The following is a 144,179-nucleotide window of genomic DNA, read 5'->3' on the forward strand; positions in this document are numbered from 1 at the left end:
ACTAATTCAGTACAAACCAGTCAATTTTCCCATTTTTATTTTTTCTCTAATGAAGAGAAGCCATGGTTGACAAAGCTGCTGTTCATACACAGCCACTCCCGTTAGTGATAGCTTTCTCTTCACTTTGAGAACAAAGTTAGAAGTACCCTTCCAAAGCCCCGGGTAGAAGCCTTTTCTAGGTTATGAAGCTCATTTTGCTTAAGAAAGTTAAAGTGAGAAAAGATTGCTAATACATTTTGTCTAAAAATAAAGCTGAACTAAGAAGAAAGGTAGATGTCCTGTAGGCATGTTCACGGCAGTAATTCATTGGCACAGAGCTATCAGTTACGCTAATAATCTAGATCTTTCTGATTCTACTTCACTGTCTTTAAATAGCCACATAGCTAGACATTGTCAAGGAAGTAAAATAAGTATTTTCTGTACACTTCCCCCAGGATTTTATTTAAAGAGAAATCACTGTTGCACCACTTCCGTCTGTATTCCAGTGAGTTGTTCTAGGACTGGGTAACATACAGAGCTCGACAGAATTAGTGGCTGCTTGTCAACCTGCAGCGAGTATGCTAGCAAGTGCCAGCCCTTAGGCTAGCCCTCTGGACATCATGGTCAAACAAGGAGCTACAGACTGGTAGGTTCATCCCATGGAACAAATACTGGAGATACACGAGCTGAATGCCATGCACACTCACTTTACAGTCTCTTCCACATTCTCCTGAGTTGTAGGGGATGATCTGTTCATTACCTACCTGACACAAAAGATCAGGGACGGAAACAAACACTCCATGTGGTGGGAAATATTAGACAAAAAGATGCTTACACTCATCCTAAGTAACTAATTCCTGGAACTGACCCAAGGCCATCATTGCATAAAGCAATTGTACAGCATACGCAGCCAGCAGGCATCACAGTTTGATGCAAATAACCTCTTAGGTGGGTAATGTAACCCATAACCTCAGTTTTGAGCTGTGAATAGGAGGCAGAGGCATTGCCGTTCTGTTACTAGGCATGAAAGAATCACTTCCCTCTGATACTAAAGAAGATGAAACCATTCATGATGATACATGAATCAGTTGGGAAACTGACATTCAGACTGTGTTAGGGTAGACTCAAAGCTGCTACCAAGGCACTGAAAAGGCTTGTTTCTTCCATTATATTTGCATCACAGAGTTTTGTGTGTTTCTGTGTGTGCACCTATGGATAGAAAGAGATAGACTGACCCTTACCTGTTGGAGAAGCTAACTCCTAGGGAAAGGGGCAGGTTGTTCTCATACTCTGAACCTAGCGACATACAGAAACTAGGCTGCCTGGTCAATGGCATCTGAGGTATTCTTATTTTTTTTCAGCTTTGTCTTGGACTCTCAGCACCACCTTTTGGTAATGACATCACCACTAATCATGCAGATACCCTGATACCAGAAATTATTTTGATTGCCAGTGCGACTTTGGTATGAAGGTCTTTTTCATTTTATTGACGGGAAGCTGTGCACTTCCCCACATCACAGGAGAAATTGGTTACTCAGTGGGAGGTGTCAGGGAACTCAGAAAGTAAGACGGTATTCTTTTGCGGCAAAGCAGGTTATGTCTTCTGGCCCCAGTTTCTCATACTAATGCTAAGCAACCACTGGATGCAAATGTGTTCATCCACGAAAGGTACAAATTATCTTTTCCCAGCTCCATCACCGAATGGGCGACAGCGAACCCACCTGTGTTTCTGCCATTATGGACTAGAGCAGGGTACTTCGACTAGCAAGACCTCTGACATAGTTTCCTATAGTTCTCTCACCAGACTGATGAGAGAAGGCAAATGCAAAACTGTCTGGGCTTCTGGGCTCAAAGGGTTAAGCAAGTGCTCCAGCTGGCGGCGACTTCAGTCCCTCAGAGACCAGCTGGTAATAATGCAGTTTAACATCTTCATTAATGATCTGGATGATGGGAGCGTGCTCTCAGCAGGTTAGCAGACATAACCAAATTGGAGGTTGGTCAATATCCTGGAGGGCAGGGCTGCTTTTCAGAGCTACCTGGATGGCTGAAGATGTAGACTATGGGAGCTTCATAAAGGTAAACAGAAATAAATGTGAAGAAATAATTTAACTCCATGCAACAGACCAGGCTGTCTGTGAAGCAGAAAGCAGCTCTGCAGGAGAGGCCTGGGGTGTCCTGGTAGACAAGATGAACGTGAGCCAGCCAAGAGACCTTAAAATAAAGTTGGTAAAGAACTGGCATGTGCTGCCTAGAAAGGCTGTGTGATTTCCACCCCTAGATGGCTGCTGGACATGATCTGAGAAACCAGATCTAGATACTCAGATCTCTAGATTAGACTAGGGATCCCAAAAAGTTATTTCCTGCCTCTGCTGTGCTGATTCTGTGATGAGAGCAAAGGTATAGACAACATCTGTAGAGGATCATTTGTGTCAGTCTTTGATACCAAACGTACGTTAGAAAGTAAGGAAATGAACCTCTCATGTAAATTACATTTTGACACTGTGGGCTTTGTATTGGCCCTTAATAGCAGTAGCAAGCAATGTGCTGTTGGATAGTGGAAAGCTGTATGCAGGGAGACCTCGAGGACCACAAGGCAAGTGAAGGATGGGGTTTGGTGCACAGTATGCACACAGTTACTGCAATGGAGTTCAAATAAGCACATAGAATGCATAGTGGGCTGATGCAAGTTTTCTTCTGATTATATTTCAGTGAGAAACTAAAGAATGTATAGGCTTCCTGGCACTGAAAATGTGTCAGATTTGCATATGGACAACAAAGTCATTAGAAAAATGACTTGATGAAGCGTGTCTGAGAACATGGAAATCTGCAATTTCTGATCTGATGTACTAGCAATACTGCAATGGTATCCACCAATACACTTTGTGCTCTGCTACAGATAGGTAAGGGGCACAAAGCTTGCAAGAGAGGTAAACGACAAGAGGCAAGAGTTGCATTTACATTTCAATTCCAAGTGTTCCACTATAATTAAGTGCTCAGTGATGTTTCTATATGCTTGTTTTCATAAGCAATTGCATCATAGGAAGTCCCTTCAAATCAGCTTTCCCCACATCTGGATTAACAGTGAAATAAAAACGCTTACACTGTATTTTGCACAGCAGGAGAAAGGAAGGTCTGAATATCAATTGAATATGATTTACACAACTGTATTTTATTGTATTTCAACAACAATGTCTGGAATTTCAAGCTTAAGAATGACCTTGTTCATTTCACAGTCCTTCTCCTTCCTTACTTAACAACTGTCTGAATACACTGAATACATGCTTCAAGCTTTCCTCCCCAACCTGTTTGTTTTTAGGTTATTTGCTTTTGTATGTTTCTAGCAGTAGTTGAGAAAGAATAAAGGAAAAAGTCTCCTGTGGGTATTCCTTTTCAATGTCCGCATCCAAGTATTCATTCATAACTCTGGCAAAATGAATGCAAATGCTCCTCGTTTCTAACCTCTGTGCTGATCCTTTTATGTCTACTGGCCTTTTAGGTGGCAAAACCTAGAGTAGGACATGCTGATTCTCAGGATCTGCAGGTCTGCCTGCCTGGATTGTGGGACTGTGGTCCAGCACACTGCCATTTCTTTTGGTGACAGAGTAGACCTTCCTTTAATGTACTGCTGGCTGGGATGGCAAACAGGGCCAAACGCGGGGGCAACACTGCAAACAGCAATGTTAACTTTGAACTGAGGTGGTCTCCTGGGGATGTGGGGTCAACACCACCTCAACTTTTTTGCTTTCTGTAGACTCTGGCTTTCCACTGAGGGTGAGTGGCTGCACACGTGCCAGCAGTGAACCCTGCATCACAGCCCCAGGGGAAGTAGCTGCACCTGCACCACAGTCTTTGCGGTGGGGAAATCCCCACCAGCTGAAGACCACCACTGGCCGCAGAGAAATTGTCCCTCTTAGCTTTGTCTCTACAGTTCTAGGCTGGTTTTGCATCCTTCTGTATGTTGTATAACTGTGAGGAAGAGCAGCCTCTCTTTCAGTTATCTCTGAAATAAAGACTTACAGACCTTGTAGTCCTCCTCAATCACAGAGGAAAGTTTATAAAAATGAACGGGGTCTTGGCACCACTGAGCAAATGGTAGAGAGGAACAAAAGCTCACCCACTTGCTTCTTTTCTGTGTCTCTGGGACCTTGCAAAGATTCCTCAAAAGCAGCTAGGTTCTCCATCAGGCGTTCTCCTACAGATCCCAGAATTGGGATGGGTTTAAAAAGAAATACATATGTACATCTACATAGAAATTATTCAGATTAGTCAGCATGAAAGCCAGACAGAGAGCTGTTTATGCTCAGGCAGCTTAATCCAAGATCAGTGTGATTAAGACGACCACTGAGAGACGAAAGCAGGCTGGGAACGCTTCATGTAAAAAACACGTGGGTTGTTTTTTTTTTTCCTTTGTGGTACAAAATTTCCTCTTTTTCTCGGAATAGTTTGAGAGAGCGGAAGTTTCTCAGTTCGAGATGAAATCTGCTCTGCCGTCACAGGAGGTTATGGTTGCGTTGAATAAGCCTTCCGTTGACACATTTATCTCAACAAGAAGCCCTCTGGACAAAGTCTTGCTAATTAGAAGCCAGAGCGGTTAAACAAAAGCTTATGCTCATGGTTACTGACTAGTTAACCTCAGATGTGAGTTAACCTCTTGCCATCAGCCTAAGCTTGTGCAGGGTTTGACTCTTATAAAAAAAATAAATAAATAAGAGCCGTTGGGTGTTTTGCTCTATAGGTGCCTTGCCTGTCTCTTTGTAATTAGCTAAGGAGACCTGTTTTCACTTGCAAACTCATGGAAATAAACATCCCTCAGAGCATGTCACTGCACATCTCCGGTCTTTGTGGTTGCTAGTCCTTGACCCAGCTAGCTTATAGCTGCGTCAGAATTGTATTTACACTCACCTTAAAGCATTTCTTGCAGGCTGAGTATTTTCACAGACATTTAGTTAAGGAATACAAAGGCTAAGCGTTTCTGCTGCAAAAGCCAAAACATATGCCCACGTTAGATGAACTCCAGCAGAATTATTTTCAGTAGTTCTTCTCTAAGATGAAGAGGTAGTGGAAGCTAATCCAACAACATTATTTCAGGAAAAGTTATTGAAGTCATATGAAGTCAGCACTATGTGTGATGACACAATAAAGGTTGGAACTGCTTAAGAAAAAATACAGCTGTGTGATACAAGCTGTCATAAAATTCATCCCTTGGAAGGCCTGTGCGTTTCCAAGCACACCTGGAAATATGGGGTCCTTGCTGCTAAATAATGACAATTGTTGACAGCCAAAGCATAAAAGGAGGGTTAAAAGCAGAAACAAATCAAGCAGCTTCCAAGCTTGTTTATTCTACCAAGCCAAGTTTATTCACACCAAATCTTTGAAATTTATGCAATTTTCTAAAATGGATGTTTTTATACTGTAGCCCTCAAAGCAGATCTGTCTGACAGCTGTAGCCTTTTGAGGAGTCATGAAGCTGCAGAAAGCATTGCCCATGGGGAAAAAAAAAAAAAAAAAGAGAAAAGGATAAGAATTTTCCACTTGTTTACAGTTTCTTTAGAAGTGCTCTTTTGGGGTGGTACTTTCCGCGTTTCATCTCTTGTGAAAGTGATTTACTTGTCAGGAGTCTGTGGAAACTTTTGAACATGAATGAAAAACGCTTTAAATTATGAAAATGGTGTGACTTAATTGGTGAGCAGGAAGTTCCTGTATTGATTCGATACCCAGGTGTGGTGAAAATGCTCGATTTGCCATTTTCTGTGCTAAATGTAATTTGTGTGCTTAAAAATGTAATTTGTGTTTGTAATTGTGTGCTTAAAATGTAATGAGCACATTAAAAATCAGGTCATTTTTAAAGGGCTGAAACGTATGATTTTGTTTATTTTTGAAGGAAGAAGACAGGCAGATGTAATGTGTATCCCAGTGCAAAATACTGCGGGAGATGACAATGGAATCTCATATAAAAGACAACAGTGCATGATAACCACATTAGTTTATGAGTTATGTACACAAACAAAAAACCTCAATGAACAAACTTGACACCGCGCACAAAAGGCAAGAGCTGCACAGACAATAATAATAAAAGCATAGCATTGAAACTGCTGTGTTTGTTGGTTTGTTTGTTGTTGTTCCAAGCTTGCACTGTCTTCAGAATGCTTGGAAAGAATGAGAACAGTTGTGAAAATTGCAATATACAGATTGGCAGTGCGTAAGGAATTCAGATGACTGCAGTCCATAGAAGATGACAAACACAAAGAGCTCGATTCAGACTGACACGACAGTTCTTTTGTACATCCAGGATACAATGTAAGACAGCCTCTTCAGAGACCATTCTGGAGGAGAATAGCATTAAATAGGTTTAATATGAACAGGAATTAGGTTAGTACTTTTCAAAGTAGGACGTGAATGTATTTAGTTTCTTATTATGATGATACATGAATGCAAATATTTTCTGTACAAATCTCAGCAAAACCCATCTGAAAAAAGAGACAGCGCAATTAATCAGTCTTTTAAAAACAAATATATACAGTATTTACATGTTGGACAGTTCCACAACTTAATATTTAGACATTGTATCACTACCCAAAACAATTCCCTAACATTAATTGTACAAAATGCATTTGCTGTACAGATATATATAAATACATATGCATACACTTTTTCAGTGAGATGTCTGCGGATTCACTGAAAAGCACGAGAGACTGTTACTATCAGCTCAGATTTAGTTCTCAAATGTCCATATATTAAGCAGTCTAGAGAGTTATATATCAGACAGAAGTGGATTTCCTGTGTTGAGAAGTATTTTGTGTTCTGCTTCTGTACCAGCAAATCAGCTTCACTTATCTGATTGTCTTTACTGAGCATCTGCAGAAACAGCTTAACAGAATCAGTTTGACTCAGTGATTGTTATTGACTGCACCATGTCAGACAGGGTTTCTGGGTCTACTTCTTCTTTACCATTATCTGAATTTTCTGATGAGATGTAACAGCCGGAATCTCTTGGGCAGTCATTTAACTGTGATTTGTCAAAACTGTGCTGAGGGCTTAAGCTCCGTGTCTCCTGACCACCCTCACTTATCTGCTCTTGTTCATCTGGAAAGAACAGAATAAGAAAGAAAGAAGCGTCAGAATAAGTATCCTGTAAAACAGTTTGAGACAGCAATCTGGCTGATCTTGAAGAACCGTAGAAACAGAGTTAGTAATATACACAGGCTAGATCAATATCTTCTGTCTATTGGAAACAGAAAACAGCATCAAAGAACTAAAAATGTGATGACACAAGCACCTAAGTTGCTGTTGAGGTTGGCTTTGATCCTGTGCTGTGCTGCTCAGATGTGAATGCCTGAGGCTCTGCCTGCATCCTTTAGGCTGTGCCCAGGTGCAACAGTCACCATGCACAGTCTGAAGGTGTGGCCGTCGGATCTTCAGAAGCACTTGACTCCTCAGTGGGAATAGATGGCTGATAGGAACTTCCTAGAAGCTTCCTTTTTGATGTCCAAAAAGACATTTTCCAAAACACAAAGGCCTCAGAGAAAACCAAAATGCTTAATTCTTTCTGTATGTTTTTTCAACACTGCCTGAAAACGAAGTAGAAGCAGATAAACTTGCAAATAATTTGTGTTTGTTTAACTGCTGCGTGACTAATCTGCCCAGACACAGCTATCTGCACCACAGGAAGAGCATCAACAGGCCTCTCAAAAGAGCTCAGTGAGCAGCCATTTTGTGGACAGGATATCCCAGTATATCACGTATCTAATATACCTTGTGGTTAAAGTTCACACTCGTATTTTCTAGCTGTAAAACACATGATGTTCACTCACGGTAAATTTCTTCAGAAAACAAGCTATAAAACGTTAAATCTCTCTCCTCCATTCTCTTTCATCCCCTATTGCTCTCCTGTAACTGTGTTTTTACTTCAAGCTGTGCCTTACTTTCCAGTTAAAGTATGAGAAGAAGGCAATACAGGAATAGATTGTTTCACCTCAGATTTCAAGCCCCCAAAAAATGGTACCTTTTCTATTTAGCAAAAAAAAAAAAAAAAAAAAAAAAAGAAGAAGAGAGAGAGAGAAAAAAAAGAAAGGTTCTTTATTTCAGCCAACTCGTTCCCTCATGGTTATGCAGTTAGCATTGAATTTTTGGTCAAATTTAAGTCGTCTCAAGAAGCAAACACCAAACTGCTCTGAAAACGTTGAAATGGAACAGTGTGATGGTCAGGACTTTGCTTTGTCATGTAAATGAGATCTCAGAGAAATTATTTCACAAGGCATTTTGATATATTTGAGAACACTTGCAGGCCCTCATGAACCTAGCCTTGTAGGTCTGTTTGGACTTATTAATTCTATTTAATATTTTCTACATTTCAATTACCTAATTAAGTTAATAAACTGATTCAGTTTTTGAAGAAAAGAATCTGAAGTCTCAGTGTAGTCATTTTTTGCATTAAGTCTGAGGTTATAGGCATAACCTTATGTATTTTAAAAAATTATTCTGATTTCTTTAAATATTTTCCAAGGAATAGAAGTCCCACTTTGTCCCCACATAAATTAATGGTTAATTGCACTTGCACGTACAAGTGCACATTTCAGCAGATTCAACACATGTCTGGAACTATTTGATCTCCTTCTCACCTTGCGGGATGTAGTCCACCACATCAAATGCTACCTACCTTTGTAGGGAAAATATGTGAATAGATAAGCTCCGATTGATTTCTGATTTGAGTCAGAAAAGAATTACAAAATGAATTACACCAGTGAAGGCATTACTGCTGCTATTAGTAGCAACATGAGTAGTTTAGCACAAACAACAGCAGATGCCCCAGTAAAGCCCTGTCTAAACCGAGTCATTAGCCTGTTGCTCCCATTCCACCGGTGCCAATAGGTCTCAGGCCTTGGTCACCATGGGCTGACAGAGCTCAGGTGGTGGCTGCAGGCAGGGCTCCCCTTCCCCCTGCTGTAATCCCCGATCAGCCCTAATGCTGCTCACTAGGACTTTTATCTGCTTCTGGGGCATCATCTGCTGCCCTAGAAAGCATTGACCTAAAAAGTGTTAATCCTGTTTACATTTTCAAGGTCAAAGAGGAAATCTCCATCCACTTTGTTTGTTTTACAGTGGTAAAGAAGACCAAGTAACCGGTCTGCTGTGGTCAGTATGTTAGCGGCCTGTAAGTAGTTTTTCCTTCCGTGTTCCAGGGACAAAGACAGAGGTTTCATCTGAAACCGAGATTTTTAAAAATCTGAGTTTAAATCATTTTCAGAAGAATGTATATTTAAGAAATATGCAGCCACATAACACTTCCGTCTCCTCCCATGAGCACACGGTGGTAGAACTGACGCTTGCAATACTGGAGGCCTGGGTTCAAATTCCCCCTGTGGCACAAATGGTAGAAGTGCTGCTCTGCTACACAGAGGGCTCGAATCCCAGGAGTTGGACTTGATGATCTCTAAGGTCCCTTCCAACTCGCACGATACTATGATACTATGATACTATGATACTATGATCAAAAGCACAAAACCAACAAATGTTCAGGTGTTTGAGAAAGTGAAAATGTTGTATTTTTGCTTTTCATTAAAAAGAGAAAAAGCTGAATTTAAAAAAACATATTTAAGAAGAAAGGACTCAAATCACTCTTTTTTTCTTTGCTTTTGATTCTTTTAATGACCGGACTCAAATACTTAACGTAGCAACTGCTAAACCACTTAAAAGGACACTGAGTATTATAGATATGTGCAGCATACAGCTTTAGGTGTTCTGAGAAAAACAGCTGCTTTTGGCTTTCTACATTCAGTTCTACTTAACTCCTTTCCCTAGCAAATACATGTTTAAGTCCCTTCCTAGTAAAGGTAAGTTTACTGTCGTAATCATTTGGACATCAGAAAAAAGATATAATGCACAGGAAACATGAATTGATTGAACTGCTGTTAAATGCTGCAGAATCATCAGAAACCACTATCTTATCAACAAATGGAAGCCCTGTTATTTTTCTACAGAAAAGCAGTTTTGTGGAAGTAGCTTTCAGTCACTGTTATCAATGTTATTTTACAAAAGTGTCCAAAATATGCATCATTTTGACACGTATTTTCTAATACTACTTCCTTGCTATTAAGAGTTTGGAAGTTAACGTTTTTTATCCAGTGGCATAGTTGTGTATGACAAAGATTTCCCTTTTCCTTCACCAGCTTTTCCCACTTTTAAAAATCAGGTTAGAGTCTTGGTTCTGAAAGCACTTTAAGCTTAGGACTAAGTCAGTGCTGCTCAAGAATATACTGCGGTCACACTAACTCCAGTGCCATTATGTCAGTTTAAACCAGATGAGTGGTTGGAGGCTTAGATTTTGTCTTGGAGAAATAAGAAGGTCAGCCTGCATTAATCTGTATTTCATGACCATGCCCTCTGAGAGTTTGCATTTATGAGATTAGCCCAGAAGGTGAAAGGGGCTATGAGCACGATGCTTTCAGTTGAGTTGCCTTCCTGGATGGTGCAGGAGTGACCTATTGAGCAGAGCAAAAGAATAACTAGAAAGCCACATATCAGCAAGGCTGATGTTAGACCTCCTAGTGAGGTATGAAGGACACATACCAACCTGCCGTGCCTGTGACAGTTAGACCACTTGATGTTACGATGAAACAAAATCTAATAAAGCACCGAACTCAGAAAGGATCATTTTAAAGCAGTAAACGTATTTGAAAGAGAGAAATGTGAAGTGGGACTGTATACACATGCAATACTTCAGAGAATTAAAGGAATAAACTCTTGGTGGATAATTATAGACAAACAAGATGGAAAAAAACACCTCATTGAAGTCAGTGGCACAGACAGGGATTGGATTTAATGATCTTGGGGGTCCCTTCCAAGAGGCTAATCTATGATTTTGTGATTTATGATGATTCTTCTGCTTTCAGAAGCAGAGGTTGCACTGGCATCAGTTGGCCCTTCTCTTCCTGCTGGCAAAGATTCTCCAGCACTCAGAGTAAAAGTGAGAGGGATACTGAACTGGTATGAGAGGAGAGTCTATGGTAAAAACAGAAGTGAGAAGCTTTTTTTTCTGTAAATTCAGGAATCAAGCAGACATGTCTGGAAAAAAAGGTGAAAAACACTAGTATTCATACCAGGCTGCTTTTCCTTCATTCCTTCAGAATGAAACTGAGAACTGAATGTTGCGTCATCAGCTAACTACTAACTTGCTGTTCAAACACAGTAAATAAGAAACAGATCTTATATGGCACTGGCAGTGGGATGTGGAGTATCATCGGAGACTTAAAATTGAAAAGTATAATAAGGAGGTGGATTTGGGGAGATAAGAGTAAAATAATTATCCCCAAGACTGCACATATGCATCTTTTTTATTACTATATATGAGCTGTATGTATATATCCAAAGGAATCTAATTCTACTTTCACTCGGAATAGCTTCAGACTAATATAACCTATTGGACTTCAGCAATGAACTGTTTTACTTACATCATCTAAGTGAGAGAGAATCAAGTCTCACAAAAATGTGTGCTCTGGGAAGTAGTCAAGAAAAAAAAGTTGTGAACTTCTTTTATTACTCTATTCATTAACCATTCAGCAACTGCTTCACCTTAAAAATAGCATCCTACAAAAGCACAGACATCCATCTTCTGTCTAGAAGCCATCTGGGAGAAGAATGGAAAGCCATTAAGAAATACTTTATGAAAAGGAGCTTTTTTCTTCTTCTTCTTTAGCCATGAATTCATGGAAGCTGATCACTTTGTACCAAATATAAAGGTCTGATCAACTTACGGCAGATCTAAAAAGAGATCTGTGGGGGTGGGGAAGGTCAATAGTCTTGCTATATGACATACTTGAAGATGGTGAATTTGGTTCTTGGCTCATAGGAAAGGTATAAAGCAGGCAGTGCAGTTATCAGGAAGAAAAAACTGTTTTAAAATCACAGAGTAGTAGCATTTTCTAAGTAAAACTTAGTTTTTCATCCCTGTTGTGAGATGAGCAAAATTACTACTCTCAAATTCATTGGGATCGAAACCAAATGTAAGATGAAAAATTCTTACTGACCAGAGTCCAGCATTTTGGACAGTCTTAAGAAGCATATAATGTGGAAACTATCGGTGCAAGTACTTTAGCTGGAGAACACAGTAACTTTATTCTGCAATATGAATTATAGTCTCAAGCATACAGCATATAGAAACTACTTAGTATAACATAAAATAAATGTCAAGAAAGAAAAAAAAAAAAAAAAAAAGACAAAAAAGGGAAAAGAAAGAAAAGGCCTGTAAAAACAACTATCCATTTTCACTACACCAGGTACTGAATTAAAGAAATATTAAAGCACGTTTGATTACATTTATAATAGAATAGGTAAAATGAGGCTGCCTTCCTGCGTACTTAACCTTTATGAATAGTATTTGAGCCACAAAAACTCATAAACCTTGCATTTCAAATCTGGAGCATACCTTCATGGATGAGACTCCATCCATGAATCAAACACATGCTTCATGGAAGCACAGATATAATGCAAAGACATGGAACTGTTCCAAGCTCTGTGAGAAAGATGGGATTAGAATAATAAATATGATCTATGGCCTTATTATTATTATTATTATTTAAAACAAAGCTCATTAGAAAAATGAACTTTTACCTGGAAAAGTGCAGAACTTCTATCTAGAACATTCTTGGCCAGTAAACAGATTACCTTGTAGCTGTGGGTAATTATGCTGCTCACTTCTAAGCAGTGCAGAAAATCAATTTTAATTAAGAAATCATTTATGCTGGACTCAGTCATGCCCATTTAGGAAAAAAAATATTGACCTAGGAAAGTTCAGTTCAGATGCAGAATTCACTTTCACAGTAACGCTCAGCTCTTTCAACTCAATTTTCCAATTGGACTGACAGAAGCACAAAGAGGTCAAATGATTTGGACAAGGTCAGACACATGCTGAGCTTTCGCCCAAGATCATCTCGACTCTCCATCTTTCATTGTAACTACCTAACAGATGGCTTCCATCAACTTTAGTCTTTAATATCTTCTTTTTTTAGAGCAAGCTGTTAAATTTTGTTGTTGTTTGTTTGCCCAAAAGTGACTCAATCACATGCTCCCTATTTGTAAGAACTCTATTTTGATAATTAAGGTAATGTTTAGTGTACAGGATATGTAAGGACCTTCTAAGATTTGCTCCTTGCATGAGTGTATGTAGAATATTAAATGGCTAAGACATCTTCATAAGAGGAAAACTTTGGTATCATCTTTTAAAAATGCGACGTGCCTGCTTGCTGTACTTCTTGCTCTGCAGGGAGTATAAATAGTAAACCATATCCTCACAGTCCCAGAATAGTCTGACACTTGGGTTGTCTGTTAAAAGCCATATGTTTTGGTTTGGTTTTCACACTGATACAGAACTCTGTAAATCTACAAGCTAGCATTTTCCTATAATTCTTTTTGCTAAACACTGATGTAGAAACACCTGCAGTAAAAGGTGCAGAAAATGTGGCAAGGCTATAATTACCAAGAAGTACACTCTATTCAAGGGCAAACTAAGGAAATTAATGTATTTTCACATGATTTCCAGCTCAACTCCTGCAACACAATACTTGGGAAATTTAACCTTTTCTTTCCCACATTCACTCCATCACAGCCTCTATGTAGACAGCCCTTCAAGAATCCTTTTCTAGCTACTCATCTCACAGAGCTATAAACCAGAAAGAAGTACTGATCTCACTGGCCAAAAAACAACATTTAAATGCTTCTCAAATGTGTTTTCAAGAAACTTATATTTCTGCAGATGCTGAAATATAACGTAGAAATGGGAACAGAAAGACCCCAGTGTAAAATGAAAAACAAGCTCAGCAAAGAAACAAAAAAATTTAGAGAAAATCTATGAGGGAAGTTGAATGGATGAGGCAGCCACAAATATTCTTAGCAATTCAGAAAGATAAATGTACAGAAGAAATTTGAGTATATCTGTGTCTTCAGGTATGTGCATACGCACTGCACGTGTTCTGAAGTGAGAAATGGAAAGCCACCAAAACTGAGGACAGAAAAACCAAACGGTAAACAAGATCTAATATTAAAACATCCCAGGAAGGCAAGGATACGTGTTTTTCCAAGTATCCTTTTTTTTCTCTTTTAGATACTTCTCAGTTGAGAAGCACATTGGATAAAATAACTGCTCATGATAGAGGTGAGTATGCAGAAAAATTAAGAAAACATTTCCTTTTTTGGCCGAGTATCTAGTTAAGTTGAAGTTTCTAGTAATGTTGTAAATTCTTTACTGTACTTATTCTTGTTAAGAACTAGACCCAGAGTTTGGAAAGCTTGATTTTCTGCAGTTGTAGAGATCTTTTGACTTAGGGGAAATCATCTAACCTTTCTAGGGTTTGGTTTCCCCATTAGAAAAAGAATTGTTTTCAAGCAGCAGTTACTGTCAACCTCTAGATTAGGACCTATCAATGGGAAATCTTAAATCATTCACGTGTTACTAGGATAGTAATCATGTATATATCTAGAAGAGATGTAGTTATCTATCACAACAAGTAAGGAAATATTCAATTCAATTTTTCACATTTAAAAGAAAAATCATTAAATAGATCAATGTGAGAATCATTATTTCTTTGTCTTTCTTCCGATAAAATGTGCACACGACTCTTAAAGCTTAAACACTTACTGTCATTGTCCTGTAGATTTTCAATTGCTGATAACAATCTTGCCCTGTCCTCTGGGTTTGAAATATTCAATTCAATCAGGTGACTCTCGTGTAGATCTTTTAAATCCTCGAGAGTTTCATAGCCATTTAGCAAGAGGGTTGAGGTGTATTCCTACAAAAAGAAATGAGCAAATCCATCACTTAAACAAGCACTGTTTAGTAGACGAATAGGCACAATTTTTCTTTTACTCTTTCATCAGGTTGAAATGGGCTCCACTTTTCAGCCAGTTGAAGATGTCTTTTGAACAAAATTAGAGATTGAGAGTGAGAGGACAGAGGCAGAGATGCCCGTGGATCCTTTTGACCATCCTTCACCTGCAGCTGAGTTATCTACCAGAGGCTGGCAGCAGACTGGATCAAGATAGGGCCTGGACCTAAGGAGCCACTGAGGGAGAAAGGCACAACAGCATAGTGCAAAAAAACTACTGCTCCCACAGTTCATGCAAAATTGGAAACTTAAATTCTAAACATTAGCAGCTGAGTTGCACTGCAGTTCTGCCCAAGACTTCCACACAGTCACAAGCCTCCTGCCCTAAGGCACACAGTCACAGGCAAATTGCAAGGATTTAGCTAGTCATCATCGTGTCGCTCTGCACGGAGCATTTTAGCTTCACAAAATCTTGTGATAAAATGTAGTAATATACACCACTCATATCAGAGACAAAGCTTCTTTGCATAGCTGACATAAAAACTGCTGAAATCTGCCATTCCCATTCTACTCCTGACTGTAAATTACATCCAACCAAAATGCACAGAAATTAAAGATTCCAGATACAGCAAGGGAATGTTTGCTGACCTGCAGATGGACACGTTCCAAGAGTTCTTGCAGCGTTTTAGGTTTGTTTCTTTTGCTTCCTCTGTGCGGTTTCATCTTTCTGGGCGCAGCTTCCTCTTCCAGAATAATATCCACATAAATGAACTTGAAATTTCCTACTTTGTTGTTCAGCATGCCTGTCCATATGCCCATGGGAGTTTTACAGATGATATCTATAATGTCTCCTTTCTAGAACAATAGAAATAAGCACACCACTGCTTACACACCTGGTTTATGTGACATTTCCTCTGTAGACCAAAATCTATACAGGCAGCATAGAGTCTTAACTAGGCAATGTGAAGTAGCCTTTTAAAATGATCTGCATGTAGTTCTTTTGCTTTTATAAAATCCCAGTAAAGTGTTACAGGAAATAGAGCTAGTTCTTATCTCCAGAGCTCTGTGAAGGAGAAGTGAGTATAAGCAACACCTTTCAACCTTTTGTTCTCCACTTTGTCCATGAAAAGGCCAAGCACTGCATCCAGAAAGCAAGTTTTGCCATTGATAATGGGCACAGCTTTGGCAAACGGCAGGGGAGCACAGTGAGGTTATTTTCCAAACGCTCTATGCAGCTTCTCACCTAGTGCTTTTACCCTAAGCCACTTACACAGTAATCTTAATATCCATTGTCCCAGGGATCTTCGAAGACTAATAGCTGAACTAGATGAAAAATGGACTTTTACCCATTTTACGGTAAGAAACACCAGCTACTTTTCTCAAAGGCAATAAAGAACATTTAACTCCATAAACATCTTAATATCTTCATGACAATGCTTCTCAAAGGACTGAAAACTAGTGGGAAAACAAGTGAAACACCTCAGCAAACAGAACTAAAAACTTCAGTTCTCCAACTTTGTTCATTCACTCAAACAGGTCAGGGAAAAAGATGAGTGACAATACAGCAACTTCAAGAAGGTTTGCTGGTAAAGGTGTTTACACCAGTATGTGGGAATTGGATTCTCAACTCAAAACAACAGTCATTCTGAGAAATTTTGGTAGTAAAAAGACTCCCTGGTAAGTCATATCCTCTACAGAGCTTGCTCCCGTAATGGTAGAATTGAGTCTGCTCTTCTGGTCAGACACTACAGAACTTATAAAACCACTGAGTATCTCCTTTATAGAGTTCTACAACAAATCCCTCCATACACACTTAATTTGGCAGACTGTTGCAAAACTGAAAAATCAAACTCAGTTTGTTCACAGTATCTTTTATTATCTCTGAGCTTTTTATATGTTTCTGTTCTGAGCAAGAAATGGTGAGTAAATAAAGCTGTCACCCTAGTCTGGTGCAAACCCAAGTGTGAAATTCACTGTGTTCAAATGAGCTGATTTCATTAGAATATGAAGCTTAAAGCTATGAGTATGTTTGAAATGGAAACTAAACAAACATTTGTTTAAGCTCTATAAGCACATATATTGCTCTCCTTATTTATATAGGGCGCAGGAACTTTAGATGTAGATGCAGATCAGGATTAGGTGGTAGCTTTAAGGCAAGCTGTAGATGCAGCCTGAATTCAGACTCAGGGTACTGGAATTCGTTCAGATATTCTTCGGGTATTTTAACTCAAAGTATTAGCTTATAATTATAAAATACACTACCCCGTTGATTTTAAAAGTAACCTATATAAGCCAGCAGAAATTTACTGTTTCATGAGCTATTAAACTGTTCTGATAGAAAGGCCATAGGCACGCGTGGAAGTGGAGGGCATGTGGATGAGACTCAAGTTTTTCTTCCTCCAGATCTCCTAATTCGTAGGGAGTAACATGGATTTTACCTGAGGAAAACAATGGTGAGGTACCTATTGAATCTATGCCTTAAAAAGGTGCTATCAGAACTAAGTTATTATAGAAGGTTAGCAGAAACAGATGTGTTCTGCTTTTAGAGAGGTACATGTGCTTAGCAGTTAAAAATGTTTTAGTTAAGTGTGTTCTCACACATAAAACATCCATCTCTGATGTTCTCACCAGAAAAGGAGAAATCCTGATGGTTGTCTTACCTTAATTTTCAGAGAGTCTGTGTCATAAGGACTTGGTGTGAAGTCAGTGTGCACTTTGGCTCGGCCACAGAACGGCCCACTGTAAGGGACTTCATCATCAAACCGGAGGCTATCCCTGTTGCTTGTTCCATCAGAGCAGCTGGTCACTCCACCTTAAAGAGATTCAAGTGGAAATTGAGATCTCCTGCACTGACTGTGCAGACATTCCATTCTGTATGGCAGCAGAGAGGGAGGTTTTTAAAGGCACAGAATCAGAAAGAGCATACTTCGCACGGTTTTGACACATTCCAGGCAAAATACATGTGGAGAACCATACTGTAAGAGACTAGATGGAGATCATTCATTAACATCTTCCCTCCAATAATCTCTTACTGGTGATGATACTAATAGACTACACATTTTACTTACAGACTTTTTTAAATATTACCTCTGCAGATTAATATCATGTACTCTAAATGTGCAATTTAGTGAATTAGTTCTGCTGAACTTCTCCTGTTTATTGAGAGAAATGAAAATAAGTAGTGTAGAAGTTATTTTATTTCATTACAGAGAGAACTAAAGCACCAAAGAAACCTGCATTGCAGAGGGAAGTTTTAATCTTATCAACATTTCTGCCCGTCATTTTATCCAAGTTGAGCAATAAAATATCAGCAGAGTAATTCAAGCAAATTTGAGCAAGCTCTGCAATATCCCATCCAAATATGTTTTTAGGTAAGAGAGGCAGTGTGTTGGAAGTAAACTCTCATATACAATTTTCACAAATCATGTCATATAAAATGATCATAAAAATGGTTTTGTCTGAAGTGATTGCTTAAGTGTACAGCTCTGTCTCAGGGCCAGATAAAAAACTAAGTGCAAACAGCTGGGACTGCAACTCAGGGCTCCTCTCACAGCTCATGTGAAGCCTGCAGTGATGGTGAAGCAATGTCACCATGGACAGCTGTAACTTGCTGCCCAGTGACTGTCCACATTTGAGCAATGGATAGACAGGTGGAGGTAAACTCCACTTCTCACCCAGAAGCTCCAACAGCTCTGTTGGGGTGGGGTATTTAGTGGACTTGCAGAGAAGCTGACTGTGTCAACATCATCATCTGAAGCCACCAGCTCAGGCTCCACCACTCTTCAACTCAAACCAATTTCTCACATTCTCTGTCTCACATGTGCAGAGGGAAGAATAAGCTCATAGCCACTACTGCCAGAGAAAATGCTTTTGTGGCTACACTCAGGATTTGTAACTGTGGGTGCCAGCACTCCAGAAGTGCTAACCCTCAAAAACATGGAATGATACCTGTATCTTCCCTATAATCCATTCCATTTAAAATAATAATAACAATAACAATAACAATAACAATAACAATAACAATAACAATAACAATAACAATAACAATAACAATAACAATAACAATAACAATAACAATAACAATAACAATAACAATAACAATAACAATAACAATAACAATAATAATAATAATATCTAAACTATTAAAAACACTCAGCTTATTTCAGGAATATCTTCCTTAGCTGCCACCCATTCGATCAGATTATACTTCTGTCTGCCAGACTGAAGAGTGCACTAGTATCACATTTTTAATCACTGGCTCTAAATTCAGAAATAACCATACCGAAGCTAATAAGTCTGGATATCTTGTACTTACTAGATGAGCTCTGGCCGCTGTTTAGACTATAGAGACTTTCCATAGAGTCACTGGCTTTTAGGGAGACCTTCTCAGTATGTGTTCCACCACCAGGATCACTGTCGTCTTTTCCTTCTTCATTCTTTAACAAAAAGGATCAGTTGTTAACCATTAAAAGATGAATTTTAGGAAACGCAATTTTCCTTTTCAATCGTCACTGCACTTGAGGATTTAATCACAATTACATTTTATTAAGAACCATTTTAATAAGAAGTTGAGGACTGGATATTCATCCAGTACCAATCTATCTGGTACTAAGGATGCCCAGTACCAGCGCTTGTCTCTTCTCTGCCCCATACAATTTCATTTATGTTCAAGTAATTCTCCATCTCAGAAGATGCAATACATGACAGCAGCACAAAGGCTTATAATGAGAAATTCACAGGTAGACAGATAAGATGGTTTTCCTAATTGTCCCTGAAGAAGAAGTATAAAGATTAATTTTGTAAGCTCATAATGAAGGGATAGTTGAGTCATCTCTGGATTGTGTTGAATTTCTGAAATCATGGGCACTTAGAGGCATGCTGGCACCCAAACAAGGGCATTTCAGAGACAGCTTGCATGCACATACGGCACTGATGTTTTAGCACCATGCTCCCTACATTGCTCAAGTTATACACTAGCCTCAGAATCCAGGGCATTCCAGAATTAACAGATGCATGTTTCTCTTATAAAATCTAATGATGTATGAAATCAGTCCCTGGAGTTCATAACATTAAATCACGCTTCAGGAATCATAGCTTATACACTTAAGGAATTTAAAACAAGAAGGTCCATATTTCAGTCACAGCTAAGTTAGAGATGATGTAACAGCTAAGTGAAATAATAATGAGCTTTCAAAAGTAGGAACTTTCTTCACCAGATTGCATTACATTGTGAACGTGTGTGATATCTTCATGCAACCAAAAGATCATGCAGTACTTAAAATGTTACATCATACTTGGAAAATGTTAATCATTCATCAGTGCGCTGGTGGAGTCCATTTGGATGGAGTCAAGCAGGTATGAAGAAGAGACAGCTGCAGGTATATACAAGGCATAGCACTGAAATGAAAGGCTATATTGTTTTTCAGCAAGGACAGTGTTTGTTACACCAGTCATCGGCACAAGCCATAGATTAATCAGTGAACCACTATTGATTGTCACCACCTACTGCAGGAATGAAGATCACAGTAAATGTGTGTCCAGCCATACAATTCATTGAATTCCTGTCATTTGAGTATTGCTGCAAATGTCCAGAAGTTAAATGTCACAATTCTAATTTTTCTTTTCTACACTATAAAATTAATGGAATGCAACCTGCAGAATTTTAGCAAAAAAAATACTAACTAAGCAAATGAATTATGAACCCTTGTCTTTGACCTCTAAAACTGCCTAGCAATATTCTCTTAAATACATTTTATTTTTCTTATTTTCAATTTGTGAAGTTTTTTGCTTGTTTTCCCTTGTTATGTGTTGCTGACACATGTATGAAATAGGATACAGATCAGCTACTTTTTTTAGGGACACTTCATTTTTCCTTTCGTGCTTTAAATTTCAGAACTGAAAGACACAAGCTATTGAGGAGACAGAGTTCACAATGTGTGAAATAGACAATGTTTTTATGTTTAATGAAGATAGCTTCATTTGGATTAAATAAGGTAAAAGCAGATATGTCAAAGAAGCTGTCATGCTGTAGGATGCTGGCTAACCTCTATAAAATGGACTTTGGAAAAAAAAAAAAAATTGTATTTGAAGATAAATTCTCCCAATGAAATTCTTTGTACAGGTTGAGTATCAGACTGACAACTAAGTTTATCCAGTATTTCCCTGTTTCCATATTAAGAGACTTTTTTTGTGATGCTTACACAAATCTTCCATGATGACAAAGCAAAATTCAGTGATACAAAAAGCCTTGGTCTAACTTGATCCATATAATATGGTGCTGTGATGGTATCTGTGCATGTGTTTGTACACGAGCATGCATGGGGAAGGAAGGACATATACTAAAAGCTGTTTTAATTCAGTACTTGTAACCATGTTTTCATGGAGTCTTATTATGGCCAGAAAATAGAGCATAGGAAGTTCTGCACAGATGTGTGCAAGAACTTCTTTATGGTGAGGGTGACAGAGCACTGGAACAGGCTGCCCAGGGGGGTTGTGGAGTCTCCTTCTCTGGAGATATTCAAGACCCGCCTGGACGCCTACCTGTGTGACCTGGTGTAGGGAACCTGCTTTGGCAGGGGGGTTGGACTCTGTGATCTCTGGAGGTCCCTTCCAACCCCTACAATTCTGTGATTCTGTGACTGATAGCTGCCTGGAGCGAGAATAAGTAACATGCACATGACATTTTCATTTTGTGTGTATTATCATCAAATAAAAGATTCTTAAGCTGTAATTACCATCTCCTCAGAGAGTGCCTTGATGTACTTTTTACCCATCTTCTTCTTCATGGTAAGGGAAATGGCTCTCATCTTCTTGCCCAAGCTTCTTCCATTATATGCTGCTTTGGTTTGTGCTGCATCACCAATGTCACTTACAGTCTCCAACTCAGACACCTGATTTGAAGTAAAAATGTATGCAACATACCATGAAAATAAAGTTTGGTGCGGGAAAACAAGAACTACAGAAAAATTTTAAGGACACCAATGCAGTTAAGATGACCAAAGTCAATCACAGCTATTTTCTTGGGGAATACTAAAACCAGCACACCACTGTACTGTGAATGTCAAAAAGAAAATACATTTTATGCTAGGAAATGTTGTTTCCTTTTGTTCATTGTCTTTCATCCAAACAACAACTGTGGGGATTTATGCAGGTTGCTTAAAATAAAAATGATACATCTGTGGGCTGCATCCAGGTTAATTTGGGAATACACCTGTCTGAAATGCACTTTTGCCTTTTAGAAAAATTGCTTCTGATATTTGTACTGAAGCAGCAATGTTAAAATGTGATTCTCTTGTTCATTTTGGCAAGAACTCCATACGGACCGAGGTACACAAGCAAAGTTCTCCTGGTGTAAAATTCACACAGTGGCTACCCAAAGGTTGTGTACGATTGTCATGCGAAAGAGAACTGAAGAAAGCAAAACTCTATTTGATACAGACCTCAGCTGGATCATCTGTCTTTGATACTGAGTGATGTCTGAAACGGTCAAAGCTTCCAAAACTACTTGTGCGCTGTAAAGGAAAAGAAGACAAACCTTGACTCACTGTCGGTAATTTGCTCTGCTATGAAGCCTTAAATGGTACTTGCAAGTCACTCATTTATGTTAAAAATTCCTCCCAAGTCAGTTGACCGTGAGCTGCTACATCCAGCAGAAACAAACTAGGAGGTGGCTGCAAGAAAAAGTATTATGGCTGTACTGCTGGAAGCAGAAAAATGAATAAGAAAAACAATACTACTTCAAATACAAATTAGGTAATGGGTGTGATTTGAGTTCTTTTCATCCGTTCCGCTTTAATTATACGCAGATATTTATGAGATGCTTCTGGGTTAGACTGCTGTCTGTGAGCTCAGAAAAAAACCCTACTTCCATAAGTATGAGAGGAGTCATAGAGCTGCTTATGGTGGTGAATACTGTCGCCTGTGTTAAGTTTTTGGTCATGGCTGGGAAGCATGTCCAGGCTTCTTTACCAACAGGAATTGGTAACGCTGAGTAGTAGGAATGTGTTTTGGCCAAAAGATGTGTTGTGGAGGAGCAGCAGAATAATCAGACCACACTTTTGTTGCTGATATGTCAGAAGTCCATAAGTGTGTGCCTAATAACAGCCAGAATTTACTAACTACGTGGTGTTTTAAGGGCTTGTTTTTACATCTTCACTGATACTCAAAGCTAAATCTAGAATGAATCCATTTTTAAAAACTCTTTGCCCTCCCATACTAAATGAACAGCTTTTAATGGGGGCATCAGATTTCTCAAAGAGGATTTACTATCACATAATATGCATTATCATTTCAGTTTATTTCTGAGCACTCCAAATTCCTTTCAAGGATAAAACTAAACAGTAATAAAAAGAAAACTAAACAGACTGTATCTTGAAAGATTTAGTATGTGTTTTGAGACTGCCTGGTTACAGAGTTTCCTGTAAGGAAGGGACCTTTTTGAGTGGACATCCAAGTTACAACTTCAGCTTCTGGCAGCTTTCTGAGTGCCAGCTCTGCCCACAAGTCAACAAGCTGCCATTTGCTGCTCTGCCTCCTGACACTGTCCTCTCTGGCAGCAGTTAGTTCTCTGAGGGACTCATTGATAACCCTGTCATACTCCCAGTGCCATGCAGGGTGATGAGCTGGCATTCAGGCTTCACAACTGTAGTCTGAAGGAAGAAGTTAATCTGAACGATACTGGTAATGCAGAGCACATGCGTACCTCCCCTGGGTATTTCCAGCCAGGAACGACCCCATCTTATTCTGTCCCTGCTCATAAATCACAGGGTTACCATCCATATTAGCTTCTTTATCTCTTACACACAGTCACTTTTAAACTAAAAATAGTTACCAGAAAGGAAAAACAATAGACGAAGAAAAGCTATGGGAAGCCAAGTGAGAATATTTTGCCTCTATTCAAGAAGAAGAAAATTTGCCTCTCCTGGAGCACAGCTGAAAGTAAAAGCTCCCTACAGTTTCAATTTGAACATTTCAAGGGCAGAGGCCTGAGCACAACTAAATAGGAGAGGATCTACATTTTGGGTCCACGTTTCAACCACCGGAGCTTAAGAGAAAAAGAAATAATACCTTACATTTCTTTTTTTCTTTCTTTTTTATTTTTCCCCACTAACTTTTCTGGGGCCAACCTGACCTGCAAAATATTTCAAGCCAAAGGTTATTTGTAGAAGTTGACCCAGATTTGTGAATATTTTTGGACAAATGGCATTTCTTATTCACTGGAGTGGAGAAAAAAAGAAAAGAAAATAAAGAAAAGGAAAACCTCACAGCTCTCCTCTTAATTGGTTGTAATCTCCCAAGGAATCTCTGCCGGCTAAACACTGTGGTTTGTTTGTTTGTTTGTTTTTACCCCATGAAATTGAAAAGGGCAATTTACACTGCACACCTTTATTTCATCTGAAATTTCCATGTAGAACTTTACTATTCGCTAGATGAACAATATCCTGTGACAAGGGGGTTAGCTCAATGGTATGATATGAAAACACAGCCCCAAGGATTATGGTTCTATTAGACAGGATTAACACCTTTCACTGGCTTGTCAACCCAGCCAAATGTGCCCTGAAGCACAGAGTGGGAGGCTGGGATTCACAGAAATATTGGGGAAGTATAAAATCGTCTCTCTCACACAGTGATCTCTAAACATACACTGACCTTTCTGTTGCATTCAATCACTTGAAGATGTCTAGTAGGAATAACTGTATATTAAAGTGCAGATGTGCTGCAAATACTTTAAAAGGAACAAGAGGAAAAACATTGTTTATTGTTGATCTTACCTATAAACAGCTTGAGCACAGGGAAATCAGTTATTCTTCCTTTGACCCTTGAAACAACCTTATATCCTACACGGGCAGAAGCCTGGGGCTATTTTGTAGTATACTTCAGTGTTGCTTCATCCCTATTAAATATTAATAAGGGTTACAGGATGATTTCCACTCTTCTAGATAATGGTCTTGTTGCACTGGAGAGTACGAAATAGGGCTGCTTCAGCACTTCTCTATACTAACTTTTTCCATTAAGTAATCAATAGCTACCACCTTTTAAAAATGTATTCAACCCCATTATACTGATAACAAAGGGCTGATTTAGGAGCTATGGGCTGCTGGGGAGCAGGACAGTGACTTTCAGTAGTTTCAGTCAACTGCATTAATGTCAGGGGACACCAACCCTGTGAAGATCCAGCCAGGCCTTATTTCCAACTGCAGGGAAGCTTTTAAAATAAATGCAAAGCTACTAGGAGAAAATATCCATTGACTTTTGATACCACTGTTCAGCATCCTATAAGATCAATTGATTTTACTAACTGGATTCACAGAAGATCTACCAATGGATACATTAAGCAAACACAAAACTGCTCAGTAAAACCCAATGGAGCCATGGGCATGGACCTGGTGAAGGAACACATTTGTTTTTCCACACAACAACCAATCAACTAATTTCTATAAGCCAAAGCACTAATCCTTATCCTTTTCTCTCTGGTATACCTTGTTAGCATAATGTACAATGTCAAAGGTGTTTCAACATTTCAAATTGGTCTTCCATCCTTTCCAATATATTTAGTTCTCTGACAGCCAGGAACTTTACATAATCTTTTTAAAAGAGGTAAACAGCATCTAATAAGGGGTAAATGGCATCTAATTGCTGTTGATTTTAATTTGGACAGACTGCAATTTGTGATCTGTTTTCTCTGCAAACAGTTGATGATTTTCCCCAGAAAACAGTACAGTATACAAACAGAAAAGCAGCGTCAATGAGAGGTTCTGAAAACCATGTATTCATGTTATAAAACATTCAAGGTCAGTCTAGATGGGGCTTGGAGAAACCTGATCTAGCTGTAGGTGTCCCTATCTATTGCAATGGAGTTGAAATAGATGACCTTATAGGGTCCTTTCCAACTCAAATGATTCTGTGATTCTATGATTCTGTGAAAGCATCCTTCCGTTGTAGAGCAAATCATCACAGAAGTCAGGTAGCTCCTGTCAAAGGACAACCTTCAAACCAAAGCTGACAGCAGACAGCTACCTGCTAAGTAATCATTATGGGTAATATTCATCTCATATTTTCCTTTGGACAATTTACTCTGCTCAGAAATCTGGTACCCTGCTGTGAGAAATTCTGGCTCGTTATTTTTTGCTTCAGGTCCCACTGAAAATAGAATTTAAGTTCAGCATGATGCAATGGCTTTGTAGTGACCCTCCTGCACAAATAAATCTCTTCAGATTCCTCCAAGCATTTTCATTTTTAGCTTCCATTCATCCCTAGACTACTCAGAATGTGTAAGCTGTAGAGGGGCAAAAGCAGTCACTGAGAGTAACAAGAAGACAGCCTGTTGCAGGTTTTCTTGCCTGCCTCAAACACCTGTGTTCTTCCCTCTCTGCACAGAAGGAGCCACAGCAGCTCCCAGGAGGACAGTAGCTTACTTCTTAGATCAATGAAGGTAAATGGAGATCAGGATCTGATTCAATTCACCTGTTCCGTCATACTACTAGTCCCTTCAGAACCAGGGGACTAAGCTGGGAATGAAATCAAGAGCCATAAACATAGGGATGAATATAATCACTATGCTACCTTATCTTACTTCTGTCACAGATAATCAAAGAAAATTATCTCCTACATTCCCTGAAAGCAAGGGCATAAATTTCTGCTTTCAGGATGTTCTGTGGAAAAAAACAACAACAAAACACAAACCATCATCACCACCAAGAGCCCTTCTCACTTCTTTATAGAGAACTGGAACTTGCATACGAGATTTAATAACTCAGAAGTGTAATAAAGAAGTAAAAAAAAGAGACATATTGACTTCTCTACCTCAGACATTTTTCCTATTTACACATTAGTTACAAATATAGAACATCTGACCACTAACCAGGCTATTAATATAACTTTATAGTCAACACGAAACATGGCCTAAACCTTGTACTTGGCCAGTCAAAAGCAATAAAAAAGATACAGCTTGTTCCTGCTAACTCAAATAGGGCAATCTACTGAAATGACGTTTTTAACTGGCTTAAAAATGACTCTATAAAAGACTCTGGTTGTTAATGTGGTCTGGTATTCTGCTCCTGCACGGAGGTGGAGAGCAAAGAGAGCAAAGCAAGCTTAGAGCAAGTCTGCTACCTTGGAACTTCAGAGCAAAAACCCTAATTATAATGGCAGAAAATGACTGGAAAATAAAAGCTGTATAAAACAAGTCAATCGTACTTAACACTCTCCCAGGTCAACACATTTCACTCTTGGAAGTGAACATCAAGCAGCTGTTTTATCAAGACCTCTGATGGGTACCAGCTTTGGTCTCTCCAGCCTGGACTGACGGTGCACCACAGCTGGCAACATCCATTTGTCAGGGTTTCTATCCGAACACCAGCTCTCCAGTAATGTCAGAGACTGGGTCCTGAGGACATGGGTATAGCACACAGAGCTGGGGCTGAGCTGCTGTTTGTGAGTGTAACAGTTCAGAGTCATCTCTGTCCTTGTAAGCCTTCCTTGGGAAGGGGCAAGACACATGGGGAGGCTGGGCAAAAAATAAGTGATTTTCAGCAGTTCTGCTGGTGAAACTAGCTCGTGAGGAACAAAATGAGGAAGCAATTTAAGAAATGTCGATCACAGCACTAAGAATGGTCTGTCTGCAGCCAAGTTTTGCAAAATATGCAAGGGGAAGTGAAGGGGCCTGTGTCTTCCTTTAAATGCACGCAGGCCTTGCATGTTAACCACCAGCACTGCTGCAGAACACTCTCAGCCCCCATTGAGAAAAGGCACTCCAAGTGCTCTGCTGGCAAGCTGTCCAACCCTGGGAACGTGCACATAGATATCCGCAATAATTATGTAATTAAGACTTTATTATTTATATGACATTTAATTAAAAGTGACTTTCAGTGGCACACAAAACCATGAAAAGAAAATGACTTTAAAAGAAGGTTAAGGATGTGTGACAAACTCAGAGGAGCTATGAAAGTGACAGTTAAGGACTTGGCATGATGTGCACCTCTTCTGCACCATTATCTCTTTCTACCTCACACTTGCATGTAGGCAGAGACACCGAAGCCTGGAATCCACCCTCCATAAGCCCTGACTGCAACAAAGGGGAGCAGCACTGTCTGAGCAGAGAGGGGTTAAACTCTGGGTAAGCAGGGCAGGCTTTGGTCTGTAATCCCTTAAATAATGTAATAATATAATCCCTGAAATAACTTTTTTATTTTTTTTTCCCTATCCTGAACCTTCTTCCTCCCAAATCAGAGAAATTCACACACAAATTTTTGCATTTTAAAAACAAATTACCCTATTTCAGTTTAAGTCCCGTCTCTACTTCCATATACAGCTTGATTTTTATTAATGCTGTGCGTTATTTAGGCCCTGACCTTGCAGGGTTCTATTTGATTTCTCATGTGAGAGGAATTACTCACAAATGTGTTTGTAAGACAGGCTTTAGGAGAAGTTGAAAATATCAATGTCAAAAGCCAAGGACTGCCCAAGGCTTTAGCTGTGAAGGAGCCCTGTGCCTGTCCTGTACACAGCATGGGGTGGGTGCTTGGCCACCATCCCCTCCCAAAGGCAGTAGTCTGCTATGTGCAATGATAACAGAAGGTCCTACAGTTGGAGCATTCCTTCAGACGACCTTCCAAAGGGGAACAAGATAAAAAAATGACCTCTAAGTCACAGTTAAATCTGACCATCCCAAAAGCTCATTTGCTTTTTTGAAGAGTAAGCAAACTTTCGAAAGCCCTTGTACAAGTTTTACTGCAGTCCTGCAGCCTTACCCTTGACAACAGGTAATGACCAACAATAAGCTAATTCTAAGAAACTTGGGGGGCAGGGAGGGAGGAAAGGGAGTTAGTTTTTATTACTTTTAAATGAGTGCTTGATACATCATGTTGGTTCCTCTGATTAATGTTCACAGCAAAGTCAGCCATTGGAGTTGTAATGTTTCTGCAAGCTTCCCTACAGCAAAGCTTAGCCATTAATTCAGTGGCATATGTCAGCTCAGCAGAGCAAGGTCACTCTTCTCTTTCAAGGGGAACCTTTTTAGAAATAATAAAACTGACAGAAAGTTCTTTTTTGCATGCTTTATGTCACCTGAGGTTGAGTGCTGCAGTTAATATCACAGAGCTTATAAACATTCCCATCTTCAGCAGACTTCAGCCCCACTGGGCTCTTGGAACCTAAACTTTTTTTTTTCCTTGAGTAACATAGCGACAGCTTTATGTGAGGCAGATATACAGTATATAATCCTAAATGAGTAAAAAATGAGTAAAAAATGAGCAAATCTTTTCTTAGGTTCTTTAGAGGAGAAATTTTGGCAGTCACTAAGAGACTGCTGATACTGCAGTATGGACTTAGGATATTAGCGCTTAGGGGAAAAGATTAAGGACTTTGGCAGTTAGGTTCCATCAATGCTTGCACCTTTGGCTAAAAGGGGGGGGAACTTTAAAATGTTTCTGGTCCACCTTCTTTTCATTTCATTATCAGCTGATGCTGCTGGATGGAAATCTGTATAGGCATGTAAAGGAGAACACAATGTTAATTGATGTGTTTACGGAATCATTTTGAACTCGCAGGTAAATAAAGATATTTTAGTCATCTGTTATGACCACTAATTGCAACTGGAACTTATTTGTTGGTATACATGTATTACGAGACATGATAAACAAACTAACTACTGAAGAATAAGATCCCAACAGTAGGTCAACTTCTACCCCCTCATTATCTCCCTTCAGACATCCTGACTACACTTGATTAATGAACCCAGAGTGAGATTAGCTGAAATTACCTTAATGGAGATGCAGTGCAGTGGAGAAGCAAAGCATAGTGTAGTATCTATCATCAGTCACTGTGAATTTTACTGTTTCATCAAATCTACATGTCCATTTATCTATATTAGTTTTATTTTGGGGAACAATTAAAATCAGAGAAAAGACTTCTCAATAGAGTGGGTTAACTTTTGACTCTTTTAAAATGATGACTAGTGTCACCAATTCTTTTTTCCCTTCATGTAACCTCCCTTGTCAGAAGGCTGAACTCCAGTGTTGGCTTATTGCCATCGGTTGGCCAAAGTTATTTTTATTGTTGAATAAAGTACTATTAACATTAAATTAGAGCCTCACAGGCTTCAAAAACTGGGCAAGCTTGCAGAAAAAATGCTTGGGAATCTGTGGTATGCTTCTTAGAATTTTGAGTGTAAATAAATAAATGCAATACTTTTCTTTGTTTTGAACCAGTATGTAAACTGAAAGACAGTTTCCAACTCAGATTTTCCTATTGATTTAGCATTGTTTAAGAATACTTCTTAGTGTACAAGATACGATGTGCTAGATTCTGGGCATTCTTTGTAGTGTATCACTGCATTCCTGGTGTGGGTAAAAATGCCTAGTCTCTCAAGGCAAGATAGAATTATGATTCCACTCAGGTCATTTTCATGCCAGATAGGAATGAATGCAATCAACAGCTCATTGCAAGCACTGGTTATGGTAAATAGTACTTATCTACTATCATCAATTCCCCTTTCTCTATTTGATTATCTCCCCAGCAGTCGGGTGACTGTGAGCACAGCTCAGTGGAGAACTGAAAATTCATTACACAAATAACAAATCCTTTTCCTTTTCATTCTGGTGCAGAACAAAATTGAAGCTAAGCTTCTGCACCCTCCAGAAAACCATGCATAGCTGGGAGATACTCACCAAGGCACACGTAGCAGCAAAGGCCTTGTGAGGTTATATGAAGTCAAAATTCAAGGCTATGCTTGAAATCCTCTGCAAATCTAGCCTATTGCTGTAAAGTAGATTGCATTGGCTACACGGCTGTAAGCTTTCATGAATGGTAGGAATGTCTACTTTTCTCCATTCCTTCAGACAATAACCAAAATCCCAAATACATAGTTTTCAAATGTTTTACCCTTGTAGACACAATTAGCAAGAGACAGACATCAAGTAAATATAAATTCCATTAGAGAGAGGAAGAAAATAATGGAAATACACCCAACAGACAATGTCAGCAGAGCCTTGCCATGTACTTGTGGATAGAGCTGAATGACCTTTCCGTCACCATCAGTCATTTCAAGCACTCACTACACAGTCTCTGAGCTGTTCATACATCACTGAGCCATATCCCCTTTTCAGCTTTGTGAAGCAGTTGTTGGAGTTAACATATGATCTTTAAAAGGAGGCAGACAGACAGAAGAATGAGAAAAACAGTGAAGCCATGGAAAACGAAAGCAGTTCATGAGTGGTAGTGCTCAGCATCCTCTTTGCACAGGTGAAGGCAGCACACTCAAGCTTTGTAAACTCATTCAGCTGTCCTGGTTACTTTGTCATCTCATCTTCACGCATCTGTGTTTGGCTGTGCTGCCAAAGTGAAGCTGATTTCTTTATCTTATTACCGCAGACTGACAGTTACAAAGATCCATCTCAATCTGACACGCAACAGCAGAGGGAAAATATGAAACAGCACCATATCTCTTTAAAGCTTTCCTAATCAAGTAACTCTCCTACAGAGCTTTTCTTAACCCTGAAGAAACCATTAGAAACCCAGCAGGAAAACCTAAACTAGTATACTGTAGGCCCCAGCTCTTGCTTGTCTGTCAACATACCTGAAGGTACAGCCAACTTACCACACCTTTTGAATGTGATCAGCATAACCAAGTAGAGGAACTCACCACTTCCTACAGTTCTCAGTAAGTAACCTTCTAGCATCTCATGGAAATCAGGTGTGGGGTTACTTGGTTGTTCTTGTGAAGATGAGAGATTAAGACATAAAAGCGTAGGAAAAGGATTAAGAATCCATTCAAAGCATCTAAAGGTGCAAAACATTAGATGGATCACTGGATCTTTTTCTCAGAGAAGGGCTTTCTTGTTGGCCTCAAAGCTAGTGAAGGAAGATCTTTCACCTCTGACATTCAGCAAAACAGAAAGATGTCAGTAGATCTCAGCACTGGCAACTAAGTAGCCTGAAGTCTGCAAACAAGTGAAATCATCCAATTTTTTCTTCGTCCATGGAATAAACCAAAGTGTCGGTATGGTATATAATGTGTGTTGTCAAAGAAGAGGCTTCACAGAAGCAGTTCAAAATCTCCAGACATTTTCAGGACTGCAATTTCAGCCTCAAGTTTGAGGAAAAAAAAAAAAAAAAAGAGAGAAAGAAGACGATGCACATCCACTGTGCTAATGTAGTGAGATATAAACAGCTAGAGTTTCACAAGCAAGCAAATGCAGGAAAGATTTCACTTGGGAAAAAGGTAAGTGATCTTTCATCCTCCTCTGGAATACCAATACACATGCACACAAATTCCTTCCTTTACCGAAGTTCAAGCAAAGGTTTCCATTATGATGGTTCTGAGGACACGTGACTTGCTAAATAAATTCAGAGCATATATAATCTGTAACTCAGGATCAAGCAGAAAAATGAGTAGAGGAAAACCACTGACATTGCTAATTTGTGGAAATGAGTAAAACTACTTCCCATGGCTGAAATAAATCCACTGTCACTCTTATAAGCTTTCAGAAGATAAAAGTTTAGGGATATTGTGATTTCAGAGGCCTAGAAGACTTTTAGTTTCATTTCCTGGAGTGGGTATTGCCAGAGATTTGCACAGCATGGGGTTGACAATTCTGGCTTAAGAGTTTGTAGCCGCCCACAAATGGCTTACACCTGCAGGCCAGCTACAGCTTTACAATTACTTCAGAGTGGACTTACACTTAACACAGATTACTATTAGTGTTGAAACCAACAAAAGAACTCTAGTCCACATCCTTTATCCTGCCCTTACACAGCTACTGCCTTTTACAAGCAGTGATGGGTATCCTGGCCAGTGTTTCATTTGGAGTACTTTGTGTTTTGTAGAAACACAATACTGAAGTGACCAAATGCTCTATAAAGATAATTAAAGAATGAGGAGGCAACTAATAGTGATTTATATCACCTTCATGTTTGTCCCACCACACTTATCAGAGAGTACAGTCACAGCTGTTGTGACTGAGTTTCCAGGAATGTGTGGAGAATGGAATTTGGATAAGTTTCTTACAATGCTCTTGCTTGGTTGGAAAAACAAAGAAAGAATTGAATTGTGTTTTTCAATGTAAGCAAATTTCACATTATAGGTGCCATAGTTAAGGCAATGCTGCCACAAAAGAGGCCAGAATGAAAACAGGCCAAAGATGACTTTTCTATTATTTTATATGAGAGCTAGTCAAGAATTGCATGAGTCCTAAAGGAACCTTTATGTTGATCTGAGCATCAAAATATGGTCTGTATATCCTAATCAGCTTCCTGGCAGAGAGGAGAGAGATGGCTGTTCTTTTACCACAAAGACCCTGGACCCTCACTTAATCTTCAGTGAGAAAATCAAATTCCAGGAATTTCAAACTCTTACTAGAAGTGATACGCGAATGCATATGATAGGAAATGTCTGAACAAAAGCTTTCTTTGCCTGAGTAAAGGGAAAAGATTTTTCTTTTTTCCTGATAATCAATAGTTAGAAATAAAACGTGGATATAAAGAAGGAAATAGTTACGAAATGAGATGTGCTACGGTTGCAGAACTTTCCACTCACGCAAGAAAAATACCCCAAGGTCAACTCTAACCTTGTTCTTGTTTTTCTGAAGTCTAAGGAAGACAGGAAACACCTTCTGACGTGTCACCTGCAATCCCTTTTTCCCCGTCTGCTCATACATGGTTATAATAGTATCATTTTTTTCTTTCTCTGAACACTTCCTGAGAAAGGCCCACAGGTATTTCCACCACAAACCAGATTCTTAAAACTACTCCCCAGATGTTGTCATCTGCTTCTGCTTATTTAACAGTGTTAAAATGGATTTTGACAAACAGTCCTTCTTCAGGAGGCAATGGAGTAAAGACCTTTAATGACAGAACTATGTGTCATCTTTGCCTATGAGCATAAATCTGCACAGCGGGCAGTATGGTGAAAACAGCTTATCGTCAACTCATCGCCTCGCATCATTGTTAGAATGAAATGCAAATGGAAACGAACATCACTTCAGTGATGGCTGTGAAAATTAGCATCTGCGACATTAGCAGTGGCTCATTTATTATACACTCCAAATTTCAGGGAGAAAGAAAAGAATTTTAAACTTGCTACATTTTCAGAACTCTGCCCATCCTTACCTTTGAAATAAAATTAAAACCCTCAGCTTTTAACAGTCAAAGATAAAACCTAGTTAATATTCATTAGCAATGAGCAATCTATTCACTGCAGATCTTGTCCTACAAAAGATATAATTATATGCTGAATTCTTGTTGGCTTTTAGATTTGCTGTACCTATCTATTTCCTATTTTCTCTTCAAGTATTCCACAGTACAGATTACAGCAGAAGCTATCATCTCAGAAAGCTGCACCAAAAATCTTGCTTATAGTATCTGTCTGCACTGGAGACTCCAAACGGAGGCAAGTGATAAACATTACTTAGATTACAAAGCCCATAGAAATCAATAGGATCACAGCTAATTTATTCATTTATGTGTTTTGAGGATCAGGCTTTCTGTGACGAATATATACAAAAGGGAAATCCAGGCCTCATTAAGTCTATGGCCAAAATGTGCATGGATTTCTGTGGAGGCAAGGTTTTGTGTAAAGCTTATAAAAAGAAAAAAATAATGGTATGAAATACTACTAGGGAATAAGGTTGCACAGTAAATGTGTGTAGTTTACATATTTAAATTGTAATGTGTGTAAACATGGTGGAAGTAAAAATTACCTTCCACTGGATTTACCACCGATTTCTTATAAGGCTGAAAATAAATAATAATTTACCACCTCAGTAGGAGATTGATTTAATTAGAAGCTTGGACATATTTTTACCTAAATAAAAAGCACAAGAATTGACCCTGAATTGTCTCACACCAGAAGTAAGCTGAGTTCCAAGCACCAAGCACGTTTGGAAGAGGAATAAGGAAACAAAAACGTCTCAAACCTTTAGCATAAACATAGATCATCTGTCATGTAAAATAATAACACAAGACTTTCTTCAGTCAAACCAGGAAAAAAAAAAAAAAAAAAAAAAAAAAAAAAAAAAAAAAAAAAAAAAAAAAAAAGCACAAAATCTTATTTGCTTCAGCTTGAAGTGGAGCCAAGAACCATCAGGCAGCTCTCAACTTTTCAGTGTGTGTAGGAATTTGAAAGAGAGACAAAAGAAAAGCTGCCCAGAACATTTCATTGTGTGAAGTGCGCGGTTCAGTGCAAGGATGTTTTATAGATCATTTGCACCTTTCACTCTTATTTACACCTGGTGAAAAGTGTTAAATGGTGCAAACCTGCTGCAAAACGTTATTTTCCTTTTAGCACTGTTTTATTTTTTGTGGTGTTGCCTGAAGCACATCAGAGAGACCATGTTTAATGTCTTCAAATGTTTTTCTTACCATTTTTCTAACCTGCTTTGTGCTATTCCCCAGGTGCTCAGAGGTCTGTAGTGCCGTAAGGGCAGTGAAGATACAATCCAGGTGATGTCAGGGGTCCTTGACATCCTCTGAGTGAGCTGCTCTCCTCTTCCTCAGTGTTGTGAGCACTCTGGCCAGGCTGCACCAAGCCCTGGCTGAAACACATCCAGCAGCAATACGCTGCTGTAACCCTCTCCTACCTATGCTGCAGAAGTGCAGAAGGAATACACTCTGCTCTGCCCACAGCACTCCAGCTATCAATGTGGGCAGTGACTGCAAGGCTGGGTGCTTGAACTCGTGTGCATGACCTCAGCTGCCCACTGGTAACTGTGCAGCCCAGATGTGCTCCATATAAATCGAGTCACATCTCGGCTGATGGAAAAGGGCAGTGAGGGCTGAAGTGAAGCACCAGGAGAGAGATGTGGTAGATAGGCTGATGGGAAGTGCTCAGCTTGTACCACGATATAAAGTCATTTCAGGACCTGGACAGACAGAGGTAGGTTAGGGAGAGGACAGGACTGAAATAGAGAGGCCAGCCCTTCGATAAGGTTGAATTTCTCTTATTTTAGACTGGGTATTTTTAAGCCTTTGTACTTCTCCCTTATAGTTCAGCTACCTGGGCCCTTAGCTTCTGTATAATATATAAATGTACAGGCCCATAGCAGAACATGCAGTTACAAGGACAAACGTTAGCAAAGAATCAGAAGAATCCTTCTGGTGTCTCTTGAAAACATTTATCTCCCCATTTTCTCTGGAATGACAAGTGGTGTAGATTTTTTTTTGCTCACAAAAGAAAGTCTGTTTACTTAGTTTCTGCCACATACAAATCATATAGTAGCAAGATGTGCATTGAAGTTACGAGCATGATTGCAGTGCTACAGAAATCCTTGCTAGAATCTGGGCAAGGGGGGGTTTGAACCATGGGCGCACACGGCAACATTGTAAGGAAAAACTGCACTACCACTTCTTGATGGCAATGGACAGGTATCAAAGTTTTTAAAATAGACAGGAAGAGTTTCAAGATGTTTCTTTTTGCCTATGTAGCACCTAACATATCTGCATACGTCTCTGGAGCAATACAGTAATAAAGCAAATGCATTGCACACAGAGAGCAGGCAGTTAAATACTGAAAGTCTGCACTGCTCCGCTGGCCACCTTCCCACTACTAGCAGTGCCTTTGTACAGGGACAGCAAATTGTCTGAGGAAAGGTTTTAGCATCAGCTTTACATGGTATTCTTCCATCTTTATCAAAAGGCATAACTGTATGCCAGCTACTCATCATGGACATTAAGTAATTTCACATTAGAAAACAAAATAAACAAGAGGATTAAAAATAAAATCTAGGTGAAACACTTGAATAATGCATAGAACTTCCCACAAATGTGATACAGACCAATAGTCACTATAGGCAAAACTCAGCTGCCTAAAGATATTTTGGTTATCCTGTTTGTGGGTCTATGGCAGCAATACAGATTTTCACTGAATAATCTATACTTGTGACTTTCTCTTTTGTTGTATCCAGGACAGCCACCTAAAGATGAGGTGAGATGGCCCAAGACCTCCACACTGATGACGATGTCCCTCTCTATGTGTACAAGAAGACGTCAAATACTGTCTACGCAGAACAGTGGTAGCCAGGAAACCATCCAGGGATACCACTTGTGAAATTCTGCAATTTCTGTTTGGAGGTGAAGACTTGCACCCATGTTACCCAATTCTGTATTGAGCAAGTTAGGTATTTGCCTTGCTTACACAGTAGTGCATATTTCAAAACATGCTGCAGAAAACTAAAATTTCTGTTCTGCTGGGGTGGGGGGGGAGGGATGGGATGACTGTCTGCTCCTATGACATTTCTGTCAATAGCACATTTACAGCAAAAGATTGTAATTGTGGAAAGTTTACAGAATTGTGTGCAAAAATGGGACTACGGTAGGTGAAGCATTTCATAGTACATTACAAAGGCAGAAAGAAACCCTGATCTGCTTCACCAAAACTCTGCGATTTTTTTTTTTTGCATAAACATTTACAAGAAGTCTAAGTCAGTGCAGCAAAATCAGCAAGCCTGACAATCAGCCAAGTGTTCAGAGTATTTTTATCTCTGCTTTATACACACAGTGAATCAATATATGCATATATATATATGCACCACATTCAGAGACTTTATATTCACATGGATTCACAGATTTGAGAAGTCATAAGACTAGCATTTTAGTAGCATGGAGTAAATTAATGAATGAATAACCAGCTGTGTGAAAGGAAAGAAAAAAAAAATAGAATCATTAAGGTTAGAAAAGACTTCTAAGATCATCTAGTCCAACCATCATCCCATCACTATCATGCCCACTAAACCATGTCCCTCAGATCATATCATTTGTTAAGGAGGATGTTATTCTGGAAGAAAAGAGTAATTGAAGCTTAATTTTGCAAGTATTCAGCAGGCAGGAAAACAAAGCTCGTCTACAGGGTCCACTGTGGTCTTTTCATCTGATCCATAGTATAACTAGTTATTAACTATGCTTCTTCCCTGCCTTTAAGACAGGAACAGAAGAAACTGCATGCCACATAAACAAGCCTAATCTTTAAAAAAAAACATTTAAATCTATGGAGAAAGTAAATAAAATGTGTTTCAAATCCATGAAAAAAAGTGCCAGTAATTGTTAACAAAGCATAGTCTAAGACTGCAAGTGGGATATATAAAAGACAATGTCATGTAAAACCAAATGACATTCCTTTTGAAGAACTGCCTGCAATAGCCTCTTAGGATACAGATGTCACACTTCAAAGTGTGCGCCCAAGCAAAGACAAGAAGGATCAGTAAACTATTTCTCACTGTATTTCTTGGGATATCACCAGTTTATCATAAATTCAGGGGTGAGAGGAAATCTTTGTATCTCTGATTAAAGACCTATGAAGAACATGCAAGAATGAAGTCCAGTAGCAAGGCCCTTCAACACTATAGCAGCTTTGCAATGATGATTTCTTGGATTGGATCGCTACATTTGTAAAGTGAGTATATAAACTTAGATTGTTGAAGGTATAGTACTGAAAGACTGCTAAGAAACCCTGAAGCATTCAAGCTCTTATTTTTCAACTTCACTTTTTCTGTAGAGGCTGCAAAATCTTAGCAATTACCCCACTGCATTACAACCAGTCCTGTGCCTTTCAAGTACCTAAGCACTCCTTTTTGGAATTCCTGCTATAATTCACTGACAATGAAAATCAAACATTCTTACCTTTGGCTTTTGACTTTTCTCCTTATCAGACACATTAGATGGCTTTCTCTTCAACATTTTAAATGTAAGTTTGTCCGACTGATGTGCAAAGTGTACAAGCTTGCGACTTAGCAAAGTACAGTAAAGCGTACCACACAAGGGTACACCAGTTCCTGCAGCTCCTTGTTCAGTCAGGATGTGACCATGCAGCTGCTTTGTAGAAAGGGTGAGCAAGTTGAAACAGCAGTTTGGGGAGGGAGTGAGGAAGGAGGAAGTGACTACAGAGAGAGAGGTGCACTAGAGATGAGTTGAAAATGAGAACAGAGTGCAGAGTGAGAAACTCTTGAAAATGTGTTCTCCTTTATGTCACCATCAGACCTCAGGAAGACTTTGCACATCAAGAAATCAGTCTCTTTTCCCCACTCATTTTTCTCACTCAACCTTGTGGCACTAACAGCACCCTTCATTTTAACTTGCGCTGAGACTCGAATGTGAAGGAGTGCTGCTCTTATGAGCGTCCAAGGATATTATTCCCCAGCTGTGACGCATGGTCCAGCTGGTCTCTAACACCTCGCACTCACTGCTCTACACCAATTCAATAAAGGCAATGAGGTTAAAGACCACTATGTGGGGGACAAAATCGCTAAAGCCATCTTCTTTTCCATGGTCAAATAATTTTTTGCCTTTCTTCAGGGAATTTGGGCATCTGAAATAGCTTTTCAGTTCTCCACTGTCATTGATTAGGTGAAAAGTAGAAGGGAGAAGGAACAAGTCTAGCAGTAGGTTTACAGCAAAGAGGTTACATGAAAATAGAAGTACTAAGTAAGCTTTGATTGTCTGCTTCATCTTGTTTGATAGTATTTGCCAAATTCAAACAAACAAGTCTTCCATATCCTGAGTCAGGCTTTGTTGTGAATCATGGAGTATAAAGCCTGAAACTATGAAAAAAAAAACCATCGCCTTTTTGCTTGAAGATTCAGGCAAATTTCAAACTTAAAACATTTGGGCCACCCACAGGGTTTCAGTGCTGCAGATGAACAAAGAAAACTATTTCTAAGTAAGTTGCAGAGCTGAAAAAGTGAAAAAAAAAAAAAATAGGTAAAAAACGTATATTTTTCCAAATTTTCTAAAGTTTTCTTCAAAAAACAAAAACAAAACCAAAAAAGCTTTCAAGAAAACCTATTTTAAGCAACTTTTCCTCATACATTTTGCAGTTAAAGCTTCTTTTAGCAAGCCTATGAAAATGTCTTCTATCAGATAGCAATTCACAAGTACTTCTGGACCCAAACACTCAGTGCGCATACCCTGGTAAAGCCCTGACTGTTTTTTCTGTTTATGTATTGAACCTTAGCCCAGCACCCAAAATGTTTTACTTCACATTTTAATTAGAACTACATTCTTTCTGTATAGAGCTGAATTTTATTATCAATAAGATACCTTTCAAGAGTTCATGAGCTTTATTATTAATTAAATATTATTAATAATAATCACGATAAACTCCAAGGGATGTATAATTCATCATTATTGTTATTAATAATAATTAATTGTTAATAAAACTGATGAACTCTAAGGTATATTTTTCTTTCGTATATTTGATAACAGCACTTGAAAAGTCTATTTAAGTTTCTAACCCTAAGGAGGTTTCACCACTGATATTTAATAAGCCTTAGTAATTCAGTAAAGCCGTATGTTATTAAAAATGCTGTACGTATGTTTTACAGTAATTAAACCCAATTATTTATCTACATAGCTGTACATTGCAGTATATTGCTTTTCTTTTTTATCTGATCCAAACCTGAGGATTAAATAAGACTGTGCAGATCATTAGAATGTGATTTCCTGTCTCAGGCTGCTATTAAAATCTTCATGATTAATAAAATGGGAACTCGTCTAAAGAGTAATATATGAGCTTCCTTTCTGTAGAATATTTATTGTTAAACAGGAAGAAAGAGGCCATTTCAAGAGATATAGTGCCCACCCATATCTATTTCCTTTCCTCATCCACATATCAGAAAAATTATAGCAGCTTGAAAGCTGACCTGATTATGTTCTTGCCCTTGGAAGGTTGACCCACACTAGTTTTAAAACGTAACTAAGTGAAAAAAAAAACAAACATGTATAACAGCAAATTAACCAATATATTTCAAAGAGGGCTCTTCTCTATTAAAAAAGAATAAAAAGTGGTGCTTGTATCCTCTGTATTTCAAGATGTATTTTCAAAGAGGATTGAATACCTACCTAATATAGCAATTAAAATTCACGTGCCTAACTTGCTATTGGACATGACTGCAGGTAACTTATTCCATTTCCTTGCTGGTCTTTGGACCTGATCCAAACTGCAGCAAAATCAATAGAAGTTTTTAAGATTAATTTTATTGGGCTCAGATTTGAGTCCTCCATCCTGAAATACCCAGGTAATGCTGTTCTCCACTCTGCAAAGTCCAATGGAAAAAAACGTGTTCCACTTGGTAATTAAGATGACCCCATGAGAATGATTCCTTTTATAAAAGGCAATATACATTATAGCTTATTATTATTATCATTATTCACTTATAATGAGTGGACCATGATAAATAGTCCTGGATACTTGAGTGCTTTATGTGTCTCCCACCCACACACTATCAAATGCCACAATAATGTCACAGTCCTCACTGGCTCCATCCATTTACCTTGCCTTGAAAAAAGAAACTACCTACAGGCTTCACTGTAAGCTCATCCTTTCAGTATTTGGTTATTTTTATATTACCAAAAAGTAGAGCAAAATTAGAATAAAGATTTTAGCACAGTAGTCAAAAAGCAAACAAGATGAAAATTTTGTATCAGTCCATCACAGAAATCTGGACCAAGTTTAAATGGAGGCTTGGATACCTCATATTGCTTTCACTTATGCTAAGCAATTCCAAAGTGTGTTAGGCTATTTATTTCAATTAACATAAAGTTTCTGTAATGCACCCTCTGCCTTTATGCCTATACTCTGTCTGGTACAGGTTGTCTAGATATAGCAGAAATCTCAGAATAGCAAATGGAACTGAGATAATAATTTGCAATGAACAATTTCCTTAACATATTTAGTATTTATTTCCTCAAGGAATGTTCAGGAGAACACAGTTTCCTCAAATATATATATTAAGGATGGGTCAGAACACAGCTAGATACTTCCCTCTCCTGGTCTAACCAGTACAAGAGCCGGTCATGGTTGCAGTCACTGTTTCTTGTCAGGGCAGTTCTCTCCTTGAACCACCACAGCAAAGATGCAATAGAAAGTAAAGAAACAAGTGTGAAAAAGCAGAGCTGAGCCTTCCCACCCACACTAACAACCCATGAAAAAAGCCAGATACTGTTGCCTGCATTGACTATTTAAATTAAACACTGACTTCTTATTCTAACTCTGAACCTTGAAGCTCTGATTTTTCTTTGGGCTTCTGAGGAACAGAGTTGGAGCATTAGGTTCCATCTTTATAACACTCAATGCAGTCTCATCACTGTAAGCACCAGCACTGAAAATTGATCCACAATGCCTAGAGGTTTTTGTTCATGAAATAAGCTCTGTAATTTCCTAGTGAACAGGCTGCTTGGTGCTTTTTGTCAGGAGGAAAAAATGAAGTAAAATAAAGTCTGAATCTTTGAGAGTCAAGACAGGATAAAAATATTTTAAGCTTACACGCTCCATGTGGCAGAGGGCTGACACTATATCAAGAACACTCACTTCCTGTACTAAGTATGATAATTCTTATGAAACCTGTATAAAGTGGCTATTCAGCAAAGCTAAAGGGCTGCTCGGAAAGTAACGCCTCCTATTTTATTATATCAGCCCACAACATCAGAGGTGGATGTTGGTGGTATGGCAGTAGAAGCTGAACCTTCCCATCAATATTCCATTGCATGTTGTTGCTATGAAACAGAAGGCAGCAGAGGGGCAGTCTGACAGAAAGGCATCTGACATGGAAATGCAAATGAAGCAATGGCATGTAACTGAATTCCTCTGTGCAAAAAGAAATGGCACCCACTGACATTCACTGATGCTTGCTGAATGTTTCAAGAGACCAACCAGTGGATGCGAGCCCAGTGATGCAAAGGGTGGTACACTTCAGCAGTGGCGACAGCAACAGAAAAACACTTCCACTGGTACAGATCTTTATGAGTGTGGCATGCAGTCTTTTGTTCACTGCTGGCAAAAATGCATAGCTAGTGGTGGTCAGAATGCAAATAATAATAATAATAATAATAAAATAGTGTTTTGTAGCTGAGAATTTGCTTTATTGCCTCCTTTTCTTCCTGAAAAAAAATATTTTTGCAATTCTTTCTTTTCTTATGCTAATCCTTTGCCTTTAAGGTCAATGGAGTCACAGAGAAATATGGCAGGGACAGGCTGTAGAACATCACTACCAAAGCTCCACTGAACTGAAAGACATGTCTAGTACAAAAAGCTGTGCCTAGTGGGTAAGAAAAAAAAAGATGTTTCGTGGTCAGGCCCTCCAACATCCTTGGCATGCTCCCAGTATCACCTGGCCTAAAGGAAAAATGAAGCACCAAGAGCTTATCTCAAACTTGGATCCCAGCAGATCATCTTGTATGAGCAGCAGATGAACAGATCAGTCATACCTGCACCATGTCAGGTTAGCGCTAACACCAATAAAAATCTATACTATTCTGACAGAAGGATTCTCAAGGAGATTGGGTTTCACCTATTGAACAAATCCCTTTCTTATTATCTTTTTAAGAGTAGAGCCAAAGTTGTATCTATATCTTCCAGGTAGTCCTGTTGGGAAAACTCAGAGTCAGCAAGGTTGGTATCTTGTAAAACAGCTACAGGCTTATCCAGCATCTATGTAGTAATTTCCAGCAGAAATATGTGAGTCACTGGTGGTTTTCTTGTACCATTTATTGTAAGCAGAGCACAGTTTACAGTCTGTGAATTATATAAAGTAAGTGGCAAGACACTGCTACTGCGGGTTCAGGCACGTCTGTGAATTGCATGCTGTTTCTCAGAGTCAGTGTTAATTTGTAGCTAAAAGCTACAGGGCAGTATTTGTGCCTGGGACATCTCAGTGGATTCTGTTAGTGAACACTGGGATTACTAATCAGACACAAGGACATTTTACCCCACATAATTTGCAGGATTATACAACTGCTGTTTTATAATTATTCAGCTGATGCTCAGCCTCCCAGAAACACATTTACAGATAAAGAATGACAGTTGCCTTGTGTATCTATTCAGAAAGCTCAAATATGAGATTTGTGATATAGGGAACAGATATAAAAATAAATTTAGGCTCTCTGTCCTAATCTCTCACACAAAACATGACATATTTCATTCAGCATTTAGAGGACCAGCTTAATGCATCAGCATTGTCAGTGCAGCAGGGGATTTTCTCAAGGTATGTACATGATGTCTGCCTATCTCTGATTAGAATCAAGATCAACAAAAGTAAATTCTGACTAACTGTAATGTGCAGCCTGCTGTCAGGAAACTCTGTAGTTTGAGCCATCTTTTACTAGTAAACATCTTCTGTTGAGTTTCTTTACTCACGACAGAATGTCAAGATGCTGTGCCATCACAGCATTAGGATGGTTCTTCAGATGATAACATGAAAAGGAATAAAGGGTGGCATTCCATTGCAGGGCTTCACTTTCATTTCGTTAACCAAAGAAAGGGTTATTTCTCCTTTATTTCATGAACATAGCTTCAAGTGGGTGAAAAGAAAAATTAGAAAATGAAAGACAAATTCGCTATGCATATAAATCTAATGAGCAGGAGGTGGACCAACTTTTTACACTACCTGACAGTGATAGGACAAGGAGGAATGGCTTTAAACTAAAAGAGGATAAATTTAGGTTATTCGTTAGGGATACATTCTTTACTCAGAGGGTGGTGAACCACTGGCAGAGGCTGCCCAGAGAAGCTGTGGTGCCCCATCCCTGGAGGCACCAAGGCCAGGCTGAATGGGGCCCTGGGCAGCCTGAGCTGGTGGGGGGCAGCTCTGCCCATGGCTCTCACTTCAAAACCCGTATCTCACCACAGGGATCTCTGTCTCCTGCTCTGGTAGGCATAGATGGTTCACCTGATCTGTCAGCCACATCTCCACTGAAGGGTGATGCATGGTGGGCAAGCTGCAGTCACGCTGAGCTCCACCATGCAGAAGAGGAGGTTTTTTTTCCTGCTGGAGTTCCACCAGGTGATCTCTCCCTTTGCTAGTCATGGTTACTGTCCTGCTTGTCTTGCTCAGGTCTTCATGGGATACTTCAGGCTGAATGATCACAGTTGAGCAAGTTGCCCCAGGCCAGCTAAGCCTCACTCTCAGGGAAGAAAAATGGTCTTAACCACTCACTGAGATGAAGCACATTCTCTTACATTTGTTTCATTAAGATCTGAGATAATGTGTATTATCTCAGGCTGTCTGTTGGCAAAAGCACTCAAAGGGACAGTCACAGTACTCAGTAGCTATGAGGTAATGACCTATGTGTCAATAACTTGTCTTTGGGGAGAGGAGGGAATGTGCAGGGGAGGATATCTCCAGACCTCTGGTATGTGGAGAGAGATGGAATGCTTTGCCCCTTCACAAACACCCCTACTTTTCTGCAGGATTCCCTTTGCCAACCTCAACTGTTTTCAGAGCATTATTCACTCCTTCCCCTCTCACTTTCCCACAGAGTATGACCTCTCAAACACAATCCTTGCAAATCAGGAGTCTTTTAATTACTTCTTATTTTTGCTTAGGTGATCCCTGTTATTTCTTCCACACAAGTTGTTCTGGGTGTTTTCTATCTCCTTGTCCCTGCTGCTGCCAATGAAAGCAGAAATTGATGTAAAAGAGATGAAATTTCACCCTCCAGCAGCTCCATGATTTGCTTACAAGCTCCCCTGAGCTACACACCAAGAATTCCTGGAGAGGAAATCTTTGAAACAAGTTTGGGTTCAAGCGCCTCCATAAACCTGAATTATATGTATTAAAAAAAAGCACTCTCAGGTAACATAATGCATTAGATTGAAATACAAAAAACAAAAAATCAAAACCAAGAATGCAGGACTTAGGGAAAGCAGAATTAACTGCTGTTTGTGGTAACTTCAGTTTCACTCCTTTGCACATTTGTTTTATGATGAACTTTTAATAATGTGATTATTTACCATATTTTCTCCACTGATTTATTCAGTGCAAAGGGTGGATCTGAACGGAGGTGTAAGAGTCTGAACTACTGCCTGTGCCACAAGTTGGAATGTGCATTCTTGCTGGTGCAACAACCATCTGATGTGTAGAATAACATGCTGTCTCCATTTGCCAAGCAAAGCCTGAGGCAGACATGTTATTTGTCTAATATCACACAGGAGGTCGTAGAAGTGCGGGGAATTAAACTGGCATTGTCTACATCCTTCTACATCCTTAATAACTGGATCTTGATTCACAGTGTTAAGATAGCTGAATGCTGCTATGGAGTACTGGAATATAGATTTATTTCATCATTAGTTTTTAGTGAAATGCTAAGAAAGTTTGTCACTACTACCTGTTTACCTCACATTGACTGACTGTCGTACTCCTCAGTTCTTGGCCCTGTGATTTGACATGCTGAAAATTTCAGTGAACGTTAACTGCAAACAAACTTTTAGGAGTTTGACTTCAAGGCTTCTGGACTGAAAAATGTGAATAACATCCTGGCTATTTTAAAATGTCATCCAGATCAATTGATTTCACCATCTTCCACTTGTAGAAATCTATCTCTAGGATGTGAGCCGTCATCTGCATGTATCTGTGAACTGCCCTACAAACTAGTGCAGTGACTAACACAACAGTCAATAACCGAGACCACATGTACTCCCGTATTGTTGCACTGATTAATTTCTACAGCAGTAATTAGGAAGCAAAGATCCTCTGTGAGAAAGGAAATTGTGTTTTAAAACACCTACAAAACCCAGGATTAAATATCGAAAACCCATAAAGATACACAATATTGCCTGCCTCTATCTGAACTCCTGATTTTCCCACTTCCCATGCACTATTTGTTGCCATTTCCTATGCTATGTGATTAAGCGTAAGTTGTAAGCAGAAGTGAACAAGAATTTCCATGTCATTTACCTAATTAATTTGGTTATTTCATGAAAAATTGTCAGCCGAATTTCTTCAAATGGATTAGAGTGTAAGTACTTCCAACAAGAATTATGCTGTTAAAGATTCCAATTCATTTTCTCCATATATAAGCAAAGGTGAACTTTTTCAATCAATTAAACATCTACAGAAAGTCAGTCCAGAAATTTCATTATTATAGGTGAATTCCTTTCAAAATAATATTCAGATAGAAGTAACTATTTTTTGACTACTTTTTGGAAAAAACAAACCCAGTCTCTGTCTTTTAATGATCATATTTAAATGGCAGAACTGGAAATGTGTAGCAACTGTTTCATTTCAAACCTTATTTTTCAGGACCCATTCTTTATTTTACTCACAGTTACTTATTCAAAGCTGGACAAAAAGCCAGTATTCAAATTCCATTTTCAGTTTCTAACAAGTTGCTTGAAATTATGCAAAAAGTGCCCTGCTTTTGGACAGTGTCACAACAGAAGGATTCCTCTGGTTGGACTCTAAAATGGGTAGGTCACTCCAGATGTAATGCCTCTTATTTATTTCCATGGAAACAACAGCAAATACAAGGAGTACAACAGCACTATTTGATAAAGAAAATTCTCAGCTACAAAACACTATTTTTACAACACAGTCATCATCGTTAGCTATGTGTTTTCACCAGCAATGAGCAACAGCCTGCATGCCACACTTGTAAAGATCTGTACCAGTGGAAGTTCTCTGCTGCTGTCTCCATTGCTGAAATGTACCACTCTTTGTATCACTGCCCTCATATCCACTGGTTGGTCTCTGGAAACATTCAGCAAGCATCAGTGAATGTCAGTGGGTGCCATTTTTTCACATGGAGGAATTCAGTGATACACCTTTGCTTCATACATACTTCCACATCAGACAGCATTCTTTCAGACTGCCCCTCTGCTGCCATCTGTCTCACAGCAACAACATGTAATGGAATATTGATGGGAAGGTTCAGCCTCTACTGCCATACCACCAACATCCACCTCTGATGTCATGGGCTGACATAATAAAATAGGAGGTATTACTTTTGAAGCACCCCTGTACTGTTATTCTAATAATGCAGCGGCACTGGAAATCTTAATGTCTTTCTGGCACTGAAAATCCTTGCTTGTCCATTTATGCTACTGCTGAGCACTGGTATCACGCAACATTACCGGCACTTCTAGGTGAGGGAGGCAAAATCAGAGCCAACTTCCTGTAATTTATGAAAAGCTTATTTCAGAAATAACCTTTTGCAAAGTATTTTAAAGTATAAAAAGGTGTATTACCTTACTAGAATAACTAGCCCAAGCAACACTCACACAACAAGCCAGGAAACATAATCATCTCCTGAGCCAACCTTGTAGTTCCAAAAAATTAATGTTCCCTACATGGAGTCATTTACATTAGCTGGGGAAGTAGACAAGGAATATAAGGCATTTTTATATGCACCTACCAGCTATGTATTCTTGTAAATCAAGGCAAATAAGGATCCTTGAGTCATCCTAGGTTGTGGCTTGCTTAGTCCTACATTCAGTCAAATCCCTACCAAATTAGTTAATTATAAGGTATGCTGAGCTAATGAAGATTTAATATTTTGACCACAGAATGGAAGTTTTTCACCAATTTAATAAGCACAAAATTGGGCTGAAATTTAAGATTGAAAAGTAAATCTATGCAGAAGTAAAAGTTCATTTTACAAATAGACTGTACTTAAAAAGTTGCAGTATTGGGTAGATCTCAAGGCACATGATAGCTTCATCGCTGGCAACCTTCCTGCCAACATCACGAACTAATGCATTAGCACAGCACAGGACCAGAATACAGACTACAGCAGCTGATTTTCAATAGGAACACTGCTCAAGCAGAGTAACGAATACTTTGTTTGTCTGTGTCTGATGTATGGGAAGAAGGGACAACTTTTAATATTTTTTAATACTAAAAAAGAAGAAAAATGTCATTTATAAAATACTGGACTGACTGAAGATAGTGATCTGCAAGATGGATAATATTATCATAGCATAGGTATATGAAGCAGCAGGCAGGCATTACATCTAATTTTCTCCTGGTATGGAAAAGTGCATCATTTTGGCAACTCTAAAGGATGCTAACAGGAAGTCATCCTTTCATCAGACAGTTGGTTATCAAAAAATGCACTTAGTTTAATTATATTTTGACTCTTAATCATGTTTCATGAAGCAGGTACCATTTCATTTTCCTATTATGAATTCATATGCAATTTACAAAGAATAAATATATGAAATGCACAATTTTTCCTGCACTTTTAACAATTACATTTCCCTTCATACTTTATGCACAACAGCAATCAAAAATAACCTTTCATTTCTCTCTCCAGCTATAGCTCTGCATTACCCAACAGCTACATTGGAAGCAACACCACGAAATCAGCTGAGGTGAAGTACAATGCTCTTTTGCAGCTATCTGAAACAATATTAAAGATGCTGTGGCATCTTAAAGTACCCTTACTGCAAATAAATTCGCTTAATTCTCATTTAGCCATATATACTCTAGCAAGTACTACCTATCAAAACATACAGAGGAACCCAGCAATATTTGGAAGAGGAAGTTTGAAACTGTTAAGCTTTTTAGTAGTAGGATACATATACTTCTAAGATTAACAGAAAATGTAACATAATTCCCTACATAGCTATGAAAATTTCAGTAAGGTATTAAAAATATAAGGTAGGACCACAGTTACCAACAGCTCAGTGATGCAACTATAGCTAGGCCGGAAGAGTGAATACTAAGTAATGCCATCCCAGACTCCCCTCCCCCACGTACAAAGCCTGAGGGATGAGTCCTCCTTGCACTTTAAGAGGTGATTTTCACTCTGTGTATTGTACTGAGGCAATCCATACAATATTTAGCAACTTTCTGGTATAACATTTTCTTAAATAAAGCTCCTGATGATAGGAGATGTAGTAAGATTCCATAGATGCTGGAAATGAGAGATCTACAGTTATCAGGAAAGACTGCAGACATTAGGAAAAATGAGAGCTCTCAACTTCATTACTATTCATGTATTTTCAGGTAAGTTATTATTTTGCTTAATATTTCTAAGAAAAGTAAACAGTGAAATTTCAGCCATGGATCTTGACTCTTCTCCAATCAGTGCCACTCCAAGTTCACAAGCATTTGCCTTGAACAGACACATATAAGTATATCTCAATCCTCATCCTCCTCACAGGGCTTAAAATTCAAAACAACCTTTCACAAAGCTATGGGACATGGTTTGAATCGGGAAATATGGATTGCCTTTGAATTCAACCACATGATAGATTTAGGTGTAGCAATATTCTTTTTGTCTATCAGCCTGGGGAACACCGAGGGGTTTCTAGCTATCTTTCAGCCCTCAAGAGAGGTGCAAACTAAAAAAGGTAAGAGGCTGAGCTGGTGCACTGATGGGGACATCATAGTAGAAGCTGAACTTAGGTACACTGTCATAAAAAGAAACAGGAAACCTGATGGGGGCTTACAAGTGACGATACGGTAGAGAAGCAGCTGGAGACAGTTTCATTTCTTAGAAAACTAGTCCTGTTCTCTTTCAGGTCTCAGCCACAGCTCTTACCAGCTGAACACCCACCATGGTCCTGACTGCTTTCCTGCCACCCTTTCAGCTGCTCTTTGCTTCTTTTCTGGGCAAAGACTGAGCCTCAACAAAGGTACCAGTGAAATGGATTTCCATAACACCAACAGAACAAGGAATTTATAATAGCTGAGGATCTGGCTTCCTGTTCCACCACTGAAATAGAACAAGAGCTGCAGATTTGAAAAATACCACTTCTTATTAGTGGTACTGAAATAGCTAGAAAGACTGGAATTGATTAAAACTGGTGTCTCAGAAATGCAATTTTATGTATTCCAGGCATTCTTATAGTACTATATTTGCACCAAATAATGATTCCACACATAACTGAGAAAACTTTGCTAAGCTCTGTATGGGCCTCTCTCAACAGAAAGGCATAAACTGAAGGAAATATGATCGGAAAACAGTGAAACTGCTTGAGAAAACTGAGCAGACAAAAAGACCATTAAAAACAGTAGTGTTGTAGTGCACAGGGAAAACCGCTGCCTGAAATTAAGAAGAAATCCCTCGGCCATTCTCTGAGCTGCGCAAAAAGCAGAACAGGTCAAATGCAGTTTTCAGTTTTTAAGCATATTTTGCTGGAGAAAAGCACTCTCTATCCCTGGTCATTACATTCATACTCTTCCCTCCTACTCCACCAACCTAGAAAATGATGATCTCTGGTACACAAAATATCCAACAACCTGTCTAGGCCTCCAGGCATTATGCAGCATCTCTTGGAGAGCCATGATGATCAGGAGTCACAGTACAGAGTTCAGGATATGAACAATCATACCAAGCAAGTAACGCTGTGAGAGGGGATCAGGAATTGGGACCTATTAAGTAAGCCATGTTTGGAAAAATTAGAATGTCAGTAAATAGAGCTGAGGAGAAAAGTGCTTCTTCAACAAAGAAATTAGTGTCAGAATGTGGATGTCTACTAAGGGTTAAAAGGGTGACGCTGAGAAATGGTTTGTCTGGAAAGCAAGCAAGTCAGATCAGAAGAGCTAAAAAGCCACATGGTTACTGAAACAGAAAACCACAGCAATAATTACAAGGCTATTTCTCTCTCCAGTACACTGTGGTAATATAAAACAACCTGTAGAATAGTAGTTTCTTCATCTAGGACAAATTGCTTCTTTTTACCTTTTTTTTCCAATATTATCTTAAATACATTCATTTACATTCCATGGAAGAACTATTTACAAATTACTTAACAAAGTAACAATATCAGTAAGAGTAATTCCACATGGTGCCTAAAAAACAGTGATGCCTCTACCACAATTTTAACTAATCATCAATTGAAAGAGCTGAAAAGTCCAGGAAGAAAATGACCCGTCTAATCTAACTTTTCAGAGAGCTGCTAATGGTGGCACTGTGGCTATAAAATGGTAACACAGCACAATTGGTTCAGTATTTAATTAAAGGCCAGAAATACAGACTTCTAAAATGTTTTCATTGTGGGCAGGATGGGTGAGATATGATCTAACAAAGGTTTTTAATGTGTGCTCCGAAGGATGACTAGCTGGAGGAGTTTGGTGAGTGTTGTAGCTGAGAGTGCAGGCCTGTTCTTACAGAGCGTGGGTGAGTTCCGCCAGCCTTTTGTTGATTTAGACAAAACAAACATTGGCAATATGGAAATGCCATAAGGAAGGCTGTGGAAAGAGCTAGGGAGGAAGAAAGGAAAGAAGTCTGAGGAAGAAACTGGGGGAAGGGAACTATGATCACTCATTATTTTTTCTCCAAATAGCGGTATCTCATTAAGAGATCCAGGTCCTTTTTTTTTCTTATGATTACGGGAAAGCATTAATCATTTACCATGTATACATCAAGCATTATAAATCCTAGGCTCCATTAGATTTGTAGAGGTTGATGCGTCAAGATAATATGCATCTAACCTAGAGATTTACCTCTGCCCCAAATCAAATCAGCCACATTTTGCTAGGAGAATAGGAAAGTCTTGAACCTTAGTCTTACATACACCAGGGTGTCCTGTTTTCCTTAAGTTTGGATGTAATTACTAACATTTCAGTATTACCTCAGGCTATCTACTCTGTAGCAGAAAACTGAGCAGTAACCAAGCCAAGATCAACCAAGAAAATGAAATGTTGCTTTACTTTTAGAATCAGAAAAAGTATTATGCAAAATATTGGGTTTACACTAGTAAGTAAATCAACATCAGAAAGAACATCTGCATCATCCTCTGTGCCTAATCCTCTCACAGCAAAACCATCAATGCTGGCTTTTTTGATTCTTAAAAAGCAAAACTGAAAATCCAGTCTTCATAATCTTCAATTGAGCCAGTTGGTAGAACGCAAATGCAAAGAATGAGATGTCTTACTATTGCCTGTAATCTAAATCTGAAGAGACTAAGCCCACAGAGTTACATTAAAGTCAGGAAACAAACTGTCCAACAGGAAAGCAGATGGCAAAATAAACAACAATGCAGAAAAACAAAAAACAAAAACACTAAACCTCTTGCTGGCACTTAATAGTAACATGGGTAGGATAAATCCCATCATGGTAGAGAATGTTAACAGACTGTTTGCAGCAAAATGAAATAGAATTATTTGAATTGACATTTATGTTCTCATAAATCTGACCCACACATCCATACTATTAGCATTTTGCCCTGGGGCTTCATTCAGTCTTAGCTTGAGACACTGAATTTTTTTCATCAGGAGAAACCATATGACGGAGTCCAGTGTTCCTTACACAATTTGGTTTCTATGGGGAATCTCGCTTACTTACAGACAGGGACACACACACAGCAGAGCAGTCTTTGTTCACAGCTCCCAACCTACTTCTACCAAAACTGCCCCAAAAGTCTGTTTCCAGGGCTCTCCCTGGGAGTCTGTACTGCTGAGGCCATCTGGGATTTCACTGCAGCACCTTCATCATCTTCTTTTGGGGAACAATTTTCTCTCTGTCCTAATTACAGAATCATCAGTCAATGCTTTGGCCTTTCTGTTTTCTCTGCCAAATCCAAGAAAATCTTCCGTGCTACATTTTGCTAGACAAATCCCACCTTTCAGGTACTGCTTTTTGTTGTGTGGGCTACTACGTCATTTAAAAAAAAAAAAAAAAAAAAAAAAGCTGAATGACTACTTTAATGTATTCAAAAATATGGTTGCAATATTGACCTACTTCACTGCAGCAATGATGTATGTGTGTGTACCTTTCCCAATGACATATGAGCACACATTAAAGAAAATGCTGTTTTCAGCATGTACCAAGGCAGAGCCAGAGACTGATTCCAATGAGATTCTGGTTACTCAGGTCTCCATTTGCACATCCCACTGGCAGTACCTGCAGCTATCTTGCCTCCTGTGATTTGAATCTACATTCCTGGGAGCCGGTGTTATTGCAGGGCATAAACCATCTCTGTCCATGGAGCATGGCATGAGGGAATGAAAGTAAAGTCAAAGGAGTCTGTTTGCTTTTTCCCTGATATTTTACAGTCAGTCGTTCACTTTCCGTGTGTTTACCATCACTATGTGCAGTGCCATAAGACCTGCTGTTTCCAGTAGTGAGAGGCAGAAAAACCTCATTGCAGTGTCCATTATTTATATATTTCTCCAACTAAAGTTTTATTTGTTTTCTAGTTTTAAATTGCACTTAAAAAAAAACAACAACAAACAAAAACAAGAAAAAAACAACAGTAGTTGAAATAGAAAAGCCTTCTCTAGATAGCTGTTCAGAAAGACAGTTTCAGAACAAGATCGAACTCTGCTCCCTTGCATCCATCTCTAAGAACTTGTTGCCACAAAGGTAATTGCAAAAACAGGTTTCACCAGCTGACCTGATCCAAGAAGACAGATACATCAATACTTCTCCAGCCTCTGACCTTTCTCCAAATAACTCTAGTGTCCCTTACTAGGATTGCAGTGACCTCTAGGGGCCTGATCCAAGACCACTTGTTTCATTGACCCTTACTGACTTCAGTTTACGCCAGACTTTCAAAAAGTTTTCTAAGCCTGCATGAGTATTTAATGTACAGCTGAAAAATCCAGTGTGTCTGATGAGAAACGAAATAATCTAAAGCCTGATTCAATGCTGCCAATGCCTGCAAAGTTGAAAGTGAACCATCTCAGGACACAGGAACCACTGGTATTACTCTGACTGACATGTCCATTTACCTGAAATCCAGATCTGATTTATTGCATTTCACAACTGCATGTGAAATGACAGCACCACTTTAATGCTGAACCAGAGCAAAAAAGCTTCTACTTTTTACACATTTCAGTACAAAAAGAGCCACTTCCACTTACCCAGGAGTACTGCAGATCCATATCAGTTAGGGAACTTGTAAGATGTGGCTGATGAGAAGCGCAAGTACAGTTTTCCCATTCTTCTATTTTTGAAATCAAGAAATCACAAGGACAGAGCTGGTTATCAGGAAATGGCTTCCAGTCACTCCACAAATGAAATTCAGTTTCTGAATGGATTGAAATTGTTCCTAAGTTACTAAACTTGGAAGTATATGATCGGCCCAAAGATGCAGAAATAAACTCTGTCCTAGTCTCAGTCTCTTCTTTTCTCCTCACATTGTCTTTCCAAGCTTTCTTTTCCTGAGGTTTTGCCAGCTTCATGCAAGAAGTTAGTGCCTCTTCATCATCTTCTGAAAGATAAGTATCTTCTAATGTATCTTTAAAAATACAAATACTTTTGTTATGATACATTGCATTACATACAGAAAATAGCATACTATTCTTAAATATTGTCTTTTGCATTCTGTGTAATGAAACAGCCAAAGACTCCATTAAAAAAAAATAAAACCATAACTATGGAGACAGAAAGACATCCGAGCCAACAGCAAGATTCATTCCCTGCCTGGTTGATTTGTGTTCCCTCAAAATCCTGGAAATTCTTACTGTTTTTGCAACAAATACAAAACATTTACTAAGTAGATGTCGTATTACTGCAATAGCTGTGGAGAGTATATGCTTAGTTTAAATACTGGAAATTTTCAGAGGGTTTTCCTAGATAATTACTCTCCCACTCCTTCCTGTTATGTTTGACTTACAATGTAGTTACTGAAACATATCCCACATCTAAATTTCTTCACAGTGATTTGACCGGAGTAGTAATTAATCAGACTGTTAAAAGTCATCTGCTGGTATTTGTTTAAAAATATCATATGTACCAAATGCATGCATGGTTAAATAAATGTTGGCAAAATGAATTCAGATAAAGAACTGCTGCACAGTCAGATCAGTAAATTGTAGGAGGACACCCAACATCATACCTTAGGCATCATACCTAAGGCAATCAGGTATGATGAGAGACTGGTGGAGCAGACCTTTTTGCACTCCCAGCTGCTACTGACACATGAATGAACACTGACTGTCAACTTTGCTTTTGTGAGTTTTGCCTTCCTGATATGAAATGCGATACAAAACCAGAAACTCCTTTTGGAAACACTGTCCTCAGTACGAAGGCCCCACTCTTTAGCTGAAATTCCCACTTGCAAGATATGCTATTATAAAACTCAAGACAGTGTGACAGGAAACAGGTTTTCACACCATGAGGATGTCACCACTAAGTGCTACCACAGTAACATCTCAGCTGGGGTTTGAAAATGGTGGGTGGTGAATGACAGATGAGGAAAGAATTGTTTATAGTTATGTTCAATACAGTGACATTTGCCAAATGTTGGAAAGAATGCTAATCTGATGTTTTACTTACTAAGGGGGATCAAAACATGTTTGACATCCTCCAAGCTTTGTGTATTGGTTTTTTTGGTGCGGACCAATTTCTGCAATCGCTTTAATGTTCCCATGGACTCTGCTTTATCATTTGTTTCTGTACCCTGCCAAAAAAACAAAGATGTTAAAAGTAAGTATTAAAAATTCACAGAAAAAACAAACAAACAAAACCCACAACACTAAAAGTAACATGATGCTGATTTTGAGAACAAGAACACAGCCTCAAAGAATTAATGATCTGCACAATGCTTTAAAAGTTTGGCATTTCGTTGCTTCTAGTGAATAGATAGATAAAAAAAGGAGAAAGGCAAGTCAAAAGAGGCATCGAACTTATAGTGTTTGCTTTGTAGTTTACACACTGTACATCACAATAGTAACCAACTGGAGAAATACAAGGTTTGGGTTGTTCAAGTTCTATTAAACAAGCACTTGTCTTATAAATCACAGAACCATGAAGTTGCTTAGGTTGGAAGGAACCTTGAAGATCTTTTAGTTCCAACCCTCTGCAATGGGCAGGGCTGCTCCCCACCAGCTCAGGCTGCCCAGGGCCCCATCCAGCCTGGCCTTAAGTGCCTCCAGGGATGGGGAACCACAGCTTCTCTGGGCAGCCTCTGTGATCGCCTCACCACTTTTTTAGCAGAAAATTTCTTTCTAACAGCTAATCTAAATTTCCTCTCTATTAGTTTAAAACCATTTCCCCTTGTCTTACCTCTATCAGATTGTGTAAAAAGTCAGTCCCCAACATATTTATAAGCTCCCCTCAAGTACTGGAAGGAGATAGTGAAATCTCCCTGAATCCTTCTCAGGCTAAACAAGATCAATTACCTCAGAGTTTCTTCAGCCTTTTGATCATCTTTGTGGCCCCCCCCTGCACCTGTTCCAAAAACTCCACATCTTTCCCGTGCTGGGGGCTCCAGACCTGGAGGCAGTACTCCAGATTTTGCTTTAGAAGAACAACGTATAAGAGGACAATCACCTCCTTCTCTTTGCTGGCCACCTCTCTTTTGATGGAAACCAGGATACCACTGGCCTTCCAGGTTGCAATAGCATACTGCTGGATCATGCCCAGTGTTTTGTCCACCAGAACCCCCATGACCTTCTCCACACAGCTGCTCTCAGTGAACACTTCTCCCAGTTTGTATACATACCTGGGATTTCCCTGATCCAAGGAAAGCACCTTGTACTTGGCTTTGTCCAACATCATTAGGTTCTTGTTGGCCTACATTTCAAGCCTGTCCAGGTCCCTCTGGATGCTATCCCTTTTTTCTGTTGTATCTCAGCTTGTAGTCATTGGCAAACTTGCTAAGAGTGCACTGTCTGGGTCTCTGATAAAGATGTTAAAGAACACCTGTCCCAAGATGGACTCCTTTGGGACACACTTGTGACCAGCCTCCACCTGGGCATACAGCCATTGACCACAACCCTCTGGCTGCAATAATCCAACAGTCTAGAAATTTCTCAAGTTATCTTCCAATCTGACAGTGAACTTCTCTTTGAGTTTGAGACGTTTCATACAGCAAATAACTTATCTTCCATAGTCATGTGCTGTGTTTCACATATAGGATATTTGATTTTCATTAGAAACAAGGAAAAGTGAATATACTAGAAGTGAGTAAAAACATAATTCATCAATGGCTACTTTATGAAGCAATACTAGCTGCTGTGTATATTCATCTATTTACATCAGTAATTAATTTGTCCTTCTTAAACAAAGTATCTTTAGTGATATTAGAAGTGATTAAGTGCTAGTGCGGATATTACCAGAAGGTAGGAATGCAGAAACCTTTATTACACTCTCCCCAACAATTAGGTCACACATCATAGCTCCTTTCTGCTTTCTCATAGACATAATCTTTTCAGACAAAGTCATCAGGGAGGCTTGCCAGCTAACATCAATGTAGTCTAATGTAGATTGGGTAGGCTACTTAGGGGTGGATCTTGAGATCCACTTCTCCGCTTTCATTTGGGTTAAAGGCTTTTTGCAGAGCCTCAGCAAGAAGCACTTCTAAATTCTCAGCATTCATATATTACAAGTTACATCCATACAGTGATAAGGGAGAGTAGAGTGTGTACGTTAATTTCAGTAGAAAAAAAGACACAGTTCATTTGACAGATAACTGCCAATAAAGATGGCAACTTTAAGTTGCCAAAGAGACAGATATTTTTTAATGAAGACATGAGGTTCCATAAGCAGAAAGAGAAGTCCAGGAAAAAGTCAAATGGCATTTTCATGTGTATTTACTAAGTATCGTGTCACTAGACAATTGTGTTGAAACTATGAATTAATCTATTCCTACACTCAACTTCAGCTGACACCATTATAGCTGTTATAAATTAATATGGTTTCATGCACTGACAAAGGTATGCTGATCTCCTTCCGAAGGACAGGACCTTACAATTCCTCCTCTGGTTAAATGCAGTGTGTAATGCAGGAGGTCCCATCATGGATAGCACTTGAGTTTATACTCCCTTGCTCTTAGTGGCACATTACATTCCTTTAAGAAAACCAAAGGGTATGATTTTCTCAAGAAATAGGGGATCTACTGAGCCTGCTGTCCACTGGTCTTGTGAGCAGTAAAAGAAGAGAAGAGAGTCCTGAAAGGCAGGTGTAGGTCTGCAGCTCAGCAAAGGTATTGTGGCTGCAATGTAGCAGCTACGTCTGGAGCTGTATCAGTATCTGCTGTATCAGTATCAGCTAAACTGGAAGACAAGAATTTTCCAGAAGCTGAAAAGATAACCTGCAGGCTGCCCAGGATATTGAGACTCACTGATAGAAGCAGAATTTTACGTACACACTTTTTGATATTTGCAGTGTCTTTTGCAAGTTCATAGAATCATAGAATACGTTGGGTTGGAAGGATCCTCAAGAAATCAGCAAGTTCCAACCCCTCTGCCACAGGCAGAGTTTCCTTCTGCTGGATTAAGTACTGGACTAGGCTGGTCAAGGCCCCATCCAACCTGGCCTTAAATACCTCCAAGGACATCCGCAACTTCTCTGGGCAATTTGTTCTAGCTCCCCACCACCCTCTTGGCAAACAGCTTCCATTGACATCTAATCTAAATATCCCTTCCTTTAGTTTAACCACCCCCTCTTCTCAGCAGGGCTATTCTCAAGTTCTTCTCCCAGTTTGTATATATCTGTGATTTACCTGATCCAAGGACAGCACCTTGCACTTGGCCTTGTTGAACCTCATTAGATACTTGTTGACTCACTTTACAAGCCTGTCCAGGAACCTCTGGATGCTATCCCTTCTTTCTGTTGTATCTCAGCTTATTGTCACCAGCAAACTTGATGAGAGTGCACCCAGTTCCTGGGCATCAGATCTTCAGAATGAACTGTTCTGTTGGTCTGATACCTATATTATCCTGTGCTAGTTAATGGACAAAACCTGGTTCTTTCAATTTTTTGCCATTTGAAGAGTTAATTATTTTATTTTACAGACCAGTAAGATCTAGTGTCTTTGAGTTTAAAACCAGCTCTTGTCTTCTTAAAAATCTTGTAGGATAAGGACCAGGCAGATCTACCTTAAAGCTTTTGTCAGCTTACAGTCCTTTTACAGCTTTTTTCTGAATATTCATCATCAACTGTGGGCCAAATCCAAACATCCTTAGATTAGTCATGACTTTTTTCAAGCCCCTTCTCCCCTCCTCCAAATTAAGGATAGCAAGACTGCAGTTTTATTTTATCTGAAGACAGATAGCGAGGTGTAATTTTTCAGTCTCCTACTGTGAGATGTCTTTGCAAAATGAATCACAATGGGTTTAAAATGCTAATATGGCTCAGTTAGATAAAAACTCTCGTAGAAATAATCATTTGTTCACTTATAAGTAATGATACAAAAGTAACACAATGACTTGAATTATGATCTAGAATTTCCATCATGGAGACATGAAGATAAACAAATGATAATCTATTCAGATAATTTTATTAATGGCAGACTTTAATCCTCTTTAGTTTAAGAGCATTCACTGGGTAGAGTCTACTGTTAGTAAAATGTAATATGCACTTAAATACAGCAACTCCCCTTCTTACAGAGAAAAAAAACCATCTCATACAGTATCATTGATGGGACAGCTTTTAAATATATAGCAGTTTATTTTGCTTTACCTAAGTATTAAAATCCAGAACTTTAGCTGCCTACTCATAGAGTAAATGAAGTAAAACACTATTTTTTGTAGATAGACTACCAGGTGAACTGATCATCCTTGTTCTCATAGTTTTGGTGTGTTGTTTTGGCCAGCCTCTGTCAGCTTCTTAAAAACATGCATAAAAGTGATAAAAGCTTATATTTTATTCTGTGATTTCAAGCAATTTTCTTCTCACTGCCTGTGTTATCTGGAAGCTAGCATCTCTGGTTTCTACTGTACAGAATACGACAGAAGGAAGAACAGTGTTAGTGACTGGATAAGTAATTTGTTTGTCTAATTTGGAGTATGCTATTTTCTAGTACCTTCTTTCTCTATAGAAAGGGAATGATATTTAGCAATACATGGGGGACAGTGAAAACTAGCTCACAGAGCAATAAGACTGCACTTGCAAAAGCTGTTGATTTGAAACACGTTTAAAGAACTTTTAACTTTCTTTCTCCTTCATGTTTTAGGGTCAGAATAGGGTACCTGCTTTAGCAAGAGGCTGGAGTCAATAATATCTTAGGGTTCCTTCCAACCCATGCAATTCTGTGATTCTGTAATTATAACACAATTTGGGAGTAAAGGTACCTATAAGCAAAGGATTCTTTCATGAACAAGAATATTCTTTATTTCCACGCTTAAGGGATTTCAGTCATGAAAAATGGTGTCACATCATGAGTAAAAAAATAAAATTGCCTAAGAAAATAAATAAAAAGCTTCATTTTAGTTGCAAATAATTTGCATGAACTGTACATGAACAGTTATGGTCATAAGTGTACCTTTTAAAATGTCCTTATAAAAATGTATTGCGGACAGAAAGTGCTAAATTGTATCTGACAAACAGTTTTTATTTTATCCTAATACTTTCTAAATACCTTAGAAATCTTTACTCACTGAGATGCTATGAGGATTAACCTGGTGACAGAAATACAGCAATTTGAAAGCTAAATGAAAAAGACTGTTGGCTTGACTCCAGCTATCTCAGTCCTGTTGAGCACTTCTTTTCCTGGGCTAACTGCATTAATTTCAATAAAAGTACTTGCACAGCACGTCCCTTCTCAGTGTAAAGAATTTAGTCACGGCAGAGCCAAGTCTCTTTGATTTTGTGGTTTGTCTTTCCTAAAGAACTGCAATGATTTAATCATTATTAGTTATGCATTCATGTTCCGAGTATAGTATCATAGCAATAAGAGAAAAATTACTATATGTTTATCATGCCTGTGGTGTTACTGTTACGGCACCACAGAATTTTTTCAAATGTATCAGTAATATCCCTGCTGCACACAATGTATATCAAAATAGTATACTGGAATAGAGAACTTTCCGCTCTATTTGTACAAAGAGTTAGCTCTGTAAAAGGCACTGATGTTGGATAAACTTTGTGTTATAAAAAATGTCAGTAAGGCCATAGTCAGCCAATATACAGAGAAGTATAGTGGAAACTAATTTTCATATACTTCTGGCCATAGATATCAGCCTGACCTTTAAAATATCCCCATTATTTCAGTCTGGTTTTCTAGCCTCTCAAAAATGATTTCAGAGTCAAACTAACAGACTAGAAGTAAAGATAGATTTTCCCTTGGGAAATCACAGAGCAATTATAAGTTATTTCATAAAAGATAAAGAAATATCATGATTAAAAGCATGGATTTTGGATAAAGACCTTTCAGCTTTTGGGAAAGCAACATGCAGTAAATGAAACAATATTAAAACAGCATGTTCTTCATGAGGCTGCCAGCCACTGTTGAAATAAAATGAACAGTACTCATGGCAACTCACCATTTCACCATTACTTGACACTTTTGGATTGTAAGCTCGTGGTGGAATCCATTGCTCATAATTTATCACCTAGATGATAAGAAAAGTTAAAAAAAAAATCCAATGTAAATAAGATGAATAAATATAAATTACAATGTTACTATCATGTCATTAAATAAAGGTTGAGAGCCCAGCAGTCTTTCAACCAAATGCTGTGTGCGTACAAATGTGGTGGCTGATAGACACCAGCTGACACACACCGAAATCAGTTTGAAACCAAGCTGTCTTCATTTCACCAGCTGACTGGGATGTTCTACAGGCATCATGATGCCTGCATTACACCATGGGATGCTTGGATCTCATTCTAGATCCTGGCTTTTTTTTCCATGAGCAGGAAAGCCCTGTAAGTCTTTCTTCACCATCATCTCCTCAGCTGAAGAGCAAATGTCACTGATGCACTTCTAAAAAGAACCTCATTCAGTTTGCCTCATTTTGCCTCTGATGCTGAGCCCCAGGGGTGTGAGTTTGATTTGGATTAACAAAGCAGAGAAAATGGGAGGATCTTCAGAACTAAGCAAAGACAAGACTATATACTCTTTCATCATCTGCTCATAATCCATTTTTTGGTCGCAATGTCCTCATGACAGGAACATCAGGAGAATACACTTTCCCAGGGGCGCTGATGCAGTCCCTGGTGGGCAAGCCTGACAGTGCTTATAGCTTATCAGTGAAAGTAATGAACGCCAGCCTTTTTTTCTTCATGAATATGAATGACACTTTGAAGGCTGAATGCAACCTAAGAATTTACGTGAGAAATGAAGCATGAAACATTTTTGAAAATGTATTAGCCCAAAGACTACATTACTTCATCTTTTATGTCCTTCTCAATATGCTACAAAGGGTTTGAGCCATCAAGGGAACCCTGCTCAACTTGAACAAACAAGAGCAAAGACAAAAAATAAATGCAGAAGGTACAGTTGTTTTTTTATGGTAAAGCTCTATTATCACACTGTTGCTCATGTTGTGTCTGTCAACCTGTGCTTCTGCTCCAAGCCTCTGTTTGCCAGTGCTTTAAGATGGAATGGAATGGAACAAAATGGAATGAGCATCTACTTAGGAAATGGATGGAAAATCTCGGTTTTCTTGAAGCAGTTATAGAAGCCTGTTTGTCTGAGAGAAAGAGTGCTAAAATGCTCATTTCTTTTATTGCTCTTTCTTGTAAACTTGGCTTTTTTATGTCTCATATAGAATCACAGATGCACTTGGGATGGCTGAGGCAGGAAGTCACCTCTGGGGAACTTCTAGTCAGAACAGGTCTGCTAGAACAGGTTGCCCAGGTCGGTTTTTCCGCTAAAATTCTTTCCGTTAAAAGGAATTTTCTATATTTTAGTTTATTCCTATTGCCTCTTGTTCCTGGGAACCCCTGACAAAGAGTCTGACTCTTTTTTCTTTACTCTCCCAGAAGGTATTTATACACCTGGGTCAGATCTCCCTGAGCCTTCTCTGCTGCAGGCATAACAACTTTAGGTCTCTCTATTTCTCTTTGTATGACAGATGCTCCAGTATCTAAATCATTTTTGTGGGCCTGAATAGGATTTACTTCAGTATTTCCTTGTTCCTCTTAGACTGGGGGGGCAATAATTGGACCCAACACTCACAGGTATTGGGTCAGCCCACCAATGCTGATAACAGGAAAAGGATCACCCTCTTCAGTCTGCTAGCAATGCTCTGCCTAATGCAGCCCAGGAGGTTGTTGATCTTTGTTGCTCAAGGACACATTTCTGGCTCATGGTCAAGCTGCTGTACACCAAGATTCACTGGTACTTTTCTGTAAAGCTGCTTTCCAGTCAGTTACCCTCCAACCTGTACTGGGAGAAGGGGTCATCCATCCCAAGGTTTCACTTGCCTTTATTGAATTTTATGAGGTTCTTGTTGGCCCATTTCTCAGAACTGCTGAAGTCTGTTTGAAGGGCAGCATAACCCCACTGGTACATCACTTTCTTTTCTGGCTCTCTGCTGCTCACTTCTTACCAGCTGATGTGTTGTTAACTACTTTTATATTACAATTATTATGCAAACCCAGGGGTCAGAACTCTTTAATTGCTCATAGTAGTGGTCTAATTAATGTAGTATTAAGAAGAGGAGACACGGTATGCATTTATATAAATTAAGATAGCATTAGAGATACATACGCCAACATGGATCACACAAAACTAATATAAACACTTGATATCTTGCTTGTTACAATTTTAGCACATCAATTTAACAGAAATTTGTTTGTTCAAGATGACAGAAAGTTTTTTAAGTAATAAAACCTATTTGTTCTGAGCAATGAAAATGGTGCATAGCTCAGATAGCCACCAGGTTCTTCTTTTAAACTTGGTTTCTGAAATACATACAGGCATACTGACCATGAAGTGCATGCTTCACAAATTCATACAGAATGGAAGCAAGAAATACACTTTTTGTTTGAATGAAATTTTAGAAGCTGAAGAGTAGTTCTTTTACCTGGCATGTTGTTTCTTCTATCTTCTTTCCTTGCAGCAAATGTATCCCATCACCAATAATATTGTCTTCTATGAATAATGAAAAAAGCAACAAAAGACATGATTTCAAATGTCCTGTTTTAAGGTTTTTTTTACTGATGAACATCATTTGATTTGCATTTGATAGTTTGAGCTGACATTTTGACTCTCTGAAGTTAATCTTATATCATGTAAACACGTTTTTATCTCAAGCTACTTTAAAGTAAGACTACAGAGCAAACTGACAAGACAACATACATAAATATAATTCATTCATGCTTCTTCATCTGAACTCAGCCCTCAGTTTACTAATCCAGAGTCCCACCAAACACTTTCTCCAGTACTTTAGTGCAGAAGTATATTTATATAAGCATAAATATGAACTATTTATATAAAAATTTGAAGTCCCTAGATGAAAATGGCCATTGCAGTTGAGATCTGTTTAATTTCAATCTTTGAAATTGTTGGATGAGCATGAAATTAATGCTTTGTTTGGGAAGAATGTTTGCTTTCGTTACAACAATGCATATTAGTCAAGTGACTCTAAATGTCTACATTTTTATAAGACTATTTTGAAAGACCTACTCTCAGTTCCATTTTTAAGTCAAGGCAAAACATCCACCATCACCTTGCGAGTCACCCTAGTGATTACATTCCATCAACACAGATATCACTCTGATTATGATTTTCTAATCACAGAATTGAGCACTACCTTGGCTTTCCAAAATTAATAGAAAATAATCTTAACTTGGTCTTATTTTTGCTGCTGAGGAATGCCTTGCAACACTGGTAATAATTCTTGAAAAGGGGTGGCTAACAACTTTATATTCAGAGAGGTAAGTGAGACCCCAGTCCTCAAAATGTCTGTACTTATGTTGGAATTAAACAAAAGCAGAAGGTGAATAAAGCTGGTAAAAATAAACTTGGAAACTCACATCAGTGAAACAACCAAAGGGCCACTGTAAAGAAAATTCTGAATCAAGAGACATACTTGTATTCTTAATGTTCTTAAAAGACAATCCTTTGTAAATAAAACAAACAAAAAACATTCAGTGCATCTGTAATTTTGCTACTTGGATACTGTGAGACTGATTTAAAATCCACAGATTACAATCTGGGCATCAGACATAAAAGAGCAAAGCTCAGTTCACACATTACTTCCACCCTCAAATCATAGGTCAGTTGCACAGGAAACTCCATTAAGCAATTTCCTTTGTTTAGCATATGCATCAACAGGAAGAAGGAAAACAAGTCACATAATAATTATTATTTTTTTACGTGTATTACTTCAGAGGCTTCTTTAAGAGTTTAAATAAGCTTAGTAGACAGTATCTTTCTCCCACACACCTGATTGTTACAGCAATACCAACAACTTTCTGATAAGCATATTAGAGTCCAAAATATGACCAGATGTCTCAAGCACCTACAAATCTCCTTGAAGTCACTGAAGGCCAAGTGTCTGATAACCCACCCATTTATTTGAATGCAGAGCTCGTTAGACTTCTGGAAGCATTGTAACTCATGTCAAGCAGCACTTATGCAGTCTGATTAACATAACTGGGAATTTTCTGTTCACTTTACTGTAGGGGGAATTAAGAGCAGGGGAGAGTCATGTCCACTATTTCTGCAAGGTGTCAGTCCTTTTCTGTTTGCTTCAGAAATGCATTTGAATGGAAGATCAATGACTATGACTTGCATAGTCAACTTTTTCAACAATGTCATTCTCAAAGTGGAAAATTTAGTACTGATTACTTGGATTTGGGCTTGTGAGTGAAGATAGGTATTCCCACTGTCTGTGGGATATATATGGTCTCATTGTACTATTATATGAAAAACTGATTCTTTAAAGATTTTACACACAGGCATGTAAAGGACCTAAATCAAAGGCTACCAGGGTCATTGGATGTCTTTTCATTGATCAAGGCTGGATCAGGCCAATGAATGTAGTTCTGAAGTAAGAAGAGGAGCCTACACTGGCCACAACACATGGCCTATTGCATCTAACAGAAAATCATATTATGCAATAGATCTGCAGACCTTGAAGGATTATCTCTCATAAGAGAAAGTTTTAATCAATAGTGACAAATTATCTTGATCAATAGTGAATCACTTTAAATCTCCTTGTAATGGTTTTCACCACTGTGTGAAGGGGACTTCCCTTTTAATAATTTTACTGTAGAGGGGGAAAGGGAGATTTTTATTTAGCTGCCAGCTTTGCTTCCTGTTCCCTCTGGGCCCCTGCCCTTCAATTACAACACTTGTCAGCTTTTAAAATGTGTGCTGCTTCTTTTGCATGCTTTGGATATTTAAAAGGGTAAAAAAAAAAATCTTGAGTAGGAAGGACTGGAGGAAGGTCAAAAAGTTCTCTTCTCCAATTCAACTTTTTTCCACCTTCAAACTGACAATCTTTACAGTAGGTTGGAGAATGATTTTGAAATATTTTTTGTTAAAAGTAAGACTTGTTGGGAAAGAAATTCCAGTTTTTCTTTCAGTTATCATTAGAATCCCTTCCCTCTGAAGTCAGTACGACTACTTTTTCTCCCATCAGTTTATCACAAGGGCAGTGTTCCTCCTTAGCAGGGTCTGCAGTGATAATACAAGGAGAAATTGTTTCAAACTAAAAGATGGGAGATTTAGTTTGGGTATGAGAAAAAGTTTATTATGACAAGCGTAGTGAAGCATTGGCGTAGGTTGCCTAGAGAGGTGGTGGATACCCTATGCCTGGAAACATCCAAGGTCTCAGGTTGGATGGTGCGCTGAGCAACCTGATCTAGCTGTAGTTATCCCTGTTCACTACAAGAAGGTTGGACTAGATGATGTTTAAGGGTCCCTTCCATTTGCATCAATTCTGTGATTCTCTAAATCTGTAAATTTTCTTGTCATCTTTTCATTCTGATTCTGGTTTGTAGAAATCCAGCCCACTCATACACAAGCAAATGCAATAGTTATTACAATTTCAGATCCATTATTTTCCAAGCATTTAACAGTTAATCTTCAAATGCTGAAGTGAATCCATAGGGATACCTGGCACTTTGTCCTTTGCTATCTTTGGAATATCCTATTAACAGTAGAATCACTGAACAATGGATGATTTCTGGATCATTTGCACAGGAATTACTAAAAATAAAGGTACTTCTCATCTTGCCACTGTGTTGGCTTAAGTAGAGAATGAAAGATACATCCACTTTAATCTCACATATCAAAGTTTCTGTTTATGCTAATGCAAGTGTTGAACTTTAACTGCTTTAGTCTAAGGCAGCTGTATTGGGTCTACCTTGGCTTTAGAAAGTACAAATACAAATTCAATTCCTGGAAGCAACATTAAGCAGGTTGTCAAATCATTTTGATTTTTTTAAAGTCTAGTTTATCTTTAAATAAACAAGGTGACTGCTCACATGCTGTTTCTTGTAATTTAATGAGTTTATACTGGTCAGTTCTTAAATAGCATCACTAGCAAATTCCCATACACTACCTGTAAGATAGTTTCAATTAAGGTCAGTTGAAACACACCTTAAAAAGAGAATTGGACAAGAGTAGCCTAGAAAATTTGTACCTGCCACTTGGAGCATTGTAAAGTACACAGAGAATCACAGGACCATGTTATATTTGCCAAGTCCTGTACAACACAAATATGACTATTTACCATAGGGGACGTCTTTTTTTGCCTATGGAGTGCAGAGAGAATTGTTCACATAGCACGTTCTCAGCTTCCCAGTTTTAAAGTAAGCTTTAGTTAAACTACTTTTTCCCCCCCTTTAGGACAAAGTAGATCTCAAAAGGATTTGACAAATTATTTAGTTCGATTATTTGTGAAAAATGAGAAATTTTCCTAGGTGCCCTTTAAAATACTTAGTGAAAAATGCAAAATCAGCTGAAATACATTTAGCAATTACCTTCAAGCTGACAGGGCCTTCTGATGTACGAATCATTCTCCGGCTTTCTGGAACCCTGCCAAAGTGTGCCATTCACATTTTTCCTGTCTAAAGTAAAAGCACAGAGAGCAGTCACCTAAATTCATAGAAAACCTGTGAAATAAAAGGAAGGTCTATAAAAATAGCTTAAGAATGCAAATAAAACAGGCTTGTGGAACACTGTAGAATCTGCTCAAACATGGAAATAAGTAGATGATTTTGCGGTATAGGAAATTTGACAGATGGATGGGCAGACTTCAAGTTTTGTTATCTTTTGTCCCTGTCTACTACCTCCTCTAACACTGCTAAAACATGATCAGAATGATTTTTATCTTAACCTTGGTTTTAATACCTAGCAGCCCACAGAACACATGTGCCTTTATTTGCTTCCAGGAATTGCACAGAAAAGACAGAATTTGATTCTATCAGACTGATTTAATTTTTTTTTTATTTAAATGTTTAAAGAATCACTGAACATGCTAAGTATTTTCTTACACTGTTCCATAATAGATTCTTAAGTGTGGGAACTAAACTGAGATTTAAATAGTTCTGGTTCCAATATCTAACAACCAATGTATGTGTAGAAAGTAGAGGAGGGGGATACATTGATATCTTAGGTGTATTCTTCCTTTCCTTTCCATTTGCTTCAAAAGTTGTAAAGCAAATCAGACTCAATTAAATTTGGCTCTGTGAGATTAACAAGCATATAGTGAATTATTTAAATAGTTACTAACCAAATGCTTCATTTTCAGACAGAGACTTCTGGATGGATCTAAAAGAATTAAAAGAATTAACCATTAGCTAAAAGTCAGAATGACAAATGAAAGCACATTTAATCAAATATGGATATTTTCAACCTAATTCTTCAATTCCCAAGGATTTGGCTGTGCGGTTCCTACTGGCTTCAGCTGGAGCTACTTGGCTTTCTTCATTCACCCAATCATTTACTTCTGTATGCCACAGAGGGCTCAGAAATCTTTTGATTTCTTTGTAGAAGAACTTTGTAAAAGCTTTTTATTCAAGTTTCTTTTTTGTAACAGAGATTTCATGACTGAATCAGGGAGGCTGTCAGAAGGAGAATAAGAGATCCATTTCTTTAGACATGATCTGAAATGTCCTGCAACTTACAGAAATTACTGTCTGAAGTTTGGTGACATGATAATAAATCAAACCAAATAGCTGCATAAAAACATACATAACCCACAGGCTATGTGGGGACATTTTATTGTTCCAATAAACCTTGAGATCTTTGCTTGCTTACGTCAAGATATAATGCTAACTCATGCTTCCATCTGCAGTGAGTGGTTCATAGATTCTTACATGAAGAATACATTAGATTAACAGAAGAAAAAAAATCTCAGAATAAACAGATTTATCCTGTATATTAATTTGTTTCACTTGAGCAATTAAAAAAACAACCAAACAAACAACATATAGTAATTTTTGAGCTAGAGAATGAAGTTAGAAGACTATACTAGATAAGTCTGGAGACTCTTTAATCTGTGACAACAACAAGCAGAAGGGTAAGAGCACTAAAACTGAGATCCCTCTCCCATACTCAAGCAGATGAAGAAGGGTTTTCTGAATGAGAAGACAGAACTGAACTATTGTTTGGTCTGTGAGCACTAGTTTGTTTTGAAACTGCTTAGAAATTTTCATTTCCAGAGATTCACTATTATCTTCCAGAGATTCACTATTATTTTACTGTTTATATTATACACTTTTGTTATTTCTGGTGATATTCACTATACTCTTCCATGTTGCCCTGATGTAAGGAAGAGAATAATCATTTGCCTGCTGTAAGTGAAGATCAGGCTCAAGACCATCTAAAGCATCTGAAGGTGCACAAGTTCATGGGACCTGATGAGATCCATCCCTGGATTCTGAGGAAACTGGCAGACGAAGTTGCCAAGCTACTATCCATCATATTTGAAAGGTCATGGCAAAGCTCCCACTCTTTGGAAAAGGGGAAACATAACACCCATTGTCAAGAAGGGAAAAAAAGAAGATCCAGGGAACTACAGGCCAGTCAATCTCACCTTTGTGCCTTGCACAATCATGGAGAAGATCCTCCTTAAGGGCCTACTAATGCACATGGAAAGTAAAGACAAGGTGATTAGTGGTAAACAACGTGGTTTCACCAAGGGCAAGTCATGACTGACCTACCTGGTGGCCTTTTGTGGTGAAGTTACAGTGTAAATGGATAAAAGAAGTGCAACCCATATCCTCTACCTGGACTTGTGCAAAGAGTTCGACACTGTCATGGTCTCCAAATCGGAATAAAATGGATTTAATGGATGGACCATCCTCTCTCAGATGGACCTTATCCTCTGATGAACTTATCCTTTGGATAGCTGCACTCAGAGAATTGAAGTGTCTCAGTGTCCAAGTAGAAACCAGTGATGAGTAGCGATCCTCAGGGTGTTGGGACTGGTGCTACTTAATATCTTTTTAGGTGACACGGACAGTGGAATCAAATGCACCCTCAGCAAGTTTGCAGATGACACCAAGCTGAGTGGTGCAGTTGACATGTTAGAGGGAAGGGATGCTATCCAGAGGGACCTGGACTGTCTTGAGAGGCGGGCCTATGCCAAACTCATGAAACTCAACAAGGTCAAGTGCCAAGTCCTGCATCTCAGGGCAATCTCAAACACTGGTACGGGCTGGGCAGAGAATGACAGCCCTGAGGAGAAGGATTTCAGGGTGCTGATTGATGAAAGATTCAACATGAATCGATAATGTGTGCTTGAAGCCCAGAAAGCCAGCCATATCCTGGGTTGCATCAAGAGAACTGTCACCAGCAGGTCAAGGGAGATGCCCTTCTTGTGAGACCCCACCTGGAGTATTGCGTCCAGTTCTGGAGCACTAAACACAAGTAGGACATGTAGTTGTAGGAACAGATCCAGAGGACAGCCACAAAGGTGAGCAGAGGGTAAAAGCAGCTGGGGCTCTTCAGCCTGAGAAGAGAAGGCTCTGAGGATATCTGAAGGAGGCCTACACGAAAGCCCTTTTATAAGGGCATGGAGTGACAGGATGAGGGGAAATAGTTTTCAACTAGAAGAGGATAGGTTTAGACTAGATATCAGGAAGAAATTCTTTACTGTGGGGGTGGTGAGACACCTGCACAGATTGCCCAGCAAGGTTGTGAATGCCCCCTCCCTGGAAGCATTCATGGCCAGGCTGGATGAGGCTTTGAGCAACCTGGAATACAGGGAGGTGTCCCTCCCTACAGCAGGGGGGTTGGAACTAGATGGTAGGAAAGGTGCTTTCCAACCCAAACGATTCCAAGATTCTATGATTTCTCACTGACTTTCTCCATATATGTGGAAAAGGCTATACACAAAAATTTCTGCATTATCAGTAGGAGTACAGTGATGACTGGACATTCACAGCAAAATAATATTAGAATGCAATTCACATTGAGTGAAATTGTCTTAATCTTATTTATTATTTATATTGATTACTCAAGTGATCAAGACAACCTTTCTAAATTCTGACTGATTAGTTAAATGGAATTGAGTTAGTTTTAGAATAAAATAGTATTATTTGCATTGTAAGATTTGAGAGTGGAGCCCAAGATTACTAACCCTATCACTAGGGTAGACTTGGTACTGAACTAAGCAAGTGGCTCAGGCAGCTTGGTGATTGCATCACATTTGGTAGAGCTATTTTAAATTATTTATGCTGCAGTAATTCCATGCCAGCATACACAGCAGTTTAGCTCCCTTACAAGTATTAAATGGTGATCAGAAAAATGTGAATAACAGAGTTATATCCATACTCAGATTAATGGAATTTCGGAAAGGAAGTGCATTTTCACAAAGCTCTTTCTGGTCGCAGACAACTGAGATCTCAAAGCTCTGAGCATGCGTGTCTGTGTTTGGAGGCAATAAGTTACTAGTAGTTGTACCTAACAACCAAAAGGAGATGAAAACTGTTTCTTAAGACAAATGAGATTTTCATTGAAGTTATTATCTATTTTGAAATTTATCAGCAACAGGCAAAGATAGCAGTGATGATCTGAATTTAATGATGCCCCTCCTAAAAAAGAAAATTAGTGTGACATCCAGGGATTTTTATGTCACAGCCAGACAGATAAGATCTGTGTTTATCATTCCATTATGCAGGATTTCATTTGGAGGGAACTTTGTCGGTAATGCAAAAACTGCTAATCTCAAGACAAAAATAGAATTTTCAAAATAAACTCTTCTGCTTGCTAATGTATTAGTCCAAACCAGTATCGTGCCTTAACAAATTAACATGAAGTATGCTGCTGTCTCAAATGTACTTGATAAAATAAGATCTGTCCTGCCTAATCTGAATTATTTTGCAAACTAATTTTTGTTTGGATTAAAAAACACAAACAACTCTTCAGAAGATTATCAGGTCAATGTACAAACATTCTATAAAATAGGTTACTACTTCAATCTTTCAGACAAGTAGACATACGGTTACAACAAGCTCAGATTAACTGCATTTGATTTTAGCTATCCTGGTCCCAATATTTTGTAAGAAAGATTTATGTGTATGAAAAAATCACAGCAAAAGAGCTTTACTAATACGTTACAAGCTTGATACTTGCTTTCCAAATGCAGTATTAATACATGTACTCTATGAAAATTAATGTAACATTGGCAAACACATTAACAAAACAACAAGGATGAAAGGAACAGATAATTGTAGTGACACTGTATAGAGCTTGAATTGGTCTCAACTTACTTTCTCTTTTTGGTCACTGTGTTCTCAAAATCAGGAAATTCCTTTAAAAAAAAAAAAAACAACAGAAAAGATATGAAAATCATATTTTTTTAATCAAGTGCAGGAGAAAATATACATAAGTAAATGTCCTTGGTTTTCAGAGGTTTCAATATCAATGGCTTCCAAGAAGTTGACACTGACAGCTGTAATACCCACAAAAAATCAGAGCACAGTACTCTTATGTCAAGAATGGGTATTTCTAGCATACTATGATTCTTTTAAATACTGCCTCCAAAATGCAAAGCTTTATGGGGATAAAAAGCTCACAAATCACAATGGGATGAACCTTTCTAATGGACACAGAAGGATGCAGACTCTCTCAATCCCTTACTTGCAGAGGATGTGGTCATCTCTCTGTACTCAGCACTGGTGAGGCTGCACCTTGAGTACTGTGTTCAGTTTTAGGCCCCTTACTGCAAGAAAGACACTGATGCCCTGGAACGAGTTCAGAGTAAGGCAACGAAGCTGGTGAGGAGTCTGGAGCACAAGTCTTATGGGGAGCAGCCAAAGGAACTAGGATTATTTAGTCTGAAAAAGAGGAGGCCCAGAGGAGACCCTACTGTTCTCTACTATCTGAAGGAAGGTTGTGGTGAAATGGCGGTCAGCCTCTTCTTCCATGCAACTAGTGATAGGGATAGAGGGAACAGCCTCAGGTTGTGCCACAGGAGATTCAGGTTGGACATTAGGATAGACTACTACTCCAAAAGAGCAGTCAGGCACCAAAAGGAGCTGCTCAGAGAGGTAGTGAAGTCATCAATACTGGAGGTGTTCAAGAAAGGTTTGGATGATGTAGTGAGAGACATGGTTTAGTGGTGATAGGTGGATGGTTCAACTGGATGATCTTGGAGATCTTTTCCAACCTTAGTGACTCTGTGATTCTATAAGAGGGAAACAAGGCAAGTAAAACTGAAAGCTGTGTAAGTCAGCCTGAGAGGCACAAAAACAGAATAAAACACTGGGTTTGAAACAAGATCATACAGCTGCAGGGGCTCAGCTGCTGGGCTCATGCCTGTTTTTGATGAGCATGTGTTGGCTGAATATGTGCTTGAATGTTCTTTCATCATCTGCTTCCTGTTCTCCCTCTGTGCCACTCAGAAATTCTCAGGACCAGGTTATCTGGGTCACATTGGATTAGCTAGTCCTTTTTTGGAGACCAAGCATCATGGGCTGGCAAGTGCAAAGTCCAGGACTTTCTTTAAATGTAGAAAAAGGAAAGAGATGGCAAGATGAGGAAAGAAAGAGAAAGGTTATGTACGTGTTGAAAGACTGAACAAAAGGCTACCTCACTCCACAAGGAATGCTGTAATTTCTCACTGCTATCATAGCCACCTGGGAACTTGAAGTTAATTTTAAATTTGAGAAAACCTGTGGATGTCATTCTAGGGTAGGAGAGATCTCTGATTGCAATACTATTTTGATATTTCTTAAGACAGAGCACCAAAGTAATGTATCACTTTCATATCTATTTCTTCCAGCCTAGAAAGCAGAAACCAGGGGTAAAAATGTCCATGATGAATGTCATTTAGATCTGCTGGGCAACAAGACACATTTAAAAAAATAAATATGAAAACATCAATTTATAGATCGATTTCTCATATTCTTACATTTAATTTTTTCTTTATGTAATACCATCTACATCATCACAGCTCTGACCACAGTAATTTAAAAAATACCAACCAGGTTGCATGATGAAAAGCCAAAACACATACTACATAAAATGATGCAAGTATATAACTGAGAATTTTATATTTTTTTTCCTTCTCTTGGTAAAATCCATCATAGATTTTTTAAGCTTCTTTAGAGAGTGCATTAGGAAAAGGCACTGTGGTTATTTTAACGGAGTGCAGAAGGTCCCACTAGAACCCGGACATCTGTGAATGCTAATAACTGTATTCAGTTTCCACAAGATATTTTTGCAAGCATAGTTTCACTGTCAGATACTGTATGCAGATCAAAAGAATATCTACCTTTTACCCTGAAATATTGCAAGCAATGCAAGACAGACTTCTTACTGAAATAAAAAACAAACCCCTCAGCATATCTCAGGGCAAGTCTTTTCAATAATTCCAAAGAAATGGTTCAGAGATGTTGAAAAGGTGATTTTAAGGCTCTTTAAAAAGGGTAGCATCATCATCTCATTTAAAAACATCATCCTTTTTGTCTCAAAAAGGCTCATTAAAGGAAGCACTATGCATGAAGGTCCACACAGAGGATGTCATTAAGTTACAATCTCTATGTAAACCAGAGCAAAAACTGGAGATATGGCATTCTGTGAAGTTCAGTGTGGTCTTATACCTGGAAACATTATTAATTCAAGTCTTGACATGCCAAATACCTGGTGTGGAACATGTAGGTTTAATATTTGCTCTACAGTTTCAAACAAATGCTTCAGCTTCACCAGTTTCCTAAAATGCAGTAAAAGATGCATGTATAGCATTGCCTCACATGTTGAGGAAATACTGAAGAATTCATTAGATGGACATGGATATGCAGGGTGACCATGGAATATGATGGTGGGTTTTGATGGGCATTTAAAAATGGCTCCTTTTATTCAATGCACCTCTTTTTGTGATGTTTGAATCAGCTATAAAATCCCATAACTGTAATCTATGACTAAGAATTAAGCAGTTTTCCAAACAGTTTTATCTTAAATTGTAAAGTAAGTTTCATCTAAAATCTCATCTCTACATTCTCTGAAATTTGTCATTGCCTTTTCTATAAAAACTAGAAAAGTTTCCCTGTCCCAAATATGAATGGTTTATTTCTTAAAAATAAACTAAATATTTGTGGAAACTGAGCATAATGAAATTGCAATAAAGTCCTTCCCTCCCTGCTTTCATCAAATAGCTCTGAATTAAGGAATGAGTCCCTCTGGTGTTTACAAGTAAGCTGAAAAAGCTAGAGCTCCTGTGTTTGTTAGGCTTACAAGCAGGGAAATAATGACTTCAGATAACTAGCCCTCTACTTTCCTGCAATCAAATGCCAATTATAAAGTAGGTAACGTACCTGCTTGTGGTTTTGATGACAATAACTTAGAAAGACTGATAAATTATTTGGCATTTTTCTGATATATAGGGTAGTTGATCATATCACAGTTATCAGTTGAAAAATATGTGGACATTTGTGATTTCAATCTGACAGGAAGGGTATGAAAATATTTTTAATATAGAAGATTTTTCTTGCAAAGCTTAAGACAGGCCATGAGGTAGAAGATGAAGAAATTCAGTTTCCCAGTTAATAACACTGTTAAAGACAAACTGTACCCATATGATTCATTATGCTCTTTTGGCAACCAGCTGTAACTGAGGAATACTTGTTTCAACACTGCTTCAGAAAGAGCTCTCTAAATTTAGTTTTTGCTTTCTGTTTGAGAAGACAACTGAAGCTGAGCAACAGAGAAAAGTACCCCAAAAGTTAACAGACATACACCTGTGAGAATTAAAATCAATAAACAAGTACATATAACAGGCACAAGCCATTACAAGAGGAACCCAGTTTGGGAACACCTCAGGTAAAACATTTCATATACTAAATAAGATAAAGAGAGTACATGAAAGATTATTCTTCATCAACAATGCGTCAGCATGTATTTGGCCAGAAGCACAAATAATCACAGTTCAAAACGGTGTACAAAGAGTGTATTTTCTGAATTATGTCCTGCACAGCTCCAGTTGCCACAACACCCTGCATTTTCCATGTCTCTGGTAGAACATCACAACCCAACCACGACCAAGACAAATCACAGGAGACAAGATAACCACAACAAAATAACTGCTTTGCAGCAGCAGGAGGAAAAATTTCCACTAGCTTTAACTTCCGTCTTCTGATTTGAGGGGAGCAGAACTTGAATGCCTGCTTTGTTGATGTACAAAGTAATATGGAAAAGAGAAAGAGGGAAAAATCTCCCCAAAATCCCAAGAAAGTAAGATAAGCATCATGTCAAGCTGCTCGATCCTGAGGACATTTAACAGCTCTGTGGAATCTACATGGCCATAGCTCAGCCGATCATTTAAGCATACACTCAAACCCATACCCATTAGCGATGCACTTAAGTATATGCATTACTGAATAATGATAGATGGCTGAATCAGGGCCTGAGGGAGCCAATAATGCTCTGAATTTATCAAGCTATGGGGGCCGTCCTGCAGCATGGAACTAAGTGACGGAATTAAAAATGGGAGAGAAGTACAAATGGGCTCAGTTAATAAGCTTAACGGCTTCATCCGAGGTGTAGGTCTAATAACTCACATGCTAGAAATAGCAGATAAGATTACACATAGTCCTTTGGCCTTAGCGGCATTTTTCCATAGGTCTTACACTGACACGTCATCACTAATCTTGTTTTCCATTTCTAGAGAGTATTTTATAAATAACCACGTTGATTCTACAGCCAGAACAGTGACACAGCATTGAGATGTTATTTTTAGTTAAGTGCTGAGCTGAATATTCTCTCAAAACATAAAAAATAAAGCTCACAGCCAGTCTTATGGGGCTTCTTGTTAATATTTAGTGAGCAAACAGATTGCTTCCCACTTACCCTTGCTTTTATTGATGATGAAATTTAAATTTATGATGAATAAATGTGCCATCACTAAAATATCCCCTCTAGGAAAATAGAAATATATGATAAGAGTTAGCAGAAACGAAAGTGCTGGATTCTTCTATTCACTGCTGAGTTATGTATCTTCATGGACTAGGCACTACCACAAAAACAGCACTGAGTAATATGAGAACAACTTTCTTCTTTTTTTTTTTTTCAGATTATTATCTACCATTTTAAATCCTACACTAGCAACTTATCTGCTTCTCTACGCTGGCTCACTGAAAATAAAGCTGCATTGGGCAGGTTGCTTACTTTTATTGGGTTTAAAATTTATGAAGCCTCACTGTTTATTAAAATAATGAAGAGTCTGAAGGAAAGCTGCTGAATCAGAAAACAGAGCAAAATAAGAAAAAAAAAATACAAGAAATAAAAAGCCTGAGGTCACTGCACCTTTAGTTATTAGTCTTACACATTGCAATTAACCAAGTACTGAGCACGGTGTTGTGGATCTGACTCTCCTATACTTTGGCAAGACAAGGGACAAGTCACAGTAGTTATCTGTTGCAAAGTATTGTGTCACATCCCAGACACAAACCAAAGAATAATTCTATTCTTCATTTTCTGTTCACTTTGTCTAAATCCAGTTCCTAGCAGATTAGCATAGGACAAAGAAATAGCATAGCTGCCCCTAGTTGGTCAGCTGGCTTGAGGTCATACAGAAAGAAGAACGTTCTGAACGGATGTAGGAGCTGAATGTCACATATTCATTAGAAGAATAGCGTGTTTCATTACTTCTGTGTTCCATGGCCCTAGCCAAACAGCTAGATCTTCACATATCTGAAATACTACAAGCATGCTAGGATCAGGTCACAGCCATACTTCACAAGCGTGATTAAAGACACTTAGGTAAAATGGTGTAGAAGTGGCTCATTTTTCTACTAATGAGGTCACAACCAGATAATGGGGAGAAACCTGTCACACAGGAAAGCATCTCCCACTTCCTGCAATAAAACTATAATTCAGGCATGTCCCAGAGCCCGAGCTCACTGATCTGTGCTGATGTGATGAGACCTCTTGAGATCTCTGTGTTACTACACTCTCAAAACTAAACCATTGCACAAAGCATTAAGATGATTATCCAGAAGAGAGCATGCACAGAGTAAGATTGATCTGGGAAGAATAATTTATATTTACACTCCTTCAGGATTCAACAAATGCATGCAATTCCTCAGCCATTTTCCTATCTCACTTGCTCAGATGTTTTCTCCAAGCAAGTTCCACTCATGAATCCGCTTTGCAACACTGCAACATCTTAGGCCCAACAGATGTATAGGTACGTGGTAACTAAGCCACAACACACAAAGGTAAAGCCTGGCATAATTTGTGCAGGCAGGAAAGTCTCTCTTCCTTTAATAATGGACATTCAAGGTTCTTTTTATTCCATCAAAAGGCTGCACCATATGTCACTATTTTGCAACGTTAGGGACAATAGTTACAAATAAAGGAGGCACTGTTAAGCAGAAAAAAAAAAAAAAAAAAAAAAAAAAAAAGTAAAAAAGAGTAAAAAAAAAAAAGTAAAAAAAAAAAAGATTAGTTAATGAAATAGGAGATATTATTTAATGAAATAAATGAGATTATGAAATGAAATATTATCTCTATTGTTCCTATTACTTAGGAAGAAAAAAATACAGAAGACAATTTCCTTCATGTTTGCCTAATGATTTTTTTACAAACGTAAGGGTTATCGCACAGTGGTTACCATTTACAAAATTCATACAGCTCACTCTTTAAAAATACGTTTTTCTTAATAAGAAGTACAGCTAAAGGCACAGATATAAACACACAAACCAGGTGATTGGGTACAGGGATGAGATATTAACCCTGGCTATAAAAAGCCTAAATATTTCAAACTCACAGACAAGCCAGCTGAACACACATGAATCTGGATACACAGTAATGATTGTATTTATTTTATTTCATACAATTCATACTTTACAACTACAATTTACTTACCAAAGACATAGACCTGTCAGGCAGTCCACAGTTCACACGTGTGCTCACTGGAGTGCTGGGCTGGCTGGAAGTACTAGTTGTATCCTTGGGTTCTTGACGTTCGGGGACAGGTTCATACAGGCTGTCCATTGAACCCTCCTAAAATTGATTGAAACAGACTTATAAAGACAAACTTTAAAAATAAACAAGAACATCCACTTTGTGTGATTTGTAAAATACAAAGACTGATTTTTATTTTTCCATTATCTTTCAAAAAACTTCATTTCCTCTCTCTCTAGAAGACATTACAATAATTACAGTAAATATCAGATTTTTGGAGTTCACAATATCAAAACACAGATTCCACAGATTGGCTGGAATAAATATGAGGGTACAGTAAAAATGAGACTTAACTGCTCAGAAGGAGTTAAATCAGATGCATATCTTTTCCTAAATACTACGTGAAAAATTCTATAAAAAGTATAAGCTGTGATTTATAGCTAATACTTGTTATTTATGGGAAAGTGTTTATTTGATGCAAAAAGCTAAACCTACCCTTCAGAAACAATGCTGCCAGATCCCAGAATATGAGCCATGATTTAGGCCCTCAAAATCACGAGAACAGCTTGCAATGAATTAAAAATTAATTCAATTTGCATTCAAACATTTGTACTTCATGTGACAATATACATGTAAGGATTCTTTTCCTCAAGCCAACAAGGATATAAACATTTTAACATCACACAACGTTTTCATCTTAATCCCACAACTCAAGAAGGCTTCATGTATGCATCACCATTCCATAACTCAAGACTTAAATGAAACCAGAATCCAAGACACTAACTAGTAATCCAAGATTTTAGGTGCTGTCACTTTGAGCTGCGTTGAGTATTTTCCAGTGAATTTTAATCATTGGCTTGAACTGCATTAATTAAGGAATAAATAATTTTTTTCACAGTATGATTTATAGCAGAATAACACAATTGAAATTAATGTGATATATTATAATATAAAAACATTTGTTCCTCTAGCACAGAAGATAAACACAGATGCAGATTTGAATCTAGGCTGCTATTATATAATGTTTGATTGGCTGGCCACGCTCCTTTTAATGCACCCCAGGATCCCTGTCATCCACCAGGACTGCCAGGTCCTTCTCCACAGAGTTCCTCTCCAGCATGTCGTGCCTCAACCTGTATTGATACTTCAGGTTATTCATTCCCAGGTGCAAGACTCCACACTTGCTTTTGTTAAACCTCATCTGGTTTCTTACTGCCCAGCTTTCCAGCCTGTCCAGGTCTTGCTGAATGGCAGTACAGCCTTCTGGCATGTCAGCCACTCCTTCCAGCTTTGTATCGTTGGTGTACTTGCTAAGGGTGAACACTATACCCTCATCAAGGTCATCAGTGAAGACACTGAACAAGACTGGGCTCAGCACCAACCCCTGGGGAACACTGCTAGTCACAGGTCTCCCACCAGACTCTGCATCGCTGATCATCACACTCTGAGCTTGGCCAATCAGCCAGTCCTCAACCCACCTCACCATCCACTCATCTATCCCATGCTTTCTCAACTCTGTTATCAGGATGAACAAAAGATAAAGCACTTGATCCTGTAGCAAGGACTACAGTTCAGATAGCTTCAAGAACATCACTGATTTTGTGGGACTGCTTTCTAAATTTCTAAAACATCAAATGAAAACAGGAACCAAATAAAAGAACAGAGGAGTTGTATACCTCCTGTATATTCAAACAGCAAAGTGTACTTTGGGTCTTTTTCTAGTTGGACCTACAGAGCAGCTTCTGAGAAACTGCTGACCTGGCAGAGCATTGCCTGCACACACAGCTACTCCCTTACAGAAGCTGTGCAATTGAAATAAAAGAGCATTTGCACAAAATTGTGACAGACTGGGGAGAGATTGCTGTTTTCTTCTGTTAACACTGCTTAAAAACCGATTACCACCCCTACCTGGAGAAGTCAAGCGGCACCAGGAAGTCCAGAAGGCAGTGATTCAGGGTACCACACAGGGAAGGCAAAGCAAGGTCTGGATGAGGAATATTCCCCTTCGTGTACAGTTTGATTTGCTCCTTGATTCAAGTGAAAATACCCATGGCTTTGTGCAGGACCAGCAACAAGGGCAGGTCAGCAATGCCTGCTCTGGCTGCTGCATCAGACGGGCCACAGGCACTGCACAGTGATGTCACCATAATGACACATGGGCACCATGGTGATGTTTGAGCCTCTCCCTTTGGAACCCCTCAACAGTTCTGTGAGATTTCACTTGCCAGCTGGCAGGGCAAAGGGTAGCTCCCTACAGAACTGGTTGCAAGCACAAACCACAGTCTACTGAGACAGTAGACACTGAAAGCGAGCTGTCTGCAGTAGGAATTTCCAGTTCTGATCCAGAAGGTCCTGCTGCGTCCCCAGGTTCTCCTTCTGATCTTCTGGTCAGGATAAAAGAACACCTGGGCATCAAAAATGAATGAAAAGGATGCACTAACTTATCCTCATTGGAGAGAAATCAAATGCATACCGCATGCTTCTTACAAGGAGAGCACACACAGAGGCACTATTACCTCTGCAGCCCTCACTTTTCCTGCAAAACTCCAGATACTGATTGAAAGTCACCAATTTAAGAGCGTTTGGTGGGGTCAGAATGGAAGCTGCATTACAGTTGACCAAGAAATGTTTCAGATCAAAGTACTATGAGATATGGTTTAGAGCTATGAGATATGGTTTAGTGGTTTGTTGTAGCTATGGTAATAGGAGGACAGTTGGACTAGAAGATCTTATAAAGTCCTTTCCAACCTTGTGATTCTATGATTCTATGACTGGAAAAGAAAGGAGCTTTGAGAGTGTTTGCAACAGAAAGCATGAAGAGCTTTATTTGTCAACTTAATGCATACGGATTCACAAAAACTCAGCCTGACTCCAAAAGATCTCTCTCATTTCCCAAGTTTCTGGCAGAGGAAGAGGCATTTGCAGCCCACAGGAAGGTACATCAGTTGCTCCACATACACTAAACAACTTTCATAATATTCTGGTGGAAGAGATGGAGGGTCCAATAAAATAAGCCTCGGTATTGGAGGAGATGAGGATGACAGGAAATGTTCTGATCCTAATTTCTTCCTCTGGCTGTTTGCAGGAATTTTAGAGGTAGCATTGCTGAGTACTAGAAATGTAGAAAGAATATATTTGGGTTTTATCCAGTGAGTCTGAACCCATGGAACAGAAAGATAAACAAATGAGGGTATGAAGTCTTCAACATATCTTGCTTTAGTCAGCCTAAGCTGTAAGTTTAAACTGATCAATAGACATTTTAATACCCATGTTTGTCTTTAGCAATTAAAAGTTTAAGTTTCTGTATCTCACTGTCTTGCAGACCCAAAGCGATCACATCTCTTCTCCTTTGTATTTTCAGTTACTTTTCTATTACAACCCATACTTCAAGAGAGATCACCCAGAGCTGCTGGAACTCTGCAAGCACAGAGTTACCCAACAAGAGAAGAGCTGTGGCTGCCCCCAGCCTACAGAAAGAGTTGAACAACAGCCCCTGAAAGGAGCAGCCTAGATGCCCAGCCCATGGAGGGAATGGCTGCTGAGCCATAGAGGGGCCATGGGCAGTCTCACATTGCCCAACGTGCTCTTGCAGCTCACACAGAGCAGCCCTACACTGTCCAACATGTGCCTGCAGCTCTGACAAAGCAGCTTCACATTGTTCAGAATGCACCTGTGGCTCTGACAGAGTAGATGCAAGAGAGCAGCTGGCACCCTAGCATGGAACCCACTGCACAGAGCAGGAACAACAGAGCCCATTTATAGGTTTATAACTTCATACTTCATAGACATATTTCTGTAAATAGGATGTTAGAATAATAAACCCTTTCTGTTGCCATATCCTTTTCATTCACTCGTTTGGGTGAAATCTCAGATCACATTTTATTTTGTCTTCAGAAGAAGTAGAAACAATGGTTCTCTAACGTCAAGAGAGTAAAAAACAGGATGACGTTTGCATGCTGCGTACACTGAGAATTCTCTTCCTAATGATGACTTCTGAGGAAAAGAAGAGAGAAATTAAACAGCAGCTTTTTAATTATTGAAGACTCATAAAGAGATTGCCACCTTCATAGGATGACTGCTCACAAGACATTGCTCTATACTGGCAGGCATTAATAACACTTGGTCTAATTTCTGGGCTAACATTTACCAAGGGTCTGAGAAACCAAGTGCTTTGGAGAGGCCTTCTCTGGAAAATCAGAGAACACTGTTGAGAAGACCTAGAAAGATATTTGGTCTTTCTTGTTACAGAAAGGTTATAAAGGACATAAATTTGACAACTGTCTTAAATTTAAAAATCTCATTTCTTTAACATCCTAAATGCTATGTTTTGTACCAAGAAGGCACTGCAAGAAATAACCAAAGACAACATAAGGAAGCACAGCCAGACTGACTGCTGCCCTGGTTCCCTTCATCTCTCTTTGTGCCAAGCCAGGATTTTGCACAACCACATAGTGAGCAGGAAAGCTGAAAGCTGGCCAGGCTTTTTGGGAGTTAGTTTTATAGCAGATCATTTCTCACATCTAGTTCACCACTGGATCAGCACTGCCTTGGCGACCAGATGTTTGGCAAGAGAGGATTTGAGTGGAAGAGAAGTGGAATGCAGAGGTGAAACAAGAAGACAGACCTCCTAACTTTCCTCTGGGTGCTGTACAATAGTTTTACATCCTTCTTATATTTTCTACTTGGATACAAATTATAAAACAGCATACGTGTGAATCAAGTCATTAAAATTATTTTAGTGCAGCTTTTAAGAATGATTTTATTACAATACTGTTATTAGATATGTGAAAATACAGAAATTGAGGCAGCTGTTGAAAGCATACGTATTAGCATCATCCAACATATTCACTTCTATAGATATGCTGATCATGAGAATAAACAGAAATGGAGGGGAAAAAAAAACAACTGATGGTTTTGTTAGAAAAGGGCATACCTTTCTCTCAGGCAATCTCAGCATAAAAGGGTAACTGCACTGAATGAAACTTCCTTTGTTTTCACAGTTGTTTTAAATCTTAAATGTATGAACATCTAGAAAAATATTTCACTGTTTTATGTGCACTGTAATACTCACTAAGAATACCGCTGACTTATGGTCAGTGAGAATAGCCTTAGCTATAATTCTCAAATATGCTGGCATACATCCTCAATGAAAATACTGTTTCCAAAATATATTGAAGGTTTACATTTCAGATCTAATATGAAGGAAACAAACAATATGGGCTTCCAGTCGTCTGCACAAAGCAACCAAAATTGTAAAGCACTAACCTTATACATGCACACTATATTGCCTCCAGATCTTTGAAAGTTACTTAGATATTCCTAATGTCTTTTAGATAAAACATGTACTATTTTGCTAAAATTATAGACTTGCACATAACTTCAGAAAGAAATTCTACACAAAAAAAGTATGCACACAAAAAGTAATACACACAAAAAAAGTATGCCAGTTTGGGTACATATTTAAATCCTTAATTGCATAAGTTAATCTGCACAGTGTAAATATCCAATTACTCTTCCTGTAAAGCACATCCTTATTTCATTCTATCCTGCACCCAGACACAATCTTCAGATCATCTCCATGTGAGATGTGGAACTGAAAAATGTGAAGGTCATGAAAAAGTGAGGACATGAGAAAGAAAGTGTGTGGGTGGAGCATATCAAGAACAAGTATACGTAAGGAATAATGCAAGGGAAAGTTAATGCTCAAGATGGCCCTGCCTGTGACAGAGGGGTTGAAACTTGATGATCCTTGGGGTCACTTCCAACCAAAGCCATTCCATGATTCTATGAGAGGGTGAAGAAGGGGAGGAAGAAGAGCAAAAGAGCAAGGTAGAGAAAAGCAAAGAGAGAAAGAGTGAGAGATATGAGCAGTGACTGGGAAGTGATTGAGAAAAGGCAAGAGGAAGAAATGGGATGAGAGAGAAAGATTGTATGAGAAATGGTGAGCACAGTGGTGCAGCAGAAGGTGTGATCCTGTGAGAACACATGAGTGTGTAAGATTGAGAGTATGCGTGTGAGAAACAGCAAGTACATGGGAGGGAGAGTGACAGCATGAGAAAGAGTGAGGGTGCAAAAACAAAAAAGAGTAAGGGCATGGAAAGGAGTAAGGCTGCAATAAGGGGGAGCACTCAAGAAAGAGAATGAGTAAAGACATGCAAGTGTGGCCAAGAGAGAGCAAGATAACAACAAGCATGTGAGAAGTGTATGTGTGTGCAAGAGAGAGCATGTGGGAAAAGCGCACAAGAAAAAGAGTGCACGAAAGAGTGAAGAGACAAAGGAAAGAGATGGCATGAGTAAGAAAGCAAGCACAAGGGCATGAGAAAGAACAAGGGCAAGGTTGCAGGAAATGAAGTGAGAGAGTGACAAACAGTGTAAGAAAGGGAACATGGGCCATGAGCAAAGGAATGGGCTTGGCAAGGAGGATGTCAAAAATCAAGAGAAAGACAATGGGGGAGAAATAAAGAGAATGAGAGAGAAAGAACAAGGGGAAAGGAGAATAAAAGAGAGAAAGGAGAGCAGCAAGGGGGAAAAAGGCATGTGATTCTATGAATCTATGTGGGAAAAAGAGAAAGAAAGGTTGCAAGAAATGATGAAAGATCACAGGAAAGGAGGTAAGGTCACAAGAATGAGAGCAGTCAGAAAGGTTGTGTGGATGTGAGGAGATGCTTAAGAATGCAAGAAAAGGAGTGAGGTTGTGGGAAATGGAATGAGCACACAAAAGTGCATTGTTATACATCGGACAGCACAAGTTCATGTTGGAGAGAAATTGAGTGAGGGAGAGCTAGGTGGTGAGGAGCTCGGCAGAGGTAGCAAGGGTCTCCAAGAAAGGGCCTGTAGGCCTGCCCTTTGCCCCTAAGATCAATCAATGAGAGAAAATTATTTACAGATTTGAGCTGGTGCAGTCTTAGAATTTATTCAACTCTTTAGTAGTTCTGAGCATATTAAACAGCACAAGGCAATGTGAGAGATAACAGGAAAAAGAAACATTTCAATTCTGTAGTGCCTGCTACTGTTCCTTTATGACAGAAAAGATCCTAATTCAGAGCTAGAGGAAAATAATTGTCTGCAGTTCTTTACTTTGCATGTTATTACTATCATCATGTGCAGAGACTACACGGATCATAAGGTGTAGAAAATAACAGCTGTTGTAGTTTATAACATTAAATGTAATGCATCTTATATAGAGTTGTCAGCACATCTTTCAACCAGCTATCAAAATAAAACACATGACTAGTTCTATGCTACCAAAAATCACCAAGACTATTAGGCGTTCAATCAGTACTTAACTTCATGTTTCACTAGCAAAACCAGTAGCTAGAAAGTTATTGTATGGAAGAGAAATAGACAAATGAAAGGGAACCTATTTGGCTTACACCAAATTGGTGCTCAACTTGAATATATGATCCGAGTCCATGTCATTACGAGCATTGTTTACTTTCCCTAGTTCCCTTCTCTCATAGGTTTCTGACATATATGACGTTGGCAGCAGTTCAGCACTGGAAATTCTTCCCTATCTTCATCACTTCCATTGCTAGTAATGCTGTTCACTATCCAAGGAGGCTGCAATTATCCTTTAAATATCGCCTTCTAAAAGAAGGGGTTTTTTGTTCCTCACATATCCACTTTCTGGATATGAAAACTTTCCTAAAATTTAATTTTTCTTTGAACCAGAAACATATCTGGCTGTACCTCTCTCAGCTAATTATATTATGGACGAGAATGATCCAAGGCACTTACCCTTGCCAGAGCAGTCCCTTGCTCGCACTTGTCTTATGGCAACTAAAAGGCATCCAAACTACTGAGCACAGTTCTTGAAACACCACTGAGGTGACACTCAACAGTCAGACTGTATGTAGCCACTTGGTTTTGGAGAGTTTGATAGAAAAGACCTATGTTATCAAGTATCAAGAAGCCGCAATATGTGGACATACTCCTGGACATGTGTACTCTTAAAAAGAGTAGTAGTCTCTGTCTTTCTTGTGGCTCCAAAAGGAGAGAAATAACTATAAGCCTGTAATCTGTGCTAAGTGCATATTCATGTTCAAAGAACGTCCCCTCAAAGAGAATATGCTGCTGTTTCCAGGAAGAATGTTACCAAATAAGTAATAAAAGTATTCCTGTGTACACACATACTTACACACACCAGCACACACTCATTGCAGGCAGTCTTCTCAATCTATGTGAGGAAACCACTCATGAGAATACCATTTTTGCAAAACTCTGTTCCATTTGGTAGAAGTGATAGAATCTCTTCTGTGGTTTCAGGTTCAATACTTCAGGTATTCACTTGGTAGAAACCAGAAGTGATTTCAATTGATCAATATCCATATACATCTGCAAAACAGCTGGCTCTTTTAACCTTGTTTTGAAACCTGATTATTTTGCTATTGTGTGTTATTTTTTACTTTCCTTTCTTGATGAGAAAAATATACTCCTATCTTGTTTGCTGGCTCAACCATTGTGCCACCAGTCTTTTCACAGCCCCAGACTGACATGGTAAAAGTAGCCAGTGTACATACTTGGGTCACTAGCTCATTTCTAAGCTAGACAATCTGATTACAGAAAGCAATTGTACCATATTGAATGCACAAGGTACACAGGGCTCTGATTTTTATGAAATATAGACCTATGCTAGTGACTTCTGAATTATCTTTAGATCTTGATAACTTGTGAGATGTTTTGCCAGCTGCTCAAGAGATTACCACAGCGGACAGAATGGCTCCCATGGAAAGCTTGTAAAGAAAGAAGGTTATCTTCTTAGCAGCAATCTTTAAACAGAACTAATTATTTCATTACAGAAACTATTATGGCAGTAGCTTTCACTAGTCTGAACCATCCATAATTACTGCCGTCAGCATGTCTCTTGCAGAGACTTTAGTTGCTGCCCACCCTATATAACAGAGAAACTGTGACCTGACTTGCTCTCACCCACACAGTCTATCCCACATTGTGTCTATAAGCTGATTTCTCAACTGATACAGTGAGCAATACATACTTAAAAAGTGAACTATGCAGAAAGCAAGAAGCTGCCCTGATGGAACAATAAAAATTTAATAGAATAATTCTGCCCCAACTAACTGCAGAAATGAGTGCTTTCAAGCTGCTATAGACTGGGTCACAAAGCCATCACTAACTCTGAACAAATTCACAAGCACTCACTTTAAGCTGTGATCAAAAGTGTCCCTGAATTCACATGGAATTCTTTTTTATGAGGGGACACTTGTCACAGACTCTCAGTATATCATTGCACTTTAAGTACTCCAAAACAGTTTTTAATCCTTATGATCTGCAGAGCACCCATACTCAGTGCTAAGACAGCATTAGCAACCAGCAACAAAGCAGTTCCCTTATTTGAATTTGTATGAGTGTGGTAATACTGATCTTTATGTTTCTTTTTAAACACACAGGGAAGATACACTGAACATCTGTACAAACAGATGAAAAAAAAGGGGGGGGGGGGGGCAAACAGATCTCCTTTGCTGTATAAATACAGCGAATATACTTACCTAATTACCACCACTAATACAGAGCATTGGTACTGGCAGATGGTTAAGCTCTGAAAACAGAAACAGTTTTTGTGGATTTCCTATCCTCATTTACCTGTTCATTCTGACCAATTGTCTTGGAGTAAGAAGGAAGGAAAATGGGGAAGAAAAAAAAAAAAAGGAAAAAGAAAAAGAAGAAAGAAACAAAGAACAAAACAAAGAAAATCTAGAAAATCTAGAGAGGGTCTCAGATTCTTAGATCAACTCTTCTGTCCTTGAGTACATAACATCATCTGACTGGATGGCTATGTACAAAACTAAGGCTTCAAATGTTCCAGCATTTTTCCCAGACTACCATAAAAGGAAATCAAACAGCACTATCTCAAACGAAATAGCATAAGGCAAATCATAGCAGACATATATTCAGCAATTTTAAGACACGTATGAGATGTTTCCCTGTGTTTGGTCAAATGCTTCGTGTTTAAATCTGCATATTTTTGTAATAGTCACAGCACATGGCATATTTATAATAAATCGTTTCCTTCATCTTATTTTCACTGCATCATGATTTGTTACCTATAATTTCTCATACATAAAGTCCTTCCTCTATACTAGAGGGTCTCACTGTCGTTACACAATCCTTGCACAACTGATGATGTAAAACCTTGAGTTTTTTCCTTCCATACACACCCACCAGTTCAGATTAACGACTCAGCAACCCAGCAAAAGAAGAATGTGTACCGGTACACTTACCAGAGAGAAACAGAAAAGATTCATGTTGCTACCGAGATCCACTGCAGCACCCCAAAATTCTGCTCCAAAGAACTCCTGCTGCACAATGCAGCTCCTCCTTGCTCTCCCAGCTGTTTGTACATTTCTCCCTGGAGATTACTGCAAGATAAAATCCCTGCAATAATCCACTGGATTCAGAGCCCATTATCAAATGAGACAGGCTTTCTCAGGACAGTACAAGCAGTTTTCTGAATTAATGAACAATGTTTACCCACAGAATAAAAGCATGGTCTGAATGATTATGATGGACTCGGGATATGTTCTCTTGCAGGCTGTTGTTTCCATTTAGTTTCTAATGTAACAGAAATAAAATTACTTATGCTTAAGGCCACTGGAACATATAGCTAACTCCAAAGTAAATCTTCTCATCATGCTCCTATTTTCTAAGGACACAAAAATTCTTGGACAATGCTACATTTCTATGCAGATAAACTAATTTATAAAAAACAGCAGCTATTGTTGTCTGCATTTTGAATGGAAGCATCTTACTTATATACCTTAAAAAGAAACCCAGGTGCCATGACCAAATTATTTAAAAACAGAATGTACTGCATTTGGGGCTGTACACTACTGAATAATTACCAAACCTGTTACTATGTTGACTGCTTGATTACACAGATTAGGACTAAAACAAATTTGCTATTAGAAAATATGTCAAATTTGAAAAATTGAAAAACTGAACGTATTCAAAGCTGATTTATGGGTTATAATGAAAGCCGTTATAGTATATACAGAAAAGCAGATGAGAGATAAGAAATTGGAAATAAAAACAGCAACCTATGTGAGTAAATCAACAAAAATATCGTTGTTAAAACTGACAAATACCAGTAGACAAAGGAATTCCTATGTATTTCTCTGTTATGGAGTAGAACTACAGTCTGAGAAAGAAATAAAGACATATAGACTGTGAGCTTCAAATTGTTTCAGATTATGAAACACAGAATTATATTGTTCTTGGAATAGTGTTCCCTCCCAGTTAATTTTCCATAGCCTTTATGTGAACACGATGTTATTTGGTTACATGAAAAAGCAGTACGTGATACCAAAGAGACAAGCAGAACTTCCCTTAAAATGAAAGATACTCTGAGACACTCTCATTTTGCGACCAAGACCTCTATTTCCTTTTTCTCATTGTAGAAATTCATATTTGTACATGTCAAGTATCTCTTTTATTGCTCATACATCTGAATACTTCAGTTTGTTCCAGTCATTTTGCAGTTTGATTCTGCACTACAGTGAATTCAAAGCCCCCAATTTTGGCAAGATAACTACATTTTAACATAACTTATTTTCTATCCAGAATAAAACCCAAACAAGACTCACAAAGGCACTGAAGGCAAACACAAGAAGACGGATAAGATTCACAACTTCAAAATGAGACGATCTTCAGTTCGTGCTTTGCCTGTTTACTGTGATGTATGCAAAAGTCTTGAAGGCTTTTCCCAGGCTTCTCTGCAGTTATAATTTTAGGAACACTAACAGATTTTTCTACCACCAAGTGACACTCCCCTAACATGATTACAAACATGTATGAGAGTGTTGGCTTACTGCAGATGGGCTTGCATTTGGTTTGTGGCTCGCTCGCATCCTCAAGGGAGCACACTTTAGTCATTCCTGTTCGTTGGCTTCCCCAGGTGAAAAAAAATAAAATGAAATAATATCAAAAACTTCATATGCAAAGTACTGTGAAAGAATTGTGATCTACTGTAGTAAACCTGCTTTAGTGGGGGAACTGGACTTAATGATCCCCAAGAATTCTGTGATTCCGTAATGATGAAAAGCACCATTCTCCAATTATGGAGGATCACTTTTTTAAAAAAACATATATTATAGCAACAGTAATCTGGAAAACACTAGGAAGACTAGAAAGCTAGTCTGATGACAAGATGCACAACGGGATCAGACTCCAAGTAACTCAGGGGGATGTGTTTTTCATTCACACTGGTTTAATCTCTGGATTTGAGGTTGAGGTTTTCTGTATGTTTGTTTGTTTTTTGCTTGTCTTTGTTTTTTGTTTTTTGAAGGGGCTGTGCATATATACTTGCAAGCACTTCGGTCGAAGTTTATTGATTATATTCCACAGATCCTCAAGATAAGCATAGCTAAGAAAGCATGGATCTATTTTGTTTGTATGAGCAGACACGCTGGAAAGAGGATAGCTGAAGTTAGAAAAACAAATTAAAGATAAAAAGCATCCTGTATCCATGCTTACAAGTATACACATCTATGGCAGGAAATACTTTAGCAAGGCAAAAATGCAGAGCTGTACAAGGGAGTATCTTATGAAGAGAGATAAATGTTCATCTAGTAAGGTTCTAAGGCATGCAGCCAAATCTTGTTTCAGTTGTTCTTGATTCACTATTTGGACAGGTGCAATTCATCACATCAAGACTGAAATCATGTGAGCTAGGCAGTAGTTCACTAGAGCAGAATGTGAAAAGCAGAAGCAGGCTTTACTCAAAAGTGAGCTGCAGACTGAAACCAGAAGTCATACAGGTTTAGATTCTAAGGCAAAAATGCCTACTGAGTGCATGACCCAGATGGCTGGTCTTCCTTCATTCCTTTCTTCATTCTCTAAAAGGCAGATCTTTAGCATTCAATTCCTCTCATTTACATGTCATGGTTGATTAATCCTTCAGTCTCCAGGTGTACCAGCTATCTTGATATATCTATATTGAAGGCACTGCAGTACTGAGTTAAAGGTATTCAAGCTGGGTATAAAATATTCAGTTCAAATATCCTGCTTAAGAAGCAGAGATAATTAAACCTCAGATTTCCATTATGTTATGATAGAGCTTTACAACTAATAGCCTTCAATAAAGATTCCAGGTGGGATGCCAAAGCACAGCTACAGATATTCTAGATACTTAACCAATAAGACCCTTAAATCAAAGATTGCAAACTTATTATTGTATGTTTTTAAGTAATTATAGATAACAAAAAGTTAACATTTCAGACCTCTACTAATTCACTGATATAGCCATCTGCAAGGGACAAGTTGATACTTCTAAACTATAGATGGCATTACCCATCATGGATAAATTAGCAACTGTGAGGAATCATCTGCTGTAATAATTAAAATAAGGCACAATACCTTATAATTTTGTTGGTCAGGATGTACAATAATAATTAAAAAACCACTCAGCATGAGTTTTTAGTGATACTTGACACCACAGCTGTCTCTGTAAAGAATCTGAACCTTATAAGCAACAACAACAACAAAAAAGTCCAGAAACTAATAAGAACAATTTAGAAGGTAAAATCACTGTTTTTAATTTTATCTGGAATAAATAGAGCTACTTGCTGCTGAAGCAACACACCAGAACAGCAAAATCACACGTTAAGAAGGGTAGACAAATCAGTTTTACCAAGCAGGAAGCACATGAAGCTTTCACTTTCTAAGACTAATCTTGCACTACAGCTATTTAATTCTCTTTGTTCACCAATCCATGGTTTCTAAACAGTTGGGCTGTACATCTGCACAGGTTGTTCAAACACCACTAAAAACTAAAAAATGCCCACAAATTAAGACTTTCATATACTGAGGTTTCTATTCCTGCACATTGAAAAAAATGCATAGCTGAGATCTCTGGGCAGCCTTGGCCTCTTCAGGAGGCTTGATATCAGCTGTGTATTCACAGTAAATGGCAATATATAAGCTAGTCTGTCATACAAGTAGTCAAGGTCAAGCTATGATTCAAATACTTAAAATTCAGTCTCGGTTGCAGGCTCCTAGACCTATGCTAGCCATTTTCCTGGTGCAGTTTCATCTGTCACTGTGAGAACCCACCAGCAGAGTTGTATGACACAGATTTATTTGGTTTTCTGGACAAATAAACCACCCTAGAATAATATATACAATAATAGTTAACCCAGACACATTTCAGCAAGCCCGGGACTAATTATCCTTTGCCTTCCTCCTTATTTTTTTGTTCCTACAGCACACCCATCCGTAATGAAAACATGCATCTACTTCTCTGATCATCATCTACTTGTTATCTGAACATCTCCACATAGATTTAAAATGAAGATCAACAGCGGTATTGTCAGATAAAGTATGAGTGTTAAATATAATCAGGTGGTAAGTAGCCGTGTTTCCTTATTTCCTACAGATAAAGACATTGAATTACTACTTCATCATGAGTTCTAAGTAAATGTTGTGCAGTACTACTATGCTCCAGAAGCTATGCTGGTAGAAACTAGGAGATTCAAGAATAATGAGTCAGTTGTAGGCTTTATCTTGGTTCTCCCAGTTCTTTGGAAAGAGGCTGTGTGTTTATCATAGAATCATAGAATCACAAAGTTGGAAAGTACCTACAAGATCACTTAGTCCAACCATCCTCCCTTTACTATACCTACAGAAAACCACTAAACCATATCTCCTAGCTCCCTATAATTCTGTTCACAGAATTATAGAATCACAGAACCATAAACCAATAAACAATGTCCCTTAGTTTCTTGAACACTTTCAGGAATGGTAACTCCACCACCTCTCCATGCAGCCTGTTCCAGTGTCCAACCACTCTTTCAGAGATCTTTTTCTCAATATCCAATCTGAACCTCCCCTGGAACAACTTGAAGCCATTCCCTCTAGTTCTAATTATGTGGGAGAAGAGGCTCACCCCCAGCTCACCACAACCTCCTTTCAGGGAGTTGTAGAGGGCAGTAAGTTCTCCCCTGAACTTCTTCTCCAGACTGAACAATCCCAGCTGCCTCAGCTGCTCTTCATAAGACTTGTGCTCCAGACTCCTCACCAGCTTTGTTGCCCTTCTCTGGAAATGCTCCAAGGCCTCAGTGTCTTTTGTTTATCGTGAGGTGCTCAAAACTGAATGCAGTACCAAGATGAGGCCTCCTCATCAAAGCAAAGTACAGGGGAATGATCACCTCCCTGTTCTTTCTGGCTACACTATTTCCACTACAATCCAAGATACATTGTCCTTCTTGGCCATCTGAGCACACAAGCTGCTCATGTTCAGATGAGCATCAACCAGCACCTCCAGATCCTTCTTCTCTGCACAGCTTAACAGCCACTCTGCCCCAAGCCTGTAGCACTGCACAGGGTTGTTGTGACCCAAGTGCAGGACCCAGCTCTTAGTCTCGTTGAACCTCACCCTACTGGCTTTAGCCCACTGATCCAGTCTGTCCAGATCCCTGTGTCCAGATCCTTCCTATCCTCAGGTAGATGAGCGCTTCCCACCAACTTGGTGTCATCTGCAGACTTAGTGGGGATGCACTCCATCTCCTAATCTAAATCATCAATAAAGATATCAAACAGCACAAGCTCCAGCACTGATACCTGGGGAACATCACTCATGACCAGTGGATTTAACTCCCTTCAGCAGAACAGTCTGGGCCTGGCCAACCAGACAGCTTTTTACCTAGAACAGATTGTACTCATCCAAGTCATGGGCTGCCATATTCCCCAGGAGAACATTGTAGGAGACACTGCCAAAGGCTTTGCTAAGGTCTACAACTGTCTGCTCAGCAAGTGTCTACTCAGTATTCTTTAACATATGAGGGCAACCTTGTATTCACAAAGTGGATAAAACCCCCTGGCTTGTTTTACCTCCTTCTGTTCTCTTTCAACAAACAGATAACTAACAGTTACTTCCAGAATACTTTCTATGTTGATCCATTACCCATGATGAGTGCTCTTTGATAAACCACTTTTGGATCCTTGGAAACTGCTGTTATAAAATAAACTTAAGTCTTTCTACCATGAACATCCCCTGAATATACTCCAAATGGTAGAAAGCTCCATTTCAGACCACAAACACAACAATAGCTCTAAGAGGTACCAACATTTGATATTCCAGAATCAAATGGTTCAGTGCTCCAATCACTGTCTTTAAGTTAGAACTACTTAATATATTGTTTGGAAAGGACCCATGAAAGTACTAACTAAAAATCCAGTTCTTCAAATGTTATTGATAATTTTTTTTTTCTTTTAGTCTTTTCTTCAATTTAGAGACAGCTTCTTCATTTCCTCTTTTTACATTCCACAAGTAATTAAAAACTGGTAGGGAAAATGCTTCACAACTGCCCTTACCCCTGCCAAATTGCAGTCCTCCTTTCTGTTTTGAAAAGACAATTTTACAGATGAAATGACTGATTCAACACAGCCACTTTTACACATTTGCAACAAGAATCTGCAACAGTGCTTAGGTCAGTTAAAGATTATTTTAAGCTCACTCAGCACAGACAGCCATAACATTTACTTCAGCTCTGAAAATCAAGCAAAATAAGACACAGAGAGCCAATATTCAGTAACTCAAAGAGGCAAAGTAAAACGCTTTCACATTTCCAGAATCCCAGCAATGGTCTATGCCAATTAAAGTCACTGGCAAAATTCCCACCAAATTCTATGTGATCAGAATTTAATGTACCTTCTGCTAACAGATTACACTTAGTCACAACATTACAAATGCACACAGTGTTTCCCATGTATTCATTACAATACTCTGATATCTGGAAGCCAACATTCCTTTTTGGATAAACGATTACATTGTTCACTCCCCTGTCCCAGAAAATTTGCATTTGTTTTTGGAGCAGTTATATTTTAATTAAAGAAAAAAAATCTCTGTTTGAGAGAGAAAAAGTATATTTCCTAGAAGAGAGGGACAGATTCTTTGCTCTATAATTTTACTGAAACTCTGTGAATCAGGCACAAACATTCTTTATTGCTATCTTGATATTGAAGTTTAGAGTGAAAACTGCTAGCTTCTCTCCTCAGGTCAATTTATACATTACCAGACAAAACTGATGTCTACAGTGAATTATGGGTATAGGAGTCATTATCTTCCAGGAGCACCTTGAAAACGAGATGTCTAATCTCAATAATGCAAGTTTCCTGGTTAAATAAATCCCCTGTGCTTAGTAATTCTATGCATTTATAGAAGAGATGTCAACCCTCCACCTCCTTAGACTTAAAAAAACAGTTTAAAGCCTCAAGGGGATTTGAACCCTCACTAAACAGAACTGTTTTCTGTACTGACTACTTAGTATTATTAATCACACAGTTAATACACATTTGTTATGTAATGGGTAAGAAAATTGAAAGAAACATTATTTTGCAAACATTTGACTTTACTTCCCTTTTACTTTTTGTTGTTGTTTAGTTTTTGGCACTGGGTTGTTTGGTTGGTTGATTGTTGTTTTTTTTTTTTTTTAATACAAAGATGGCTGCCTTAACAAGAACACCCTGCAAGAACTGGCTCTTGTTATCATTGCCCTCTGAGTTTCTAGCCAGCCAGTCCTTGTGTGACCATTTAAGAACAGAACTTTGAAAGGCCAGCAAAGGTTCTCCAATTCACTCTGCAAGAAAAATTGCCTTGTCACTTTTTCCTAAGAGAATTCAAGTTAGGGACTTAGTCATCTGTTCCTTCCTTGAGGGACTGATCCAATGCTAAATGAAGCCAAAAGGAATCCATCTATTGAACTGAGTACTTCTGGCAACTTTGAATAAGGTAGAGTTCCTCTATTAGTTAGAGGGTACATGCTAAATCAGGTACAGCCCGAGGAGAGTCTTTCTAACTTAGCTTACACCCATCATAGCCTACTCCTGCTCTCACACGTTGCCTGACCTCCAGGAGATACCCAGAGATAGCTGCTGAAAGACTCAAACTCCAAGTGAAACAGAAAAGATCCATCTGGCTTATGTAGCCACACAGGTGAGTAGCCTTGGACAAGAATATAATATTTTATACTATTTTATAGTCACCATCCCTTTAGGTACTCAAGAAAAGGATAGATGTGGCACTGAATGACATGGTTAATGGTCATGGTGGTGAAGAGTTGTCATGGGTTAAGCTACAAAACCATGACAAGAGTTGATGGTTGGTCTTAGATGATCATCTTAAATGATCTTAGTAGTGTTTTCCAACATTAATGATTCTATGATTTTGTCCACATCACCATCTCATCTGCAGTTTTCTGGCCTGGAGCTGTTTCACAGCCAGACAATTTGAACTTTCATCTGCCTATATCTGTAGACACAACACCAGATTAAAAATCTCCTTCTGTCCTTAACAAGTCTCTAGTCCTGTCTCTGCTCTCACCCTCATACAAATCAGGAGAAATTCACTGAAAGCCAATGTACTGCCAGTGCCAATTCACTGTAACACCTACAAAAGAAAAACTAAAGCTTAACAATTTTATTGGTGATCTCCTACTATCTGTTTTAATTTTCAGGTTTCTGTGAGTTTTGTCTTTTTGAAAACAGAAAGTAGAGACTCAGAAATTCCTAAATTGGTTTTCAAATACTTCATGGTTCCGTAGCTGACTGAGATACGCACCTGCTTCCAGTAACAGCAGTTCTTTTACAAATCATTCCAAACAAATTCTGCTGTACAAGCATTGCATTTTGATCACACTAACTTGTTTGGCTCGATAGCTTTTAAAAACCATTCTCCTGATAAAAAACAATTCTTTTTTACAGTCAGAGAAGACCAGCAATCCATACTAGTTATGCATTAAAGGCTATGCAGCTGTTTTTGTGCCAAACAAAGCTTTTCTCTAACTTTCTGCAACTTCAGTTTCAGTCTGCACTTAGTAAAATACAGTAATAAAACCCAATGTTCTAGACCAGTTATGAAGCATGAGTACAAATGAATCCAAGAAGTACAAAATTTGCTTAAATTGCAATTGTCTAAAACACTTCACTACTGCAAACAGACTCCTGTGTTGGAATCAACCACATAAAGTTGTTCACATGTCAGAAAAAAATACACTGATGAACAAAGCACTTATCTCCACCTTATCTTTTTGTATAGCATCAACAGCTACCTACTGTTTGGACAGATGTTTATCGTCTTTGGAAAACACTCTGAATAGATTCTTAGTAGACTGAATAGAGTGTGTTTTATTTCACCTGATTTATGTCAGCTTACCCAATGTCATCAAACTGTTATTACTGTGCAGCTAATTTTTACAGCAGTGCTGCTTTTTAGAGGCAAGGATACATCAGCTGATGCAGTGGCAATTTGAGCTGTTTACATCCTTGTGCATGTGATTTGCAGAGCCTCCAGCTTGGAGTGTCCTCGTTTTTTACTATCCACGACCCTGCTATACTGTCTCCCTGACTCTCCGTGTGTTATAGCACTTTCATTTCTACAACCATACTGTGCCATGTGACAGACGAACTCTCTTTGCCACTTAGGACCCCTTTAAAAAACAAACGTCAGCCCTCACTCCCTGTAGCAATTCATTCCTTTATGCTCCTGCAAAATAAACTCTATCTATATCCAGTCTCATATAAGTTAATGGGATTTATTAAGATGAGTACGCAGAAGTGGCGGATGTTAAGGGGAAGAAGTCTGTGCATTGCCATCAGGAAATGTCACAGGAACTACGTATAGGATATCAGCATGTTCTAAAATATTTGGGGAAAATAAAATTTAAATTTGATTATCACATGCCATCAGCTACACATCGTCCTCACCAGTCTCAAGAAAACTGGGCTTATACAATGGGAACCGTAGATGCCATCTGCACCCCTAGAATAACTTCGGCAGCATACCAGTATATATTCTTTTCAGTGGGGAACTGCCTTCCTTGATGTAGCTGAGTCCTCATCGTACCTCAGACTTTCAAATAGTCTCAGAGCTAGTAACTGGATATTATCACTCACTTAAATCCATTCTAGTTAAATAACATGCTTGGAGATAACAGTTCCTGAAACTTTACTAAGGACTGAGTCAGTAACGTTTCTCCTACAGCCCTCCCCCCATCAAACTAGATTACTCCAGACAACCCACCAAAAAACCTAAGATGGATAGCCTGAGAACTGGAAAATACATGAAAAATCAATCCTTCCAAAACAGGAAGACCTGTTGAGGTAATTTCAGTGTTATTCTGCTTTAGGTAGGACAAAGTCTTTCAACAGGAACATTTTTTATCATAGTAATGAATTATAGATGGATTGAGATTCCGAAAAGAGATTGTCATGCACAGCAGTATTTCTATATTTGCATAGAAAATTCTACCTGACTATTGAAGCTCTTTTAACCTATGAGAAAATGGAACAATCTAGAGACCTACAAAAAGGGTATGTACAATAGGTACAGTTACAGATCAATGACCTATTTTCAAAGAATAACCCAGCCCCCTGTGACTGCGCTGTTACTCTAACAGCTCACATACACACACACACAAAAACCCATACTGCTGAATGCAGAACATAATGTCAACAAATAAGCCACAGATGTTCACCAGGAACAGACTGGTGAATCACGCACAAACATTCATTTAGTGCTACAGAAGCAGTTTTACCCTTTGTACACATAGTGTGTAAACAGAACTTAAGAGATGGCTTTGTTAAACATACTTCATTGACTCACACATGGTACAATTATCACATCCAAAGCCTAACAAACTTAAGCATAACTACCCTTTGAAAATCCCCATGACAAGAAAAGTGGTATTATTCCCATGTTATCTCACAGCTGAGTCTATTGTCCATGTCACTAAAAGGTATAAATAGAAACTTCTCTAGAGGTGACTGAACATAGAGAGCCTGAATCCAAAACACCAATTTTCAAACGTTCAGTTTGAATGGCTTCCTTGTTCTTTAGGTGCTGAAACTTAGAAAAGTAAAATCTCTCTGAGAGGAAGTTCCATAGAAATCTTACCATTATTTAGCAGTTAGACAGCTACCCTACATTTCAATTAAATCAGGATCTGTAATTTCTGTATTTGTGTTTCTGTATTACGTCAGCAATTAATCCAACTGTCTTCCTCAGAGCAAACATACCCAAAAAATCTTTGTATATAATACAAGAAAGGGTGTAAATGGGACTTCCTCGTCCTACTGCCTTACGTTACAGAAGCATTACCATAGAATGGGTTAGATAGGAGAAGACCTTAATGATCACTGAGCTCCAGCCCCCTGCCGTGGGCCCCATGCAAGCAAGTAGCACAGCAACAACAACATCCTTTCTCAGTTGGTGATTTAGTGTTCAAATTTTCTTTTTAAAGTGAAAAAGGAGCTATTCTGAAAAGGCAGTGGGAAAACCAAATGAAACGATCTGATTACTAGTAGCTTGTTGTTGTGCATACCTGTGTGCAGCATTAGCTACAGACACAACAGACCATCTTGTCTATAGCACATAGCTGTAAAACCCAGTCAGACTGAGTGGATATGGGCAATCTTATTTAAGAGAAAATGATACCATGTGAAAATAGAGTAGGAAAGGATAAATATATGTACACATGTTACAGCACAGAGCCATAAACTGCTACTACTACTAAGCGTAATGCTATCCGCAGCCACAGCTCTGCTGGGTGTCAGTTTACGCTTACTTACTTAAAGAAGACATATTATTTATCCCACATATCACAATCAAAGCATAATACATTATTATGGGATTAGGTAGTCAAAAAGAAAGAGCACAATATGAGGGCTGGAATTATCTTTCTGAATAAGACTAATAACAATTACGGTCACTGTTGGAGACCAAATCCTCATCCGTTCTTGTTCAAACATCTCTGTATACCTTGGCACTATGTCTGCTGACATGGTCTTAGCATTCAGGAGATGTTTTTCCACCATCAGAAGGTATCCCACACTTGCATATAAGCTATTGATTTTATATTAATCCTAGTAGCGGAAGATAAGACAGAGTTCCACCTACAAAAAGCCTATGGGAGCAAAGATGAATATCACAAAAAGTAGGAGCCGAGAAATAGATCCGGTAGCAAACATTTCCAGTGGAGGCCGAGGCAAAAAGCCCATGTAATAGTGAGATTCAAGGCAACTCTGTATGGTATTTCCAGCTTTCATACAGAAGTCAGACTCGAATTTCACAGATAGATAATTTTTAAATGAACTTCTCTCTTTCAGGGTATACTTGTGAGGCAGATAAGTACGTATATATGTCAATATATGTATTCACACTGAATTATATACAATCTTATTCTGTAAAGTGGTTGAAAATAACAACTAGAAAACCCCGAAATTATAAATCTGCTGCTCTGTATTATTAAAATCCATGTTATCTTAATAAGTTTAGTGACAAACTGAACAATAACCCTGTGATGTCATCTGTTCTACCCAAAATCACAGCAAAATTGCCATTTGAACATTATCACTTTGGATTTGTAGAAATTCAGAACTCATTGAAAAGCTATGGAGTTTTGAAGCTATGTGAAATCTAAACCCACAACTTGAACAGAAGTGTCTAGAAAAGATACAAATGCTTGCAAGTGAAAATAAACACGAGGGGATATAATTACAAGGGATAACGAGACTTTGGATGTAATCTCTTGCATGTATCGGTATTATCAGCTGAATCTTTGGATAGGCCTGATCCAAAGTCTGCTAAATGTTAATGAGGGAATTTCTTTCGATTTTAATAGGTTCAGGACTTAATCCTGAAACAAATAATTTAGTTCAGTAAGTCGTTATTTTGTAATGTGAAGCATGAACACAAACCCAGTATGACAGTTTCAGAAATAGCGCCCTGTTATTCTTTATTTCTGATACAGCAAAAACAACCTTTTTAGAAATGTAGGCTGGAAAGAATACATTTCTCAGCAGTCTATTTTGTGGGTCCATGCACTTAAAAGCACTATGATCAATATATCCAGGTGAAGCAATTCATTTCCTCTGTTTGGCATGTGCATAAACCTTGCAATGCAACTTTGGCTTTTTTTTTCAGTTGCAGTCTGTTACCGCTAATGAAAAAAAATAAAACTTGCTAGCTTTTCTAATGTATAAGCTAGACAAATTGTTAACATTTAAGAACTCTCCAGGCAGTAATGAATGACACAGTTTTCTGTGTTATCCCTGATAAAGTTTAGGATATGGAAAGCAGTTTAATCCTCTTTCTATACTCTCCCATCTGTGCTTTAGAGCTACCGTGGTAGATTACTACATACTGAAGTGTTGCTTCAGATGCAATTTCATATTTTCAAAGCCGAGAATTTCATTCTATGGCACATTTTTTAATCTTTGTGGAAAAGAAAAAAAAAAAGTTGAATGTTTAGGGAAGCAGGTCAGATAGAACTACTGAATTTAAGAAATAGGTGGTAGTTTCTAGTAAAATAGATCTTTCATAAAGGTTGCTTGAAACACCGAGTTAAGCCAAACTAATCACTTTGTTTACAGAAAATCTGCAATGCAAAGCGGTAAGATTTAACTCAATTGTAATCTTCTGTTAATTATAAGACACTTGTTTTTTTCAGGAATAGTTGCTGACAAATATGGCTTGAGGCATTCTTTTAATTTACCCTAAACATGTCACTGCCTATGCCTAACATCTTTGATTCAGCTTTAACACTGCAGATTGAATTTACTTGTTACAGTTTTGCTATTAACCTGTTCAGATTAGGGCTCTTTTTTTTATTATTATTTATTTATTTATTTATTTATTTATTTAATCTGTGAGGGAAGCTTAAGTTTTGTCCTGTTTCCTCCACATTTTATCAGGCGTGCATTTTGCCTATTCTGTAATCATTATGGGTTAAGGGACTGATTTAACATTTGTTGCAATAAACTGACTACTCAGTTCAGAGGGTGAGCATAAGCAGCTGCTCCTACAGAAGTGAATGCAGAGAAAGAGACTGATTCAATGAACTATTTCTGCTGCATTTTTTTGCATGCATCTAAGAATCTACATTCAATAACACCACAGGAATTCATTCAATCCCGTGTCTGGGTTAGGTCACCAAGTGGTTGCGTGGAACAGCTGGTTAATGTTAATCCTTTACAAAACTGAGATTATACTTAAAGGAAGCAGCAAATACCTTGAAGAATCTGTAGCCAGAGTAAGGCATCTACACATCCAGGGCAGTTAGCCATAAATCATCAAAACACTGCCAGAGAAGTTCCTCTGTAACCCTTATTATTTTGAATTCCAAAAAGGCATCTTACGATCTGTCTTATGTCCTGGGACTAACCTGACGAATATAGCCCATACAACCTGATGACCTAAGCCCAGCTAAACAAATGACTGTCACCTCTCAACCAAATTACAGAAGTCCTACACTTCCTCTGAGACATCATAGATGCTTCTAAGACTACTAAGTTATCAAAGTTAAGCTAAATGTACTGAGTTCAGGCTGAAGAAAAATCTTTGGCCTGGTGTCCTTTTTCAGCTACCTTTAGGAGCCCTGGATTACCTGTGTGAAGGTGAGCTGTGAGCTGCTTACTGGGATCCAGAGCAGATCCAGACATACAGTCAGGCTGCACAGCTGTGGCTCAGTTCCTCTTCTCTAAGTTGTCCAAAATATGCATGCATCTGGACAGCAGCCTGATCTGCTGCACAAAGAAATCAGAGAAATGGTGTGTCCATGTCCTAGGGGAGCATGCATTGGGAAGCAAAAAAAAAAAAAAAAAGCAGCTCCATGAAGGCCTCCAGCTCACCAGCTCATGGAAGATATGGAGTTTTTGGAAAGGGTCTAGAGAAGGGCCATGAAAATGATCAAGAGGTTGGAGAGCTCTCCCATGAAGGAGAAGAGAAGGCTCCGAGGGCCCCTCATTGCAGCCTTCCAGAACTTAAAAGGATCTTATAAACAGGGAGGAGACTTCTTACAGAGTCTGACAGTGATAGGATAAGGGGAAACAACTTTAAACTAGAAGAGGGGAGATTTCGATTGGATGTCTAGAGGAAGTTTTTCACTGAGATGGCATTGGGGCACAGTCACAGATTGCCTGGAGAGGTTGTGGATGCCCCAGCCCTGGAAATGTTCAAGGCCAGGGTGAATGGGGCCCTGGGCAGCCTGACCAAGCCGGAAGCACTACCCACATCAGAGGGGTTTGGAACTAAATGATCTTTGAGATCCTCTCCAAGTCTGCTTCAGAACTGATATCTTTGGAGGCATGTTAATGAGCAACTTTGAGCCTAAGAAACTCTTACAACCACACAGGCAGATTATAGAATGTATCAAAAGAGCCTTAGCAAGCTGTTCTGGCATATCTATTCCTTTATTTAAGACAATGCCAGTGGGGGTAGTTATTCATGAACATACAATGTGCTACTAGGACAAACAAAGCAGGTAAGCAGACTGATTTGAACATTGTTAATAACTTGATCCTAATAAACATATTGTCATTCCCAGTCCTGACTTTAGAATTTTTGTGGCTGTGATGATAACTAATATTTATGGCACTGCTTTGTGCAACAGTATTGAGGTATACAAACAGAAACCAAACTTGCTTTTGTTTTATAATCTGTTGATTAAATTATTACAATAAAAATTAATAATTAGAAATAAGAAATTCATGTTATTTTGGAAATCTTTGTGAAGAAGGCAAGTGATGTATTTTGGAACTGGGTATTCACATAAATCATGAAGGAAGTTATGTCAGGATTTCTGAGAAGCGTAAAGTTACAGTTTAATAACACTATGATAGCAAACATCATGAAGTAGGAGGTATGTAAGTGAAATACTAAGTATACCCAAATCATTAAACATTAAAAGTGAATTCGAACTGCGTTGTGTGGAACCAAGGCGATGGATGGGGCACAAATGAACTCTGTGATTTAAATATAAAAGTAGCAGGCAGTTCAGTTACAAAAGGAGCTGTTTCTATAAGACATTTCTGTCATGTCTTGTAAAACCACAGAAATTCTGACTGGGAATTTAATGACCTACTTAATAGTAAGCATTGTTTATTATTGATGTTCTTTAACCTGTATGTTCCTATATCCACCATGAAAGTATGCCATATTTCCAACTGTACACATTTTTAATAGCATTCATGGAACTTCATAGAAGGAAGAATTGCACTCAAAAACTATTAGAGAGATCTACCCGGCTACCATTATCTGACAACACTTCACTGGAGTTTGGGACAACCAAAGATTCACCGTGAAACCTGAAAGTATGGCATGAAAGTTTAAAGGAAGAATGCTTAATAGAGTAAAATGACAGGCAAAAAGGTTTTGATAAAGCTACAGAAATATTTACTTATTTACGTATTTAAATATTTATTATGGAAAATTTGTGCTTTCTCTCAAAATGCTTTCAAGGAAATACTTATTTTCTAGTCACCTCTAATCATTAGTCATTAAGAACACTGGTCTTTTTTTCTCTGCCTCTGACAAGAAAGAAAAGCAATTAAATGACACCGACATCACTTGTTCTCATGAGTCCAACTGTACCAAAACAGTATTACCAATAAAAGGCAGTAAACAGCATTTGAAAATATTAGTGTAGCCAGACAGGGACAGACTACAGTCAGGCTCATGAAGACACAAGAAGACTGAGAAGGAGGGGATGTATGTGCTTGGGTCATGAGGAGCAAGCTGGAGAGGAAGCAGGGGCAGAGGATACAAGAGAGCTCCATCTTTCTCAGCCTTGAGTTCAGTTACAGACACAAGAGACAGTCTGTTTTTCACAGCTTTGTAGAAACGTCAAGAGCACTGAAAACTGCATCCATCGTTTCACTGGAGGGGACAGGGATTTGACCTTATTCACTCACACACTGGTCTGCAGAGCTAGCTACGTGTACACACTGTGTGTGTGTGTGGTATACTCTATAAAGAAGACTCAGTCAGGCTGCTAGAGGGCTTTCAGGAGAACTATGTAATGTTCTCCAAGTGACTACCTCTGCTCTTTGGAGATGAGGTGTCAAGGGGGTAGTTAGCCCAGATAGAAGGAAGTCTTGAACATCTTAATGCTGGTTAACAGTGTGTTTTCTATACAGCAGGTATAGCCAGCCTAGACTCTGCATTGAACAACTGTGTTAATCAGTGGCAGCCTTATTTAAACTTTTGCAGAGTAAATTTAGTCAATCGTTCAAAACACATTAGTGAGATTCTCCAAAATGAGCAGCTTACCCTCCACCTTTGTGAAATTACTGTTAATCATTCACTAATGTCTGCATCATCCTACTTAAACCTTCCCCCTGTGGTTTTAGAATTCTTTCTGCTTACTAATCCACCACAGGGGAGTGATATGTAAATGTGCAAACATATTTTATAGGCTTTTCCTGTTTGTGATGGTAGGTTCTATCAAACCATATTTATAGCCTCACTGAGAATTATTTATAATTCATTTGCTTCACATTCAATTGAATTAATTTAAAGGTATAATTCAATTTAACAAACATGCAGCTCTGTTTACTAAGAAAGGAGACATACTGCAGCTGTTTCAGGCATGCTGCACTTCCCCCTATCTTCCTGTTTTCAGCCAGCATCCTGGCTTAGTAGTATTCTTATATAGCAAACCAAGTACCACACCAGAACAACACTGCCTTTTAAACCTCCAAGATATGTAACCGCTAACTAGCTACCCAAAAGTTCTCTGAATTCTCCTTCCATGTGAAGAGTTTGTCCTTTACTGTGCAGCTACCTATTACAAAATCCTGTTCATGTGAACCACTGCACTCCTGCTGCTAACTCTGCTTAAGTCCATTATAGACAATGCTTTCCTGTGATTTATGCCTCATTATAAAAATCAGATTTCTTGGTTGTCAACAGTAAATTGACTGCAGCAAGCTAAAGGAACAGACTCCCTGAGACAGTCATCACACCAGCCTAAGGGTGTAACTCCACATGTGATAAAAGGATATCCTGTGAATACAGTGCTCTCAGAAAAGAAGAAAAACCAATTATTGGGCTGAGTAAAGAAAGTGCAGACTGTCCGTCTCCTAACTCTAACCACTAACATGAGTGGAGGCTCAGCCCACACCCACAAACTACTACTCAGATAAAAAAAAACTCAAGATAAATCGTTCAGCAGGATACTGCACTCACCAGTCCTTTAGCAACCACACTACAGCTGAATATCTAGACATCAGTCTCCTAACACTAAATCCAACATTAGCTGCACTTTTAATCATAAGCCTAAAACGTGTTATGCATCAAGTAACCTGGGCCCCCAAGTTGTGTTTGAGGTGAAAACAATATTTCAGCAGATATCTTTCTGTAGCCTTCCTCATCCCTTGGCATCCTCTGTGCAGAGTCACTCCACCCACAGCCCCAAAATAACCTCTTATCTCTCTCCTACCCCTTCATCTAAACTTAAAAATTGACAGTGATATACTGCATGGGCAGTACTTTTAAAATGAAACAAAGGATCTAGCTTTATGTTTTTCCTTTAAAAAGCAGAGATATGGTCATTAAATTGTTTCACTGGAAATAAATACTGCCGCTGAAATTAATAAAACTATTTGCATAAAGACGCATAGTCTGTCTTACACAAACACAAATACAACCTGTCACACCAGCTTTTTCCCCTCACATTTTCTTCCTTTTCCCTCAGTTTATTTTTTGGCCACTGTTTTATGGCTATTGCCAGTTTTAAAACATCGATCTCTTCTGCCATGTAACTAGAAATAGGACTAGAGGGAATGGCCTCAAGTTGCACCAAGGGAGGTTCATGTTGGATGTTAGGAAATACTATTCCGAGGGAGTGCTCAGGGCTGCCCAGGGAGGTGGTAGAGTCACGGTCCCTGGAGGTGTTCAAGGAATGTGTTGTGCTGTGGGCCGTGGATTAGTGGGAACTATTGGTGATAGGCGGATGATTGGACTGGATGATCTTAGTGGTCCTTTCCAACCTCGGTTGATTCTATAATTCTATGATTTAGTTATTTTTTTCTTCTATTTACTTTCAGGGCATGCAAGTTAGATGACTGGATTCACCAATACAATAGGTTACCCATATATCCCTGACATTTTGTTTTCAGATTATGTTACACCACCTTCTGCAACTAATAGCTGTGAAAGTGTTATAGAACCAGGTGTACTTCTGGTGCCTTTGACTTTTCTATGCATGTGATCAAGAAGCTATTCACATTCAGGCTACCAACAGACAAAGGCTGAGTCTGGAACAAGCTATGATCTCGTACCTCTAGCTTCATAGTAAAACACTTCAGCTTCCTGGTCAGAAGGTCACAGTTACAGTAATACTACTTAATATTCTAAAAAGTATGCCCTTATTTACTTATGTTGCAGGGTAATAGATACATGGATATGTAAAAAACAAGTTTTTCCTACTTTCTTGCTAGGAATTGCATATTAACATGATTCACATCATGCTCCTTTTGCCCATACCTCCTTTCTCTCTGCTCATATATACATAGATAAAATTGCTCACTAACTTCAGCTTCATTTTTTCTCAGCTATACTTTGTCATTGGCAAACTGTCTTAGAAAACAGCATGAATTACTGTTACTGTTCTGTGCATCCCATACCAACAGAGCGACTGACATAATCAGAACAAAAAGGCTGAATATGTCAAATGCATAGCATGAAGCTCAAGGAAAAAAAAGAATACAGCATTTTCTCTATATTGTTCTTATGCTTCTAGACTTATTATCACAACAAAGGGGACCACATTTATACCCTGATAAGTCATTCTTGAGTTGACATGCCCTTTCAAACTTTAAAGTCAACCATTCCCTTAGCACACATTCTGACTGTAGTAAAAACTGAAATTAGCAACTATACTACAATCTGGGCCAAAATAGTTCATTAGCAGCCTGTCTCCTATCCCCATCATGTATGAATGGTACCATGGCCTTACAGTGGCTCCCTTTTTTGAACCCTTTCCAACTTCACATATTTCCTCACTTTTAATACCTCATTGCTTGTGCATCAATTACAGCCTGACCTAAAGCCACACTGGCAATGAATATGATATAGACTGGAATTCATTTAAATGAATTTCTGATGTTAGAATAAAACTGTTAAAGAATAAATTTACTGCACAGATTTATACAAATCCTGTATATGCACTGAAATCCTCTTACAGAAAAAAAAAAAAACAACCAAACTGATGGAAGATTAAAATGCTAAATGAATTAAAACCCAGCATCCTAGAGAAATATAATGATTATTTGACCTACTAAATGAGTAACTCCCATGACCATATAATGGTAAGTACTTAAATACATGTCAATTTTAAATATGTAGTGAAAAAATGTAAGGCAAACACTGATCAATGGGAATATCTATTAAAACAAGTGAAATATTCTTTAAAAGTCTGTTCACCTATGCACAGAACTTGCCAGTCCATTTCTGTAGAGAAAGACAGACCTCTAATGACAATTAAAATTTATTATCTGAATAGTAGCAATGTAATTTTTGCTTTGCCCAATTTCCACATAATGAAATGTCTGAGGAAGTCATTCTCTTCCCCTTCTGTTGGGTTTTCCACCTGGGGCATATTTTTAGGTATCTGTTTTACAAAAGATATTGACCAGCACCTGCCATTAGGTCTGGCTGTATTCTGCTTAATGGAAAGTATCTTTTAAAGCTGTCAGTGAAACACACAAAACTATGAATATTGTGATCACTATAATACTTGTTTAGCTTTTGTAATGTTAATGGATACTCAAGAACATAGCATATAGACACCTTCCTGATATTCTATCCAAATATACCAATGCTAAAATAAAATATATATATATATATTATTTCCCCATAAAAAGTGCTATTTTAAACAATAAAAATGAATCTGTTTTGCAGAAAAATATATGCCTTCCCCAAATATAACTTGGTTTCGGCCAGCTCTTCAAGTAACTGGTTTCAGGTTTAAAACCCAGATTAAACCACAAAAAAATCTAAATCCCCTGCTATGAGTTTAAAACAATTTCATACATCAGCTTCCTACCTGAGAAGAGTTGAGCTCATAATCAGTTTAGGTCATAGGTGAAATGAGTTTGTCAGTCGCAATCTAGTCTGTAATGAGTTTATATCTTGATCACAAAAATTACTGTACTACCCAATTAAATATTGCCTGAAGCCACTGTTCATTAGAGATGGAGACTCAGTGAAGGATATTAGGGATTGAAGTGTGTTTTCAGTATATGAAGATCTGTACCATCCCCAGACAGTCCTGTCTCAGTACCAAGACTCTGGTTGGAAATGGCATCCTTACTTCAGTCAAGTCTTTATATTTTTTCTGCATCATTTTTGTATGACCTGTTTGTATGACCATTATGTATGTCTGGATAAGACAAAGCCTTTACTGAAAGGCTCTGGCTGTCAGGGAAACAAGCCGGTTAGAACTTATCTATACAGAAGGAACTAAGAATGTATACGAACAGCAGGCCACCATAAGAATGCATACATAAGGATGCAAATGCAAAGGCCCCTGAAGGTGAATTCAACTTTGAGTCCTATGATTTTATCTATGACTCTGTTGTTAGTTTCAGAAAAGTCCAAAGAAAATACCTTGGAACACATTGGGGAAAAGTTTAAAGGCAGAATTTCTTCTTGATTTTGACAGTACTTCCCTTCTTTTCCACACATGCTGAGATAAGGAACTACAGATAAATTTTTAATTTACCAAAATGCAATTTACCATTATTTTCTGATACTGGATATACAGTAATACCCATAAACAAGAAAGATTGAAACAACTGTGAAAACTCTGCACTCATTCCTAAAACTGTGGTTTACTGTACCTTAGAGAGCAAAAACACTGAAAATACAGATGATAATAGGGAGATACAGAAGACTAACTCACAGAGGCAGACATATTGTGTCTAGGTTTTGTAAATTACAGGTTTGTTGAAGAGATTATCACATTAGAAACATTTAAATTTTAACACATAAGTCTGTTCAGAAATGCACACAAGTTGAGAGCTGGGTGAAAACTAGTTCCAGTAGCTTCTGAAATAACAGGAGATGGCTGGATAAAATCAGGAAGTATCCAAAACCAATTAGGAGTTAGCAAGCCTCAGGTGAGAAGTTGAATGCTGTGCAGAAGCCTGCTTTGTTGATGTGTTTTTTTTTTTCCTTGATTTAATGACAAACTGGATGGAGTATCAAAGGCATTATAAGGAGCAACACAAAGCAAGGATGGGGAGGACTCTGTACATGTTTGCAAGACTTAAACATGTTTTGAGAGATACACTTTTTTTTTTCTTTTTTACTTTATTAGACAGCAGTAAATCACTAATATAAGATAGGTCTTGATTATTCACTTGTCACGTGTAAGTCACAGTTTACACAGTACAATATCCAAAGTAAAATATTTAGCCATACTCCAAAGAAAACTGTGTTTCCACCCTTGTCTCTCAGGACTGATCCCAGAAGCTCCCTCTTTAATAAGTCAGCCCTCAGACTGAGAGTCAGCACACTATCTTGGCTATCATGCTGATGTTTCAGCACAAAGATCAGATATCAGCGACGTGTCTAACTCTTCACCAAACTCTCCCCTCGAATGCTTGCTTTTCAACATGCTTGCTTTTTCAAGACAGAATCAACAGAAGGACAGCAACATCTTTTAGTTACAGGAAAAGAAATAACTGATTCAAGATCTGAAGTTACGAATGGTGCTCAGTGAGTTAATACAATTTAATACAAGAGAATCAGACTCAAACCATGCTCGTTAAGAGGACCTGAATTTTTAATTGTTTTTTAAACAACCTAGGAAACATTTGACCTTCCTGCCAGTCATACCTCTGCAGCATTTCTGAAGGTGCTGATTACAATACTGAATATCAAAAGCATTCTATCTACTTTTAATGTTCTTACAGGACTGAATGTCAATAAGATTCTATCTACTATTAATATTATTATTATTATTATTGCTGCAGTACTCAAAAGGTGTAATTATAGAGCAAGACCTGACGCTACTCTCTGCTACACAGACCTAGAGTAAATGACAGTTACTGAAAAAAAAAAGAGAATTTTAAGGAATATTTGAAGCATGATAGAATAATTTTTCTTAACTATATTGGGATCATTGTCCAAGGATGAGAACAATCACAAGAAAGTCTTCAGAGGTAATTAGTGGTCAAAGAAGGCTGGGTATTTCTACTGGCTAGAGACAAACATAGGCATCTCAATAATAATCCATATGAGGACAAGCAGCTTATATTTCATATCATAGAATCTCCAAGGTAGGAAAAGACCTCCAAGATCATGAATTCAGCTGCTCACCTACCACCAATATTTCCCAGTAAACCATGCCCCTCAGTGCCACATCCACACATTTCTTGAACACCTCCAGGAACAGTGACTCAGTCACCTCCCTGGGCAGCCCATTCCAACACCTAATCATTCTTTCAGGGAAGAAATTTTTCATAATATCCAACCTGAACTTCCTCTGGCACAATTTGAGGCCATTCCCTCTAGCCCTATCAGCAATTGGACAATCAGCAATAGGACTAGAGGGAATAGATAGGAGAACCAGAGGATGGCAAAAAGAAAAAGGTGACAACATTTTAACTGCATAATATGAGAGAATTTTAGTTACATATCAACAAGATAGGGTTGAAATGGAAAGGTAACTATTAGGAACAGTGGTATCTGCATTTGCTGGTAAACTTAGTGAGAGTGCAGAGAGTAGAGGGAAAGAGAGCATGCTCTCTTTTTCAATGTACATTCCAGATAACCAGCCAATTCACATCCTTAAAAGATGATTAAAGACTCATACAGAAATCCAGGAGTAAAAAGAAACAAGGAATTTAGGGAATAATTTCAATACAACAAGATTTTCGTCAAAGTAGTTGATATGTCAAGAAGAATGAAGGAAGAGTAACAGCTGCATTACAGAGCAGAGAGAAGAGGTTTTAGTAAGTTTGTAGGGAGAGGTCTGATGAAGCAAAAGTGAACAGAAAGAGAGGATATAATAGGAAAAATAATGGTCAACATTCTAAAATAGACATTCAATTAAACAGAAACAAAAAGGAGAAAGAAAACATAGAACATACTTGCACAGACAAATAAAGGACAGAGTAAAGAAGAGAATGCATACAGAGACAAAGTAAAAATCAGGATAAAATAGGACGGTACTGAGGCAGTGCAGATGATTTGAGAAGGTGCAGGACTAAAGAACTTATACTTGAACCAGGGGAGAAGATGACACTCACAGAACCAATACAGAATTGAAAGGCAATGCATGTAGGGCAAATTGTTACTTTATGGAATAAAGGTACATACAGTTTTAATTGGAAGAAATTGCTGTCAGCATCTGCAGAGATGTGAATGATAGGGGTACAGAAGCTAAGTGAAGTAGACCTTGCAATTAGAGATGACACTGACGGAACTTGTGGTAGAAGACATTAGAAGAACTTACAGTAAAGAGAATGAAAAGAAAACAACACGTAAACTTATGTTAGGAGAAAAAAAAGGCCTGAGAATAGAGACTGAAGGCTTTCAGGTGACTCTGGCCTTAGTACCTTGATAATAAATACATTCTCCACTTCCATACTTCAATTCTATTGAAGAAGAACAACAGCATGTAGTGATGAAATGATTTGTGTGATGTTACATAGAAATCACAACAAATATTAGCCCCAAGACTCTAAAATCCCATGTCTGTTGGTTGGTATGAACCTAAGTCTGATATCCTCCTGCTCTCCACAAAGTATCTCTTTTCTCAGTATGGGTCTATTAACAGAAGAATGTCTAAGTTAAGATGCTATTCAAGTTTAAGAGTAGAATAGGCAAGATATTTTGATGTACTTCTCCATTTTACGTATTCCTTTTGAACTCCAAAATGGTAAGAACAATCAATTTTTTTACTCTTATAATCTGTTGATAGGTCAGCAGAGAAGAAAACATGCTATACTACATCATATCACAGACTTCAATGCTTCCCATAGTATACACAAAAAGTAAACATTCACTACTAGTGAAGCATCTACCTAATCCAGCAGCTAATTTAGGCACAATATACGTGCTGTGTAGAGAGAATAAATTCTTATGACACATCAGGTCTGGAATCCAGGGCAGACTGCTAGTGATACTGAAGCAATACACTGTTTGCATACAGATTTCCATGGCATTGCCATTTGTTTGAAAAAAGCTATACATAGGCAGTTTCAGTGGGAGCATAGGTGTCGTATCCAAACAGATTTGGAAATCCAGCCAGAATAACCAGTTTGTTAGCAACTTGTTATGTAACTGGGAGAGACGTTTTGTAGCTTTGGGGTTCAAAATCTGTTTTTAAAATATGATTTAGGAAGTTGTTTTTGTTTGTTTGTTTGTTTTTTGTTTGTTTGTTGTTTTGTTTTATTTTGTTTTGTTTTGTTTTTAAACTCCTTTCAGATTATGGAGATATAAAATATCTCATCATCTTGTCATCTAGTTTTATAGATCCTGACTGAGTACCCTATGGATTCATTTTACATATAATTTTGATTTACTGATAAATTTGCTGAACATTTAGAAAAATATCACTAGCTTTTTTATTTGAAGGATCTTTGAGCCTTTTAATCTGCTTTTTAGACAAGTACTTCTTTAGCCTTTTGGGTTCAGTATTTTGAGAGCCGCTTTTAATAGATCTGACCTTGCATGCATTTCATTTGCAGGACTCCTCCTCAAGAAATCTACAGCATAATAAACACTAAGGTGAAGTTCTTTTATTTGTATCTCCTCAGTGTTTTTGCATGACTTTTACTTCACCTCTTGAACTTCTTCAGCACACTGTCAAACTGACTGTACTTTCTGCTTATCTGAGATTACTTTCTCTGCACTGAAATACAGTTCATTACTTTCTTCAATAGAATTCTAAATCTGTTCCCTAATAGATTTCTAATCCTTAGCAAGCCCACGCATTACAAAGCAACCACCATGTTTGCCATATGGCTAACCTGATTCTCAGTGACCCTGCCACATAATTTCCATTAAGAGCATGTGATTAGGAAAATACCACCCCACTCGACCACGAATGTGATTTCCCCTTCCAGCTTCCCCATATTACTCTGAGTAGATTCAGACAGTTACACAATCTCTAGTCTGTATGGAGATCTGTAAGTGCTTTTGCTCAGAAATATTATATACTTATATGAATACTCAAGAGTATTGTAAGACATTACTTCTGAAGCTCGGGGTGATGGGTGCACCATTCCCTGGACACTTGTGGTTCATCTGCTGATAGAAAATCTATTGGTCTCTTTTCTTCTATCTTTTCCAGTAACAGTGGCACTACAACGAGAAACATCTTCCCATACTAGCATACTGTTAAAATAAAACTCTGTATGCTGCTTTATCCTATTTGTAACCACACACAACATTCTTGTGCAGCTTTCCAAAGTAATAGCAGATTTCATCAAAGTGTCTTTGGAGAATTAATAATAATTAAAAGCTCTAAAGGGTGGGGATTCTCACCACTACCTCAGTAAAGGCATTGCTAGGCTACCTCAGGCATCTTGGAAATGGGTCCTGCTTAAGACAGAAAGAAATTGAATAGTCAGGTTTGTGAATATATATATATATATATATATATATTTCAACATTAAAAGACACAGAACCTGGTTTGCAGTGAGTGTTCTGCAATTATGACTGAAGAACTAATCCACCAGAGAAGTTCAAGATGCAAGCCTCAGTGCAAAAAGTGACATGCACTGTCTTTTGGGATAGGAAAGGGGTTATTCTTGATTTCCTGGAACCCAGACAAACCAACTCTGACATTTCATTGCATTACAACACTGACCAGGCTGAAGGCTCAAACTTCCAGAATCAGCCCAGAGACAGAAGGCAACCTTTCCCTTGCAGCACAGCAACACAAGATCCATACCCCTTTGAAGACCTTGGTGTATATTGCCCATCTTGGCTGGACTGTCCTACCACACCCACCATGTAGTCCAGATTTGACAACTGATTTCCATCCTTTCAGACCAACAAAAGGAGACTGCATGGGCAACATTTTCCTAGCAATGACGCTGTGGTACCAGCTGTGAGTGGTCACCTCCACTGGCGCAGATTTTTACGAGCAAGGCTCATAAAGGCTCTTGTTCAATAGAAAGCACAGCAATAATAGCAGGGTAACAAAATCAAGGATATATCCAAATACAGCAACTGTGGATGCTGAAACAAAAGGAAAAACCTGCTTGATGTGAGAACATGCTTGACTATCCAGCTGAGGCATTGCATTAGAATACAGATATAAATACATTGTATACTTCAGAATACTAATTTTTATGGGAATGCATTGTTGTTGTTGAGTAGAATTGAAACCACTGAAGCACAAATGGTGTAGTCAAACTAAAGCTTTATATTGGACTGTACTCATTCCAACCCATCCATTAAAGAAGACTGGGATTTCAGGTGACAACAGACAGGAGGGCTGTAAAAAGTCTTTCAAGACAACTGATAATTTCAGAGGAGAAAGGAGATGGAGAATAATTCAGACAAGAAATAGTTTTAGGCAGTTGAACACCTATTGGGTGTAGACAGCCTGAGAAGTGTGAATGCAGGTTATTGAAAATACTAGAGATAAAGAAACTGCAGCTCATATGTTGAAGAAGCTCATGAGGGAAGCAAATACATGTGAAAATTTACAGCAGCTGATGGGAGTGGAGAGGAAGACATGGGGAGAAGGGCAAAAGATGTGAATAAAGCTGACAGTGGCCTAAAGCATACCTGGCAAATCTGAGATCTGATGCTGGAGAGAGCTTTCAGTGAGAAAAGGAGCAGCTGAGGGCAGGAAGAGAGTGGAAGCATGCAGCTTGTAGAACAAACCAGGGGTGAGGCCAAAGGAAGGAGCCAGGGGAAGTGAGATAAAATGATGAAGGGATTTGAAGAAGAGAAAGATTATCTGAGAAGTCAGAAAACATGGGAGAGCTTTAAGGAAATAGTGTCCTTAATTTTCATCCTACAACCCTACAGCAAGTATTACAAAGGGGACAGACCAGAAATGTTTATTCAATGGTAATCTCTAACTGTCATAATGACCCCTTGGAGATTTTGGCAGACTCCAATTTAAAATAGCTGTGAGATGCACAGACACGAACCAACTCTGCATAGCTTCAAGAGATCTTAAAGCTGCCCTAGCTCAATGAGTAGTCTTCACCTTCCACTCTGGGTCTTGAGCTCAGCTTTGTATTTCAGTTACTCCAAGCTGCTCCTGGTCGTATAACCTGTTAATCCAGTGATCCTCTTCCCTTAATAATGTCACCAAAGGTAATGCTGGAGGGGGAAGAAATCCAGAAGGCACACTTTATGGATTTCAGTAGTTATTGCAAGACCTATTGGCAGTGGGCTTACCAACTCCTGATGTTTTAGTTCCATTCTGGCAGCAATGTAAATGTGTTAACAGGCAAAAAGACTGTGGATAGTAATCTGACATAAGCACAGGGTTGCCTCCTTAGTGTAATGGCCACCTTCTGGCCTCACCATTTAAGAACTTGAATGCCTAATCCTCTGGTACTTTTGGCTTCTTTGTGCCTACAGGTTCATAGGACAGGCTTGTTTTCAGAGACTATAAGCAATGGATGATTCTCCCACAAGAAATAGAAAAAAAATCCTATCTCACACAGTAATGTATATTAGGAGTTCTTTTTGCACCTGAAATGGAGAGAAAGGCAAGTAGGAGTAAGTAAATAGGAGTAGTGACACTAGGACTGACTGACTTATGTGCCTTTAGCGGATATCCAGAGATATAGAGAGACAGTGAGATGAGTCATGATTTCTAGTGTACCACCACTTAAGACATACTGAGATATCCATGAAGGTCTAAGTCTCATATGAAATCTGTAGGACTCAAAGGATCACTTTTCTCCTGGGTTCTTGGTGAATCTGAATGCATTCACAAGCACAGCTGCCATCAGGAGAGCTAAATAAAGTGCAAAAGCAAAAGCCAAAGAAGAAAAAAGGCAAGTGATATCTGTAAGAGAGAAAAATATTAAATGAGAAAAATGTAGTTATGGCATGTACCCTAGTGGCAGTGGATGGAAAAAAAAGTGAACTTTAAGAGTAAATTATTCATTAATAACATAACAGATGAATGTTTATTTTTCTGTTCATTTCTTCATGAATTGTCTATGGAAGAGATGACAGTTTTCTCAGTTGTTCCTCACCTTAAACTGTTTGTCAAACTGCTCCTGTAAATAATTCATACTTTAACCTGTCAGCAAGATGCGTGTGTGAGTCTTTTAGGATCTGTGCATCATCTTATTTTTCCCACATTGACTTGATGGGTTACCAGCATAAATGAAGGATGCATACCAAAAGAATAGTATTTTATAGCCATAAGCTACACCTGCCTTTCAGTTTTCATAGAACTTGATTCAGTCCTGCCTGGGAAGTGTCAAGTTCAGACAGGAAAAAACTTTCTAAGAGTAGAAAGCTCTGGAATCTCTTGTCCAAGCTGGGTTCAATAAAGCATTAATGAAACCAAGAGAGGGAGACAATTGTTCTTGTATCTTTAAGGCATGTAGTTCTCGATAGCAGCTTTTAGTACTGGAGCCTCCTCTACTGCAGTCAGTGCTATGTAGGTTAGTCTGAAAGTAATTCCTCCTATTTGATAGAGCAAACTCTCAGCTACAAAACATGATTTTTCAACATAGTCACCACCATCAGCTATGCATTTTCACCATCAGTGAACAGGAGCATGCATTCTATGCTCACACATACTTGCACCAGCAGAGGTGACCCACCATTTCACAGCTGCTATGATGGCATCATTGCCAGGAAAAGGTTGCCTATGCAGTCTGTCTTTCATTGGCCTGAAAAGATAGAAGTCAGAAGGTGTCGAATCTGGACTATATGGTGGTTGTGGTAGAACAGTCCTGCCAAGGCTGGCAAGATGGCCCATGGTCTATAAGGTAGTATGGGTCCTGGAATAATTGTGACACAAGAGAAAGGTTGTTTTCTTCTCTATCTTGACTCTGGATGTTCAAGGCTTTAGCTTAGTCAGTGTCGTGATGTAGTGGTCAGAGATTATGCTTTTTCTGGGTACCAAGAAATCCAGAAGTATCCTCCTCTGTTTCCTATCCCAAAAGACACTACATGTTGCTTTACCTGCTGAAGGCTGTGTCTTGATCTTTTTCTTCAACAGACAGTTCACATGTTGACATTCCAGTGACTGTTGATTTGACTCTGGCTCATAGTTGGTGATATCACATCTTGTCACAACTAATGGTGCAATCCAGGAAACTATCGCCTTCAGCCTTGTATTGGTTCAATAGGTTCTGACAAAACTGCACATTCTGTGTTTCTGTGAGAGCATTCATGGGACCCATCTGGGGGAAAGTTATTGGTATTCCAACAATGCCACCACTGTTTTTCCAATGCATTGAAGCTGATATTCACCTCTGTGCACAGTTCCCTGATCATATTCTGCTGTTTCCTTCAGATGAACTGATCAAAACATTGCTCATTTTGTTGTGTGATAGCTGTGCAAGGCCATCTAGAAAATGGCATGTTTTTCACATCGCTGTTGCCACTGCTGAAGCACACCACACACTGTCTCACTGTATTCACATCCACGGTTTGGTCTCCATCAGCATTCAGAAAGCATTGATGAATGTCAGTGCATGCCATTTTTTCTGCATGGAGGAATTCAGTGACACACCTTTGCTTCATCTGTTTATCCATGTGATGTCATTTTGTCAGACTGCCCTTCTGCCACCATCTGTTACACAGCAATAAAAAGTAATGGAATATTGTTGGGAAGGCTCAACCTCTACTGCTGTACCACCAACATCCACATCTGATGTCATAGGCCAAGATAATTAAATAGGAGGCAATGCTTTCAGAGTAGCCCTACCTTACAGTGTTTTCCCAAAGATAATAGAATGTTGTGCTACTGTTTTCTGTCCTTCCATCAGTGGATTTATTCTTTCAATGATGTTATCCAAAATGGAGCTCTAAAAACACCGTCTCTCTTTTCTTTCAGCTCCACATAGTTTAGTACAGCCCCACCAAAGTTGGGTGAGCGCTGATTCTGCAAGAACCAGGTGTGGCCCACTGAGTAGTTACCTGAAGCTAAATTAATTCCTTAAGGATTTGTGTTTAGAGGGGCATTCACACCTGATGTTACTTAATCAAAACATGAGCTCTACTAAAAAATCTTCCCTACTGCCTCACTGTTTTTACCTGTCTCTTTAAATAAACATTCCTACTAAAAACAAACAAAACAAGCAAACAAAAAAATACATCTGAGATAAAGATAGGGCTGCAACTGTTTGATATCTTTCTCTAACACCTAGTGAGGTACGTGAGAGTTCTTTTTCTCACTTAGTGGCCTTTTAACATCAAACAGAGTATCTATTTTAGGACAAAATAACCCAAAATCTGAACTTACTGCAAATCTGTAGTGCTATCTCTTTCAAAGGACAATATGCTTGCTTATTATGTTCTCTCCTTTTTGACTCCTTATATTAGAAATTGCTTAATGTAAGAAAATGCAAAGAAAACCTGTCTAATATTACTCAACACAAGGTGGGAACTCTAAATCTTTTCTAACTATGTCATTTTGATTTTTAAATGCAGAGGTCAGCTGTTTTTTTTTTTTTTTTTTTTTTTTTTTTTTTTTTTTTCTGCTGTGGAAACAAGCAAAAATTTCTAGTAGAAACTAACTTTCTGAAATGTTAATAAACCAACATATAGCAGAGGCATGGAAGGTAGAGCTCTTATTAATCCTTTGAAATGTGCATTTAGAAATGTAGCTACTACAATAGTATCTCATTGCCAGCTAGTTTCTGCTTTACTGCCACCTCCTTCCTTGCTTATCTTCTACATTTTTCTTTCCAGACAGTGCAAATACATTGTGTGAAAAAATGATGGGGAAATGAAATAAATAAAGACTCCGGGTACTAAAATCAAAGTCAGTCTTCTACTTTTTAAACATCCTTTCTGGTAAAAATCAGCATGAACTATGCAAAACCTGAAACAGTCAGAACACATTCCAAAAACATTTACACTGACATCTTCATGATGAAGCTGCTCAACGCATTGGTGGATAAGGGTGCCATTCACATTTTTCCACAAAAAATCTCTATAAGAAAGTTTGAAAGATAAAATGCAAGAAACAAATTATGCAGGGAGACTCACATGAGCTCTGCTGACAAAACCAAGGAGCTTATGACTCACAACACAGTCAGATGCTGCAGTGGGATGGGGACGAGATGGTCTTATTATATCATTAACAGCACCTTCAAGCGTAAGACACACTGGGAGAGGCAAGTTAGTTAAAATGAGAGTCTGGGTTTCAGATCAGACACTACTGATCCTACTCTGGCTTACTTGAAAAGCATGGGCTAAAAGCTGCACTGCCAGGGATATGTAGGTCAGTATGGAAGAAGTTGGTATTGTGGCTATCTTGGTCAAAATGGCTCCCTAGCCAGGGCAAGCAAGAAGAGTACAGGCTTGATGGTTGAGGAGAGTAGTCATGACTCATATTCATTCTTTGATCTCTTTCTGGGGCAGCTCTAGTATAATCTAGCTCTTAATATGCAAGTTACCGTTGGAAAATACTATAAATATGGAACATCAAAATGTCATTTGCACAGTCACTTTAAACAGATATGTCCTAGCACTCTCTTTCTTCTGTGCAGGAAAGATAATAATCTGTTAAACTTTCTCCTGGAACCATATTTTAGCATTTTAATTAGAGACCCAACACATGCACTAAACACACTCTCAATAAAGGGCACACCTTAATAAAGTCAAAGTCAGTACAGCATGCTTCTGTAACCCAGCAAGGTCGCTACCTGAGCAGAATTGCCAACAAGACAACAGGCTTACTGCCAGGATAACCAGCAAAGTTAGCAGGGCCCATTTCAGGAGGCCGCTGCTGCTGTTGGCCAACAAAGAAGTGCAGAGAGGTGATGAGCTCCCAATTATTTACACTGGTGCGAATCCACACATAATGGACCAAATTAATTTAGTTATAATTTTTATTTCTTTCCAGTGGAGGGCTGCTGCTGGTCTAAACGCTAACCACTGCGTGGTTACTGGTGGTGGCTGTGCTGTAGAGGCATTCCAAGCCTTTCTTCCTCTTTTGAGCACTACCTCCCTCTGCTGTCCAGCAGCAGCTCCACACGTTGACTGCAGAAGGTGACCTCCGAAGCATAACCAAAAGAAATAAGTGGAAAACTTGGACAAAACCCTTGTAAAATTTTTTGCTTAACAATATTTTTTTCATCAGAAACACTTCAATGTCAGGAAGGGTCAGTCCAAAACACTGGAGGCTTTCCAGTGGAAAACGCATAAATAAAGAACAGCTAGGAAATACATTTTCCCTTACACAGCTCCCCAATCAGGTTTCCATTTCTAGTAAGAAATAATAAGCAATAACAGCTTCTTCTCTGGGAGGGAAGTAACGTGAATTTCTAAGCAGCTTAGATCCTCTGAGGAGAAGTGAATATGAGAAATGTTCTCAGCTTTTTGATGGAAAGAAATCATGAGCTGAGTGTCTGCCCAAAGCAAGGGGCAGTTCTTGAATGTAATTGTACCTATACACAAAATATGAGGACCCAGGAGGATCAATCCTGAATATGGCCTTAGAGGTATATAAGGCTCGGATATATATATCCAAGAAACCTCAAATAAAGTTCAAAAAAGGTGCTACTCTGTCAGTTTTCATTGGCATGTATGCTTAAGTTCCCTGTGAGTTCAGTGATCTTCATCCCTGCTTCAGACAGCATATAAACAGCTTCTCCCAGAGACCTGGGGTGCTTTTTTTCTTTATAGATCAGCAGAACTTCCAAGTCAGTCTCAGTTCTGAAAGGTAAAGGGATGACTCTCTTAGGATTTTGCTGTGATTGATGTTTTTCCATCTTTTTGATGAGAAAATCCGAAAGTTCATTTCCTTCCATAAGCTCACAATGGATATCGTATTCTTGAAGCAGCAAAGTGAGCTCACACTAGGTTTGCAGTGTCAATAGCTATTTTTATGTTCCGTATACCAAAGTGGATGAACCATGACAATAAGGTTCTAAGTGATAAAAATGCTAACTAAATCACAGATTGCAGGCATGAGGCTACAGTCTAGACATTTTGCCTTTTCAAATCCAAGTAAGGTACAAATTTGCTGATTGCACTGCATCGAATTCTTGCCAATATTATTCTAGGTAAGTTCTACCGTAATTTCACAAGGGCCAAGATTTATACTTGTTTAGTTATGAATCTTTCAGCACAGTCAGTGTATGCATGTGAGGGTAGATGTCAGCGCTTGCTATTTAATATCTATATATTTTTCAGATCGTTCTCTCAGATTCTCAGTTAGTGCAAGACACAGTGAATGATGTTTTATTTACACTAGCATTGGGTTATGTGTTGAAAATGTCATTATTCCAGTTTTTAAGAGTGTTGAAAAGGAAATGTCATATTTCTCAGTCAGCACTATTTTTTTTTTCTATGACATCTAAGCAGAAACACTGGGAGAACCTTGCTCCATACAAATTAGGGCAGAGACTGGAGCAGAGGTTCAGCTCAGTTCTGTATGTCATGCACCCTAAACTTAATTAATGATATCTGAAAGAGAAAAAATGATCTTCTGCTCAGTGTTCCCAGTTTGCATCTGACCAAAACACTCAAAAAGCAGTGGCTAATAAAGCTGCAACATAAAGTAATAAACCAGGGTGCCATGTCAGACTACAGAGGAACCTGACCTACCGAGATTGATCTGTTTGTGTGGATCCAGGAGAGCAAGGAGTTCTCAGATCCCTCTGCCTTGCTGTGGATCCCAAGTCAGTAGAAGTGTGAACTCCATACAAGAGCCTTCTCAGAACAGCTTCCTCAGGCTTCTGGTGCCTACATCACCTAACAGCAGTGTGTTTTTTCTGACAGTATGAATAGTCTTCCCTAAAAATTGCTCGGGTTTAGTTCAGGTATTTGGTGACTGGTTTAGCATTCCTGCTTTTACCCCAGATTGTATGTAATCCCAGAAAAAAATTTAAAGCAAGTAACAGAAGCAATGCCATTGCAGTGCCTCTCCAATATACACAGAACCAGTGTTTGAACTAGAATACTAATGATGTTACTTCTTTAATTAACTATGCTGCTGTGCCTATACTGGACTCTTTCCCAAGAGCTGTTCAGGTTACAGCACAAGGCAAGGACAGTGATTTTCTTTTAAGTCTTTCTTTTTTTTTTTTTTTTTTTTTTTCTTTCTTTATTGACAGGCCTGCCAAGCTCACAGAAGAATCAATAACCAAGGATATTCACATAGGATAAGATTTACAATGCATGTTTTGCAGACAGTAACAACTGAGACCTCAGAGCACTTACTGAAACCAGCAAAATGACAACTGATATGTCCTCCAGTGAATCCATGTTAAGACATTCTGTCTGCAGTAATTAAAAACCAGGTAACCTCACCTGTGCGAAAAGCCTACCATAAAATCAACTCCACTTAATAGCATAACTTGACATGCTGACTTTTTACATCAGTTGCCATGTCCTCAAAGCCAGATACTGTCCCCTCTATGCTAAGTAGTATCCTCCTTAATACAGAACTTACTCAAAATAGAGTAATCTGCTATTCAGTTTGCATATTCTTCTCAAGTGATCCCTCGTACATTTTCTACTGTTTTTTCCTTCAGTATTATCTACGTGATGGTCTGGTAACCCACTAATTAATTACACTCAAAATATTTTATCTCAGTTATTTTTACCTTAGACACAAATGTTGTAGCAATTATATCTCTTTTTCAGTTCTTTGGGTGTATTTAAGGCAGTATGCTTGCTGTTAGCAAAGCAGCCAAGTTCTCTGCTGCGTACTAATAGATGAGCAAGGTCTAGAGATCACTGAGTACAAAGATTCCCTGTGCAATCAGAGTATGTAGTAGCGAATGAAATGGATTCTATTTCTTCTTATATTCCAAAAGCACCCTTAAACTTCTGTCAGAATTTTTAACAAACACACTGAAACAAGGAATCCTCTCCATACAACTTTTATATGTATATTTGTACATATATGGATGCAACAATTTCTATGCAAAGAAATGCTGGAAAAAAAAAAAAAAAAAGAAAAAAAAAAAAAAAAAAAAAAGAAAAAAAAAGGAACTAACCTCATCATAGGTTATTGCATGTAGGAAGTATTATAAATATTATTAATTACTTGGCTCTCTTCCTCTCTGTCATATTTCCCTCAGGTCTCTGTTCCATACTCAAGGCCATTATTTGATAGGGGAGGTATAAAGTCATAACAGGCTGATGTAAATTTCCTTTGAGATGTCTTATATATCACAGATAACACAAGGGAGATGAAACAGCAATTTTGCTCCCTTTCATAAGTAAAGGTGGAAGAAATGCTTCATCTGAAGAGAGCTAAACTGATGCTCATTCTCTAATTGAGGCCAGTGTAGTATATTATTCTTCAGATAAATCTTTGATAACACTTATTGCCTTTTCAAGACCCCTTCTGGAAGGAGGGCTTGTAATTCTGAGGAGGAAATGAATAACTCCAAATCTGAAGGAGATAAAAAGGATGTCTATGTCAAGATTCTTAGACATGCTCCATCAGTCTACTGAATATTATGTTTCTGCTATATTAAAATCAGAAACTCATTACAGATATTGAAAAAAGAAAGTAGCTCAGACAGTCACTTTTGAAGATCGCAATCAGCCTCTGAGTAGTTCAGAAATATTTTGCCTATCTGGAGTAGACATTTAGGTTGCAGGTATGAAAAGGTGCTGATCTAGAACTCTTGACATGGATAATTCTGGCACCTTTGTTTTCAGCAGTAAGGCAGATCCTGTGCAGTTGTAAGTATGTACAAGTCTACAGCATTAAGGGCAGTACTCTTTCTTTACAACATTCAAGGTTCTATTCCAGAAAAAAAAAAAAAATCAGGCTTTGATCCATTTGTAACTGTCATGGCTATGTTTTCAGTCGAGCCAATTCATTTGAATAAATCAGAAAGGGGAAAATTATACTGTTTGTCCTACATCTGTCTTCAAAATTAGGTAGTAAGTACCAACTTTGCTACTGTATTCGACCCTGTTAAGACTGTATAGTACAGCTCAAGAGAATCTGTTGAAATCTAGTTCTTATTCAGATATGACCAAGAAGCTGCTTCTCTGCACAGGCTTTTTTTACTTACATCAGTTTAATTAGGGAGGCAGAAATATTCTTGGTCAGCTAAGTAATGTCTTATTCTTGAAAGGAAGGATTGTTATATATTCAGTGTACATAGAGATAATTGTGGTATTTTGCTATCAAAAACAATGACAGTACATTATGAGCAGAGTAAAACTAAGGATGAGAATAAGTGTCAAAATCTAAGTGGGTTAATATAGTCTGGAAAGTAGGAGGGAGGGAAACTACACAGTCATTTATAATAGAGTATCAAGAATTGATGAGGAATGAGTTGAGGAGCCAGGAAAGCATCTCAATAGCACAAGTTGGCATAGATTATTATTGAGCTACATAATCAAGTAGATAAAATATATATGCATAGTTCCTGGAGAATGGGTTTCCCAGAATTTTGTGTGCTATTGATTTTTATTTCACTCTAAATGACATATTTGGTTTTCTAAACTGCTTTCACTTAGACACTGTAGTGGTAAAACCAGAATTGGCTGGGGAAAAGAAAAAAAAAAGCTGTTGATGCATTCAGATATGACAGTGAAATGGATCATATAAGCACTTGCACAGACAGAAACTGGCAATATTGCAGATGTTCTTAAAATTTCAAGGGTCAGGCTCCACTAACACATTTAATCCTATTAATTTCAGTGGGAATCTTCACTGATAAAGATACTAATCAGTAAAACTATGGGGAACAGCAACCAACCTTTTAAGGGTGATATCACTGTAAGACTTCTGGGTCTATTACAGAGCCATTATAACAATTCTAATACATTTATCTTTCTTGGTATATAACATTTTAAAAATTACTTTGCTTTATATTATTGAGGTCTTACCCCTATATATTTGCAATCTCAAAATTTATCTTCTGTGTTAAATATTTTTGCTGCGTGGTGCTGAACTGTAGGGGACTATCGTATCTCCATCTTTAAGTCATACTTTCAAAATGCTGATAACACTGTATGATAAGACTGTCATATATAATTACCATGCCAGTAGTTATGAGGACATTGGTATCTGATTCCCTTAGGTTTCAAACGTATGACCATAATGTTGGAAACAGCTGTCCATCAACAACTCTTCTTATCAACATCTCTGTGGAAGAGTTTAAATATCTTCTCTTAGTGCTTGCAAACTAATGTTCTCTGCTCCTCTTTCTGTGGCACACAAGGGGAGCCTCACTGCCAGTCCATGCTCTAATCTCAATGAGAAGGAAGAACTGCCCTGTCTAGAAAGATAGCGAAGGTCACATTAATCAATCTAAAATAAAAATGACACTGCACGAGAATGCTCATTTTGTCTGAATCCATATTCATTCCTCCCTAACCAAATACTGATATTTAACTCCCCATTTCAAATAGCAAGTCTCATTGCTGTTTCCAGCAATAGCACTGCTATAACCAGCTGATGAGGTATCCTCCTCAGTGCCTGTACTTGTTTATCCCATGCCATACAAAATGCCACATTGCTTGCAGTGTGACACATCATAACATCATCCATTTCAGTCACACTGCTAACATCAGCCCCATTTTCTGTGAGCCTGTCCTGCAGGAATCTGATCCTGCTAGTGTATAGCAGATAGTTGGCTTCTAGATTCTCAGGCTTTTAGTAAATAAGTTCCTTGGAACACCGAGTAGAGCTATTATTATACAAATGCAATAAATGAAGAAAAAACAGTTTTATTTTTACAGCTAACACCTTAGCTGGTGTGAATTAAGAAAGACTGATTGATTTTGTGTTAATTCAACCATCACTGCCTTTATAGAGTAACGCTGACTGGGGATCTGACCCTGACCAGACAATCCTCTGGAAGCTGCAGAACCACATTTTAAGAGGAGCAGCACTTTGAAGTACATCCTAAGTTTAATAATAATAGTAATAATAATAATAATAATGATGATGATGATGATGGAGATAGCTAGAGAGACAAGTGCCACAGTGGGACAGCCGTAACAGAATTTAGAGTACAGCATAGAATTCCCATGCAAGATAGTATACAAGGTCTATCTCAGAGCAAGCCCTTCATTAAAGACCTTCTCAGATGCAAATTAATCCAATCACCAGGCTCAGAGACAGGGAAGCCAGGCTTCATGTGTTTTACTACCTGCAGACCCACTTCTTATGCTACCTTGTCATTATTTTTTTGATCAATGAAGCTTGGCTCATATTAATTACCATGAAAAACAGCCTTTCTTGCATGTTTTTCATTAATGTTCTTTCAAACATTGTCCCTGTAGAGTCTAACACATCTTCCATCCCTGTTATAGTTGCTAATAAAATTCTTTCCTGTTTTGATCATTTTTAGTGGGTTTTGAAATCTGTTTCTATAATAAAACTGAAGCCTTAGCGTGGCAATTTATGAAGAGCTTCCTTGAAATTTAGAGACATTACAAACTGTCAATGTCAATCTTGAGTGTAATCTTATAAAAAAAAACTTGAGGTTAATTAGGAAGGATCTCATCCTTCTAAATCCATATAAGCTTAACATAATAATTGAGAGTTGAGATCAATTACTCATGGCATGTCAAGGGTACGAACTTATATGGTAATGATTGAGTGCTTGGCCTGAATGTTCAAAAGTCAAGGTTAGAAAGCATGCCAAATGCACTTTTAAAATTTCTTTGAATCACAAGTGGGAAGAGGCTGGGGGAAGGGGATGAAATCCTGTTATGGAGGTCTAATGGCCTGGATGCATACTGATGTGAACCTTTAAGGCCAAGTTCAAAAGACAGTGGAATAGTAAATACAGAGAGAAGCTGGGAATTACTGAGTCTGAAAATGAGACTGGCAATAGTTTAGAAGCATTTTCTTGCATTAAGAAGTTCCATTCCACAAGAAGAACACTCTAGTACCTAGTTTTTCCGGCTAGTACATAACTGTAGCTGAAGTAAGACCCTCTGCCTTACACAGCGCTTGAGACATTTGTTGTGCCACAGACTGACATTAATGTGACACTGACCCTCCCTTCCAAGCACAATCTTCATAACATTCTCCAGTCCTCTGGAAACACACTGCCACTCCTACTTTAATCATATCAAGACAAGGAGAAAAGGAGACTCCTAAGGCAGTCATGCTCACCCTGAGAGGCAAAAGCAAGCAAGGAAAAAGAAAAAAGAAAAAAGAAAAAAAAAAGATTGGAAAAGACTCAGCTTGTTTTCTGTTATTATACTTGCTGATCTTTTTTTATTATTATTATTATTATTTTTCACTATTGGTTTGTTTACTGTTGGGGGTTTTTTGTGTGTGTGTGTTTTGGCACAAGGGGGTGGGGGAGAGGAGTTATTTATCTTGTGGTTATTTCTCTCTTCCCTTTAAAAACAAAACACCCAGTCTGTAAAATCATACTGTCACCAATATTCTTGAAGGAGCTGACTCCCACAACTGGGCTGGATATGTATGTGTGTATCTCTCTCACTGTATCAGAAGTCAGGAATAAAATCATCGGGTAAGGAATACAACATTATAACATTTCGTAAAGCCTTATCAATGACTAAATTGCAGTTGGGATTTTAACTATATTTGGCAGGTTCTGTAGATTTATTCTGCAGGTCAAAGAGATGAGGGATTCCAGAGGGGAATTAAATTTGAGTCTCTCAGACACAGTGGCACAGGTAGTTTGCTGTGCCTAATTTCCCCCATCCTAAGAATGGGATGGTCTAAAAGCTACACGGTGAGACTAAGCACACTGAGAGCATCTCTCCACTGATACACTGCAGTCTTCTGCACTTGATTTAAGCCAGCTCCAAAAAAACCAGCTCAGCTACCAGGAGAAATATAAATGCATTAGCTCAGCCTGCATTCCACCAGGGTAATCTGCACTGCTAGCTAATGCCTGTTTTAAAGAACACTGCTCTGACCAGGCTATTCTGTCCTAGTAGCAGGCCAGCTCAGTAAAGGAGTACTGACCCTCTGAGTAGCTCAGGACCAATGGCAACATAATGTTGGCATAACCTTTAAAAAGCGAGATGTTTCAGTTCTGCAGCATGCAGAGCACATATGGTAAGAAAAGTACTTGTGAGACTTGTGGAGTACTTCAGATTTTTTGTTATCATATGCTAACCTTTCTGCATAGGAAGGTTTCTAGTGAGCATTCCCTGGAAGCTAGTGCTTCTCCCTCAATATGCTCACAAAACCCAAAGCCACCTGAGACCACTAGCTCAAAGAGCATCACAGCTACAGGAAGTTTGTCAGCTTTGCTATTATGTATGTGGTGGCCACTCTGGTTAGAGCTTGCAGTGAGCTAGCTTCCACATTGCACATTATTGTGTCTGCCACACAAGAACCTTATGATACACAAGAAAGGTTATGATCAAGTTGCTGCATGACAGCTGTGCTGGTACAAAGTCTGGTTTGTATGTTCCCAGATATGTGACAGAGTTTTGCCCTTGCATTTGGTGTCAGGCAGGTGCATGAACAGTGATGGCACATCTGATGCCATTTAACTTGTCAAGCCACAGTAGCTTCATCACATGTTAGCACTGTAGCGAGCACAGATTGAAGGAAATATGCAGTAAAGTGGTACAAGAGTGAGAAGAGGAATCAGGGGTAAATGAGGAAAGAGAAGAAAAGAAGCACACTGTGTCAAGAAAGAGAAACAGGGTAAGTGATGAAAACTTCTTAGTAACTTCATATGGACTTCCCTCAGAAGCAGTTCATCCCTAAAAACAGATTTTCTGTTTGTTGATTGTTTTTTCCCTATAAATCAAGAATACAATTCATGTTTTCATTTCTGAACCTATTACTTCAAACCATATAAATGCTTAAATATTCACAACAATACCAAATCAGAGTAGCTGGAGCTCTGAAGAGCATTTTTTCCATATCCAGAAAATACACTTAGAAAACTTGTGTGAAAGCCTTTTTGAAAGTCTATCTTCTGCTATTATCTTTGCAAATCTTCAGTTTTTATCTTGGCTTATGGAAGACCACAAGCAAGTCTTTATTAGAATAGAGGTAACTTAGTCTGCAGAGTAACTGTATTTTCTCAGCAATCAGTTATTACATATTAATACATACACTATTTAGCAATTAGGCTGAATCTTTAGTTATCACCCGTAGATTAGAGGCTTCCAGATGTATATTTTGTTATCTACTAGTTCTGCAATTGTCAGCCCATAGCATGATTTAAGATCCGCAGAACAGTTCTGGAATGATATCCCATGCTAATGCTTGACAACTACAGTTGTCATGACTACCTAGCAGCTCTGAGAGGGTTGTGTAGGACAGCTGTTGTAGTGATTCCTTGGCATTTTCCCTAAAAATTGCTGTCCCATATTCAGACTTCTCTTATATTTTCTGAGATCAAACACAGAGGCAATTTTGCCTTCCAATGGAGAAGGCACTACACTGTCAATCTGATGCTGATCACTGTGCCTGCCCACAAGGCTCTTTCAGGCACCAAACTGTTCTAAATGACATTTCTCTGATAACAACACAACACAAAATCCATGCACCTTCTAGAGAGCTGAAATGCCGTTGCCCACTATTCTAACCAAGACTACCTACCTTGTTTACCACGTGTAATACAGGTCAAGTCACTTATCTGCAAATTTCCCAGACATATTATTGGTTTGTGCCAGTCTGCTAAGTGACTAAGAGACAGGTTAGAGACCTACATGGTGAAGTTTGACCTCTAAAAATAAAACCCTACTTATTTCCATGAATAAGGTCAGCTGAGATACAGTCACAACCTCTCCACATATTCTTTCACCAGCATCTACTCCAAACACTCTTCAGAAACCAAATTCCATAACTGTTTCCACAACACTTTCAGGCTTCTAGAGATGCATAACCACAGTACTGATAAACTACAGCCTTAGGTTCAAGATTAATGTTTTTATACTAGAAGTAACAGCAGAATGGTGCTCCACGTTGTTTCTTCTAGACTGGGTTGTAACTCTAGCTTAATAGTGGTTGACTCACAAATCAAAGACTGTCTTTGAGAAAACTTTCTGCAGGGCTGACAGACAGCTAGCGTACTTCGTGGCATTTTCTTCCTTGTTAATTGACAGGAAGCCTGAGACAGTTTGAACAACACTGTGTACAGCATACCCAACTCAGCCAAAACTCATTAAGGATCTTGTCTTCTATCATGTGTTTTGTCAAGCACATTACTTCACCTCTAATGGGCAGCAGTTATGCTGAGATTAAAGATCACCAAATACCTTCAATATACCAGTCAAATTGCATTTCTCAACTGTTTACACATTGGTGAAAGTTCTGCTTCTTTACCAGATGAATGATGAAAATGAAATGGCTGTTCTCCAGCACCGGAACTCAGTTAAAAAGTGACTCTAAAACCAGTTTCATGGGGTGATAATTTCAGTAGAATGTGAGACAAGTTCATAACTACTACCAGTTGCTATTTAAAGACTCCTCCATGCCAAATAATGTAAGGCATGTTCATCTTTGATCACTTGAATGTATTTTTAAAGAGTTATTTTGGATTTTGTCCTGGGAGTCCCACTGGTTTGCAATCACTTTAGTTAAAACTCCATTCACAGTTGAGAGCACTCCTGACCTGCAGAACTAGAGACTGGATGGGGAATGTATCACTGTATTTCTTCTAAAATAGTTGTTACATCTTTCCTCCCTTGAGGACTTTGCTTTCTTTTTTAAAGCCAGTGGAACATTAAGCTGCTGTAATACTTGTTAACTGGTTTTGTTGTTTTAATAATGCCCAACAACAACCACCACCCCACCTTCTGATATTTACAGAAGCAGACTTTCTTGGCTACTGAAAACTTCCCACACTGGACTTCCATGACTTAGAGCATTTGCAGCAAATCAGTAACTGATTAACATTTTAAGCAGTAATGACACGAATATCAAATAACGGTTAAAGCTGGTGAACACTCCTATCAGCAGATTTAGGGAGGGATAACAGGCTACAAAGGAACTTAAGAGTACCATAAGTGTCAGCAGCAGAAGTGAACGGGTTGGCCTTATGTAAACTCTGTGCCTGCTAATACATAGGACAACAGCAGATGAACTGGGGGTGTGAAGAGGAGGGAGTAAATTCTGCCAGAAGCATTTGCTCTAAACATTCTTACTTTTCATGTTTTCACTACTGCAAATTTCCCTCTCCTCCTGCCTTCCCATCTACAGATCAGCTGGGGTAAGTAGCAGCTATAGGAACCATTAAATTGGTAACTTCAAATTCACTTTTTTTTTTCTTTTATTAGGAAAGTAACGCGAGCCTAGTCCTTCACTCAGTGAGTCTGTACTGATTAACATTGGTCAGGGCCATCCCTTAAGCATCATTCTCACACAGTGATCCTACCAGCAGTAAATAAGGAAAATAATTCAGTGAGTGGCTCAAATGCTATGAAAATGACAGATGAAAGCAGTCTCTGCTTGAGGTATCAGAGAAAACATTTTTGCCTTGACTGGTTAAATCAGAAATATAAAAACAGCTACAAGACATCCAAAGTAAAACTTGCCAAGAAATGGACATGATTCAAGAACAGACAAGTCAAGGGGATATACAATATGAGAAGGATTTCAGCCAAATATGGGTAGCTCAAGAGGAGCCAGAAAGCATAACAGGGATTTTTAAGAACAGATTTGACAAGGATCTTCAAGGCACACCGCCTCTGTCAGTAGCTGATAGGAGTCCTGTCAAAGTCAAGTAGTGACAGACTTTCTTCACCATGTAACCCAGACGTACCTCAGTCTCAATATCAGCAGACTAAGACAAAGTACCCACAGAGCATATCAGGTTAATCACCCGGTTCCAGAATGAATCAGGCTTGCAGGAAAATCAGCCAGGGGAAGATGGTGTTACTAAAATTGTTCTAAGTTAAGTGGGAAGGGAAAAGAGGAAGGGAAAACAGCACTGTTTTAATGATACAGGCATTTTTGTTGTTTTGTTTTTAGGCTTAAAGGACTTCCTCTGAGTAATTAATTAACAACAGAAGGCAAAAAAGAATTAGCTGGGATTAGTAGCTGCACTCAGCATTCAATTTGGAGTTATGTATGAAAGCAACACCCAAGATGCAGTTTAAAAACTGTACACAAGATGGCATGAGGATGCTCCACCAGAATTAGCTTAGTATTTGGTGCACCAACCCCTATGCCCTTATATGACTCTACTGTTGGAAACACACAAGGACAGGAGCTTAAAGAATAAGCTGTTTACTCAGAGCTGTACCATGGTTAACAAACATACATACAGTAATATCCTGAATCTACCTTGACCTTTAACCAAGAAGCTCTGTTGTGTTCGAGAGATCCAAGCTCATCTTTTGCAAGCACTGCTAACCCCAAGTTGTGTGCGATCTACAGGTTTTAAGAATGCACTACTGAAAGCAGAACCAAGGGTTATGTTAGGCAAAGTTCAGGATGCGAAAGGCTTTAATTTTTATATTGCACAATTATTAATAGGCTCATGAAATCATTTTGAGAATCAAGTAGAGCAAAGAGGACATGAAAATAATTGACTCATTTACACTAGGATTAAACTTGGAAAATAACACAATAAGCCTCTGGAAACATGCAAGTTTGCTGGAAGAAGAAATATTACAAACAAAACACTCAGCTTTAACCACAGATAGTACCTTCAGACAATGCCTATTGTAGTGCTTGTTGAGAAGAAGAACAAGAACCACAGGCTCACACAGAACCGCCAAGGCAAGAAATCACAGAATCTAATCACCTAATCCAACCTTCTGCTCAGAGCAGGGTCATCTGCAGGAAGTTTTCAGGTTTTGTAGGACTTTGTAGTCTCTCTGGAAAGCTTCTTCCAGTATTTAACTTCCCTCATAAAAGAAAACTTCTTTCTAATATTAAATGGAATTTTCTCTATTTCAGCTTGTGTTAATTGCCTCCTGCTTTGTCATGAGATATCACCAAGAAGAGATGGGCTCCCTCTTTCATCAAGTGTTTATACACATCTACCAAATCTGCCCAAGCCTCAGGAAGCATCTAAAAGGATTCTCTCCTTCAGATTCAATAGTCCTTGCTCACTCAGCAGTCCATCAAAAAACAGACACTTCAGTCCCTTAATCATCTTTGTTGACTCACTCCTTGATGTCCCTGTCTCTCTTGTACTGGCTAGTCCACAACTAAACCCAGCACTCCCAGATATATGTGTCAGCATGCCTGAGCACCCCCTTCACCAGCTGGCAATGCTGTTACTAATAAAACCCAAGAGACCGTTGACTTTCTCTGTGGTAAGGACACATTGCTGGTTCCTGGTGAATTTGGTATCCTCCAGGACCCAAGATAACTTTCTTTAGATCTGCTTTCCATCTCCTTGGAATCCAGACTGTATGGGTGTCTGAGATTCAAGAATTTACTGAACTTTGAGACTCCTGTTTGCCCATTGCCCTGGACAGCTGAGGTCCCTCTGGCTGACAGCACAATGTGTCTATCAACAGCTCCTCCCAGCTCTGCAACACATATGGACTTGCTGAGGGTGCACTCTGCCCCATCATCCACGTCATTAACAAAGGTGCTAAACATCACTGGACCCAGAACTGACCTCTGGTGTGCAGCACAAAGGACTGTCCTTCAGTTAGACTTTGCACCGTTGATTACATGAAAGAAGTATGTACTGGTAAACAAGGATATCTCAGTGTTAGAAAGGCAGCATTGCTATTACTCTGGAAGAATCTCTGAAAGATATCAGGTTTCTCCAGTCGTTGTTTCAGGGGGAAGACTGAAAAAGACCTGAACCTAATGCTCTCAAATATCACTGATGTCAGATCAGATGTGATAAAGATAAATGACAGTGTCAGAATTTGTAATAAAAAAACAACAACAAATAACAGACATAAATGGATTGTGCTTAAAATACTGAGTACAGGCATGTTGGGGAAAATGCTAAGCTTTCAATAGACACAAGTACGTCCTCTACAGTTTTAGGCAGTAGTAAATTTGTTGGTTATTCACCAGATAGTCGTTTTCTCAAAAAACGATTATCACTATAGTCAGATGACAAGATCTGGAGACCTCAGGAAACATATGGATTTTATAATAAGAGCAAAAACATCAAGTGACTTATTCACATTTAATTCCCAGTAAGGGCTATAAATTTAATAGAAAAAAATAAGGTTATTAACTACAGCAACATAATTTTCCATGTGCATCAGTGAACTGTGTAAAACATCTGAAGGGAAACTTGCTATAGAGGAGATTGCAAACTAGATACACTGAGAAATCTTGTGCTGTCCTTGCTTACCTATCCTTTAATCAGCCCTGCTTCACATCACTGAAACATAAAATATTAGTGTTATTATTTAATGTTAGGAAATAGTTGTAATTGGAGAAGGAAGATCTATAGGAAGATCAGTACATGAAAAGTCAAGAAAAGTAGCATGAAAATGATATGAAAAGGCAAAATCTCCCTACCCTACAATATTATATTCATTAACAGTATCAATGAAAAACATCCTAACAGGAACAAGTGTGCTTTTGTGAAATCTGGATATCAGTGACAAGGCCAGTTTTCACCTCTCTCTTTCCACTACCCGTTTTCATCCCCACTTTTTATCTGTTCCTTGGGTTCCTCAGACATGCTAATGCTTGGGTGTGTTTCTAACCCAGAACAAAACAAAGTCATTTCACCGTGGCATCACTCCTGGCTGTACTAAGGGGTTAGTATTGAGGCAGAGCTAGAGAAAAGAGGGAACTGGAGCTGAAACTGTACTCATAAAGCTAGATCTTAAGCACCAAAAGTTTAATGCTTGTTGCAGAATTCTAGTCAACGAAAGACTTCAGCTAACAGGTGTTAGCTCAAGAAGCAACTAAATAAGATGCAACCTAAAACATCTGAATCCCAGCTTCTGCCCAGTACTTGCCTCAAACAGGAAAGTCCTGATGTAAGGCAAGCCTGAGGAGACAGAAGCTATTACCTGTTTCTTTATCTTGAAGCAGGTAGTACTGTCAACCACAGTTCCCTCGAAGATTTCCTGGATAGGGAACACCACTAAAGAATCCATTAACCTTCACTTTGTTTTCATAATTTGCTGAAGATGAGGCATTAGTCAATGATCAGGTTGTGAAATCTAAGTCATTAGATTGCAATCAAAAACTTAGAAAAATTTCTTTATTATACCCATACTAATTAAAATAAAATGGCAAACCAGAATCTGAACAAAATTTTATTCAGGTTCCCATTAGATTTGAATAAAGCTGTAATTGAGCAGGATATCTAAGCAGTTTGTCATATTAACATTAGAATTATTCCTTAACAAAAGCCTGCATGTAGCAAAAAGCAACACTCATTAATTTTGAGGGGAAAAAAAATTGTCAGTTTGACTCAATAGCAACACAAGAGCACCTGACTTTTGTCAGAGTTACCTACTCTCATATCTAGGAATATATCATTGCTCTTGAATTTGCTGTCTCTTCAGAGAATATCAGCACGAAGGAATGTGCAAAGGTCTGCCTTCAGTTCAAACTGTGTGACTAGTATATTTGAACCAGGACAAGTAAAAATATAATTGGCTAAAAATACAGGTAAGCAGCAATACAGAGAGAAAGGGGGAAAAAAAAAAAGAAACATAGGAAGAATCATGCTTTAAGTCAGCTACCAGAAACCCATACGCTCCAATGCTGCTCCCAAGGGAAGATGATTTATGCAGCTCAGGCTTCAAGATAAAGGTATTATTGCAGGCTGTTGTTCCTTGTGCAGCATAGGAGAGCCCTCCAGGCAACCTGCTGTGGTTTTCTTCTATTTCTTTCATTCCTTAACTTTCAGCTGAACTTATTTAATTAGCTCTCCAGCTCTAATATGAAGATCCTTTACCTCCTCTCACCCTTTCCAGTTGCTGAAATACAAACCCAGCTGTCTCTCAGTCTCCCCTAACAAAGTGCCTTGTGAGTATCTTTGTTTGGAGTCTACTGAACTCTTCCTTTCTAGCAGCCTTCAACACTCCAGAAGTCCATATAGTCTAGTCTGCTGCTAATTCCCAAAGGTCACCCTAGAAAGCAACAGTTTGAATTCCTACCTCCCCTTCTTTATGGCTCTTCTGCCTTGGGACCTGTGGTAAAATAAGAGTTGAACACTCCCTCTGGTTTTGGCCTGATTTATCTTTCAAGTGCTATCTTATGAACATTTTTCCAACTGACTGTCTCCACCAAAGCTGTTTCTAAAGTCCCTCCTAATTTTGTTGTCCTTCTCTGGAGAGGTTCTGAAGGTCTCTCTCTCACTCATTTTTTGTCACTTTCTCTTTGGAAAGAGGTAGTAGAATTCCCCTTTGTGACTGTGTTTCATCCATGACAGACCTTCCCTTGATGTCCTGCTAGTGTCAGCTCTTCCTCTTCCTGAGCATTAGAGTCATACAAGTCAATTCCCAGTGAGCTCTACTCATCTTTTCAGTACTGTCTTATAAAAAGGTCACAACACAAACCCTATTCTTCAGACTCTAGAAGCTAAGAATACCCACTCACTACTAAGATTGGTGACTTAGGCAGAGCTCACTCATTTAAATTACCCAGTTAAAATTAATGGTGTGAAAAAAGTAGTTCAGCAAAAATTCATGTCATCCAGAAGCATGTATACCTAAATATGATAAGGCTATTTGCACCACCAAAGTACTTGTTTGCCACTCAAAAAAGGCATGGTGGGTTGGATGGTTACCTCAGTATTGCATACACTTAAGGATGTGTCACAAGAATGAAAGCCAAAATAACCCTAAGATAACAGGTACTCTGCCTCTGTCTTCAGCATCTTCTCCTTAAGATGATTAAAGATCTTATTTTGTATTATTCATATCACATAGCAGTGTGCTCTTGCAGCTCAGATGGCCAATGGTATCCTGGGCTCCAACAGAAGAGGGGTGGCTGACAGAGACGGTGGTGATTGTCCCTCTCTACTCTGCACTCTTGAAGCCCCATCTGGAGTACTGCGTCCAGGTCTGGGGCCCCCGTACAGGAAAGACAGGGAGCTGTTGGAGAGGGCCCAGAGAAAGGCCACAAGGATTATCAGAGGGCTGCAGCATCTCCCCTATGAAGACAGGCTGAGGGAGCTGGGCTTGTTCAGCCTTGAGGAGAAGGCTATGAGGAAACCTCACTCCAGCCTTCCAGTACTTAAAAGGGGATTATATAAAAGGAGGGGAATCAGCTTTTTACAAGGGTAGACAGTGATAGGACAAGGGGGATGATTTTAAGCTTGAGAAGGGAAGGTTTTCATTGGATGTCAGAGGGAAGTTCTTTACAGAGAGAGTGGTGAGGTGCTGGAATGGGCTGCCCAGAGAGGCTGTGCATGCTTCATCCTTGGTGGTGCTCAAGACCAGGTTGATGTTGCCCTGGGCAACTTGGTCTAGTAGCAGATCTGGAGGTTGGTGTCCCTGCCTGTGGCAGGTGGATTGGAACTTGATGTTCTCTGGGGTCCCTTCCAACCCAAGCCATTCTATAATTCTATATTATTTCTTCATTCAGATTTGCATAAGCTGCCAGAGATGGCAGAAACATTTGAATTTGAAATATCTTGATTGTTCAAATAGAATAAGGACACATTATCCAGAATTGGTTTTGGCCATCACAGCTAGTTCTGTACACTACTGTATATGCTACGCTGACTGAGGGGTTATAAACACATTCAGTAATTAATTTTATGTCCTTGTAATGCTTTTTACTCACCAGCAGATGTTATGTCATGTGAGTATACCCATCTGTCCCACATACGTTTCTAAAACATGAAAGTCAAAGGCCAAGTGCTCCCACCAGTGTGGGTACACAAGGTTATTTCTAGCACGTACTACTGTTATATTTTAGACAAATGCATTTCTACATTAAAAAGCCAATTACGTGGCATGTGTGAAAATGGTTATATTAAATCTAGATGCATTGTAAATCCAAGATTTTTATAATGTAGATATATCACAGTTCCTGAAGTTGGTGGGAGTTTAACTACGCGTTTCTGGCATGACCAGAAGCATGAAAAACATGACCCTTGAGAGAGTAGTGCTTTCAAATATGTAAAAGACTGCTACAGAAATGGAAGGAAATAAACTCTTCTCCTTATCCGTTGTGAAGAGGACAAAAAATAATGGCCTTAAATTGCACCAAGGAAATTTCAGTTTGACATTACGAAAAGCTTTTTTAAGTGTAAAGCCAGATTGCTTGGGCTGGCAACGGAGTCTCCTGCTGGCAGTTTTTAGGAACAAGCCTGACAAACATCTGTCAGAGTCGCTGTAAGTAGGGCTGATCCAGTGTCAAAGCAGAAGGAACAACACTTCAAGATCAATCCCACCTCTCTTTTCTATTCATCTATAACTCATTGAGAACCAGCATTAGGCAAAGCTTGATTACCATCTTTAAAAGTCTTTCAGTGTTTCTCACAGAACCATTTAGGTTAGAAAAGCCCACTAAGATCACCTAGTCCAACTGTTCATGCATCAACACAACCACAGTCCATTAATTACTAAATTTCAATCAGGCAAATACAAAACTGGCTGCAGCACAAAATGAAGCAGTTGCCACAGTAGAGCCACCTGTTTGGTGAACACAGAGCTGTCCACGCCCACAGAGATCTTGACCTGCATGTCTCCTTGCTGGGGATGGTCAGACAGCTCAACTAGGCAATCAAATAAGAGCTGTTGCCCCTAAGATCGCAGAATTCTCAGATACTATTAAGACAGTCCCTTCTATAATATCAGTGCGTGGCTTTTTGTATATGTTATGCTTTATAAGATCCACTGTAATACTACAACAAATTGACCTAAATTTGAAGGCAGATACATAGCAGAAGGCAGAATATTTACACTCATACAAATAATAAGCTTGTAGTATTCTATGCTGTAAGCAACTCCGTTTTTGTACTGGTGAACTTGAAGGGTAAAATAAAACCTTTGTGCTAGGCAAAGCAAATGCTCTGAATTTAGATTGAAAGAATTCTACAGTGTATTTTCTTAAGAAATGGATCACATGCAATTCAGTGATAGAAATACTGTTTCCTAACCTAATTTAATAATGTAATCAGAATGACCTCTCCTTCACACAGTAATTGCGAAAAAAGAAGAGTCTCCAACAGACTAAACAGAAGCTACCCTAGTTTTTAATCAATAGTCCTATTCCCACTGGCTATGTATTTCAGTTCAGAACATTGTAATTAAATACAGTGATGAGCTGTGTTTCTGTATGAATGAAGCCTCTTGCTCCTGTCTACATAGATACATATATATTTATAAAACACTAAAATGTGTTTGCTGCTAAAATCAATGATGAATCTAAATAAAACTACACTAACGACCTGTTGGAGGAAACCTTCTATTTGATGGAGAAATCTCTTTAATTCTGTCAATGAAATACTTTATTATGGGTTTGTTGTTGATATATATATATATATATATATATATAATATATATATATTGCTTTTCCAAATACTGGAATGATACAATAATAGTAGCATTTGGATTTATATATATAATAAAAGTATATTATTCCACTAAAAATTTGAGAGCCTGCAGATACATAATGTCATTTTCAACCAAGCAGTCCCACTAACTTCCAGTAATCCCACACAGCTGAGGTGAATAACATTTCAGTCCCACATAGATATTTTGAAATTATTTTCCCTTGAATTATGTGGGTTTAAAGTAATTCATATGAATGTTCAAGCCTAAACAGGTGGACTGGAAACTTCACATACAGCCTACCATTTTACCCATAGACAACTTATGAAATTGTAATTAGGATTACTATTGCTTAGCAAGCACATGTACAAAATAAATAAAAGATTTAGGAAACATAATTGCATTTCACCACTTTGTAGTGATAGACCAAAATAAGATTTCTTCTCATAAGCAAGAATTTTGCTATTTAAACCGGGCTAAAAAGCCATGCAGCGTTACTATGAAGACAGGGGTATCCTGTCAGGTATCTCCAGTGACTCTGCTTTGTATAAGAGTATTCTTTTGCCCTTGACTTTATCACAGGCTAAAGTTAATGGGCCAAATGCATCCTTTGACTAAAGCAGTCTTAACTCCAAGGGTAAGTTTGGCTTACCATGAAGAAACACTGCTGGCAGAAGCCTAGAGAAGTGTAATCATAAGAAATAACTCTACATCCTAGCATTGCTTTGTACCAATGTTGCTGGGATATATTCAAGTGGGCAAATAGGAAAGAACAAGTGTTTTCAAAGTGTTATTTCTTTGTTTAGTGGGGAATACGTTGATTTACTTAATTTTTCAGCTCTAATGCTCTCAGAGCTAAATATTTCTTACTAAGGGCTCACTTCTGTAAGAATCACATGCACAGAGCTATCCTGCATGTTCACATGTTAATACAGATTTCATGAAGAAAATTAAACAATGGAAAGTTTAAAACATTGAAAGTGATGCAAGCTTCAGCTGCTTGTACTTCGAGAAATATGTTGAACAGTTTTCCATTTATTTCAAAGAAACCAATAGTTATTACAGGATGCTAAAGCCTCTCTTACTAGTGATACAGTTTAAGATTCTGTGAAAGACGGGAAATTCAGAAGGAAGTGCTTTCCCCTTCAAAAGAAAGAGAAGAAGCTTCTGGAAGGAGTCTGCAGAAGGATGCAGTAGAAAGTAAGAGCCCCATCACGCAGAACTCTTCTTAGCACAGAAGCTCAGGGCATTCATTAGCTCACTATTTGGTTGTGAGGATACAGTTCCAACCCCAAACATGTTACCTATCTTTACAAAGGGTAAACTGATTCAGAGGACCACAAAAAGTTCTACTTTTTTATAAGCATCAATCAATACCCCCAAGTCTGGTTCCTCTACACAGTCTTCCAGCCACTCTGCCCCAAGCCTGTAGAGTTGCCTGGGGTTGTTGTGGCCCAAGTGCAGAATCTGATACTTGGTCTTTTTGAACTTCGTCCCACTGGCTTCAGCTCAGCCACCTAGGCTGACCCTCTGAAGGGCCTTCCTACCCCCAAGCAGAGTGACACCTCCTCTCAACTTGATGCCATTTGCAAACTTACTGAGGTACACTTAATGCCCCCATCCAGGTCATCAATTAAGATACTGAACAGGACCAACCCCTAGGAAACACCACTTTATGACTGGTTGCCAACTGGATGTGACTCCATTTACCACCACTCTCTGGACCTGTCCAGCCAACTAGTTCTTTACCCAGCAAAGAGCGTATACATGCAAGCCATGGGCTGACAGCTTCTCCAGGAGAATACCGTGGAAGACAGTTCTAAAGGCTTTGTTGAAGTCTAGGCAGACTGCATCAACAGCCTTTCCCTCATCCACCAGGCAGGTCACTTGATCATAGAAGAAGATCAGGTTGGCCAAGTGGCACCTGCCTTTAATGAATCCATGCTGGCTAGTCCTGATTCCTAGGTTGTCCTGCACATGCCATGTGATCTCCCTAAAGATGATCTGCTCCATAACCTTTCCTGGCATCAAGGTCAGGCTGACAGGTCTGTAGTTTCCTGGATCCTCTTTACATCCCTTCTTGTAAAAGGGAGTCACATTGGTAAGCCTTTAATCCTCTGGGACCTCTCTAGTTGAACAGGAATGCTGATAGATGGTGGAAACTGGCTTGGTTATCACCTCTGCCAGCTCTCTCAGCACCCTCATATCTCTCCATCCCGGTTAGGGGATCTATAACAGACTTCCACCAAGATGTCCACCTCGTTGGCTCTCTTCTGCACCCTTACCCATAGAGGCTCAACTTTATCATTCCCATCCCCAAGCTCAACAACATCAAAGCACTCTCCTAACACATGCCACCACCTTTTCTTCCTTGCTAGTCCTTTCTGAAAAGTTTATAGCCATCTACTGCAGTATTCCAGTTATGAGAGCAATCCCACCATATTTCCATAATGACAACTATGTCACAGTTTGCCTGCTGCACAATGGCTTCCAGTTCCACCTGTTTGTTGCCCAC

The 144,179-nt window shown here is 38.6% G+C and overlaps 2 protein-coding genes across 3 annotated transcripts; both read right to left on the reverse strand.

Annotated features, from left to right (window-relative positions):
* Positions 1-5,319: 5,319 nt before the first annotated feature.
* LOC140259248 (SAM domain-containing protein SAMSN-1-like) lies at positions 5,320-54,651 on the reverse strand. 2 transcript variants are annotated; one of them, XM_072350382.1, is made up of 8 exons: positions 38,403-38,715; positions 22,235-22,306; positions 21,530-21,685; positions 19,111-19,231; positions 17,456-17,607; positions 15,444-15,650; positions 14,609-14,759; positions 5,320-7,062 (listed from the first exon to the last, which is right to left on the reverse strand). In XM_072350382.1, exons 1-8 carry the CDS (start codon positions 38,457-38,459, stop codon positions 6,857-6,859), a joined length of 1,122 nt encoding a protein of 373 aa, XP_072206483.1. In that variant the 5' UTR covers positions 38,460-38,715; the 3' UTR covers positions 5,320-6,856. The 2 variants fall into 2 exon arrangements, with proteins under 2 accessions (XP_072206483.1, XP_072206473.1); XM_072350372.1 differs by lacking the exon at positions 38,403-38,715 and adding an exon at positions 54,308-54,651 and having other exon boundaries at positions 5,899-7,062.
* Positions 54,652-55,716: 1,065 nt separating this feature from the next.
* LOC140252968 (putative uncharacterized protein ENSP00000383407) lies at positions 55,717-89,775 on the reverse strand. Its single transcript, XM_072338291.1, has 7 exons — positions 89,661-89,775; positions 79,384-79,521; positions 72,789-72,829; positions 68,804-68,841; positions 64,142-64,209; positions 61,655-61,723; positions 55,717-55,848 (listed from the first exon to the last, which is right to left on the reverse strand). The coding sequence occupies exons 1-7, from the start codon at positions 89,682-89,684 to the stop codon at positions 55,717-55,719; spliced, it is 510 nt and encodes a 169-aa protein (XP_072194392.1). The 5' UTR covers positions 89,685-89,775.
* Between the last annotated feature and the right edge of the window lie 54,404 nt (positions 89,776-144,179).

Source organism: Excalfactoria chinensis, chromosome 1 (genome assembly GCF_039878825.1).
Source record: "Excalfactoria chinensis isolate bCotChi1 chromosome 1, bCotChi1.hap2, whole genome shotgun sequence".
Taxonomy (NCBI): Eukaryota; Metazoa; Chordata; class Aves; order Galliformes; family Phasianidae; genus Excalfactoria; species Excalfactoria chinensis.

Coding starts and splice junctions, on each gene's coding strand:
- LOC140259248 (XM_072350372.1), bottom strand. CDS start 54,628: ATGAAGCTGGCAAAACCTCAGGAAAAGAAAGCTTGGAAAGACAATGTG. Junction 19,232..21,529: donor AGGCACTCTCTGAGGAGATG/GTAATTACAGCT, acceptor TTTTTGTTAAAG/AATGAAGAAGGAAAAGACGA. Junction 17,608..19,110: donor CAGCGGCCAGAGCTCATCTA/GTAAGTACAAGA, acceptor AATCTCTTTAAG/GTGGAGTGACCAGCTGCTCT.
- LOC140252968 (XM_072338291.1), bottom strand. CDS start 89,684: ATGAATCTTTTCTGTTTCTCTCTG. Junction 79,522..89,660: donor ATCTTTTCTGTTTCTCTCTG/GTAAGTGTACCG, acceptor AATCAATTTTAG/GAGGGTTCAATGGACAGCCT. Junction 64,210..68,803: donor GTCTGAAAATGAAGCATTTG/GTTAGTAACTAT, acceptor CATTATTCATAG/AAGACAATATTATTGGTGAT.